This window comes from Andrographis paniculata, unplaced genomic scaffold (genome assembly GCF_009805555.1).
Source record: "Andrographis paniculata isolate CXL003 unplaced genomic scaffold, ASM980555v1 Contig74END, whole genome shotgun sequence".
NCBI classification, from domain to species: Eukaryota; Viridiplantae; Streptophyta; class Magnoliopsida; order Lamiales; family Acanthaceae; genus Andrographis; species Andrographis paniculata.
In genome coordinates, this window is record NW_026137611.1 from 977634 (window position 1) to 1120830 (window position 143197).

At 31.4% G+C, this 143197-nt stretch overlaps 17 protein-coding genes and 1 pseudogene across 24 annotated transcripts; 9 read left to right on the top strand and 9 right to left on the bottom strand.

The window, feature by feature from the left end:
- Nucleotides 1-6086: 6086 nt before the first annotated feature.
- Nucleotides 6087-12135, top strand: LOC127265942 (peptide chain release factor 1, mitochondrial). Its single transcript, XM_051295985.1, has 13 exons — nucleotides 6087-6415; nucleotides 6509-6607; nucleotides 6678-6861; nucleotides 6963-7011; nucleotides 7090-7168; nucleotides 7316-7390; nucleotides 7476-7553; nucleotides 7738-7896; nucleotides 9094-9189; nucleotides 9266-9470; nucleotides 11226-11347; nucleotides 11592-11643; nucleotides 11795-12135. The coding sequence occupies exons 1-10, from the start codon at nucleotides 6140-6142 to the stop codon at nucleotides 9458-9460; spliced, it is 1290 nt and encodes a 429-aa protein (XP_051151942.1). The 5' UTR covers nucleotides 6087-6139; the 3' UTR covers nucleotides 9461-9470; nucleotides 11226-11347; nucleotides 11592-11643; nucleotides 11795-12135.
- On the top strand, nucleotides 11232-12135 carry LOC127265943 (uncharacterized). Its single transcript, XM_051295986.1, has 3 exons — nucleotides 11232-11347; nucleotides 11592-11668; nucleotides 11795-12135. The coding sequence occupies exons 1-3, from the start codon at nucleotides 11247-11249 to the stop codon at nucleotides 11911-11913; spliced, it is 297 nt and encodes a 98-aa protein (XP_051151943.1). The 5' UTR covers nucleotides 11232-11246; the 3' UTR covers nucleotides 11914-12135.
- On the bottom strand, nucleotides 12123-14858 carry LOC127265941 (uncharacterized). 2 transcript variants are annotated; one of them, XM_051295984.1, is made up of 4 exons: nucleotides 14481-14858; nucleotides 13211-13797; nucleotides 12628-13143; nucleotides 12123-12492 (listed from the first exon to the last, which is right to left on the bottom strand). In XM_051295984.1, exons 1-4 carry the CDS (start codon nucleotides 14695-14697, stop codon nucleotides 12367-12369), a joined length of 1446 nt encoding a protein of 481 aa, XP_051151941.1. In that variant the 5' UTR covers nucleotides 14698-14858; the 3' UTR covers nucleotides 12123-12366. The 2 variants fall into 2 exon arrangements, with proteins under 2 accessions (XP_051151941.1, XP_051151940.1); XM_051295983.1 differs by having other exon boundaries at nucleotides 13211-13764; nucleotides 14487-14828.
- A 10360-nt stretch (nucleotides 14859-25218) lies between these two features.
- On the top strand, nucleotides 25219-30146 carry LOC127266110 (protein transport protein SEC23). Its single transcript, XM_051296238.1, has 5 exons — nucleotides 25219-26310; nucleotides 26646-28466; nucleotides 29329-29445; nucleotides 29539-29610; nucleotides 29700-30146. Exons 1-5 carry the CDS (start codon nucleotides 25837-25839, stop codon nucleotides 29835-29837), a joined length of 2622 nt encoding a protein of 873 aa, XP_051152195.1. The 5' UTR covers nucleotides 25219-25836; the 3' UTR covers nucleotides 29838-30146.
- Nucleotides 30147-33245: 3099 nt separating this feature from the next.
- Nucleotides 33246-39061, bottom strand: LOC127266111 (pto-interacting protein 1-like). Of its 2 annotated transcripts, none has more exons than XM_051296240.1 (8): nucleotides 38884-39061; nucleotides 37917-38080; nucleotides 36041-36288; nucleotides 35850-35976; nucleotides 34395-34668; nucleotides 34169-34301; nucleotides 33998-34084; nucleotides 33246-33675 (listed from the first exon to the last, which is right to left on the bottom strand). In XM_051296240.1, exons 2-8 carry the CDS (start codon nucleotides 37999-38001, stop codon nucleotides 33544-33546), a joined length of 1086 nt encoding a protein of 361 aa, XP_051152197.1. In that variant the 5' UTR covers nucleotides 38002-38080; nucleotides 38884-39061; the 3' UTR covers nucleotides 33246-33543. The 2 variants fall into 2 exon arrangements, with proteins under 2 accessions (XP_051152197.1, XP_051152198.1); XM_051296241.1 differs by having other exon boundaries at nucleotides 38751-38884.
- Nucleotides 39062-43372: 4311 nt separating this feature from the next.
- On the bottom strand, nucleotides 43373-44080 carry LOC127266112 (ubiquitin-40S ribosomal protein S27a). The gene has a single exon (XM_051296242.1). The coding sequence runs from the start codon at nucleotides 44024-44026 to the stop codon at nucleotides 43556-43558; it is 471 nt and encodes a 156-aa protein (XP_051152199.1). The 5' UTR covers nucleotides 44027-44080; the 3' UTR covers nucleotides 43373-43555.
- Nucleotides 44081-60422: 16342 nt separating this feature from the next.
- On the top strand, nucleotides 60423-62114 carry LOC127265824 (uncharacterized). Of its 3 annotated transcripts, none has more exons than XM_051295832.1 (5): nucleotides 60423-60836; nucleotides 60920-61050; nucleotides 61360-61548; nucleotides 61637-61685; nucleotides 61912-62114. In XM_051295832.1, the coding sequence occupies exons 1-5, from the start codon at nucleotides 60546-60548 to the stop codon at nucleotides 62038-62040; spliced, it is 789 nt and encodes a 262-aa protein (XP_051151789.1). In that variant the 5' UTR covers nucleotides 60423-60545; the 3' UTR covers nucleotides 62041-62114. The 3 variants fall into 3 exon arrangements, with proteins under 3 accessions (XP_051151789.1, XP_051151791.1, XP_051151790.1); XM_051295834.1 differs by having other exon boundaries at nucleotides 60425-60836; nucleotides 61919-62114; XM_051295833.1 differs by having other exon boundaries at nucleotides 60426-60836; nucleotides 61942-62114.
- A 368-nt stretch (nucleotides 62115-62482) lies between these two features.
- On the top strand, nucleotides 62483-64653 carry LOC127265823 (dihydroflavonol 4-reductase-like). Its single transcript, XM_051295831.1, has 6 exons — nucleotides 62483-62816; nucleotides 63289-63458; nucleotides 63541-63735; nucleotides 63892-64051; nucleotides 64126-64318; nucleotides 64401-64653. The coding sequence occupies exons 1-6, from the start codon at nucleotides 62600-62602 to the stop codon at nucleotides 64612-64614; spliced, it is 1149 nt and encodes a 382-aa protein (XP_051151788.1). The 5' UTR covers nucleotides 62483-62599; the 3' UTR covers nucleotides 64615-64653.
- Nucleotides 64654-64786: 133 nt separating this feature from the next.
- On the bottom strand, nucleotides 64787-67680 carry LOC127266084 (cytochrome P450 CYP72A219-like). The gene is made up of 5 exons (XM_051296204.1): nucleotides 67383-67680; nucleotides 66834-67051; nucleotides 66025-66269; nucleotides 65554-65935; nucleotides 64787-65457 (listed from the first exon to the last, which is right to left on the bottom strand). Exons 1-5 carry the CDS (start codon nucleotides 67654-67656, stop codon nucleotides 65032-65034), a joined length of 1545 nt encoding a protein of 514 aa, XP_051152161.1. The 5' UTR covers nucleotides 67657-67680; the 3' UTR covers nucleotides 64787-65031.
- Nucleotides 67681-76608: 8928 nt separating this feature from the next.
- On the top strand, nucleotides 76609-78720 carry LOC127265972 (cytochrome P450 CYP72A219-like). Its single transcript, XM_051296027.1, has 5 exons — nucleotides 76609-76972; nucleotides 77098-77315; nucleotides 77403-77647; nucleotides 77719-78103; nucleotides 78187-78720. The coding sequence occupies exons 1-5, from the start codon at nucleotides 76684-76686 to the stop codon at nucleotides 78610-78612; spliced, it is 1563 nt and encodes a 520-aa protein (XP_051151984.1). The 5' UTR covers nucleotides 76609-76683; the 3' UTR covers nucleotides 78613-78720.
- A 114-nt stretch (nucleotides 78721-78834) lies between these two features.
- LOC127265973 (ras-related protein YPT3-like) lies at nucleotides 78835-81842 on the bottom strand. 2 transcript variants are annotated; one of them, XM_051296029.1, is made up of 3 exons: nucleotides 81506-81842; nucleotides 78995-79450; nucleotides 78835-78887 (listed from the first exon to the last, which is right to left on the bottom strand). In XM_051296029.1, the coding sequence occupies exons 1-2, from the start codon at nucleotides 81724-81726 to the stop codon at nucleotides 79018-79020; spliced, it is 654 nt and encodes a 217-aa protein (XP_051151986.1). In that variant the 5' UTR covers nucleotides 81727-81842; the 3' UTR covers nucleotides 78835-78887; nucleotides 78995-79017. The 2 variants fall into 2 exon arrangements, with proteins under 2 accessions (XP_051151986.1, XP_051151985.1); XM_051296028.1 differs by having other exon boundaries at nucleotides 78835-79450; nucleotides 81506-81841.
- Nucleotides 81843-84843: 3001 nt separating this feature from the next.
- On the top strand, nucleotides 84844-89613 carry LOC127265970 (probable alpha,alpha-trehalose-phosphate synthase [UDP-forming] 7). 2 transcript variants are annotated; one of them, XM_051296022.1, is made up of 4 exons: nucleotides 84848-85169; nucleotides 85385-87481; nucleotides 88699-88972; nucleotides 89163-89613. In XM_051296022.1, exons 2-4 carry the CDS (start codon nucleotides 85494-85496, stop codon nucleotides 89505-89507), a joined length of 2607 nt encoding a protein of 868 aa, XP_051151979.1. In that variant the 5' UTR covers nucleotides 84848-85169; nucleotides 85385-85493; the 3' UTR covers nucleotides 89508-89613. The 2 variants fall into 2 exon arrangements, with proteins under 2 accessions (XP_051151981.1, XP_051151979.1); XM_051296024.1 differs by lacking the exon at nucleotides 89163-89613 and having other exon boundaries at nucleotides 84844-85169; nucleotides 88682-88823.
- A 3355-nt stretch (nucleotides 89614-92968) lies between these two features.
- Nucleotides 92969-97046, bottom strand: LOC127265971 (ATP-dependent zinc metalloprotease FTSH 2, chloroplastic). 2 transcript variants are annotated; one of them, XM_051296025.1, is made up of 5 exons: nucleotides 96885-97046; nucleotides 95087-96282; nucleotides 94689-95002; nucleotides 94106-94346; nucleotides 92969-93417 (listed from the first exon to the last, which is right to left on the bottom strand). In XM_051296025.1, the coding sequence occupies exons 2-5, from the start codon at nucleotides 96272-96274 to the stop codon at nucleotides 93079-93081; spliced, it is 2082 nt and encodes a 693-aa protein (XP_051151982.1). In that variant the 5' UTR covers nucleotides 96275-96282; nucleotides 96885-97046; the 3' UTR covers nucleotides 92969-93078. The 2 variants fall into 2 exon arrangements, with proteins under 2 accessions (XP_051151982.1, XP_051151983.1); XM_051296026.1 differs by lacking the exon at nucleotides 96885-97046 and adding an exon at nucleotides 96801-96824.
- Nucleotides 97047-103022: 5976 nt separating this feature from the next.
- LOC127265797 (F-box protein CPR1-like) lies at nucleotides 103023-104487 on the top strand. Its single transcript, XM_051295789.1, has one exon. It carries the CDS (start codon nucleotides 103097-103099, stop codon nucleotides 104270-104272), a length of 1176 nt encoding a protein of 391 aa, XP_051151746.1. The 5' UTR covers nucleotides 103023-103096; the 3' UTR covers nucleotides 104273-104487.
- Nucleotides 104488-104588: 101 nt separating this feature from the next.
- On the bottom strand, nucleotides 104589-105744 carry LOC127265798 (pentatricopeptide repeat-containing protein At2g41080-like; annotated as a pseudogene).
- A 4195-nt stretch (nucleotides 105745-109939) lies between these two features.
- LOC127266190 (cytochrome P450 CYP72A219-like) lies at nucleotides 109940-112195 on the top strand. The gene is made up of 5 exons (XM_051296354.1): nucleotides 109940-110358; nucleotides 110462-110682; nucleotides 110795-111039; nucleotides 111112-111502; nucleotides 111587-112195. The coding sequence occupies exons 1-5, from the start codon at nucleotides 110061-110063 to the stop codon at nucleotides 112013-112015; spliced, it is 1584 nt and encodes a 527-aa protein (XP_051152311.1). The 5' UTR covers nucleotides 109940-110060; the 3' UTR covers nucleotides 112016-112195.
- Nucleotides 112196-116272: 4077 nt separating this feature from the next.
- Nucleotides 116273-118547, bottom strand: LOC127266040 (cytochrome P450 CYP72A219-like). The gene is made up of 5 exons (XM_051296121.1): nucleotides 118117-118547; nucleotides 117791-118011; nucleotides 117402-117646; nucleotides 116937-117327; nucleotides 116273-116846 (listed from the first exon to the last, which is right to left on the bottom strand). Exons 1-5 carry the CDS (start codon nucleotides 118412-118414, stop codon nucleotides 116421-116423), a joined length of 1581 nt encoding a protein of 526 aa, XP_051152078.1. The 5' UTR covers nucleotides 118415-118547; the 3' UTR covers nucleotides 116273-116420.
- A 3962-nt stretch (nucleotides 118548-122509) lies between these two features.
- On the bottom strand, nucleotides 122510-126173 carry LOC127265913 (cytochrome P450 CYP72A219-like). The gene is made up of 5 exons (XM_051295940.1): nucleotides 125830-126173; nucleotides 124346-124563; nucleotides 124016-124260; nucleotides 123230-123611; nucleotides 122510-123132 (listed from the first exon to the last, which is right to left on the bottom strand). The coding sequence occupies exons 1-5, from the start codon at nucleotides 126104-126106 to the stop codon at nucleotides 122701-122703; spliced, it is 1554 nt and encodes a 517-aa protein (XP_051151897.1). The 5' UTR covers nucleotides 126107-126173; the 3' UTR covers nucleotides 122510-122700.
- Between the last annotated feature and the right edge of the window lie 17024 nt (nucleotides 126174-143197).

Here is a 143197-nt window from a genome sequence, read left to right on the forward strand (position 1 = left end):
AAAATTCCTTGAAATCCTCCAAAAGAAATAAGGTTTTTTCATTTAAATAATATTTTGATTGATATGATTTTAAATATAGGGTGTGTTTCTTTCTATTAGCTTGAAAAGAAATTTGATTTGAATTTTATATTAAAATAATATTTGATTGGATGTTTGTGGAAGAAAAAATGCATTTTTTTCATAAAAAACAGGGACCTAATAGTAAAAAAAAAACTTAAATTTTAAGTTAAAGAAACATATCCATATTTATATATATATACATATTTTATTTTTTTCATAAAAATTAACATTTAATTATAAAATATATATATATACTTATTCCCTCTCATTTCAAATGGCTGCTTTTTAGAGTTTTGTTGTAAATAAAAAATAATGTTGTAATTCCATTTTAAAGTATCTTTTTACTTACTTTTAAGTATTTTTTTTTTATTTTAAAAAAAAGGTAATTATACACTAATATTAAAATATTTTTAAGCGTATACTTAAATTATAAATAGATCATTACATATACAATTATATTATATATAAAGTCAAAGAGTAAAAATGTCAAAAATTATTTACACATTTCCACTAACTAATAAAATACTAATATTTTTTAATCTACTATAAATTCTGAATAGACCATTTGAAATGGATCGGATCGGAAGAAGTAATATTTTATTGGGTTGTGAAAGTTTATAAAAATATTTGACATTTTAATCTTTGATTTTATAAGATTCAAATTAAATATTTTGTAATAGTTTTTTTTTCAACTGAAAATATTTTTTTTATAATTTAAGTTTGTTTCAATTAAAAATATTTATTTTCTATTATTTAATAAAAATAAATACTAGTAGTATATTTATGGGTAAAGTATGGGTAAAGTATAAGGAGCAAAAATATTAAAATATCTTACATAATTCAATAACTAATAAATATCATTATTTTTTAAATTCTATAAAAACTCAAATAAATACTTTGGGGTGTGTTTCTTTTGGTTGGTTATGAAAAAATTTGATTTGAATTTGGTATTAAAATAATATTGAATCGGATGTTTTGTGAGAGAAAAAAAAAAAAAAAAATTCCGAGAAACGCAAAAATTTGGTTAAGAAAACAGACCCCAAATTGGGTCGAATGTAGCAGTATTTTAGTTAATCCAGTATATTTTTACATGTTATCTACTTTCTCCGTTCTGCCATAGATACTTTTTTTCTTTTTTAATATGTTCCACAAAAGATAATCATTAAAATGTAACTTTATCAATCTTAAACATACTTAACAAATACTCCCTCTGTCCCTTAACAATCTATTCATTTTTTCATTTTGGTCCGTCCTATAACAAAGTATCCGTTTCCTATTTTTAGTAATTGTACTATCTACCTAACATTGCAAATACCCTTCTAATTTACAATATATTACATAAATGTCATTACTTTTATATCATACAATACTAATAGAGTTATTTAGTCTTTTTACTTTATTTCTACTTTATCTCAATATAATACTAATATTTCTAAAATCCCGTGCATGAACAAATGGATAGATAGATTGGGGACGGAGGGAGTATAAATCAATTTAATTAAACTTGTAACATCTTAGAAGTATGACCCACTCAAAACCCCTTAATTTTTATTTCTCTCCTCAATTAACATAATTTTTTATCTATATTTAAAACTCCTCAATTTTTTATAAAACTAATTTATGGTAATGATAAATAAATAAAAATATAAAATATTTTTAAACTAATTTAAAATATTTTTTTATTTATTTGTATTATATAAAATTTTATTATCTACAAAATGATATTCATATTGCATATATTTTTTCGAGATATAATTTTAAAAATTTTTAAAATACCAATAATATTATTTATATAAAAAATAATAAACTAATTATTCTAATTTATTATTAATAACTTACTAATTTACACTATTAAAAAAGATATTTTTCTAATAAAAGTGTTCATCCCTCGCAGCAGGCGGGAAGAATGGAGTATTATAAATAAAATAGTAATATTTCTTAATCATTAATTCATTACTGTAACTAATAGGTGTCACCTGCGGGTTACCTTAAATGTTAATAATTAACAATTAATCAAATAATGGATGGTCACCCGATAGCCTAAGTAGCTTTTTTCGTCCACCAATAGAAAACTAATCATCCACTTGCATATTTTATGTGTATTTCTTTTCTTTCTTTCTTTTTTCTTTTTCTAATTTTTCTAAAAATTACTAATAATTTACTATATTGAATATGTTACTTTAAAAAATAATATTATATTCTCTCTTAATTATCGATCCATTTTTTTTAATTTGGTATTTCTCAAAACAAAATATTAATTTTTTTTTTCAGTAATCATAATACCTATCTCTCATTAAAATTACTTTTTAATTTACACTATATTATAAAAATATCACTACAATAATTTATACCTTAAGGACATTTTTGTATTTTTACTTTTATTTCTACGACTCTCAATATAATATATTAATATTTATAAAATTTCGTAAAAAAAATAAACGAATAGATAAATAAGGGACGAAAAAAGTATAATCTTTTACTTATAAAATATCTCATTTAATATTAAACTTAAATTAATCTTTTCCAAATTCAACAAAAAAAAAAAAAAAAAAAAAAGATAGACCATATACTACTCCATTCTATTTGTCTATATATTTTAAATTGAAATATTTTAATTTTTCGTAATAAATTATTATTTTAATATTGTTGTCTTATTAAATCATATTTCTTTCTTTTCATAATAAATTATTTCCTCCATTCCGGTGCAAGATTGTCGTTTATTTTTTGCACGTAGATTTTTTAATATTAGTGTTATAATGGTTGTAGTGAAATGAACAAAAATACATCTTGTAATAGAAAAGTAATGACATTTAGGTAGTACTATCACTAAATTATGAAATAGTAACCTTATTTTGGGACGGATAAAAATAAAAAATGACAATCTTTCAATGGGACGGACGAAGTATAATTTTTTTTTGTTTTAATTTATCCTATTTTACTTTCTGCAGTGTTACGGTGCATCCTTGGACCGAAGAACTAATTGTATCAAAAAAATTTAACTTGGGAGATAATTTTCATAAAGAATTAAGTTACAAAACTAAAATATAAGAAGATATGTTACTAACTAAAAAATAGTTTCCCCATTTCTAAATATGATATGGACAGATAAATTACTATGCTAGATAACTATATATAATTAATGATCAATAAATTATTATTTGATAGATAACTATATAATTAATTAATTATAATGGTAGTATTAAGGCCGGTTAGTAATAGTTTTGTTTTTATATACTCCCACCGTCCCCGGAACTAAATATTCATTTATTTTTTACACGTAGTTTTAAAAATATCAGTATTATATTGAGATATGGTAGAAATAAAATATAAATGACTAAAATAACCTTATTAGTATGTGTGATATAAAGGTAGTGACATTTGTGTAATATATTGTAAGTTGTAAGGGTATTTGTAATGTTAGATAGACAGGACAGTTACTAAAAAAGAAATAGATATTTTGTTATGGGACGGACTAAAATTGAAAAAATAGATACTTTATTATGAAACGGATGAAATATATAATTAGGGGTATAGAATCAAATATCATATAAATAATCGGATCCGTTCAACTTGAAAATTTTCAAGTTCGAGATTGAACGTTTCAAGTTTCTAAAAAATCAGATCGATACAAACTCGAAGTTAAAAAAAAAAAAAAAAAAGTCAAATTTCAGCTTTCAAGTTGACCTGCAATTATACTTTTTTATTTATTTTTTTATAATATTTACATTATATTAAAAGAATAATAATATAAAAAAAATTAAATTATAACAAAACTAAAATTAAAATTATTAATTCTAAAAAGCAATTTCTAAAATATGTAATACATTATTTTATTAGATTTTTTTTTAGATAAATTAAAAAATTTTCAGGTTTTCGAATTTGTTTCGTGTTAGGTTCGTTCGAATTATCGGGTAATCGGAAACTAAATCAGGTTGACCTGAATTTGACTCGAAAAAAATTAGTTTCATGTTTGAATCTAGAGTGCCTTATTGAAATTCAGGTCCAGGTCGACAGATTTTTTTGTTACATCGATACGAACATGATCCATTGACACCTTTAATTTTAATATTACATCTGGCTCATAAGAAGAGTGTCATTGATTTTTTAAGTCATTATATTTAATATTAAAAATATTTTTATATTTGTATAATTTACTTTACAAATATCATTATATTAGTATTATAAAAGATTATAGAAATATATGGCTCCGTTCACCCAGCATTTCTAAATGAATTGATTTTTTGTGTGTAGTATTGATAATTGTGTTACAAATATAAAATATATTCCCTCCGTCCCAACTGAGTTGTCTTGTTTTTTCATTTTCGTTCGTCCCAAAACAATTGTCTTGTTTTCTTATTTAGTAACGGTGGTCCACTTTATAACAAAATTATTTCTACTTTTCTAAACTACCCCTAATTATTATTCTAACTTACTTTTTAAAATCATTCAAAAACCAAGGGTATTTTAGTCTTTTACCTTCTACTTTATATCTATTGGGATGGATGGAGAGAGTATTATTTTAAATTAAATATTTTGACTTTTTTTTTACTGTATTTGATTTTTTTATTTTTTTACTTTTATAAAAGATATTACTATTTTTTATTGTTTATTACTCCCTCATTCTAATATAATAGTCTTATTTATCATTTTTGTTCGTCCTAAAACAATAGTTTTATTTTTATAAATAATCATATTACTATAAAACTGGCATTGTTTTTTCATTATTATTATTAGACAATTGTCACTATTTCTTACACTAATACACTCACAAGAGCAAAAAAAATTTTTATCCGTATTTTTTACCCACTACCAATATAATATCAATATTTCTTAACTCTCGTGTCAAATACAAATCAGACTATAATTTTGGGATGTTGGAAATATTATTTTTTTTTAGAATCATAATTAATATATAGTATGGGGTAAACAAAGTCATTTTTTTTTTTAATTTTTATTATATATTACCCAAATGATTTATATTAAAATATTTAAACTATAAATCTTTTATAAAATTAATTTATATTAATTATAAATAAATAATTTTTTTTTTTATTTACTTGTATTATAAAAATTTTATTTTCTACATACAAAATGATTATATTTCATATATTTTTTATTACTATATAATTTTAAAATATTTAAATATATATTTTAATATTTTTAATCATATATATTAAATTTACTTTTAAATTATAAATATTATTAATTATATTAAAAATAATAAAATAATATCATAACTCATTATTATTAAATAATTAAATATATTTACCTTAAATACTTTGTACTTAATCAAACGATTCAATTAAGATGTTTTACAATTTAAATTAACGTATAATTTTAATACATATTTATCAATATTTTTATTAGCTATCACATCAAAACTTTCAAACTAAAATCACAACTTATAAATCTAAAAGAATATAAAAATTCAAATTTATCATAAAATTTAAATTTAATTCAAATTCAAACTTAATATTCTGAAACTACATTAAAAAAAAACACTCTTAGCGTTCTAATTTGAATTTTTTTATTTAAAGTATTGAAAATTTTGTCGAAAAAAATGCAACAAAGCCAAAATTGTTTAGCATTGAGAACTAATTGGTTTTAATTTTTGTGTGTGTTTGTTTTAGGAAATATTACCTCCGTCAGGTCTTTTTTGGATTTTGTAAAAATTAATAAATAATAATATTTTATTAATTAATAAAAATATATAAAAAAAATTTATATTTGATTTATAATTGTATATATAATGATATATTTATAATTTAAATGAAAATTAAAATTATTTTGATATTAATATATAATTCTTTTTTCTAAAATAAATACTTTGTGTGGGATATATGAAAATAATAAAAGAGATTAATATATATATAATATAAATATAATAAATAGGAATGATATATTAATTTTTATTTATTTTTTGAAATATATTACTAAGTTTTCCATTAGAATAACACACACTCCTTTTTTTTTTTTTAATAAGTAATTTTCGTAATATTTAAAAAATTAATGCATGCTTGAAAGAATTGTGTAGAAGGGAATATTTGTGAATTTTTGCAACAGCCGCAGCGGCGGGCAGATGGGCGGCGGAGGAAGATTGTTATGGCGGTTGAGTCATTGTCTCGAGGTTGCCGCATTCCGTAGACTTCAACCTCACATTCTCTACCCGTCAATGAATTATCTTCGACCTCCGTACCGGAGCCCGGGGCGTATGCTCCTTAGCAGCTTCTACTCCACCTTCACCAACGATGTACAGTCTCAGCCCCCACTGTCAGTCGATCTAATGTGTATTATGGAGCGGAAGCTATCTGCTTTAGAAGAGCGACACGTTCATCTACAGAACATTGTGAATCAGGTGATGCTCGAGTATAAGTTCATGTTCACGTACACCATCTGTTCGATGAAATTCCTCTGTATCAAATTCAGTTCGGTTTTCTTTTTAAGATAGCTGGACGCCTCCCCGGAAGAATATTCTGCTGCCAATAAAGAGCTGAAGAAGCTTCGACGTACCATTGATGCTCTGACTGAATTGCGGAAGAAGGAGAAGGTAAAGTACTCATTACCTTTTCTTGCATTACCCGTTACGCGCTGAACGACACTGTTCCTGCTGTTGACAGGAGATTGAAGGCTTAAAGTCTCTGATTGATGAAGCGCAAGATGACAAAGAGATGCAACAAATGGCTTCCGAAGAATTCGAACAGGCAGCCACAGAAGAGAAGCGCCTCCGTTACTCATTGCTCAAGTCCTTGCTACCGAAGGATGAAGCTGATGAACGTGACTGCATATTGGAAGTCAGAGCAGGTAATGTATCCCATCATTTCAGATGCCACATTCTCATCTTCTGCGTGCACCTTGTATATTATTTTACATGTGCTGAGTTGATGTTTCGATTGGTATCTTAGGAACTGGAGGAGAAGAGGCCTCTTTGTTTGCGATGAACATATTCAAAATGTAGGCTGTTTCTTTACATTTTAAAAATCTATTGGTATTTATTGTACATTGTTAGATCTTCATTTTCAATAACAAAAGGTATGAGAAGTATTCCCTGAAGAAAGGTTGGAAGTTCGAAGTCTTGGATGTGGCTGTGTCTGATATTAAAGGATACAAGGTTGGTGGAGTAATTGCATTGCTAGAATTGCTTTCAATAGAAGAACATGACTCAAAATGGATTTTCCCTCCTTCGGATTTTGTGTTATCTTCCATTGTTGCATATTTTAGGCCCTATGACAATATCTTCAAATGCTTCTCTCCTCAGGAAGCTACTGCTGCTATCACTGGTGCAGATGTTTATGGAAAACTGAAATTTGAGAGTGGAATTCACAGAGTGCAGGTTTCATTTATTCTCAATCTATTCATGTTTGGATTTCCTGATGTTTCCATATCTTTGAAGATTCTATGAGTATGTTTTGCTTTAGCGTGTTCCTGTGACGGAGAAAGCTGGTCGAGTCCACACCAGTGCTGTGTCTGTTGCCATTCTTCCTCAGGCAGATCAGGTTTAGATTCATCTAATGTATTGTACTGTCATTGCTTACTGTTAGAAAGTAGAATCTGAAATAAGAAAATAGTGAGTTCGGGCAGTCTTGATTCTGTGATTGTCTGTAGTTATGTACTACTAAATTTGTGCTGACTCAAGTTCATACCAATTTATATCGTTTGAAGACATTAAATCTTATTTAGGTGGATGCACACCTGAAAAGTGAAGACTTGAAGATCGACACATATAGGTCTGGTGGTTCAGGTGGTCAGCATGCGAATACCACAAACAGTGCTGTTAGGGTTACTCATGTACCAACAGGCTTGACAATTTCCATACAAGATGAGCGCTCCCAACATCAGGCAAGATATTATGTGGTTTTTAGATTTACAAAAGATTAGTTTAATCACAGTAATTTTCCTGTTACATGTAAATGTTGTGTGTTGTCTTCCATCACCACTGGTTGCCATCTGTCTGTCTCCTATCTGAGTGTAAAATTTTAGTTGCATTATGTGATGGGACTCAAATTTTATTGCTTAACTAAAGTAACCCAAGGAAAGATTGCCGAAAGAAGAAGGGAAAACAAGAACACAATGGGGATAACCCAAGGCTAGCTTAAAATATATTCCAAAAGAAGAGAAACAAAAAAAAACTAGCAATCCCTAATCAATCAATAAAACGAGAAACCCATTGGCTAAGCTCATCATAGATAAACCCTAAACAAAATTGAAACCAGTTACTTATCCTCTTTCTCCTTCTGGTGTAGACAATTAAATGTTTATTTGAATCTTGATTGCGTCTCATATCATAATTTCTGTGTAAGGGCTGCTTACATATTGAACATTGTGGCCTAATATCATGAATGAATCGACTAATATAACCAGCCATTGCGGTATAAGCGACTAACTACTCAGTTTCTTAAAATGACTGCAGTTCATTTATACAACTGGTAGTAACTTTGTTTCTTTTTTTTTTTTTGGCATTTCCTTGCATATATTTTTGTGTTTATATTTTTGTGTTTCTTTGTTGTAGATATCTGTAAAGTGCTGCATCCAAATATGTATGAAAGATGGACTTCTCGTGATTGCTTGACATGTTTTGTGGGAAAAACTGTTGAAATATTTATTTAGAATGTTATTCTCCTCCGTTCCATATAATTTGTCCTTATTTTTTATTTTATTTTGTCTCATATAATTTGTCTTTTTTTTTTTCGGAAATATAATTATACAATTTAATCACATTTTAAATTTTAAATTTTATAATTTTTTTAATTTTAATTACACTATTTAGTTATTTTACTTTTAATCTATAATTATTTTTAATATACAATAATTATTTTTACTAATACACTTCTTAATTACTTACTAATCATACTTTACCTAAATTCTCGTATCTACAGTAACACACCCAAATTACAGTGGACGGAGGGAGTATTAATCTCTCTCTATGTTTTGGTGGCTTTTACTTCTAGCTGTTTTTACCTAAGGAGGTCTTATTTGCTGCCATGTTTGTTTCATGTCTAGTTGATGGCATATTCTTACTAGTATATTTCTCACCAGAACAAGGCAAAAGCGCTTAAATTATTGTGCGCAAAGTTATATGAGATGGAAAGGAGTAGGGTCAATGCCAGTCGTTCGAAGCTTAGAGCACAGCAGGTAATTTACTACAAAATTTGAAGATTCTAAACTCCCATTGGTGGTTTATCTAACTATGTTTCCGTGGTTTGAACAGATTGGGAGTGGAGACAGATCAGAACGTATACGTACTTATAATTTTCCTCAAGGTCGCGTCACTGACCACCGAGTTGGCATTACTAGCCATTCGATAGATGGTGTCATGGAGGGGGAGGATCTGGACACATTTGTTGATGCACTCATCTTGAAAGAGGAGATGGATGCAATTGAGTCTTTCACTTCTACTCAGTAAGAATTATGAGGTCATTTCTCTAACTAGTTTTCCTATTCAGCTGCATTACTTCATCCCATCATCTGGTTTTAGTTTCCACCATTGCTTGGTTAATTGGCAGTTGCTGTATTTTTTGTAAAAGTCTCACAGTCCTCAATCCTCTTGTTACTGGAGGATTTGGAAAATTGTGGTTCTTTTGTGTTTGAATGTTTTTATAAGGTTGAGAATAATGTAGAGTCCGAAACCGGTCTTCCCTGCTTGCTAGTGCATTGAGACATGAAAGTTAAATACACTTAGGTTGTGTTTGGTACCCAGAAATGACGAGAGAGAAATGGAAATTGTATCATTTCTTTTGTTTGTTTGAGTCAGATAAATGAAACTTGAGAAATAAATTATTTTCATTTCTCTGTTTTCATTTCCTATATACAGAAAAATAGAGAAAAATGATGTAGTATATGTTTTTTTAATTTTTAAATTTTTTTGTACTATTTCATTTTTATAATCTTTTTAAAATTATATTATTTTAATTTTACAAAAAAACAAACTTAATTTATTTTTAAAGTATTTAATTTTTACTATATTTTAATAAATTGTATTAGAATATAATTTTAAAAGACATAGTATATAATTTTTAATTTTTATGATATTCCATTCTCAGTACCTAATGGTGTGTGGGTTTGGGGTGGATTTTTTAATAATAAAAAATTGAATTTGAATTATTGTTTGATATAATATAAATAATCTTGGGATGTAATGTTTTGAATGTAAAATAAATTTAGAATATAATATAAAAAAATTATTTAATTTAATATTTTAGAAAATAATAAATCTAAATAATAAAATCTTTGTATAAAATTTACAAAAGAACACGTCCCAAGAGATTTTGGATAAGAAAACACATTCATATGTCATATTATTCTCCAAGGAGTATTGTAATTGTATACTACCTCCTCTAACTTCTAATAATTATATTTTCAGTCATTTTATTTAATATTAAAAATATTTATATTATTATATTTATATTATTTTTACTAGTATTATAAAATATTAATATAAATATTTTTACTATTTTCTTTAATTTTATATTATATTTAATATAAAAATTAATATTAAAAAATCAATGAGTTAAAAAAAATTTTAATTTTGATTTTATTATATTCATAATACATCAAATAATTTTAATTTTAATTTTAATTTTAAAAATATATTAATACTAATTTTTTAAGGAAAAAATCCCATAAAACCTAGCCGCCACCCGCCTCCCCTTCACCCCTGTCTTCTTTCTTTCTTTTCTTCTTCCTTTCTTTCCCCCTCCTCTTTCTCCACTTCTCCCATTTTCGCTGCTGCTGTCGCCGGTGAGTTTAAAAGGTCTTTTTTCCCCTCTTCCTTCCTCTCCTCTTTCTTCTTCCCCTTCTCCTCTTCCTTCTCCTTTTTTTTACTCCTGCAACTGCCGCCGGTGGTCAGCTCGCTTCAGGCTTTATTATTATTATTATTATTATTATTATTATTATTATTATTATTTGGGTCATGTACAACGCATAATCAATTCTAGTTTGAAATGATTTTCGGTTTACTCTTACGAAATCGAAATTATCGTTGAGGTTGGTCCACTCTCATGTCAACTCTGGGTGATTCTCCGTAGAACAACCGACTTCGATGCCGAATTGAGAATAGTTTAATCGTTCAAGAAAAAAAAATGATAATCAACCATCGATGAAATTTGCAACTTTTCCCATAGTGTGTTTCCATCGAGATGATTAATTTGAAGTGCATATGTTTTTTGCAGTTGCTTTTTTTCTCAGCATCAATGGAGCACGGATCGTACGAGGATCAATCACAAGCGACGTTTTCATTGACAGATGAAGATCACACCATTGCGAATGCACTAAGATTTACACTTAATCAAGAGTGAGTTCTACTAACCACAATTTTGTATGTACGCTGTGTTGAGGAATTTGTAAAAGCTAATAAGCAATTAACACCCATTGATCTCTTCAGACTCATGTGCTTAGGTAAATCAATGACTTTCCTGTATAGAGTAGATTTTCCAACACCCATGAATATTTCTACTAATTGTTTTCAATCAGCTGTTAGTTCATGGTGTTATGCTTGTTTACTCATATCCTCTTATTGTGATGATTTGATCTTCCAGCCCAAGAGTGTCATTTTGTGGTTACAGCATACCGCACCCGGCAGATGCTAAGGTGAATATAAGAGTCCAGACAACTGGTAAAGTTTGTGAGATCATTGCCTGCAATTTATGATTTGGAAAATGCTTGTAAAAACAAAGCATCGTAATGGTTATGTTTATGTTATGCTTATCTAAAAGGTTGTCTTGTTCTACTTTCGTTGTAGGTGACCCTGCACGAGAGGTATTGAAGGATTCTTGCCAGGATCTAATGCTTATTTGCCAGCATGTTAGGAGCACATTCGACCGGGCTGTTATGGAGTTCAAGAGCAAGCAGGGAAAATAATCCATGGATTTAAAAATGTAATGCATCCCTTTACCATATATCCTTTCAATGTATGACAACTCTGTTATAAAGGTTAGGGGTTCTTTATGTATTGTTAATTGAATCATGAGGACACAGTGATGAATGAGAGAATGTAGATGGGGATCTTATTGTGGTTCAAAGATCATACTCTGTGTTTATGTAACCGGGGCAAGAAATATATTGAAAAGTTTTTCACTTGAATAGGTGTATTGAATTTCATTTACTACAGTAGGTTCAGATAAATATTATTCCATGTGCTTTTGCTTAATCTGCTTGCACATGAGTAGTTCAAAAATCCTAATATGTAAGAAACTAGCGAAAACACGAAAACTCAAAGGCCTGTTGCCTTTGTGCTGTTATTGAGACCCTGATTCTTCAGGTTGTTTCTTTCAGTAAAAGAATATGAGGGTACTTGCCCACATGATATGTTAATTAAGTGAGTACAACATCAAAGTCGCTCACTGTCCATTCAGCTGTTTCGCTTCGATCACTAATAAAAATTTCTGTTCCAACATCCAGAGATGTCCATATTCTTCTTGCAGGCTTGCTACCGGGATCCTGAAATCAAGAAATGAGTAGTCAGACAAATTTCTAGTTGTTTAACTTGTTTTGTTCTTGAATGCTCTTTCTTCTTAACTTGGAATCGTAGAAGGATCATATTTGGTTTGCAGATAAATTGTCGTGTTGGTTTACCTGATAAAAGTAAAGTCTACTGGAAAGCCCACCTACATCGAGCTCCCATGTTCTCCCGTCTCCAACCCAGCCGTGTCCCTGCTTGGTCGGGTAGCCATACTCTTCCCAGATTGGATGAGGCAGCAACTGCACCAATTCTTGTGGCTGTGGATTGCTGTAGGGATCGCAGACACTGAATGGAAGCTCGGCATACTTTGCATTTCCCGGCACACAGTAATAATGGTAAGCTCCATAAGGGAAGTTTTCAGTGTCGTTCCTGAATATTTTCTTGTCATCCGGCGTAATGTGATATGGTGGGCAGTTAGCCAGGTTGGTCGGGCTGCACCAAGCTCTGGTGTCCGGGTTGATGATCATCTCGGAGTATCTAGTGACATCGGACACCACATCTCCGTCGCATGGGGAGCCATTGTTCTTCCAGCAGCTGCCGATGTCCATCAGGTAAAACTGACTCTGATTCCCTCCCCCAATTTTGATATCAAGACTTAGTCTCACCTTAAAATTAGGAGACTCTGGAAGCTGCACAGCACAGCCACAGTTTGTTACTACATTTCTTATCGATGAATAATGTTTTGAAACAGCTTACAATTTTGAGCATCCCTCTTGTGTCATAATGGTATCCACCAGAAAAGCCTTTAGTAGCATCAGCTCTGAGGTAGAGCATGAGCCATGGATACTCTTTTGAAGTAGTGAGTGTATGCTTAAACTCCCAGCTCCCTTTCCCGACTTTCTTCTCCCAGATTACCTCGAAATAGTCTTCCCTGCTCCCGTAACTTCCGTTAAACCCACCTCTCATAACATCCCTGAAAATTGCTGTAGGATTGTGGTAAAAGATGGGCTGGTTCATGCAGTCGTGGCCAGGGCAGGGGAACTTGCCGGGCTTGAAAGGCGGGGCTTTCTTGCCGTTCATGGGGCAGAGGCCGGATAGGGTGTCGTAGTTGCCGTTCTTGAGCATGATCATCCAGAATTGCCATGAATGGTTGTCTTGTACTTGGCAGAGTGATCCCAGGTAGAGTTCTTTCTCAACGGCATAGAGATCCGGGTTGCTTAGGGCGTTGGAGGGCACGCCGGGGAACTTATCCCCCGTGCCGAGCTTGTTTATGTCCTCACTCACCTTATGGATTATTACATTCCCTTCATCTGTCACATTATAATGAAGGTAAATAGACAGACCATAAGAAGAACAAGAACTCTGACAGTTGATAATTCTAAGTTTTGGATTCGATTTATAGATAGATAGATCTCTAGTAATTTTATTTGGCTTATTTGAACATCTGATTGATGTATATATATGCAAAGTTTCTTGATTGAAGCTATTCTTGGCATGTGCGTTGCTGATACAATGACCGACTCACTTCACAACTCATAATAATAATAAAATATAATCACATCATCGACAAACAGCTAGCAGAGCAGCAAGCGTTTTTAACTTTAAAAATGAAATTATTATCGCAAAATCAATAATTAAGTCAGACAACACTTTTGTTCGAGGAATTTTGTACAAAATTCACAAATTCATCCAAAATTCTTCCGTGAATAATGTTACGTCAAATAATTATTTTTAAAATTTTATATTATTTTAAAAATCAATTTTCAAAATATCTTTTTATACCACATTTATTTTTAATTTTTATATTATTCTAAAAATTAATTTTAAATTCAAAATATCATCCCATATCACTTCTATTTTTTAATTTTTATATTATTTTAAAAATTAATTATAAATTCAAAATATCCAATCATCAACTATCAAATACCATTATTCAAATTCAAACTCAAAATCCACCGTTAAAAAAAAAAAAAAAAAAAAAAAAAAAAAAGTAGAAGTAGCAGTAGTAGGTGGTAAGGTGAGGTTAAGGTACCAGAAAGATCAAAGCAATCTGCAGCACGGGGACTGGGCGGGGGCGGGGTAGTCTCCTTCCCAACCTCATTGCAGAAGTTCCAGGCCTCGAAGGCAACGCGGAGGCCGTCTCTCCGCATTCCGGGATCCCCCACGGCAGATACTTCATCTTCAACCCCCACAATAACAGTAATATTAATAATAATAATGTATATAATTATGAGACGCACCATTTCCCCCTCTTTTAAGGAACAAAGGGAAAGTGAACCAGAGAGAGACACACACACTCTAACGAAGAGGACAAATAGCTCTCTCTCTCTCTCTATATATATATATATATATACACACAAATGGAAACCAAAAAAAGAAAAACCAGCAGCTGCTTATGAGTGGTAATAAATATTAGTACTAGTAAAGATTTTGGCGAGATTTGTTATTAAGTAATCAATTAATTATGAGGTGGTGTGGCCTGTGTGTGAATGTCTTGGGATAGAAAGACAGACAGAGAGGCAGAGTGAGAAAAGGGATTTTGTCTGATTCTCATTCCCTTCCTTCTTTCGACGTCTATGCATTTGCTGGCGATTCCACACAAAGAGAGAGAGACGCGCGCACACAGTTGCTTGGACCAATGCACCGGATAGATCCTGGCCGTCCATCGTTTGCACCACAAATCCATAATATTTTCTCTCTGATCTAAATTTATTCTATTTGATATAAATTTTTTTTTTTTTTACTATAAAATTTCTTTTATTTTTATTTACTTTTTTTTTTTAAATTCATGCCGTATGAAATGAATATAAATTTATTTTTTATTGTCATTTAATCGTATTAACTTACGTCTTTTTTCTTCTTACTTCACAATATTCACACGGCCTAATTAATAATTCTCTTTTGTGCTAAGTATTTACCATTATACCTACCAACCCCAACCCAACTAAGTTTTAGACATTCAACAGAATTAATCGTAACTGGACCTTTATCATTTTAGTAATGTATGTAGAGTCTGTCACAAATTAGTTCCATAAGTGAAAATTTTTCGCTGTTTTAGTCCTTCGGCGCCGGAGACGCCCGCGTGGCTCGTCGGACACCTGGCGGACACGTGGATTTTTTTTTTATCTTTTTTAAATATTTTTAATTTTTTTTTTAATTGGACCAAATAAAAAAATAAAAAAATACAAATAAAATTTTTAAAAAAATTTTAAAAAATGAAAAAAAAAAATTCCACGTGTCCGCCGGGTATCGCTGACCTGCGGACACGTCACCTCCGGCAAGCCACGCGGGCATCTCCAGCGCCGGAGGACTAAAACAGCGAAAATTTTTCACTTATGGGACTAGTTTGCGACATGCTCTGTTTACGGGACTAAAATGATAAAAGAATCTATTTAGGGGATTAAAAAAACAGTTTACCCATATATATATATATACATTACATCAGTAAATTCATCTATCTCACCAAAAATCACATATAAGTTTATAACTGAAAATTTCAAAGAAATTAATTAAATAAAATCCTATCAAATTATGGATCTCAATAAGGAACAAAATTTAAAACAAATCATCTGCTGCGGTCGAAGAAAAACACACTCAGTCCACTGTGAATTCTAGTAAATTGTAAGTTTATAATAATTAAAAGAGCAAAAATATCTGCAACTCCGTTCAATTCTTTTTTTGTTCAAATGTATTTATCAAAATTAGTTCCACACAAAATAAAATTCATCGTTGTTTAATTTTACCGTTCAAATTATAACAAACTCCGACGTGGCTGTTATAGACTAATTTGACAGCTGAGTCGAATCGAACACAACCGTATCATATAGAATACAATTATGTTGAAACATGCGGCCACCATCTTGACTAATTTAAACACGTCCGTGTTTGTCCTCAAAACATACTCGCAACCATGTTTATACAAACACCAGGTTAATATTAACTTAGGTAAACACAACCATGTTTCATAACATACATGGTCATATTGGACCTCGTTTACATAAAATAAACTCTAAGAGATAACACAAGAGCTCATTGTGAAAAAAAAAAAAAAAAAACTTTGAGTTAGAGTAAAATAATGGTACGTCCATGAAATTTTGATGATTTGATTTTTCTTCACAAAAATTCAACACAGTTGCTTTAAAATTAATCCTTAAATTAACTTTGATGAAGAGTACGGACAAAAGTATTTGCCGACTTGTCTCTCCAAAATATTAGATGAGGAGAGAGAAGATAGATCAAAGAGAGAGGAGAGAGATGAGAAAAGTGGCTTGCGATGGACTTTCACTACTCGAAGTCCTCTTCTAGTCCAATCAATTCTTGAACTTCTTCAGGATTGCCTTGTCGTAGGTGAGAAGCCATCTAAACAAGGGTATTGTATTTGCTCTAATCCCACATGTCCTTTCAAAACACAGTCGACAGAGCCCCGTAAGGGATGGCTTGTGATGCGGGGGGGAATGAATTTGTAATCATGATGTCATGGGTTCAAATTCCGACGCTTCTACGTTCATCTGTCACACATAGTTCGTCTAGTATGACTCGCCTTGTCGGACCTAGTTTGCAGAATATTATGTTCGGCCAACGGTTCATCCAATGCGCACGTTCGGATAGCGGTTACGGATTCTCATATTATTAAAAAGCACTGTTGACAGATACTCATTGTTTCAAATTTCCCACCTTTTGAAATGTGGAGTTGGAATGTTGAAAATATAAAATTTTTGTTAAAGATAATAATAATAATAATAATAATAAATAAATAAATTATTTTCCGTAAAAGTAAACTTCAACATGACCATGCTTTCTTTTTCCTTAATTGAGGGCATTGACTCATTTCATATGTGCATCGTCAACTCCCATGTATAAGTAATTTTTCAAATTAATATATTATAATCTCCATATACTTCCTTATCAATTATTAATCGAATATTCATGATTGGCCATACAATAAAATGAATATTAAGAGAAACTTGAACAAACTAATAAAAGAATCAAAATTTAAAAGTTGTAGCTGTCGACTGGCTCTATGAATGGCGAGTTGGATAAATTTCAATTGTCCGGACACACTATTGAGGTTGAGTAGGGGGATGACAAATATATTTATATAGGTCTAATTTGTTCTCTTATCACTTCTTGTTTTTGTTTTTTTTTATGATGTGGGGATCCGCGGCCGCTACCTGGAAGTGCGCATTGGGTAAACTCGCGGCCGAACCTAATACCTTGCAAACTAGGTCCGACGGGAAAGTCACACTTGTTAGTAAAATGAAATAGTGTTTTTAAGACAATTTCACAAATTTGTTAGTATTCTCGTTATTTCAGATAATTGAAATAATTTACTAATACCTTTACATGCTATTTGAGTCAAAAATTTTGAAAAATTAAATAAAAATGGTAAGAAAATGACTCTATTTTACCTAATCCAATTCACCGGTGTCAATGAATGTATGTATTATTGTCATAGAGTTGTAACAACTATGTGTATCAATGTATAAACAAAAATATTAGCACATTTTCAGTTTGTTTATCCAATGTCATGGATGAGGGAATCTAATCCAAATTTATTCACCATATATATATATATATATATACTTTCTTCGCCTCAAACACTCTGCAATATTTTTTTTTTATTTGTCTCAAACTCACTACAATATTTTCGAATTTAGAAATAATTAAATATATATACAATTCACTTTTATCTCATCGCATCACTTAAATAAAAAATAAATATGTATTTCTCTCTACAATCGCATCACGTAATCTCCAAAGTACCTCAAATTATCCAACTTAATACTATCAATCAAAATTATCTTGTCGAACTCAAATATTGCACGGTGTGTTGGGACGAATGAAGTATTATTTACCAACAATACAAAAACAAGTCCATTCAAATTTATCAAAAATAAAGGTAAAAACATATTTTCTTATATTTCTTGCTATACAACTATTGTACATAAACTTGTATTGTCTAATACAATAACAATTACAATATACAAGCTAGTCTCATAAAGAATTTAGTCATCTTACTTTAAAAAATTGTGAATAAATCGTTTAATTGCTAAAACATTTTTATCCATAATGTTGCAAAAAAGAAATCAAGAATTGAATGTGAGAGTCTTTCTACTAGCACTATTTTAATAGGTTATGATAATATTGTAATAGATATATCTATGCTCGTAATAAGCAATGAAAATGTCATATAAAAATTGTACTTGCATATTAGATAGATGCAAGATAGATATAATTTTACAATATACGACATAGTATAAACTATACCGTATAAAATATACAATACGTAAGATAACATACTAATTATGTTAATATAATAATTGACAATATATGATATATTATCACGTAATACACGAATCATGCTAAAAAACTAAGACAATGCCGGTATAGAAGAGAATGTCATATATATTTTTATTTAAAGTAATATATGTTGTTTGTTGTTTTATACTTTTTTTTTTTGTTTTAATTTAAAATTGTACACTCCAAAATTTGACCAAAGGCCCAACGCAAACGGGAGCCCAACCGAGGGAGACTACGGCTCACAAGAAGGCCCAGATCAGTAAACTACGAAGTCAACGGAGAAACGGATAAAGTATAATTTGAAAGAGAGAAGAGTTTGGGGAGGTTGGAAAAGAATAAGGGCTAAGAATCTTATCCGAACCAGGTTTAGGGAATAAAAGGAAGGAGACGGGCATTCCCCAGAGGATCTTCTTCTACATTAATTTTTTCTTTGCAATTTTAATTTCCGGTATTATTTTCAGATTTCTACAGTTTTTTTCCCGTTAATTCCAATTCAATTTTTTTCAGCATTCATTCCAATTTTGCCTATTTTCCTCATTAATTTTTCGGTTATCGCGAGATAGCCCGGATCCTTTCTTGAGGAGGCCGGGGAACCCTACGATTAAATCAATTCCGACAGGCTTTTCCGATTAAGCCGTCGGTGGCGATTTTTTGACGACAACATATTGGCACGCCTAGTGAGACACCAACGTCTCGCGACCCTTGCATGCAACTTCGGAAAAGGAAATTGACGCCGCCGACAGTCATAGAGACGTCAAAGAACAAGGAAACAGTCGGCGACTCATCCTCGCATCCCGCACACGAAGTACCCCCACGGGACGCGACCTCCGCCACGGTCGGGGGATTTGATCCTATCGTCAGCCTCTCGGCCAGCGTGCTCCGCGAGCAAACTCGGGGGGAAATTCAATCTTCCCCCCACGAATCTGCTCTGGAAATGTCCAAATACATTACAGATATACTCAAACCTGCCATACGAACAGAATTCGCACTACTCCGGGAGGAAGAACTTCGAAAAGGCAAGGTTCCCATGACAGGCTCTAACCGCGCCCGAGTCTTGGCCAAATCCTGACTTCTCGGCTGATCTCGGAGCAACGTCCTAGGCGCTCAGTTATGATCATGTTTCGATCATTTGTAAGAATGGATCTGGAGAGCCTTCAGCGACTATCCGCAGGCTTGAAGAATCCAGCGCAGTAACAGGGTAGACCATGACAGGCCAGTCCCAGGCAGAAGGGAGTGCCATGACCTTTGGGTCATTATCGTCTGCCCCGAATTGGCACCCAGGTTTTTCGACAACAGGGGCGTTGTCGAACATGCCACCTCCTGCTCCGACCCCTCAAGGATATTCAACAGTCAGACCAGGAACCGGCAACCCTTGGGGGGCTGGGCCGCCCACAACTCCGGTACCTTCGTTTGCCCCAATCTCTTCAGGGACAGCTTGGGAATTATGAGGTGCCGGGGGGCAGGCCACTACTATGGATGGATCTGTTGCTGCTGGTTTCAGACCGCAACGGAGTTTTGAATTTACTGCTCAGGCCAACCCCGGCAATTTTCCGGTGCAGCAGGCACCAACAGTGAGGGGAAATACAGAAGTCCCGAGATTTCGTCCCCCACCATGGGAACCGATCCTCCAGGTTCCTCCGCAGCCGGTGATCCAAAATCCACCACTTATTCAAGTACCTCAAGAACCGGCTGGGGGGCATGCAGAGGTGATACCACCGCTCCTGAATCCTCAGGCAATCGAAGACACTCTACGAAGAATTTACGGAGACCCTATACGCTTACCGGCTAGACCTCATTACCAACGTCCGTTTCCAGCGTATATTCCTCTAGATCATCCATTACCTCGCAACGCTCGAATCCCTGAGTTTACATTATTCTCAGAAGAAGATGCCCGCTCTACGATCGAACACGTTAGCCGATTTACGGCTCAATGTGGAGGAGAGTACGGAAATAACGATTGGGATAAACTTCAGCTCTTCTCTTTATCCCTTACGGGACCAGCTTTTTCATGGTATACCTCACTACCTCCGAATTCCATTCGTACCTGAGCGGACATGGAAAGAGCCTTCCACGAGCGACTTTACAGTCCACTCCCAGAAGTAACCGTCTCATATTTGACTAACTTACGACAACAAGGAGACGAATCCGTTGAGCAGTTTCTGAAACGCTTTAGAAGGTCGGAAACTAGGTGCCAAGTCCGTATACCAGAGGATCAAGTGGTCAACATGGCCATTGATAACATGACGCACCAATTACGGGACAAACTCGCTCTCCAGGAGTATCACGATTTCCGGCAGTTGACTTCTAAGGCCGTGAAAGCTGAACACCTTGTAAGGAAAGCCCAGGCAGCTCGGAGTCAGAAGTTTCGAAACACAAATCATTGTGTTTTCACTCAAGAGGAGGCACTCAAAGAAGCAGAAGAAGTTGAGGAGACCTTCCTGTCCGAGATAACACAAGAAAAGACATACGTATGTCCAGCCCTTAAGCCGCCTCGACGGAAAGATGCTAGCCCGAAGGTATCATATTCTTTCGATATCGCAAAACCGAACAGATCTTCGAACATCTGCTAAAAGATAACCAGCTTCGTCTTAAGGAGGGACACAAGATGCCGTCTGAAAAAAAACTGAATGGAAAATCGTTTTGCAAGTGGCACGGGATGTACGGTTATCAGATTGGTAGCTGTATCGCTTTCCGAAACGCGATTAAAAAAACAATCAAAGAAGGCCGCCTCAAGCTGGCCAAGAAACCTGACATGAAGATAAATACAGAGCCGTTCCCCACGCTGATAAACGTTGTCGGAATGCGTCCCGCTAGGCCCAGAAAGACTAGATCAGAGTATGGAACAGGCGGCAGGGGAACAGGCACTAAAAGACCAGTGTTTGAAAGACTCGGAAGGACAATCAAACCTCCGAGAAAAAGTTCAGTGTGGGACAGACTTGCCCCCACGAATACAGTCGCCGAAGTAAGTTTTGAAAAAGGAGGGGAAGTTTGGCAAGTAACGTCCGTAGATCAAATGGTGATCACACCCCACCAAACTTGACATCCTAGAAAGGCTCTAGACGACGGGAGTTGGGCACGAAATCAGAAGGATCGGTCGAGCCAACTCCTTACCAGAACTCAAAAACGGAGGGCCCAACGACAGCGCTTAGCCACTCGTCTTGAACAACAGGTTGGAAGGCAGCAAGTGGCTCTTAATGCAAGAGAGACCAACATACAACACCAACAATCTTGAGGGAGGAACGTGGAAAGATCAGATTTGGGTCGTCAGGACCTGCGCCATCACATCCAGACTCGAGGGTCCTGACAGTCTCAGGCCGGGTAGAGGCTGGAGAATGAACCCGGGCCGAATAAACCGATCCTCCCGGAGTTGTAATCCCTCGCGAAACCTGCGTACGTTTATCTAGTTAGAAGCCAAGCCTAGTAAGTGATCAAAACTGGCCGACAGACTCATACCGGGAAAGACGGTGGAGGAGAGGCAGATCTCTCCGTTGACTTAGCGACGGTCTCAGAGCCGGTCCCCGCATGAAGAACCTGCCAAGAAAAGTCATCAAAGATGCATTCTCTGCGGAAGAATAGAAGGAAATGCATACATGAACCGGAGATGTCCAGGAAAGAGAATCTTCAGTTGGAGCAACGGAGGACACGGGAGCAGCTTTCTTGGGAGGGATCTGCGAAAAAGAACAGCCAATTATAAGGCTTTTGTCTCGTCAAAAAGAAAATCACCATTCGAAATACCTGAAAGGATGGTGATGGAGCTGGCCGTTTAGCAGGGCGCTTTAGCCGTAACTTAGGCGCGGCTGGTTTCGATGTCAGTTTGCGGGAACGGCGAATAGTTGAAAGCGGTGCAGATGGAACGTCTACTGTGAGGGATGTACCTGCGGTCAAAAGAAAAGGATCAGTTATGACCCGTCTTCGAGTTATGCAAAAAACAAAAAGATAAATAAAATACCTATGGCCGAAGATATGAAGGCTTCCTCCACCTCCTCGGAAACTACGGTAGGCGAATCTTTACCATATGAATACTGGTCACCCGGACCGATTAGGGACTGCCGAAGAGCGGCCACATTTGAGTGAACCAAAAACTCAGCCCACCAGTCGTCAAAGGAAGGCAACGTGCTCGGATTAAAAGCATAGGATGAATGAGGCAATGCTTCTATATCATGAATGTAAACATGCCAATCGTCGATACGGGACGATCCCAGCGCCTGACCTGCGGAAAAAAGGGAGCGGTAAGAGGTAACCAAACATGGGAATTCCCTGAACCAGACCAAACTGGCGCGCGCAATACTGAGGCTAGTAAACTTATGCTAGCAAGGGATTATGTCGAGAGGCTACAGATAGTCCCCGACTAAGATGCGAGCAGTAAGACATTTGTTCCAACTAATGGAATGAGAGAAGTCGGCGGTATCAGTAGTAGAAACGTCACGAGATGAAAGGAAACCAGACAAAGGGCTGAAATTGGCCAGAGGCCGATTAGTCTCATATAAAAGAGAGTGGGTGAGCGAATGGAGATCACCTGGAAAAGGGGGATATGGTGCCAAATGGAGACCTAAAGGTGCAAACGACCCGGAGAGGAGTTCAGGATGCGGGTTAATCAAATTCGGAAAATATAGCTGCGCTCATAACTCGAGAAACCACAAAGGACCTGCTCCGACTGGCTCACGGGAGGAAGAGACAGGGAGCTTTTCCAAAAATTCGTTCACTTCACGGCATAACAGACCCAAGAAATACGAAGCCAAGTCTATCTCCGCCCCAGACATAAGTACGCGCACAATTGGTTCCACCTCCCGAACAAACCCTTTCGATGCACCGCAAATGAAATACTTGCTAAACCAAAACATAAGGAAAGCATTGTGTTCTAGAGATTCGACGGGGCCAGAAAGCATGTTCGACGCAATAAACTGACTCACGGTGGTGTTGCTATCATAAGCAACAGGAATAGACAATCGATCGGAGCTGTACGATGGAGATAAAGGAGGTTCTACTCCTTTCGAGGGAAGGCCTAAGATTGCAACCACACCCAACACGGTCGGGGCCAAAATCCCGAAAGGAAACACGAATGCATTTATACTAGGACTCCAAAAACATAAAAGGAATTTGATCATATGATTGTCGAGATAAATAAAATCAGTGCACACCGACAGCATATACCGAATGCCCCAGGTTTGCCATTGCGCCCCACACAGAGGATCTAATATATCTTTCCACGATTTGAACTCACAAATACTACTAGGAAGTCGGAAAATGCGGGAAGGAAAAACAACAAGATTGAACCAAGATTGGGCTAGCAAGAGCTTACCCCCGCCGAGGGCGTCGAAAGAACCCTCCGGCAACTCGTCTCGATCTTTCGCGAAAGGTGCGAGCCCAAACCGAGTACCGCCGGATGACAGGGGAGCTCTCTCGGAGTGTGTCGGGGGACGACGGCCGGACTGAGCACCCGGCCTCGACCTAGACATCGGAATTCCCCCCGTGGCGAGAAGACCGTGGGAAAACCTCGCTAGCGTCCCTCTGCCCGCCGGTCACCGAAACCACTGAGAATGCCGTCCGGTAGCATCGTCAGAGGAAGACCAAGGATCAAAGTGAGAAGTCGGAGGAAGAACTCGCCGGTGAAAGACGAAGGGAAGAGCTCGGAGGACAAGGGTTTCTTTTACAGGTGAGAACAAAGGAAGAAAGAGTGAAGAATGAGATTTATGGGGATATCAATAAGATGGGACAAGTGATAGCGCGTACCCAAATTCAGAAGATTACAAAACTATCCAGGTATCAAATCAATTTGTACCCGAAATAGTTTTGTAGGGGGCATTTATACACTCCAAAATTTGACCAAAGGCCCAGCCTAAGCGGGAGCCCAACCGAGGGAGACTACGGCCCACAAGAAGGGCCAGATCAGTAAAATACGAAGTCAATGGATAAATGGATAAAGTATAATTTGAAAGAGAGAAGAGTTTGAGGAGATTAGAGAAAAACAAGGTATAAGAATCTTATCCGAACCAGGTTTAAGGAATAAAAGGAATGAGACTGCCATTCACCGGAGGATCTTCTTCTGCATTAATTTTTTCTTTGCAATTTTAATTTTCGGCGTTATTTTCAGATTTTTACAATTTTTTTCGTTAATTCCTTTTTTTTTTTTCAGCATTCAGTCCAATTTTGCCTACTTTCCTCGTTAATTTTTCGTTATTGCGAGATAGCCCGAATCTTTTCTTGAGCAGACAGGGAACCCTACAACGGCTTTTCTTGAGCAGACAGGGAACCCTACAACGGCTTTTTTGATTAAACCGTTAGTGGCGATTTTTTTAAGACAATAAAAATATTTTTTTTTTATCATTTTGATAGTCTCAAAATATTCATTTTTTATTTTAATAAAAATAATCTGATATTAATATCAAAATATCATTAGTTTAAAAGACGAAAATGGTTTGAAAATCCAAGGTTGGCTGCCTTTGTGGTGATAAAACCAATTTCTGTATTTTGCTTCACAATTCAATTCAGTTCAAATGACCTCCAAAAATCCAAATCCAATTCGCTCAACTGTTGGTGCCTCTTGGCATATAGCAGCACCATTTTGACCGCTCAGAAACTGCTACAACGAGTTATGCACGCTTCTACCCAACAAACCAAAAAACCCTAAATATGTTGATCCCACTTTAATCGTCCCTTCCTTCACACGGCGCCGGCTCGTTTGCTGCTGCAGCCACTGCAACGGAAAGGCCCGAAGATAACCAGCAAAGGGTGGGTTTTCGCATTTTCGGTAATCGGGATCAGCAGTTTGCACATTGGCCGCCGCCGGAAAGTTCATATCCGCAGTTTTCTGGTGCCTGAATGGAAAGATGTGGTGATTGATCCTTCATTTCCGGCTATACGGCATTGTTGGTTTGGATTCCGCTACAACGCCTTTCTTTGCCCCCGATCCGCTACTGCTTCGGTATTGAATCTAGGTGTAATTTACCGGTCATGTGCGGCGATTGTTGCTGTGAAATCGATGTGTCGGAGAGTTATTGAAGGTTTGTTGCCTTGAATCTTGATTGAATTTCGAAACCTGGACCTGGAATTCTGGGGATTCGTTTTGGTTGGCGTTGCATTTGATGGCGAATCGACAGCAATCGTCTTCAGGCTATTCCTCAACTGGCATTCCGAACTTAGATGCAAAATTGGGGGCTCCTCCTTCGTTTTCCCCGCCGACGGCAGCCTCCTCATCATCAAGGCCGGTATTTCCTCCGCCTATTATACCGCCAAATCAGGCCCCTTCTCCTTCAATCAAGACTCCTAATTTACCCTCGCCGGCGAATGGGATCCGAACCGGAAGCCCTGTTCCCCTCATGAGCACTCCCCCTGGTCCGCCTGTATTTTCGTCGCCCCTCCAACCAGCTGCTGTCCCGTTCAGAACTTCCCCTGCAACTCCTCAGCCGGTTGCTTATTCTTCTAGTTCCTCGTTGCCCACATCTTCGCCACTGCATTTCTCAAACGGATCGGTTGAGCTACAGCATCAACCTTCTGATGCTACTGAAGACCTGGGCAATGATGTGGGGTCTCCAACTGTCCTATTCTCAGCTCACAAGGTAATCCTTTCATTTCACCGCCGAATTGATAAATACATGAGTCGATTACTCCTCTCACTAAATATTGAATAATTGAAGATTTATGTAGAGATTACTCTATGTTCTATTAGCTGGAGAGGTTGAGCTTGAAGCACTATTGGAAATTAATTTGTTGGGGGTACTCCTTTGGTCTGGCTATTGTTTTATCGATGCAATGTAGCTTAATTTTAGATTGCTAGTTAGTTATGATTGGATATTTGACTGTGACTTTTCTTCTGTTGAGAAAGTATGTCAGTGATCTGGTTTTCATCTTCCACATTTTTGTGGGGCTTATTTCTCTTGCTTTAATCTTTCAGGTTTTGAAACAAAAGAAAATGGCCAACGTACCTAGTTTAGGATTTGGGGCATTAGTTTCTCCTGGAAGGGAGGTTTCACCAGGTCCTCAGATAATCCAGCGTGATCCTCATCGTTGTGATAATTGTGGAGCTTACGCCAATCTCTACTGCAACATCTTACATGGTTCTGGCCAGTGGCAGTGTGTAATATGCAGAAACTTGAATGGAAGTGAAGGCGAGTACATTGCTCCAAGCAGAGAAGAGCTCCAAAATCTGCCTGAATTGTCATCTCCTCTGGTAGATTATGTCCAGACAGGAAATAAAAGGCCTGGTTTTATTCCAGTATCTGAATCTAGAATATCTGCACCAATTGTTCTGGTAATAGATGAGTGTTTAGACGAACAACAATTACAGCATCTACAGAGTTCCTTACATGCATTTGTTGACTCTGTGCCCCCGACTACACGGCTTGGAATTGTGCTTTATGGCCGGACGGTTTCTGTGTATGATTTCTCTGAAGAATCTGCTGCATCTGCTGATGTACTGTCTGGTGATCAATCACCAGGCGAGGAACCATTAAGAGCATTAATCTATGGAACTGGAATATATCTGTCTCCAATTCATGCTTCGATTCCTATAGCACATGGAATCTTGTCTTCATTAAGGCCTTATAAACTGAATTTGCCTGAAGTTTCCCGAGATCGCTGTTTGGGTGCTGCAGTGGAGGTTGCCATGGCTTTAATTCAGGGTCCATCAGCTGAGTTATCAAGAGGTGTTGTTAAAAGGCCAGGTGGAAATAGCAGGATAATTGTGTGTGCTGGTGGACCTTGCACGTATGGCCCTGGTTCAGTTCCATATTCAGTTACTCATCCTAACTACCCATATTTGGAAAAAAAAGCAATAAAGTGGATGGACAACTTAGGTAGTGAGGCACATCGTCGCAATACAGTGATAGATATACTTTGTGCTGGGACATGTCCTGTACGTGTTCCAGTGCTACAGCCTCTTGCAAAATCTTCTGGAGGTGTTTTGGTACTCCATGATGACTTTGGGGAAGCATTTGGTGTGAATTTGCAGAGAGCTGCCACTAGGGCAGCAGGTTCACATGGCTTAATGGAAATAAGGTGTTCCGATAATATTCTAGTTAGCCAAGTGGTGGGCCCTGGCAAGGAAGCAAACACAGAGAACCATGAATCTTTTAAGAATGACATGGCTTTAGCCATACAGATGCTGAGTGTTGAAGAAACACAAAGCTTTGCAATATCAATGGAGTTTCGTGGAGATATCAAGAGTGATTTTGTGTACTTCCAATTTGCTATTCAGTATTCGAATATTTATCAAGCTGATATCTCAAGAGTTATAACTGTTAGGTTACCTACTGTAGATAGTATTTCATCTTATCTAGAGAGTGTTCAAGATGAAGTGGCTGCTGTTCTTATTGGTAAAAGAACTTTGCTGCGAGCCAAATCCTTCAGCGATGCTCTTGATATGAGGGCAACACTTGATGAGAGAATTAAAGATGTAGCTGCTAAGTTCGGTAGCCAGGTTCCAAAGTCAAAGCTTTATCGGTATCCCAAAGAACTCTCATTATTGCCTGAACTCTTGTTCCATCTTAGGAGAGGTCCTCTCCTAGGAAGTATACTTGGTCATGAAGATGAGAGATCTGTTTTGAGATCTTTATTCCTAAATGCATCCTTTGATCTATCGTTACGCATGCTGGCACCTCGCTGTTTAATGCATCGAGAAGGTGGGACTTTTGAGGAACTACCTGCATATGATCTCGCTATGCAATCTGATGCTGCAGTTGTTCTTGATCATGGCACAGATGTTTTCATTTGGACGGTATGCTAGAATTTATTGGTTTACTGAATGCAGTTTGCATATGAACCTTATCCTGCTTTTGGATACAAATAAAATGTTGTTAGTCCAGAGCCTTAAGCTAAAGATATCATGTTATTTTGGCACCAAGCTATGGTTTACATAAGGTAATAAATTATTAATCATTACCTTCACCCCGAGGACTGATCTAGGTAATGAGAAGGCATATAAGCAATTTGATATAATCCATATTGATACAAGTTATAATTTTGTGAGTAACTATGCTATCACTCTTGGGGGATCTTTTGGATTACAGAACCTAGAACATGCTTCGTGTTAGTTTACATATTTAGGTTCATCTAAATGCAATGTATATAATGCATTCATTTTCTGTATTCTTTATAGAGCATGTGTAAATATTTTGATAATTTCTTATTAGAGGCCAAAAGACGGTGGTTTTGAACTGGACTAATTATGGAGTTTCAATATTCAATGTTTCTTTGCGTACATGCAACTATTTAAGCGACTTGTTTTGGTTTAATGCTACATTATATACTTCAAGTTTAGAAGAGTGCATGAAGTTTTGTAGCCCTCTTAATTGATAATTGATCCTTCAATCTGTGTAAGCGCAAGGCGATTTCCGCACTGATTTACCAATGGCTGTTGAATCTTCTTTAAGAAGTGGTACTTCAATCGTTGAAATGCCAACATAAACAGAATCTCTCTTCTCATATTCCATTTTCTGCAGAGAATCTTTTAATGTCTGTTTTTACCGAGTTGGAGAAGAGGAATTTGAAGCATTGAGTGAAGTGAATGCCAAATTGATAATCCAAGGAGATTTGATTAACATTTCACATGCTAATCTTCCTTTCTTTATGCCATTCAGGGTGCTGAACTTTCTGCTCAGGATGGAAAAAATGCCGCAGTTTTGGCAGCTTGTAAGACATTGGTTGAAGAGCTTACTGAACTACGGTTTCCAGCTCCTAGGATTCTTGCATTTAAGGTTACTTATTCCTTTTAGTTTTCTATTGCACTACATGGCCAGTTAGTATTGGAATGCAATTGCAGTGTTCTGAAGTATTCTGGTTTGTAACAGGAGGGAAGCTCCCAGGCTCGGTATTTCGTATCTCGCCTAATACCAGCACATAAAGATCCTCCCTATGAGCAGGTATGAGCTACTAGTTCATTAGACCATGTGAGAGAATTTCGTGTATGATCCATCTTATAAATTATCATCGTATATTGTTTTGACTGTAGGAGGCAAGATTTCCCCAGCTTCGAACTTTGACTGCAGAGCAGCGAACAAAGCTAAAAAGTAGCTTTATTCATTTTGATGATCCTAGTTTCTGTGAGTGGATGCGCAGCCTGAAAGTATTGCCCCCCGAACCAAGCTGAGGCACTCGTTAAATTGTTTTTGTGGTAAATGTAATGCGCCGCCTTTGGTATGCTTCTGAGATCTCTATGTTTGTTGGTTTGGTTGGTAAAAATTGATGCTACTCTTGCTCTCAACTGACAGTTTGCTAAAGAAATACCCCTGTCATCATATGTACTTGATTTTTTTTCTTTTTCCCCCTTTTTCTTTTTGCATTTTGTTGATGTTTAGATATTCATACACGATATTTTACATTTATGCTCTTTAACAGCGCCATACATGTACTGAAATCTCATGCATTGGTAATAAACAGAGTTATATTCACAGACCAATTTATGCGTAGTTAAAGAAGGTATACATGGAGAATTAATTTGCAGGCTTTTGTTCATTGATTGAGTTATAATTGTAATTTCTGTTCGGACAGTATTCACATCTTCTAGCTTATTTAGGCAATTCATGTGCTGCACAGAGGTGTTTTTGCGTATGTTTACTCAAAGATGTTATGGTTATGGTTGTGCTAGCCAAAACACTATAATGTCAATGTGTTGTTGGGTAGAAAGATTTGATCAAATCTTGGCAACACAAGTCTTTAAGTCCAATTTACTGACTGTATCGGCGGATCTGGTTTCAAGATCAAGCTTCATTCTGTGGTTTCAGAAGAGTTTTATTTCTTCTTCAACTGGGGAATGTTGAATGGGATTATCCCTTACCCTACCTGCCTAATTATAACTGGTAAATATAATAGACAATAAATATAAAGAGTAGACTTGTAGTGGTCATGTATGAATTCTTCACCTTATATGTATAGAGTCATGGCTACAATCCATGCTAGAAAATGCAATCGCACAAGTCTCCTCTCGTGAGTAGTTCCTCTATTGAAATGGTTTTTAACTTATAGATGTATATGGTTGCTGCAATAACTACTTAATTTTTTGCTAATATTTCGTTATGTGAACATTGTTTTGTGTCTTACAAATCGTTTTTCTTTTGCAAGCCGAGTCTAGAACAACCCACGGATTGTGAGTGAGAGGCTCACGAATCGCCAAACATCAAATCTTTTATCTTCCAACCGTTGCTAAAAGCACAATTGAATATACCCGAACACAATAAATACCCATCACTTTGAGTTGGAAGAAAGATTAGAAACACCCATATTTTTTTTTACAACAAAACTGCACTTAAAACTTGCAAACTTAATAGATAAATGCATTACAAGTTTGCAGCATCGCAAAATATATTTGCTACATGTATTTTTCAAACAAAAATCACCATAATATCTTAAGCCTAGTCTATAAATAAGCCTAATGTGTAACATATTGTAGTACTATTTATATTCAGATCATTCATTCAGCATTTGTTGATAGAGATGTTGCTCCCAATTTGTCAAATTGTTTTGATCTCTTACTTGTAATGCATTTTATTGTATTCTTGTATAATAGTATTTTGCTTTCACGGGTATTCATGAAAATATCATTATTCTTCATATTACCTACTTTTATAATTTTATATTTACACTTAAAAATTTCTTTGAATAAACAAACTATAGATTGTTGTATAAAAGTGAATATAAGTTTGCTATTATGAACATAGACTAGAACACTTCTATAAACACCACAGTAATAGTCTTTACACTTCTATTATTCTTAATATTGAAAAAAAAAATAACATAGTCAACATCATTCGATAGTAAATTCTTAAAATATCTAACAAACCCATTGGTTAATTATGTCAATAAAAACACAAAATATGCTCTAACTATTTTTTTGAAGTGATTCTCTTATTATTGGTCTAGCATAATGGAATTAAAATGTGGAGAATACATTTTTCATTATGTTAATATTACTAATATATTAATTGAGATCTGGTCTTGAACATAGAGTATGAATGACTATTTTTAAATATTGGCGACACAAATGATGATATTCTTATCAAGCTTTTGGTAGTGTGACTAACTTTGAATGATTGTATGTTTCTTTTGAGCTATTCCACAGCTCAAATGGATATTTTTACCATGAGATGTTTTCGATCATTTATCAACATTATGTTAGAAGAACATCATTGTCGTGGCATGATTTTGATTTTGATTTCTTGTCTTATTACTTTCGACAATAGCATCTTTTTGACTTACGAAAAAGAATTCTTGAATAAAATGACGACGTACAAATTACAATTTTGTAAGATTAATCCCAAGTATATAGAAATATTATACTTAAACCCCGACAAAACATTCATTCATACTTATAGCATATTGTAAAATTAGTATTTTGGCATATATGCACTATTATGAATATTATTAGTATCTATTTGTATATTTAGATGGGTATAAGATAAGATGTATGTATATCAATATGTTGGAGGTTGTTTGTGTGCTGATAAAAATATATTTAGCAGTAACAACACAATTTATGTTAATATAATACAAATGCAGTATATGAACTAATGTACATGACAATAATCCCTGTATCACATACTAATATTGAACTCATCACAATAAGTATGTTCATAAAAGTTACATGTAAATTACATGTTGGATTAATTCAAACCATATGCTGACCCTTTATTTTTCGTACTGATTTGATCCATCAGCATCCTAACCTCACCCAAACATGAATTGTATGTAAGAGAATGTACATTGCACTTAAATAATGAGACTAATATTGATCCTCAAGGCTTTAAGGAGTGGCTTTTCCAAAGATGAGAATGTATAGGGGAAAAGTGGACATTGAACATCCAAGTTTTGACAAAGATTTTGACACCACCTCTAAAACAACACCAAATTCAAATACTATGATCTATGACCACCCACACATGCGTGTAAAGTATATGTTGGAAAGAAAACATCAGTCTCATGCCGATGCACACACACACACAAAACCTCCTTCAATGAAATCAAATCGCCTGTGAAAAACACAACTTTCCCAACAAATCGATAAACATCAACGCCCCCCACATCTACTCTATGTCTATGATACTACCACTACTACTACTACTACTACTACTACTACTACTACTACTATAGTGCTACCAATACCATATATATATTATATACATGTATACATATGAAACTCTTAATCAGTGCTACACCCGCCTCAACAAAATAACAACTTAAGTTAATCATTTCTTGAGATTTTCTTTTAAATTATATTCAATAAAATCTCACTAGATACCAAAACCCACAATTCTAGAACCTAAGCCAAATACATCAATTACTAATTTTCTTTTGGTGTATAGCACTATAGACAGGTATGAGTCCAATCCCACAAAAACATAAGACTGATATCTGCAGTTCACAACACACTAAGGCTCCATGGGACTCCTTCAATCAAATATTTACATGGAACTCACAATAAAACATTTTGAATACAAATCCACAATTTCAATAGCTATCTCAATCTCAGGAAATTTCATCTCACCAATTTCAATAGGAAAGATAGGAAACAAGAAAACCAATGAAGTTAATGTAGAAAGAATCAACTTAGGTGATAGTACATACAAACTCTTAATAGACAAGTAGGTCTCTCATGATATTTATATTCATTCATATGCAGTGAACATAAACAGCCACACAACATGAACGGCAATACCAAACTGTGCCCAATTCTAGATCCATCTCTTCATTGTTATTTGGAAACACTTGCATAAAGGACTGAAGATCCTAGCAACAATACATGTATTATATATATCAACTTCCATGGCTCAGATACAGGATGCACAGCTTACCTGTGACCCTCATGTATGATCACTCTCACCAGCAGGTCCAGGCCGAGTATGTAAAAGAGGCTGTAGTGCTTTCACTACTATGCTCATGTTAGGACGGAAATCAGCTTCATATTGTACACATAAAGCAGCAACAGCAGCCATCTGCATTCCACAAAATGTCAATAACCAATGCAGTTCCTCTTTACAGAAACATATGCGGGTACCAAATATGAATGGATGTGACGATTGGAAACAACCTCCTAAACAGTGTAATCTCTATTAGGTAATATGATTTTAGCATGAAATATCAGAAAGCTGCAAACATATTACACTGATGCCCAAGCAGAAGAATTGTGACTCAACATTTGAAACAGGCATCCAAGAGTTATGAAAGCTTACGTAACAAATGGACAATTTAAATATGTTAAAACACACACATCCACGTATTAATTGCAGCTTGGATAATTGAAGAGTCAATAATAACCTTGGCAACAGCTTTAGGTGGATACTCTCCTCCAAGTCTAGCATCAATGCATTGCCGGACTTTGTCTTCACTCAGCTTTGGTGTAGCCTGAAATACATAACCAATCATTTACAATTTTGAACCTAAGAAAACAACATATTAGACATGAGAAAAAACAAGAAGAATCAATACCCATGTAACTAAGCTTTGCTGACCGCGGGGTAAAGTGTGATCAACAGGTTTGCGACCAGTTAGAAGCTCCAGAAGGACAACACCAAAGCTATACACATCGCTCTTTGAGTTTAGCTGTCCAGTCATTGCATATCTACCAGTAACAAAACAATCAAGAGCAGTTGCAAACTGAGAATGTGAGAGAAAAGGAGGAAACTAGAGTAGAGATGTGTGTGTTAAAACTCACTCTGGAGCATGATATCCAAATGTTCCAAGGACACGAGTTGAATGAAGGCGTGCTGCCATATCAGGAGCTTGATTTGACAGATCAAAGTCAGCAATCTTTGCTACATCATCATCAAATATAAGTACATTGCTTGACTTAATATCACGATGGATGATATGAGGTTCTGCTTTTTCATGAAGATATTCAAGGCCCTTGGCAGCACCAACTGCAATTTTCACACGTTGATGCCAAGTAAGGACAGGACCAGGTTGTGCTCCTTTAACACCTTTCCGTCCTGTAAATGCAACAGTATATATTTCATTACATCCAGTAAAACCAGCATACATTTCAGATGCATCCATGCTTGTTCTGTGCTTTTTGCCATTTTAAAAAACTTAGGAAGCCAAATGAGGACTGAGGAGTGGGGAAGACAAGAAATAACTTACTGTCGATATGCAGGATCCCAACTACATTGTTATGAAACCATTTTAACATATTTCAGAATATAAACCAAACATGCATTTCCTACACTATCTTAAAATTTTCCTAAAACAAATGTATCCTTCAAATTTGGTAAGACGTTCAAAAAACATGTCTTGTATTGTACATGAAAATCTAATAATATATATGTTAGACCAACTACATGCATATGCATTATGCACATTGTGCCAACATTCAATCCAGAAAATTCACTTCATAGAAATGTAGATTGGTACACTAGTATTATATTATTCTTTTACATTGATGTCTGCATTATTTTATTTATTCCCCAAAAAATTTCAAGGTTCATTTAAACTCATTCTGAACTACTTCAATACAAATTGAATGCAGACATGTTCTCAAAAAATAAAACCATAACACAACGTTAGCTCCCCTCCCCCCTCACCCCCAAAATAAATAAATAAATAAACATTATTAGTGTCCATCAAAACATCCTTAGACAAGATGTATCACAAAAGCTAGCTTATTTAAGATGAATTTTTATCACTCCTAATCATTTGTCAAAAGGGGTTATGTAGAGGCTTCGTACATACTAATCTGAAGTGTAATTATCCAAAGAAGAGCATACATATAATATCCAATCCTAACCAATAGATAAAGATAATAAATTAGCAATGGAGAATATAGTAATACTGCTGCAAACTTTGAAAGATGGGTCAACAAGGATTCTGAAAGAAAATATATTACAGCCAGCAAAGCACGCTATCAATCACTTCAAGATACTTCTATTCATCAGCAACGGGCACATTATTGACAAAAATTATTGAAACTAATCACACAGAGATATGGAAGCATGAAATAAAGAATTTAACGTCCCTTGCACATAATAGTAACTGCACAGGGTGGTATAAATGAAAATTTAGAAGATCAATTAGAACAAATAATCATACAGCATTTACTTTCCATTAATAAGATGCCAAGTGAAACTAAAACTAAGGGAATATCTCTTTTCAGTTGTAAGAGTTATTAACATACCATGAAGAATATCATGAAGTGAACCGTTAGATGCAAACTCATAGGCAAGAACACGCTGATTTCCATCAACACAATAACCGAGCAGTTCCACGAAATTCTCATGTTTTAGCCTTGAGACCATCGACACCTATAATTTCAAAATGAGTCGGTGTCTGAATGAAAGCAAGAATATATTTTATTTTCAGACAAACCTGAGCTAAGAATTCATCATCTGGTTGTTTGCTTGTGTCCAGCTTCTTTATGGCTGCAGCTCGGCCATTCTTAAGAACTCCATAGTGTACTCTTCCATATGACCCCTCTCCTATTAGAGATTCAGAGCTGAAATTGTTTGTCACTTCTTTCAGTTCATCAACGGAGATTGATGGAACAACAATAGGTTGGACTTTCACAGCTGGAGCTTTTGATGCAACTTCTGTATTACGATAATTTCCATCATTCCCTACCCACAGAAATTACATTAGTTTGTATCTCCTCTAGCCCAAACACGTCTATCATCATGTCATGCAGAATAGGAACATTTAAAACAAAATATTAGTAGCATCAAGGCTTAAATATGCAGTTTATTAAATGATCAACTTTTATCATTAGAAGATCAAATCAATTGAAAAACTTGAACTTTCCAAAGCGCCTTAATGATGTCAAACATGCAGCCCCCATGAACTCATGAATGTTATCAAACCAAATACTTATTTAGAAGTGATTATAAAGAAACAGGTTCGACTTCGAAGAACTTGAAAGTTATATTTTGAAGAACCTTGCTTGAAGCAAGGACTTGCATAAAGTGATCCTTCAGCTTGTTTAATTTTTGAATGAACTTCCAAATCAATAATTGGAAATAGCTGACCTACATATTGTTATAGTTGTAGTATGTGTGAGATGTTTCCAAGCTTGGCTCATTTAAACTTGTTTGATCACAAAATAATAATAATAATAATAATAATGATAATAATAATAAATAAATAAATAAATAAATCAAAATCTCATTTGATAATTAAAACAAACTGAGCTCAAACACAAAATTTGGCTAGTTAAGTACTGAATAAGAGTTGGCTTGTTCAGAAATGTTAAATGCTGTTTACTTGCTTGTTTAGATAGGTTTTAGTTTGCATCTATATTACACGATTTGAACTCAAGACTACAACTTAAGCTCATCCTGAAAATTGCTTGATAAACAAACATTGAATAAATATTCTCAAGCCAGGCTTGACCACTGCTCGTATAAGAAGAAACAGTTTCCCTAGGTTTCTCTAATTGGTAGGGGATATCTCTATCAGCCCTAGCAAGAAATCTACCCACACAAGCTCAATCAAGACATAGGGAGGATCCACAGTCCTTGCTTTCTCCTGAACAAGGGGCATAGCATTCGCTTCAATTTCACAAGTACAAATCATAATACCGGGTTTAGCATGAAATTTTAGCTCAATTCAACTCATTTCAAATTTTAATAATAGTTGTACTCAAGAACCAAATTGGGTGAGGGGGTTTCTCTTTTCAAAGTATTTTTCACCCAAAAGTTGTGGTATCTGTTTCGATATGGGTCAACTGAACAAACAAAGATTCTGTAAAGTGCATTTCATAATAAACACCCACAGTAACTTATCATCCATGTTCAGAATGCAAGTGCATTTAAACAAGCAAAATTTAGTACGCCACTATAATGAAAACCATAATAAGAAATCCTCAATTTAGTTACACATTTAAAAAGGGACCAAACAAATAAACAGTAAATTGAATTATCCTCATTCTTGTCTTAGAAATCCAGAATAAAAAACTCCCAGGAACACCAATTTTTCTATTTAAAAAAAAAAAAAAAAAAGAAAGAAAAAGAAAGAAAGATGGTGATATATTACAGCATCCTTATCATGACCCTCAAAATAGGAAAACATTACATAAGTACACATACATTGAACATAAATCTGATTAATGAACAAAATGGCAGAAAATTGATGCCAGCAAAGATAAATTGCACGGAAAGTGGAAAACCACGGCATAAATTTATGTGAAAGATAAGAAGATGTCAAGCCTATGTCAGATATAAATGCATTACAATAGGGTTTGCAAAGTTACCTGCAGCGCTTTTTACTGGATATTGGCCTCCCCCATCAACATGTTTGTTGAAATCATCTTCTTCACAACAGCCAAAACAACCCATTATTATTTCCAAATTTTCAAAAGATGAGCAGGCGTTCAAACAAATAATGTGTTGTTTATCCCAATGAGCCCAAGCAAACCTGTAATAATGCAGAGTGTTGTCTTATTGCATTAAGTAGTTAGAGAAAGCTATAACCCAATAACGATTCTGCAAATAGTACATAAAATCGAACAACAAATTCCAATAAATTCCTAGATATGGCAATATAATTTGGACCCAACCCTCTGCTGGGATAACATCCATCTACATAACCTAGGGACTGAGATTAACAGCAAGATAGCTCCATTTTAGTGCTGTAATGAGAACCTTGATCATATAACTAGAGGTCCCAGCTTCATTTAAACTGTCACTGCAATTTTGATTTATAAATATTGTTCGGGATTTCCAGGTGACCACTAACTTTGATTATTAAATTGGTTCAACTTAAGCTCATACTCATGATCCTAAAAGTTCACCCATCTATTGAATGAACCAAAGATGTTTCTATTGTATTAATTCCGCAAAAATGAATACAATCCAGGAGATCGAGAACAAGCTGGGAAGTAAGCCTATTCATACATACAATTCAATTCCAAACTCATAGAAATCGATCAGATATAAGACTCATCTAATTACCATCCACTAGATAATCCCAAGCACTACAGCTAACTCTAAGTAGAATTCGAAACCCTCTTGCAACTTCAAGCTCTAAAAATCAATAGCAATCTAGATCTAAAAATATCAAGAAAAAAGGGGAGGTCTGATCTGACCAGTCAACAACGGCGATCAACAAGGTATTGAAGAAGCTAAAACAGGAGCCATCACATGTGATTCCAGATTGATTAAGCAACCACAAATCAAAGCAGCGGCAGCACAAAAACGATAATTTTAGCGATGAATTACTTGGTTTTGGGAGCTAAATCTGAAATTCCAGCAACTTCACAGTAAGGCAGAACTGGAAGACTCGGGAGCTGCGAATGGGTGGGCGGTCAACAGAGCAGCGGAAGCCGGCGAAAAACGCGGTGGAGAAGAAGAGAATAAAATATAATGTGCAAGTAATGTTTATACACAATCAGGATTGCTATTATTGTGGGCATGTGCGATTACTATACTATACTAACATGTAAATTTAAACTGCTCCTTCCTTCCTAATTCAAATTTATACTTATTTATCTTTTGGGTTGTTATCGAAGTATATTTTTATTTTTTTTTAAGTTAAAAATTATTATTTTATTTTATATTATTTTATTATAAAAAAAATTAACAATTATGATCAAACGAGCACTCAAGAAAAAAAAATTAACAATTATGATAAAAAAAATTAACAATAATATAAATATAATATAATAACATTAGATTAAAAAAAAAAAGTATAATTGATTTAACATAATTTTAATTTTTTTAAAAAATAAAAATAAAATGGATTGTGATATTGGGACTCTTAATACTAATCACTCAAAAAAATGTACTTATGTTCAGCCGAAAGATGATCTCTTTCTAAAACATTAGTATTTTAAGGATAACAATAAATTAGAATAATTTAAAAAAAAAAAAATTCCCTCAAACTCATATTTTTAATTCAATTATTTGTAATATTGTGTAAATTGTATGAATATCATTTTGTTAAAATAAAAATATATATATTTGATATAGACAGATAAAAATAACAAAATAGTTACATGGTCGGATCAGAGGGAGATTATTCTATTAAATATATTTAATATGAATTTCAGATAAATAAATGAAGTATATATATACATAATTTAATTTATAAAAAGTAAAAAATATTATATAAATATGTTTGTAAATTTAGAAGAGATATAAAAGTAGAATATATAAACAAATTAATTTTTTAATAAAACTAGAAAAAATATCTAAGATAAGAAAATATATATAAAATTTAATAGTACAATTTCAATAGATATTATGGTGGTTTGTTTTGGCAGATAATTGAAAGAAGAATTATTTATTTATTTATTTTTATATAAAGTATGAAAAATTATTTTTTGAAATATATATATATATATTTTTGTTAAAAAAACACACCAATAATAACTAGTAACTAAAAAATGTGTTTTAGAAAAAAATGTAATACAGTCATGGTCTTGTAATTGTTTCAAAATATGTTTTAAAAATATTGGAATACTATTTTTTTTCAAAAAAAATAATAAAAATTAACCTAGTAAAATATTGTATTTAAAAAACAAATAAATAAAGGAGCAATATAGTTGCATAAAAAGGGAAAAAAATTCAAGAGTTTTAAAATTTTGAAAGAAATTAATAATAGTAAAAAAATTAATATCTGAGTTGATTTCACTAAAACAATTAAAATAGTATCAAATTTCCAAAATTATAATCTAAACAAAATTAGGTTAGAAGTGGATATTTATTAAAGAAAAATTATACACAAATAATTATACACCATATATGTATATACTTGATTTATTCAAAAAAATCAATGATTTAATTATAAAATATTACTTATTTTTATTTTTATCTTTATAAATTGTACAAAATAGAAAAATTGTGCAAGCAAGACTTGAAAGAAATGTCTACAGAAGAAAAAAAAAAAAAAAAAAAAAAAAGACAAGAAAGGAATAAACAATTATTTTCAAGCCTCATACTTTGAATTCAAACAACAAAACCGGAGCATGGGAAAAAGTTGGAAGGCACCACCATTCATTTCTATTTTAATTTTGATTTTTTTAATTATTTAATTAATTAATATATAAAAATATATTTAATATTTATTTTTAATATAAAATGTAATATATATATATATATATAAACATATATATGAGAAACTTCCTACTTAACCCCAAACTATCAACCAATGTCCCACTAATTGTAATTATCTGTACTTTTTAATCTCACATAAATTATCGCTCGCCATATAATTTGTTATTTATTTTTAAAAAAAATATAATTGTATATTTTAATCACATTTTAAATTTTATAATTTATAATCTTTCTGATTTTAATTAAATTATTTAATTATCTTAATATTAATCTATAATTATTTTTATTATACCATAATTATTTTTATTAATATATTTATTAATTACTTACTAATTATACTTTGCATCAATTTTTCTATTATAGTAACGTTGAAAATTTATTCAAGAGAAATGGAGCATTTAAATTTGTGATTGAGAATGATTGAAATAAAATTCCATAAACTATCGGAAAATCTCAAAACCCTCCGGGAGAGACTAAAACCTAATGACTAAGTCCATTCAATAAAGATTAAACTTGATCGATGTTAGCCAATAGTATTGAACTAGTCTATATTCCCCTTCATTTGTAAACCACTTTGGAGTGATAGCAATACTTTGAGCACGTGTTCTTGGTTTTTTCTTTTAATGACGCGAAAACCTGCTGCCGTTATCTGAAAGTACGCACCGAATAAATTTCCAGTCGAACCCTATATTCTACAAACTAGACCCGGAGAACAAATCACACTAAACGAACCACTTTTTGCTGCTTTTTGTATGCATTTGTGTTAATATAGTGAGATTGAATTAGCAAGCTTATAAATGAATTGCTAGTTTGACGGGAGAGTGTTAGAAAAAGAATAATCCTAAACACAACACTTTGAAGTGTGGAAATTTAGGATAATAGATGTAATGGTTATGAGTAGTGATGTACTAACTTATAATTAAGACATTGATATGAATGAATAAGAAAAGGCAAAATTATCCAATAACTCATATATAGTTTAGAAGTATAGTGTCATTTCCCCTCATCATACACAACGCACTGCTCCTACAAGATTGTGTGTAAAACCAACGAATCCTGTCCCGTTGTTCCATACACAGTGTGTATATATGTAAAACCAACGGAACTCTTTTCCGCTGTCCCATACACACACTGTGTATATATGTACACACATGTTGTATGTAAAGTGTTTACTTTATACATTTATATATATATACACACACTATGTACAACCATAAATCAAAGCAACATTTTTCATTGTAATAAAAATACCATCCCAAAAAATAAAAAATCATGTATAATACTTTCACTCAGTTCTATTCAATTTTGAATATTAATTATTATATCAAAACATAATACAAATTAAGAAAAAATTGCAAAAATACTTTTATTAGCGTCTTATAATACTAATAGAAAGACATTGTAAAAAAAATATATATATATAAATATAAAAATATTTTTAATATTAAATACAATTACGCAAAATATATCTTTTATCCACAAAAAAACCCTTCAAATTATTTCACAAAAATAAACGCACCATGCACTTCACAACATTTTAACATATTGCAAACATGGAGTAAATGTTTAATCTGGGAAAAGTCCGTAATGACCAGATGTGTTGTGCCTTTTTAATTTCAAAACAAAACCACCACCTTCCACAAACATATGTGTAACATATTTGATTAGTGTACAATATTTAAAAAAGTAAATTAATAATAATAATTTATTATATTACTTGTATGCAAACAATAATTTTTATATTTATAGTAAAAAAACTGGAATATATATATTTAAATATTTTAAACATTATATTAAATATCATTTATAATATCATTTTATAAATAATAGAATTTTATATGATACAATTCAATATAAAAATAGTTTTATTCATTTATGATCAACATAAACTATTTTTTTTAAAAACAAAAAAACCATGCTCAAACAAACCATCAAACAAACCATGCCATTTAGCTTAAGAAATGAAATCAGTAGTTAATTTGAGTGTACAACTGTACTAAATCAACAATGGAGGCATTAAAATCATCAAAAAAAATCACTCAGAGACCAAATCAACAACCCAATAAAGAACAAGAACAGATCAGGTTAAGATTGTATTAAAAAGGTTATCTTTACAGAAAAAGAAAAACCATTATCAAAATTGAATGGGAAATTTCTAGTTTCCCTATCCAATTAGATAGGTTCTTCCTTTCCCTGTTCCACAATAATCTCTAAAGCTATAGTTGAGAGCATACTTGCAATATGCAACCATCTTAGATATTCAAAGATCTCTAAACCATTTAGAAATTGTATTATCACACTTTCCAATATACAGTTTTTGTAAGCTACTCACAAGAAATAATTTTTGTCAACCTAATTAAATGGATAGAAAGAAATTGAAAACCAATCTTTGATCGAACATTGAAAATATAATCAAGATGTTTATTCAGCATTTGATGTTCTTTGTAAGCAGATCAAATTGAACGCAAGCACATCTGCACATAGATTTTCATTATGCATATGTTCTTCCTATATATTTAGATCGAAGGACCCCTTCGACTAGTCAAGAACTACTAATTTTATAACAGCAACACAATAATTCAAATAAGGATATAAGGAAAGCTTAAGATATAAACCCATTTCGCAGAGGAAAAAAACATAAAATATTAAGATGTAGAATCAAAGAAAAACTCTATAACACAACCACAAAGATTAGAAGAAAGTCACAAGATAAAACATAAATTATAAATTCAATGTCGATGCAACAAAATCTTTGCCCTAAGCCATACCAACGAAATTCAGAAAGTGCAAAACCAGTAAACGTTGTAGAGTTTTCAACGAGGCGGAGAAATGAATCTCAGTCGCCGCCAGCCTTATTGTAGACATAAGTAAGGCCACACTTACCACAATAGTGCCTGTCAAAGTGATTCGCCATGAAAGTACCTGCACCGCACTCATTGTTGGGGCACTCCTTCCTCAGCCGCTGCACTTTACCGGAATCATCCACCTTGTAGAACTGGAGAACAGCGAGCTTCACCTTCTTCTTCTTGTGCTTGATCTTCTTCGGCTTGGTGTACGTCTTCTTCTTCCTCTTCTTCGCGCCACCGCGGAGGCGGAGGACCAGGTGGAGAGTAGACTCCTTCTGGATGTTGTAATCCGCTAGGGTGCGGCCATCCTCCAACTGCTTCCCGGCGAAGATCAGCCTCTGCTGGTCCGGCGGGATGCCTTCCTTGTCCTGGATCTTAGCCTTGACATTGTCGATGGTATCGGAGGATTCAACCTCGAGGGTAATCGTCTTACCCGTTAGGGTTTTCACGAAGATCTGCATCTTCCGCGGCGGCGGATGCTAGGGTTTGCCAATTGGGTGAATGCGTTTCGAGAAGAAGATGATGCGGCTTTAAATACAAGTAGGGTTTGCTTGATGGGCCGGTTTGGTTTTTTATTTGAAAGCCCGGCCCATTCAAATTTTTTCTTTAAGATCATAATTTATATAAAATTAAAAATATAGTAACGTTATTTGATTTATTTAAAACTAATAATAATATTTGACGGCCCAAATCATTACGAGTAATTTATTATCTGCAAAACGGTGACTTTGTTGCGGATTGATTTTAAATACGCTATTAATTTTTTTTTTTTTTTAAATATTAAATTAAATATTTATTTTTATTTTTTATATTATATTGAACCTTTGATTAGGGATACGGTATATAAAGGTGAGAATTTTTAATTAATTAATAATAATTAGTTATGATATTATTATATTAATTTTTGTATAATTAATAATATTTATAGTTTTAAAGTAAATTTAATATATATGATTAAAAAAATTAAAATATATATTTAAATATTTAAAAATTATATAGCAATTAAAAAATATATGCAATATGAATATTATTTTGTAAAAAATAAAATCTTCTATAATACAAGTAAATAAAAAAATATTTTTGTTTATTTATAATTAACATAAATCAATTTTATAAAAGATGTGTAGTTTTAAATATAAATCAAAATATATATATTTTTTTAAGAGAGATGTAGAAATAAAGGGGTATTGAGTTGGTTCTACGTCATTTATGATGTTATATGTTATGTAGTTAATTAAGTTGATTTATATTTGTTAAATATATTTTGGTTTAATAATTTTTCTCAAAAATAGAAAGGTGTCAATTGTTACGGGACAAACAAAAAATAAAAATAATGTCAATTGTGGTGGGACGAAGGAAATACTAAAAAATTAATTTTACATTCAAAATATTACATCAATACCTATTTATATCACATCATACAACTATTCAAATTCAAAATTTTTACTATTCAAATCTCAACTCAAAAACCAAACGCCCAACAAACACACCCTAAATGTAAAATATTTGCAGATGAAGTTTACATACTATTATGCTAGTGGTCTGAAAATTTATGCTACTATCTGAAAATTTCTCAAAGCGTACATAAAAAAATACTAGTCGCAATTTCTCGCTTTATAAAAAAATTAATTAATTAAGTAATTAAAGTCATTAACTTATGTTATAAATAATTTTAGTATAAATTGACCTTATATTATTGATTTGAATTTGGTTGGCTTTTAAAAATTAGATAATCATGATAATTTAGAATTTTTTACTAAACAAAATAATACATATTCATTAATTTATAAAAAAATATTTTCTTAACAATACAATTCATGGCAACATACGAGCATGCACTAACTTATATAATAAACAACTTAACTATAAAATTGATTTTATATTGATTTAATTTGGTAGATATTTTAAAATTAGATAATCACGGTTAGTATATTTTTATTGATCAAAATAATAAATACTATTTCTTATTTCTTATAATAAAATTATATACACAATGTATGTTGGTTTTAAATTTCCGCTTAGAGCACACACGGTAATTTTTTCACTCTATGGACCTTAGTCACAAGGTCTAACGCCTACACCGTCAGGTTATCCTTTACCGAACTTAGATTTGAAATATTTATTTAGACAAATGGAGCAAAAAGCCCAAATGGCCACGCTAGTAAAAACCCAAAAAAGTTGAGATTGAGAGATGGATTAACCCACACTAGTAAAAGCCCAAATGGCCCAAGTGGACGTAAGTCCAATTAATTAAAAACTTGGTAATGTGTATTAATAGGTGACAGAATTTGCTTCGAAATTTTGATGGGGTTGACCAACGCTATAGTTTTTACTTATTTGATATTATTTTTTATTTATTATCTTTGTCACAATTATAACATGTGATAAGAATTTTTTTTTTTTTTTTAAAAAAACATAACAAAATAATAAATTTAATATATTGAAGAACAAATTAACATAATTATATAATAAAAAAATATTTATACACTAGATAATTAAATAGAATTTGGGATTTGGGGATTGGTGCCCACTGGCTCAAACCTCCTTAGATCCGTCACTAGTGTCGACATAGAAAAAGTAGTAATCATTTGATAATAAGGATGATAATAGCATTTTACGAGTTTTAGTGGGAGTTAAAGCAAATTATAAAATAATGTTACAAAAGTAAATAAAATATTCAATTAATTGAACCATTGAAAAAAGTCTCTTTTAGAAATAAAAGAGGAGCAATCCAATTAAAAAAAAAAAAAAAATCTAATTTCTTTATGATCATGTAGTTGTAGTTTTTTTTTTTTTTTATCATTTTGTAAAATCTCTTACTATTCTCACAGTATTCTTTGTATTTTCCAACAGAGCCAATCGAAATAGAGTTTGAAGGATTTGAACTTGTAATTTTATGATCACTACTCATCCTATTACACTCTTACATTTTTTCTTATATAAGTGGTTAAAGTTAAACCATAAATGATTATAGTTAAGAAAAAAAATAAAAAATAAATCAAAGATGATTGAACAAGATTGTTTGTCTTTCATTTCATTTTTGAAATAAAATTCCAAATAGGACATAAATCTCAACGACTAAGAATTGAAAATTGATTGAAGATTTGACAACTTGCGGATTTCATTAATCTTCAATTCGATTTGATTCTCACCTTCAAAAACTTGAAAATCGATTGAAGATTTGAGAACTTGCGGGCTTCATTAATCTTCAATTCGATTCTCACCTTCAAAAACTGGAAAACAACGAACAGTAACCTACAATAAATGAAATAATGTTAAAAATATATATATAGTATGTAAAATCAAAATATTTGCACACAAACCATTTCATAACTCATCTATATTTGTTTTACTTATTCAAAATGATAAAACAATATTTTTGTAGTAAACTAACTAAGAAACAAGAGAGAGAAGACAAAGAGAGAAAAATTTTAACCTCTACGTATGAATTTGCGATGAGAGGACCTATAACAAATCCTCCAATGCATTGATTCTCTGATTTAAAAGTTATAAGAAGCTCATCAAGTTGCATTGTTCCATCATAATGAATAATACAACGACCAAAAAGATTTGTAATAGAATAACAACCCTGCAAATATATATAATATAGTAAAAAGTTATTTAAATTAACATAAATATTTGCATTATATATATATTAATCTTACTAATGTTTGTACATGACTAAAATTTTCGTAAATTTTTTTTTTATCAATGGTACATATATTATAACTAATAAAAAAATTACAATATTGTCATAAGTTGCAATAGTACTTTTTTACTGCATATGAACAATGTAGAATTGAACTATTAATTCAAAATTTTCTATTAATTAGAAATTCTCGTATGATCATGTAGTACTCTAATCTTATTTTGAAAAATAAAATAAAATTAAAAGGATTAAAAAAACTAAAATTTTTATATTTAATTTGTTGTAATTTGACATGTGATCACCCGAAGAAAATTCAATTATGAAATATATGCCATATCTCATTCAAAACTAAAACATTAAATTAAGGCCATGTTCTTTTATTTATTTATTAGTTTTTATTATGAAAAAATCAAAATAACTAAAAAATATATTATTTTTACATATTAAACATCACACCAATCTATTATGCAAATGAAATCAACAAACCAACACACCTAGGACTCTCTTTATATGTTTTGAATTTTATTAGTATACTATTTTATATTGAAAATATTATATACATTAATTAGGAGCTCTTTACTATGCAAAATACATCCAATATTTAATTTCTATTCAACTTTTTTAAAAAAAAAAAAAAAATTACCTCTAAAATGTATCTAAATACAAACACAAACCTCTCCATTCAAATTGACAATTAAAGAACAAACTACAATGATCAAAATTATTCTTAATAAGAATAATATTGATTCTCCCCCTCTTCAAACTTCATAAAATAATAATTTTTGGTATAAAATAAGATTGTTAATAGAAACTTTAGAATATTATCCTATAAAGTAATACCAATTTTCTTTATGAAACGTGTGTCCATTATATTTATTATAAGAACATGATAAATGAAAAAAGTATTTGAGAGAATATACAATTTATTATAATAACGAAAAAGAACATTATATTAATATTTCAAAATATTATCTTAGCTAAAAGAAAAGAACATTATATTAATATTTCAGAACAAATATAAGTGAATATTGTATATAGAATTTTTTTTGGAAAAAAAAAAATCTAGTATATCTATAAGAATGTGCATGCATGAATAATAGTTTTCAAATAATGTAGTTTAACTCTCTAATATACACATTTTCTACAGTCTAGTGAACTTAAATAACATTTGACATATTAATTTCTCATATTTTAATATAAATAGTTTATTATTTCCTAGAGTTAACCTGTGTTCTATTTTTATCAATTAGTTAAAAAAAAATATAATAGATATAACGTATTATTATGTTGAAAGTTGAAAATAATAGTACAGAAGAATACCTCAATAGATTTTGTCGCACCACCAGTACGTATATATGGGTCGGACACATTACCATAGCACCAATTACACGACCCTCAATAGCAATGTAATTTGTATTTGGTCTTAGCATATGCTTTTTCTCATCGAAATATGCTCTTATCACTTCAATTATGTCCTGAAATGATAATTCAATTCCACTAATATCATAAAAAAGTATATCAACATCAAACCTTACAAAGAAATTGGTTGTACTATTTATATATGTACAATCAAATTCGTCGCAAAAGTCTTTACAAACGCAAATATAATATTTTTTGTATGGAAGCTTTTTAAGAGATCTAAAATCCCTCGCAAAATCAGTAGTAAAAATAGATGATGATATAAATTTCCCTTGTTCAATTCCATATAAAATCTATAAATTTGCAAGGGATTACATCCCTTGTAAAAATCCATCGCAAAATTCACAATATAGTGACCCATTCAAGCGTCCACTCACACCAAGTGTCGGGGATATCACAAATTTCCTACTAAGCCTTGACATCATTTCACCATTAAGCAAATATATTTAATTTTGTCAAGTTATGCTATACTTCAATCCCTACATCACATGAAATATTTTACGTTACACCATATGTACTTTATATGGTAGTTAGTGTGATTCTTGAAGTCGCAACAAATATCGCAATCATTATTCGTACACATTTGATTGTCATAACATGCGAACTCTTAAATGGACTTAAAATATGTCATTGATGCATCTTATTATAGTGTTTTTGTTAATCTTCGTCTCATATTACTTAATTAATGTAGTTGGGCCGAAGGAATTATTTGAATTGACAGAACATTGATTCGACCTTTGGATATTTTTACTATTACATCAAATATAACATCTTTTGAAAGTGTTTCAAAATAAGGCCAATTTAAGACTTTGATATTGTAATTGCACTCTTAATAATTTTATACATGAGTAAAATAAGATATTTATGAGATAGAAGCAGATAAATTGATGTTTACGTAAAAATATTTTAATTTTTAAAATTATGTGATTATATTAAAAATAATTTTATACAAAACGTATGGTCGTGATTTTCAAGTTCCATGATCAAAGAAATTCAAAGATCATTGTTCTTTTTGCCATTATTAATAAAAGGATCATAGTCAAAAGGCATAATCTATCTAAGCTACCATTGCTTGTGATTATTTTTATTTTATTTTATTTTATTTTACTTTTGTTGTAGTTAGCCTATACAATTAGCTTGTATATAATGAATTTTATAGACCCATGCATCAACAAAATTAGAATTTTGTTCTCTAACCACTTTAGCATCGACATATATTTCACCGAGCCATGGAGCAAAGACACATGATAAAATACTAAGTTGAGTAGATACAAGTTATAATAGATATAGAAAGAACGATGGTATGTTATTTATTGAGATATACTAGAATTCAAATCATGTACATTGCCTTCGTTTGAAACAATGATAGAATATGCTTTCGTTTTAGTATATTGAAATACTATTCGAGTTTTTTTATTTTTTTTAATTGTAGTTTCAAATATATTCTTTACAATTAAAATTTTATTTTACCCAAAAATATTATATTCAACACTATTATATCAAAAAAATAAAATAAAATAAATAAACAAATAAGCTATTTAAAAGATTGAAAATATAATACAAATAAGCAAAATTGATTCAAATAATATATTTATAAGAAATTAAACAAATTATACTCTATTAATAATTTATTGTTATCTAAACAAGTACTATTAACATCAAGAATGCAACCAATTAAAAGTTCACAAAAAATTAAAAGTTCTAAATTCAAAAATTAATGTTTTTGCTTAAGTTATTTTTTCTTTAATAAAATAACGAAATATTTAATGTGTCATATTACTATAATATAAAAATATATATATGCAGCAAAATTTGTATAAAAATAGGAATTTATGTTTATTTATAAATCGTTACAATTTTATTACAAATAACAATTAAATAATAAATTATTTTAGATAAGTAATATATCTTACTCAAATTACACATTGTGGGCTGATAGTAAGCTCACGAGATTATATATTATGGACATATATATTATATTAATTTTAATTTATTCTAAATAATATATTTACAAAAATATAAAATAATGTTATGTTAAATTATTTTTGGCCCGACTCAAAATGATTAACTTAGTCACTAACGTTCTATGAACTTAAATAACAACAATAATAAAATTAAATAGCAAATAAAAGGAAAACATAATAATTACCTTGTGTTTGTTGATTCTGAGGATACTTCGGGCATTATTCAGTAGTGATTATGTACTTTGTTGTGGCCTTGGTCTCCGAATAAGAACTCCACTTGGTCGATGATTTTGTTGTGGCCTTGGTTCTTGAATTATGAGTTCCTCTTGTTGAGGATTTTGTTGTGGCCTTGGTCGTTGAATTAGTACTCCCCTAGCTTGTGGATTTTGTGGTGCCCTTGGAATCCGGTTGACAACACCCACTAGTTGAGGACTTTGTGTTGATGCTCCTATTTGTGTGTTTAGAGATTTGAGCGGTTGAGTGATAGGTATATGTGCTTCAGGTTGTAGGTTCTGGAGAGTCACTTGTTCGGAATTTCTTAACGCCCCAGATCTTGATGGAAAGGATCGTCGGGAACGCTTAGATTGGTGTAAGTTTGGAGCTTCGAGTGCAAGTACAATTTTTGAACGATCACCAGGCAAAAGATTGTTAGTTCTATGAAGTTTTTGGTTTACCATATTGATTTTCAAATTTTGAAATAAAGAAAACTGTTGGAATTTTTGTGTATGAAATAAAGTAAAACAAGACAATTGATGGATATATGAGTATGAAGATGAACACAAAAGATTATGAGTGTATAATTGAGAGTATGAAATATGAAGGAGAAAATCAGATTGATAATTTGGGAGAATTGAAGAAAAATAGACTGTGAAAAATCAAAATTCAAAATAAAAATCTTACACATAAACATAGTTATTAGGTGAACTTACTTTTTAAAACATAAAATTGATTATCACATAACTCTCATAAATTTAAACACATGATAATAAAATCAAACCTATTCACATGAGCTTACTATATAAAAATAAAATTCAATGTACTATTTAAAAATTAGATTGGACACACTCACATAAATTTACTGTATAAAAATGATAGTAAATATATTTATATGAATAGTTGTATAATAATAAATTAGAAAAACATAAATAAACATATTATTCACATGAGTTTACTATATAAAAATAGAATTAACTTACTATTTAAAAATTAGATTGTAACATTCATATAAATTTACTGTATAAAAATGATGTTAACTACATTTATATGAATAATTGTATAATAATAAATTGTAAGAACATAAATGAACATATTATGGAAAATTAATATTGTGCCCATTAAGTGAGTATAGTAAAAAATTGGACGATAAATCAACTTGCTATGCAAAATTCATATTGTATCCAAAGTAAGTATAATAATAAAATTGGAGAAACATATATCATCTTTCTATATAAAATTGGTGTGACACACTCAAATGAATGTACCTTCTAAGTTGTGTTGAATCAGGTAAATTTATTAAATAAGATAAGGGTGTGTTTGTTTGGGGGTTTGGATTTTGGATTGGGATTTGAATAGTAAAAATTTTGAATTTGAATAGTTGTATGATGTGATATAAATAGGGTTTGATGTGATGTTTTGAATGTAAAATTGATTTTTAGTATAATATAAAAAATGAAAAATAGGTGTTTGATTTGATGTTTTTGGGGGGAAAAAATTAGATGAATAGTGGAAATCCTCCAAAATCCTTCAAACAAACACACCATGTGCAAGTTTTATTAGAATGTGAACATTTCAATCAAAATTATAAGTATACACCTGTATATATATATTTTTTTATCATTTTGTAAAATCTCTTAGTATTCTCAGTATTCTCTGTATTTTCCAACAGAGCCAATCGAAATAGAGTTTGAAGGATTTGAACTTGTAATTTTATGATCACTATTCATCCTATTACACTCTTATATTTTTTCTTATATAAATGGTTAAAGTTAAACCATAAATGATTAAAATTAAAAAAGAAGAAAATAAAATTATGAAACGAAAATTGCAAAATAAATTCCTAAGTACATACATATATGCGGCAATTATTATAATAATTTTCCTCTCTTACCAACTAATAATAAGAAAATACATTTGGTATTGTCATTCACTTTGATGTGATTTTAGTTTCAATATCAAAATAAAAAGTAAAACTATGTCTATTTGATGGACAATTTTTTTTTTCAACCAAAATTATTAAAAACTAAATCAAAATATTCAATTATTCATGATGATAATTTTCTTGCAACTTGCAAATGTTGAGATAAACTATAATTAATAAGTGCATTTGACTGAAATATAATTTTTTAATATGAGCATGAATAAAGATTCATATTTCTAATCGTAATATAGAAATTCTATTACCACAAAAAAAATAAAATAAAATAAAAAATTATGCTAACCGAAAAGAAATCAAAACATGATTGAACAAGATTGTTTGTCTTTCATTTCATTTTTTAAAGAAAATCCCAAATAGGCATTGAAAGTTAACATGACATAAATCTCAACGACTAAGAATTGAAAATTGATTGAAGATTTGAGAACTTGCGGACTTCATTAATCTTCAATTCGATTCTCACATTCAAAAATTGGAAAACAACGAACAGTAACCTGCAATAAATGAAACAATGTTAAGATATATATATATATATATGTAAAATCAATATATTTACGCACAAACCATTTCATAACTCATCTATATTTGTTTTACTTATTCAAAATGATAAAACAATATTTTGCAATAAACTAAGAAACAAGAGAGAAAAGATAGAGAGAGAGAAAGATTTTGACCTCTACGTATGAATTTGCGATGAGAGGACCAATAACAAATCCTCCAATGCATTGATTCTCTGATTTAAAAGTAATAAGAAGCTCATCAAGTTGCATTGTTCCATCATAATGAATAATACAACGACCAGAAAGATTTGTAATAGAATAACAACCCTGCAAACATATATAATATAGTAAAAAGTTATTTATATTAACATAAATATTTGCATTATATATATATTAATCTTGCTAATATATGTACATGACTAAAATTTTCGTAATTTTTTTTATCAATGGTACATATATTATAAATAATAAAAAATTACAATATTGTCATAAGTTGCAATAGTATTTTTTTACTGCATATGAGCAATGTAGAATTGAACTATTAATTCAAAACTTTCTATTAATTAGAAATTCTTGTATGATCATGTAGTACTCTAATCCTATTTTGAATAAAATAAAATTAAAAAATTAAAAAAACTAAATTTTTTATATTTAATTTGTTGTAATTTGACATTTGATCGACCCGAAGAAAATTCAATAAGGAAATATATGCCAAATCTCATTCAAAACTAAAATATTAAATTAAGACTATGTTCTTTTATTTATTTATTAGTTTTTATTATGAAATTATCACAACAACTAAAAAATATATTATTTTTACATATAAAACATCACATCAATTTTATTATGCAAATAAAATCAACAAACCAACACACCTAGGACTCTCTTGATATGTTTTCAATTTTATTAGTATACTATTTTATATTGAAAATATTATATAAATTAATTAGGAACTCTTTACTATGCAAAATACATTCAATATCTAATTTCTATTCAACTTCAAAAACACAAAAAAAAAAAAAAAGAAAGAAAAAAAGAAAAAAAATACCTCTAAAATGTATCTAAATACAAACACAAACCTCTTCATTCAAATTGACAATTAAAAAAGAAACTACAATGATAAAAATTATATTTAGTAAGAATAATAACGATTCTCCTCATCTTTAAAATTCATAAAATAATAATTTTTGGTATAAAATAAGATTACTAATAGAAACTTTAAAATATTATCCTATAAAGTAATACCAATTTCTTTTATGAATGTGTGTCTATTATATTTATTATAAGAACATGATAAATTCAAAAACTATTTGAGAAAATATACAATTTCTTATAATAATGAAAAAAAAAAACATTATATTAATATTTTAGAACATTATCTTAGCTAAAAGAACATTATATTAATATTTTAGAACAAATATAAGTTAATATTGTTACTAGAATATTTTTTGAAAAAAAAAATAAAAAAGTTTAGTATATCTATACGAATGTGCATGCATGAATAATAGTTTTTAAATAATGTAGTTTAACTCTCTAATACATATTTTCTATAGTCTAGTGAACTTAAATGACATTTGACATATTAATTTCTCATATTTTAATATAAATAGTTTATTATTTGTTAGAGTTAAACTGTGTTCTATTTTTGCCAATTGGTTAAAAAAAATGTAACAGATATAAAATATTATTTTGTTGAAAGTTGAAGATAATAGTATAGAAGAATACCTCAATAGATTCTGTCGTACCACCAGTACGTATATATGGATTGAACACGTTACCTATAGCACCAATTACACGACCCTCAATAGCAACATAATTTGTATTTGGTCTTAGCATATGCCTTTTCTCATTGAAATATGCTCTTATCACTTCAAGTATGTCCTAAAATGATAATTCAATTTCATTAATATCATAAAAAAGTATATCAACATCAAACATTACAAAGAAATTGGTTGTACTATTTATATATGTACAATCAAATCCGTCGTAAAAGTCTTTACAAACGGAAATATAATATTTTTTGTATGAAAACTTTTCAAAAGATCTAAAATCTCACGCAAAACCCGTAGTAAAAATAGATGATGATATATATTTCCTCGTTCAATTTCATATAAAATTTATAAATTTGCAAGGGATCACATCTCTTGAAAAAAATCCATCGCAAAATTCACAACATAGCGACCCGTCCAAGCATCCACCCACACCAAGTGTCGGGGATATCACAAATTTCCTACTGTGCCATGACATCATTTCACCATTGAGCAAATATATTTAAACAAATTATACTCTATTAATAATTTATTGTTATCTAAAAGAGTGATGTTAACATCAACAATGCAACTAATTAAAAATTCACCAAAAATTAAAAGTTTTAAATTCAAAAATTAATGTTTGTGATTAAGTTATTTTTTTTATAATAAAATAACGAAATATTTAATGTGTCATATTACTATAATATAACAAAATATATATATGCAACAAAATTTGTATAAAAATAGAAATTTGTGTTTATTTATAAATCGTTACAATTTTATTACAAATAAGAATTAAATAATAAATTATTTTAGAAAGTGATATGTCTTACTCAAATTACATATTGTGGGCTGGCAGTAAACTCACGAGATTACATATTATGGACATATATATTATATTAACTTTAATTGATTCTAAATAATATATTTACAAAAATATAAAATAATGTTATGTTAAATTATTTTTGGCCCAACCCAAAATGATTAACTTAGTCACTAACATTTTATGAACTTAAATAACAACAATAATAAAAATAAATAGCAAATAAAAGCAAAACATAATAATTACCTTGTGTTTGTTGATTCTGAGGATACTTCGGGCATTATTCAGTAGTGATTGTGTACTTTGTTGTGGCCTTGGTCTCCGAATAAGAACTCCACTTGGTCGATGATTTTGTTGTGGCCTTGGTTCTTGAATTATGAGTTCCTCTGGTTGAGGATTTTGTTGTGGCCTTGGTCGTTGAATTAGTACTCCCCTAGCTTGTGGATTTTGTGGTGCCCTTGGAATCCGGTTGACAACACCCACTAGTTGAGGACTTTGTGTTGATGCTCCTATTTGTGTGTTTAGAGATCTGAGCGGTTGAGTGATAGGTATATGTGCTTCAGGTTGTAGGTTCTGGAGAGTCACTTGTTCGGAATTTCTTAACGCCCCAGATCTTGATGGAAAGGATCGTCGGGAACGCTTAGATTGGTGTAAGTTTGGAGCTTCGAGTGCAAGTACAATTTTTGAACGATCACCAGGCAAAAGATTGTTAGTTCTATGAAGTTTTTGGTTTACCATATTGATTTTCAAATTTTGAAATAAAAAAAACTGTTGGAATTTTTGTGTATGAAATAAAGTAAAACAAGACAATTGATGGATATATGAGTACGAAGATGAACACAAAAGATTATGAGTGTATAATTGAGTGTATGAAATATAAAGGAGAAAATCAGATTGATAAACTGGGAGAATGAAAGAAAAATAGACTGTGAAAAGAATGGATCTGAAAGTATGAAAGCAAAATAAAAATAATTGGCAAGTATATAAATATATATGAAAGATTAAAGGTAATAAGTTTGTAAATTGGTAATTCTATTAATATTATATAAATATTTCAAAAACTAATTTAAAAGTGAAAGAAATACAATGTACTGGATTAGAATTATCTACAACTTAAAGGAAATATAATTACCACAATACTCAGAATAATAAATATAAAAATATAAAAATATAAATATAAATATAATTATGAAAATACCTAAGTTTGGAAGCAATTATGACATGGATATGCAAAATTAATAGAATTTTATATTATATTCAAAATAACACATCAAATAATTATTTCAATTAAAAATTTTACTATTTAAAATCAAAATTCAAAATAAAAATCTTACATATATCAAACAATTATTTCAATTAAAAATTTTACTATTTAAAATCAAAATTTAAAATAAAAATCTTACACATAAACATAGTTATTAGGTGAACTTACTTTCTAAAACATAAAATTGATTATCACATAACTCTCATAAATTTAAACACGTGATAATAAAATCGAACCTATTCACATGAGCTTACTATATAAAAATAAAATTCAATGTACTATTTAAAAATTAGATTGGACACATTCACATAAATTTACTGTATAAAAATGATAGTAAATATATTTATATGAATAGTAGTATAATAATAAATTGAAAAAACATATTATTGACATGAGTTTACTATATAAAAATAGAATTTAACTTACTATTTAAAAATTAGATTGTAACATTCATATAAATTTACTGTATAAAAATGATGTTAAATACATTTATATGAATAATTGTATAATAATAAATTGTAAGAACATAAATGAACATATTATGGAAAATTAATATTGTGCCCGTTAAGTGAGTATAGTAACAAAATTGGAAGATAAATCAACTTACTATGCAAAATTCATATTGTATCTAAAGTAAGTATAATCATAAAATTGGAGAAACATATATCAAATTAAATTTATGGTACCATCTATATATATTTTTTTTTTTAAAGAAAAGACAGAACAATTTTTTTTTATCATAAATTTATTGTAAAAACCAATTATAAAGTTTAGTCATTCATATATCTACAATGTACAACCTAATAAATATAATTATCCATAGTACCGGCTATTGTGCTCACCTAAATATATTTAATACTCATAAAATAAGATGAAAGTTTTTGTTGTTAACTTTTAAAATTATTTTAATTATTTTTTCATATTTTAAAGTTTTAATTGTATTGGATAGGAATCAATATGTTAGGAATCAATATGTTTCTCCATATATATATATATATACTTTTAAATTTTAGATAATATATATTTTGATGACGTGGAAAATCATAATCGTTAGTCTTTGAATGCGTTATAAGTAATTTTTAACCGAATTTAATAACCTGTAATTTTATATTTTGAATATTTCGATAGGTGGATTAAATATATAATTATTTCCGAACCTAATAGTCCGCAACAGAGAAAATATTTTTAGTTTTTAGTAGGTGATTAAATATATAGTTATAAATATATTATTATTTTGCTTTTAAGGATATGACAATCATTATTGCTTCCTTAAACCCATTTGTTAGTATTAGCATGCAATGTTATACTTATTTAACAATAAAAACCAAAATTAATAAAATAAATTTTTTGATTTCATATATAAGTGGTGGCTAATAGATTTTTTTTAATGTATTTCAGCATTTATTATTATTATTTTGCTTTGGATTATTTTTAAGGATTTTATAACTTTTACAAACAAAAATAAAAAATAAATTAAAATAAATTTAAGAATTATTATCAATATAGCATTATTTTATTCTATGCCCCTCCTCAAAGATTTCTCTTAAAAAATTATATATATAGATATTGTATTATTATCGAGTTCCTTTATAGATTATTGAGCACAATATACATGTAACGTTTTTTAAGGGAAAAAATTATTTTTAGTCAAATATAATCAAAAATTTATCAATTTTAGTTTCAATATAAAAATTTTATCAATTTTAGTCCCAATATAACCAAAATTCTATCATTTTTTGTCCCAATATAACCAAAATTTATCATTTTTTGTTTCAATATAAATTTTTTTATCAATTTTAGTTCAAATATAACCAAAACTCATTATTTTTATTCCAATATAATCAAACCTTATCTTTTTTGGTTCCACCGTCAACAAACCAATGAAAAATATTGAAGAAATTTATAAAAGATGAGTTTTGATCGTATTGAGACTAAAATTAATAAAAAAATTTATATTGAGACAAAAAATGATAAATTTTTGTTATATTGGGACAAAAAATTGATAAGAAATTTATATTTGGATCAAAATTAATGAATTTTAGGACCAAAATTGTTTTTTTTCCCTTTTTTTATATTAATATTTCTTTTAATATAAATATATATGTGTAATATTTATTGTTGAATTCATATTTTGTACTCTTTATTTCTTTCAATCAAATTTATATTGACTGCGTATTAGATTCTGTTAGAGGCTTACTTAGTGCGTACTTTTGAATAGCAGTTGGAGATTCCTAAGTTACTTTAAAGAAAAAAAAAGTATGTTTGTTTATTTTTTTTGTTTATCCATAAAAATATATTTTCTATTTATAAAAAATAATTTTTACATATTTGTTAATTCATATATTCTAACATTATATTTGTTTATAAATATGTGCCCATTGATTATACACTCAATATATATATAAAATTTTTTTTCACTATTAATTCATTCATTTATTTTTCAAAATATATTTATTTTATATTACAATCAATTAATACAGTATAATACTATATTTATTGAAATTCCAATCGAACTCAAAACATTTTGTGAAAGAAGGAGAATGTATATATTATATGTTGACGTGTTGGACTGATACTGTAATACTGTCATTATTTATTATTATGTCAGATGTGTTGACCTCATTATTATCGTATTAGGTTTGCGTTGATTTGTATACATAATTAAATTGAAATTATTAATTCAAATTCAATTATAGTTTATTGTATTATAGTTTGTTATATAATAATATTAGTTTTTTTGCAATGTATACAATGAATTACTTTGAATTAATTAAAATTAAATTAAATTTAAATTAATATGTGCTTAATTATTAAATTAGAATTATTTTATATATATTAAATAATATTAATATATTATAATCAAATTGTAGTGTATGGTTGTCAGTCTATTCTAACTCGATCTGTTTATTACAGTGTCGAATTCGAGTTCGTATCAATTCTTATATATAATCACTTTGAAATTCTTAACTCAAACTCAATTATTTTGTGATCGGATTCGTATCGAATTATCTCATCGTCATCGTGTAAGTTATTTCATGTTGAATTCGTGCAGTCTCAATTTTTTACTGCTCTAAGAAAGTCACACCATTTAGGGTGTGTTTGTTTGAGGGATTTGTTTGGATTTTCACTGTTCATCCTATTTTTTCTCCCAAAAATATTAAATCAAACACCTATTTTTTATTTTTTATATTATAATAAAAATCATTTTTACATTCAAAACATCACGTCAATACCTATTTATATCACATCATACAACTATTCAAATTCAAAATTTTTATTATTCAAATCTCAATTCAAAATACAAAGCCTCAAACAAACACACCCTAAAAACTTGTCAAATGTGAATCACCAGTCCTATTTCCGACCCTGCGATGTGCAAATCGGGAACGAGACGATGATGATGATAAGGTTAATTAATGTTTAGGTAAGGAAGGAAGGGAGGACAAGAGACAAGAGAGATGCCGCTGCACGCATTAGTGGTTCGGTTTGGTTACCATCATCAACTAGAACGCAAAACGATACATCATTCCATTACTGAGCTGCGCCGGCCAACGGCGGCGGCCGTCTGCCGCTGCTGCAGTCAGAGTCGGAGTTCGAGTTCGAAAAAAGCATGGGCGGCGGTGTCACTTGGGCTTTTCAGCTCCGGCGTGGTTCTGGGCCCACTCATAGATGGATTGCACTCAAGAGTCGGCCTTGTGGTTTACGAAATTGGGGCAATTGATTTTGGTCCTCTTCACACCAATATTTGGGTAATCATCATATATATATATAGATATGGATAGGTCACTTTGCTTGGGTAAATTAGAATTTGATTGTATTTGCTGCACTGCAGGTACCGCCATTGCTAGGGTTGTTTTACTGCAGCGTGGGGTTGTTGCAATTCGCTCTCGATGAAGCTGCCTCCGCCTCGTCACCTCCACCTCCTCCAGATCTCGCTGCACAAAAGGCAGCCGCTTCTTTAATGTAAGAATCAATTCATTCATTTCTGCAATTGAATGTTCATGAGTGCGGTGTTTCAAATTCATAGAGATATTCGACATATTGTTTCGATTAGGTTATTTTGAGAAGCGATTTGATTTGAGGTGATTGTCAACAAAATATGGCTCTAAATGTGGTCAGAAATGGAAGCATTTTCTAGAAACATATTTGTTTGGGATGTATAAGAAAAAATGCGAGGTTGTTGGTATCTACTACTTATTTCGCCATAGTTTGTCACCAGATTTGCATTTTTGGGATGAAATAACAATGGCAATATTATTTTGGATGGTGCAGAGCTTTGGTATTGTTCATAGAATTGAGCGGCGAATTGTACAGAGGTGGAGTGGCGTCGAGCGTGGAAGCTTACATACTGTTTGCAATGGCAGAAGCAGTGTGGTTTCTGCTTGACAGGACCTGGCTTGGTTTTGCACTTGCCTCTCTTATTGGAATTGCTTGCCCACTTGCAGAAATTCCCTTCATCAAGTAATTTATTAATTATTCATCACCATTTTTACTCCATCTTCGTCTTCATCTTCATCTTCATTTTCAGTTTTGATGTTTTACACTGTAGATTGGGATTGTGGCACTACCCTGGATCAAATATTGAGATATTCGGAGAGGTATGTACAGTTATATGGTTGTGTTCGTCTGGGCTTTGGATTTTGAGAATAGTAAAAAAAATTTAATTAAAATAGTTATATAACGTTACAGTAAAATTAATTTTTAATATAATATAAAAAATAAAAAATAAATTTCTGATTGATATTTTTGAAACGGAAAAAATAAAATCTTTTTACAAATTCTCCAAACAATAATACGTATGTCTGTACTTAAGATTTTGATCAGCTTGTAGGTGGTGCTTTAATGCTTGTGCAGGGATTGGTGACGTGGACGATGACGTGCTATTTTGTGTATACACCATTCTTGTTAAACTTCTCCCGATGGCTCAGATCAATATGCATAAAGAGGGTTTAATGTAAAATATATTTAGATTTATATTTGTCGAAAAAAATATATATTTTTTTTATAAAATATATCATTAAATATTATTTTTATATCAAATTCAAATTAAGTTTTTTTTCAATCTCATCTCTAAGGAACGCACCCTAATCATAAGATCGGATTCAATAAGTCATGACCCATTAGTTAAAAGAAATAGAATAAGTACATTTGCACTTTATTTTTTTTTCTTTTATTTAGATGTATAATAACTTACATATACAAATAAAAACATGTTTATTATAAGCAAAGTTACATATAAAATACTCCTATATTAAAAACAAATCCTAAATTGAACATCTTTATTAGTTCCTCCAAATCAATTGTGCAACAAATCGTCGTCTTCGTGTCCCAACCCAACAGCCAACAGCAAATTCAATTAAGGAACGGTGAGCAGCACGTGCACAATATACGCAACCACCGGTTTGGTACCTGCCAACCCCATCATCCCTTCTCTCTGTACGGACGCATAGACATATTTACACACACATATATATATATATATATATAGTTCCGACCACATTTGGATAATTATATGTTCTGTTATCAAGAAAAGATCTTTGGGGAAAGAATTAGAAATCGGAAACAACAGGAAAAAAAACAAGAACAGGCATATATATATATATATATAATAAGCATGTCGGCAGACAGGACGGTATGCGTTACCGGAGCAGCCGGCTTCATCGGCTCCTGGATTGTCATGAACCTCCTCCGACGAGGATATACCGTTCGCGCCACCGTCCGCGACCCTGGTACGTAATTACTTAGGGTGTGGTTGTTTGCAGGTTTGAATTTATAAATAATAAAAATTTGAATTTGAATAGTTATTTGAGGTGATATAAACAAATACGGTAAATAAATTTATAGTGTCATATATATAAAAAAATTATTTGATTTTTTTTTAAAAAAAAAGAATTTAAATAATAAAAACATACGATAAAACTCACAAAAGAACACAACATCAGTTTCACTAATTAATTCACTCTCTTAGTTCTACTATACATCTGCTTTCTTCCTCGTTAGCTTAGATATAGAGTTTTAGGTATTGTGTAAAGTAATTAATAAGTATATTTAAGTAAAAATAATTATAGATTAACATTAAAATAAATAAATAATTTTTAAAATATAATTAAAATGTATAATTATATTTTCGAAATAAGAAACGACTCCAGACGAAAAAAAATAGAAAGAGCGGACAGAATAATTATTAATGAATGAGCGCAGAAAACTTGAAGAAGGTTGGGCACCTATTAAACTTGCCAATGGCCAAGACAAACCTAACACTGTGGAAGGCCGACATGGCCGTCCCAGGCAGCTTCGACGAACCCATCCAGGGCTGTGGAGGAGTCTTCCACATGGCCACTCCCATGGATTTTCAATCTCAGGACCCTGAGGTACCCTACCTGCCTACCCACCCATACAATTCTTCAATTAATTAATTTTGGATCGACAAATATTAATTAAATAAATCACTAGAACGAAGTGATCAAGCCAACTGTGGAGGGTATGCTGAGCATCATAAGGTCATGCGCCAAAGCCACCACTGTCAAGAAGCTCATATTCACAAACTCTGCCGGGACTCTAAACGTCGAGGAGCACCAAAAACCTCTTTACGACGAAACCAGCTGGAGCGACCTTGATTTCATCTACTCCAAAAAAATGACTGGATGGGTAATATATCACTACAAAAAAAAAAAATAATAGATTTGTAACGGAATTTCGTCCCTAAAGTTCACGCGGCTAAGCTAAGCTGACGTAATTTCGTATATTTCTAATGTCATTAGTAACAGAAAAAGTGAATTAATTCAATATATATATATATTGCAGATGTATTTTGTGTCCAAAATATTGGCTGAGAAAGCAGCAATGAAAGCTGCAGAAGAGAGCAACATAAAGTTCATAAGCATCATACCTCCAGTGGTCGTCGGCCCCTTCATCATGCCAACGCTCCCGCCTAGCCTCATCACCGCGCTTTCTCCCATTACCGGTAAACTAATTAATTAATTTTTTGAAAAGAAATATTATTGTCACGTGATTTGATATGACACGATCATCGATCAGGGAATGAAGCTCACTACTCTATAATAAAGCAAGGGCAATTCGTTCACGTGGATGATCTGTGCGAGGCTCATATATTCTTGTTAGAACATCCCACAGCAGAAGGCAGATTCATTTGCTCCTCCCACGATGCTACCATTTACGACATAGCCAATTTGATCAAACAGAAATGGCCTGAATACCAAATTCCAAATGAGTAATTCAGACACACATTTTAATCCCTTAATTAGCTTTTTTTGGTTGGATATGATTTAATTAATTTGATCGATCATATACAGATTTAATGGAATCGAAAAGGGCATACCTTTGGTGCGTTTTTCATCGAAGAAGCTGGTGGACATGGGGTTCAAGTTCAAGTACAGTTTGGAAGACATGTACAGACAAGCCATTGAAAGTTGCAGGGAGAAGGGACTGCTCCTGCATTCCACCATTACTGCTCAAACTCTCAACGCAAACAGCCACCGTTGCATTGAAAATAACAATTTTCTTTGATCGTGTACTTTCACTCGCCAATTAATAAATTTGATTTAATTTTGTAGAAATAGTTTAAATATTCGGTTTTAAATTTAGTAAATTTATAATATCCTCGTCACCTCATATAGAATATAGACACAAAAAAAGTTGAATATAGAAATTAACTTGAATTTGATAAGAAAATTGAATATAAACGAAAAAAAAATAAAATTAAAATAACATTTGACTCTCCACCGGAGTAAAAAATGACATGACTTTCTACCGGAGTAAAAAACGACATGACTCTAGTGGAGAGTCGTCTTCAGCCCAAATATCTAAAATATTTCAACAAATTTAACTTACACAGATTGCATCAATCGAAATCTAGAGCAGCCTAACATCGAAGTAGTCGAACACACGGCTTATTACAACAATCCCAACAAACAAAATTCGATTCTAAAGTTTGTGCAAAACTAAGTGAGCCCCGTGCTGAGGTTGAAGTGCAACGACTGTCTCGGGAGCATGAACGTAGTACGACGAAAGATCAAATGAAAAACGACGTAGCATCATTGCCAACACCACTTTCACCTCCACCATTGCGAACATTTGGCCAATGCAAATTCTAGGCCCCCATCCAAACGGGAAGAATATACCGGGCATCTTTTGCGCCTGCAAAACCCCTTCGCTAAATCGCTCCGGCTTGAATTCCATCGCATCTTCCCCCCAAATTTCGCGGCTGTGATGCAAGAGGAGTATCGGCAATATGAGTTCAACTGACGCCGGTAATGTCAATTTCCCCAAGATGGTTTCTTCGCTGATCCTTCGCCGAAGAAACACTATTGGAGGATATAGCCTCATCACCTCGTGCAGAATCATGTTAACCTACAACACATTGAAGCCTCGAGATGGATTAATTATGTCGAAAAGTGATTGAATCAGTTGGCGTCGATCTAATTAGTCTCTGCCATTTCTACTTACAGTTTTCAGCTGATTCAAACCTTCGCCGTCGGGCTTTTGGTCCCCAAAGACTTGGAAAATCTCGTCGCGGGCTTGTTTTTGCCACTCTGGATATCTGCACAACAGAATCATCGTCCACACGAGCAATGACGAAGTAGTCTCCTGCCCGACAAAGTAAAATAGCTTGCATTCTTCCACGACTTCATCCGAACTCATTCCAAAACTCTTGTTCCCATGTTGTTCGATTTCTTGGAAATTAGATTCCAACAATATGTTTAATAAGTCTGCTTTACTTGCCTCCCCGCCTTTCATCGCCTCGATCCTTTTATCCACTATGCCTCGTACTAACGAATTAACTTCTTTCGAGATTTCCATCATTCCACTGATTCTTTTGTCAACAAACCTACAGATTGTAGGATCAGTACATTTATCAAAAACCCGAAAAGAGTATTTTCCATATTATGTTGCAATGTGTATTTCATTTCAGGGTACCTCCGTCCCGGATAATCTATTGATCGTGTAGCCAGTGCCAAATTCTTCGCCTGCTCTCTCAGCAGCTCGAATATTCTTCTCCCTTCTTGATAGCTGCTGCCAAATGCAGTCCTCGATATAGCATCGCTGGTGATGTTTTGGATATGAGGCCAAACATCTATTTCACACGATCCCTCGGGCGACAGACCCTTCTCCCATTCGTCCAACACATCTTGGCAACTCAAAGTAAACGCCGGTATCATCAGCTGTGCCAAGCAACAAAATTAGCATAATAAGGCTAAATTGCATAAAATGCACTTGTGGTTTCACAAAGTTGCGCGAATCCCCTTGTACTTTTAAAACTGCGTCAAACTCTCTTCTAATTTTATAAACTTTGCGTCTAAGCCTGACCGTCCTTATTTAATGGTATTTGAAATACACGACGCTCAAACTGGAAATTAATTTCAGAATACTAATTTATAACTCCTAAAATTATAAATATATTTATTTCTCTTATATTTAGTCGAAAAAAAATTAAAAAAAACTTTTAAAGCTAGAGAAAAACAACTCTTTCTCGACTATATTTATTGTTTCTTAAGTTAACAATAAGAATAATGAGTATTTTTTGTAATTTCAAAAGTTTGGAAATGAGATTTTGAAATTCTTTTACTTTAAATAAGGACAGCCGAAGGCTTAGATCGAGGGAATTTGACGAGTCTTGAAAGTATGAAAGTTTGGCAATTTTGTGAAACTACAAGAAGATTTTGGACAATTTAGCCTAATGTAAAGTCAGTAATGTGGAAATCTAAGCAACAGTTTCGTGCGAAAACCTTCAACTTCTCGAGATGGAATGCCGGATTCAAGAGCTTCCTGTGCTTGGCCCATTTTTCTCCCTCATAGCTCACAAGTCCCTGCCCTAGAAGCCTACTCAATGGAGACCTCCTCCCCCTCTGGAACACGTTGTTCTTAGCCAACACCTCCTTAATATATTCAGGATCAGTTATGAAAACAGAGGGCCTCAACCCCAGCCATATAAAAGATTGTTTTCCTGCATTTATTGTTACCACACCACACCATGTTTACTTTCCTAGTGCAAATTACCTTCATATATAATAACAGGTCAATTACAGTTTCGATTCAAAAAAATTAATTGGACTCAGAATCAGATATCACATTATTCCCCTTTTTAGAACAAACGAAACTGCCCTAGGTTTGAGATTTTTAATCAATCCCATATATATGAACACTATTGAGATATTAGTTCAATCCTTTCTACTCAAGCTCAGCTCAGCTCAGCTCAGCTCAGCTCAGGCAAGATTTAATTGAGAAAGTGATAGATCAACGAGGAGAAATTAAAAGAGGTAGCAGGCAGTACCGACCATATTTCTCAACGGTTTTGAGGAACAAGCCGAGGACTCTGGGCTTGATATCATCGTCGATGTTGATTGGCTTTGATTTGGCTTCCTTGAAGGTGCTCGACATCTCCTTCAAGTCCCCGTACACCAAACGATAGGCGTTGCCACGGAAGCCTTGTCTTCTTAGAAAAATCTCCAGCTTCTTTGGCGTGATGTAAGCCCACTGCAGAATCCTCCATGTCAATAACAGCAACAGAGACGCGAGAGAAGCTATGAGAACTTGGGAGTGCAAATCCATTTCTTTAGCCCGTAAATTCTGAAGATCGTCTGTTAGACGATGTGAACGATTAAAATTTAAGCTTGAAAACTTGCACGTGACGGCAACCAACAGATCCAAGTGGCACGTGTTTTGGCGGATGGATTCACCTGGTTCTGATTATGATTATTATTATTATTATTATTATTATTATTATTATTATTATTATTATTTAGTTTTTTTAAAATATAATTTTATATTTTTTAATTATATTTTAAATTTTATAATTTATATTTTTATAAAATTTAATTAAATTATTTATTTATTTTAATTTTATTATATAATAATTTTTTATTAGTATATTTTTTAATTATAGAATAATATTAACATTTTAACATGAAGAAAATATTACTTTAATTTTCATATATATATATATAGAGTAATATTTTTGAATTATTCGGCCTATTATTTCTTCAACAAATTATGTAACTATATATATATATATATATTTTCTCTAAATTTAAGCACAATTTAATTATATAATTTTATACATTCATAATTAAATTGTTTTCATTTTTTTTTTTATTGGCTAAGCAAGCTAATAGCTCGAAGGAATTTTCTTATGTTTATTTTGATATACAGTACTCTATCAGTCCACGTAATTTGTTTTTATTTTTAATGTTAAGTAAATAGTATAATTACTAGAAAAAAATGAATACTTTGTTATCAGACAGACCAAAATGAAAAAATTGATAGATTGTTAAGGGACGAAGGGGTACTACATTCGTCCGGCTCTAAGAGTCTCATTTACTTTTTGTGTATTGATATTTGAATATTAATTATTATATCAAAATATAGTACAAATTAAGAATACTTTTAATGTTAAATATAATAACGTAAAAGATAAATGTGACATTTAGGACGGACGGACGGACGGAGAGAGTAAAATATTATTTTTTGTCAACTCAAAAAATATACATATTTTTATTTTGAATTATCTAATTACAAATTAATTATTATTATTATTATTTTTTTTTAGTAATATGAACTTTATCCCATATTAATCAAACTTTTATACTTATTATATTTACAAGAATACCATTACACTCACAGTTTTAATCATAAGGATATATTTATTTTTTATACTAAAATTATCACTTACTATGATGTGCCCAAATTAAATATTTTCTTTCAAATCAAGAGATAAAATATTATTTTTTCAATCTAGTATTAAAAGAAAATCTAAAATAATACTCTGGTATCCCTTCCTACTACGGTGTCATTTTAACCGTATATACGAAAATTTAGAAATGGTATAATTAGTAAATAATTCAAAATTATATTAATAAAAATAATTATCGTATAATAAAAATAATTTTAAATTAAAATAAGATAATTATTTATTCTAATTAAAATAAAAAATATATAAATTAATTTTTTTTTATAAGATCAAAATGTGTAATTTCTTTCTAAAATAAAATGACAAAATAAGTAGGACAGATAAAAATAAAAAAAATAAACACAATAAATGGGACAGAGAAAGTATATAATATTACAGGCATAATTAGATAAAAAGATCATTATAGTTGCTCTAAGCTCAACCATTGCCGATAAATAGAGTGTAGGATCTAATTATGTAAGACAATCAAATTTAAATGGAAAATTAGTATTTTGATACTTTGAATTGAAAATTAATATTTTGATGATATATTAAATAAAAAATAATATTTAATTTGATAGTTTTTAATATATATATATATATATATTCTTTTAAATGAATAATGTAAGGCATTTTAATACTTCATGTAAATGTTTTGCAGAGGTTAGATATATAGCATGTTCAATACATATTCAAAGAGAAGTGGAGTGTAAAAACATATTGGGGAATCATAAGTTTGGCATGTTTGAATGAAGACAAAATGATCATTCATGTATTTGTTTAGATATTTGAATTTTGAGTTTTAATTTGAATAGTAAAATTTTGTTTAGTTACAAAAATTCTAGGAGGAAATAGGGGTGGGTTTGAAAAGAAGTCCAGTCCGATTCAAGGAATGAGTAAGCCCAAAATAGATAAATAAAGAATAATCAAGATGAGGGGAAGAGGAGGCCGAAAAATAAAACATAACTATAATCGATTAAAATAAGTACAGTACAAAATTTTGATTCGAGTATAGCATGAAACATAAGTAGTTGAACTTGAAAATAGGCTTGAAAACTTTTTGGACAGAGCCAGCCCAACACGGTTGAAAATCTAGATCGTGTTTGGCTCCGCATGCTTTATTGAATAAAATTTTAATGGATAAAATATTTTTTAGTCTCGTATCTTACCCTCGTTTTAATACTTTAAATGGACCTTATCTGAAAATAGTCTCGTAAGTAAAAATTTTTGCTAAAATGGTCATCCGGTGCCAGACTCGCCACGCCGGCCCTCCGTTGCTGACGTGGCTCTGACGCGACGGACATGTCATCGCCACGTAAATGTCACGTCGGAGGACCATTTTAAGGAAAAATATTAATTGCATGACTATTTTTAGACAAAGTCTATTTAAAGTCCTAAAAATGATAAATGAGGTTATATATGAGACTTAAAAAAATAGTTTACCAGAATATTTTGTAAAATAAAAAAAATAAAATTTCATGTGTCGTTGACGTGACATTTATACGGCGATGACATGTCAGCCGCGTCAGCGCCACATCAGCAACGGCGGGCCTGTGTGGCGAGTCCGGCACCGGAGAATTATTTTAGCAAAAAAAATTTACTTACGAGACTATTTTAAAAAATGATCCACTTAAATACTAAATGATCAATGGGGTCAGATACGAGACTTAAAAATAGTTTACCCAACTTTCATTTAAATGTCTTTTGGATAAACTATTTTTTTAGTTCCGTAACTAGTTTTTTTATTTCATTTTAGTCTAATAACTGAAACTTGTCTTGAAATAGTCTTGTAAATAAAAATTCACATATTTAGTCATCCAACGCCGAAGATGTGTTTTACCTGGCACCCGCATGGCACGTCGGATTACATGAGTCCGCCAGGTAAACGCCTGACGGAAACGTGGAAATTTTTTATCTTTTATTTTTTTAAAAAAAAAATACATCAATTTTTAAAATTAAAAATACATATTATTTTTTATATATATATAAAGATAACAATATATTTTTTACTTTTTAAAAATATATTAATTTATAAAAAACAAATAATTTTTTACGTGGTCATCAAGTGGCGCTTATCTGGCAGATGGACACATGTCAATTGGCATATCATCCGGACATATCCAGCACCGGAGGATCAAATATTTGAAAATTTTTAACTTACGAGATTATTTTAAAATAGCTCAAGTTACAGTATTAAAATGACAAAGATAGCCACTTAGGAGACTAAAAAAATAATTTATCCATATTTTTCTAATGTATAATAAAAGAAAAAATTAATTATATGGTTAATGTTAAAAATTTTAAGTATCAATTATTCGAAATGAAGTAATATTATTATTTTGAATTTTTGCTTAAATAATATTTTGATTGGTGTTTTATGAGAAAAAATATTGTATATTTTTATTAAAATTATACACAATAAATAATTTTAATTTTAATTTGCATTCACAAAAGAACGTCCCGATTATACACCTTTTTCGGCAAAATCAGCAATACAAACTACAAAGTTAATGATATGATGGAATAGGACCGCGATTAAGGTGTTGTTTGAGTCAAATCAATATACTAAAATGAAGTAAGTAGCATTTCATCACAAGACAGATAGCAATATGTATTAGGTGGATTATATATTATGCTAAAATCAACTTATATTGTACTATATAGAATTATATAATATGTTATATGTATATTATATTAATATTTTATATGAGAGTTATATATTGTATAGTATTGTATAATACGTTTATTCTTGTTGTGCTGTTGTGTTGAAATCAAAATATATTATACTATATGTAATTATATAATAGTATGTTATAAAAAGATGTACTCGATTATATATTATATTAATATATGTTATTTTTATAAATATATGACGATGGAATCAAATTAATACGTGCAATATATAATTATATAATGTACTGTATTATTAGTATATACATTATATATTTGAATATTAATACGTGTTACCTTCTTTGTAAATATATGTTGATTCGGTAATGTAATCAAAGCACATTTGAAAAGTAAAAAATTTGAATTGAAATAATTGTGTAATGTGATTTAAATTAATATTATGTTGGAGAAATATTCTGGATTTAATGAAAATAAAAATAAATCGAATTCCACAGGGTATACACGATTTGGATATACTTTGAGTCGCTTAAATTCGCTTTTCTTATACGATATTTCGATTCTATTAATGTCTCGAGTTACACGAAATTCGTACGAGGATAAATCAAGCAACACTCGAATTTTAAGCGAAAAATTAAACAAGTAAACATTGAGAGATTATTTGCGGACACGGATTAATTCTGCAGACAAGAATCTATATATATATATTTTTTTTATGTCAGAATTTGTGAAGATAAATTTTATACAATAAATTTTGAAGTGTCTATTCAAGAAGATATTGCACCTTTCGGATTTATATCCCAAAAGTTGTCAATTAAAAATTTGCAACTTTTAATTTCAAATCTAAGAGATTAAATCTATTCAATTCAAATATTTAGAGAGTTTTTATTAAGAATTAATTTAATTTAATTCCTACTTTTAAAGATAATAATTTTCAAAATATATCAAAATATTTAGAAAATACGTGATTTTTTGTACTATAGTATATAACCATCTTTTTTAGTGGCACGACTAAACCATCATTCCATATACAAATTCATGTAATAATTAAACACTTCGTTCAATATTGTATAGGCATTCTCGAGTGCACACCCACACAACTCTTCCTGAAAACAGAACATTCCTTATTTTTAAATAAATTCAATAACAACAAAATAATCAACATATTAGTGTAATATTTTGAATATAAAATTAATTTTAATATAAAATAAATAAAAAAAATATATATTAATTTGATACATTTATAAAAAATATTTTGTATACATAATGAAAATCCTTCAAAATCTTTGGAAAAAAGACACCATGAATGAATAGATAACTCAATCTCAATTAGCCGCCAACTTTGATCCTCAAGTCAATTCATTACCCATGCTCCCTTCTCGTCTCTTCCATTTCACCTACTCCATTGAGAACCTTCTACTCATTGCCCAAAATATCTTATCGTTAATCATTGCTTTGTTTATTTATTTATTTATTATTATTATTATTTTCCTCGTCGTCCAAAACTAAAGTAATTTTACTTTTTGGCATTAATTTTGAAATTTTTATTTTTATAATTTTGTTTTTCCTAAAAAATGTAGTAAAGACTATATTTTTTATTGATAGAAAAAATATTATAATTTATTATACTTACTCCGTTCTAAAACTATAGTTTGGATTGTGTTTGACACGAAATTTAAGGAATATTAATATTATATTGGCAGTGGATAAAAAGTACGGATAAAAGACTTTTTTGTCCTTTTGAGTGTATTAGTGTAAAAACTAATGACAATTGTGTAATAATAATGAAAAAGTAAAAGTAATTTTATAATGATACAATTATTTATAAAAATAAAACTATTATTTTGTGACGGATAGAAATGGTAACATGACTATTGTATTAGTTTTTTAAAAATTATGGAATTTACATATTCATCACTATGTCAAACCAGACAAAAAAGAGCAGTCTCCAGCTATATATATATATTGTCGTTCATTAAATTATCCAAGTTTAATTTCATTCTTTATTTTAAATAATAATATAAATTTTGATACTTTATAAAAAAAAAAACTATATACTTTAATTTATTTTATTTTTTGTAAAAGCCGTGATTACTGACTAATAAAAAAATTAAATTTTGAAAAGAAAATATGCAACATTTACTTATATAATATGTTAAAGTATAAATAATATTTAGTTAAATTTATTTTCACTTTTTTTTTTAGTTTATTAAATTTATCTCGCTAATAAATTTGACAAAATTAACAAATTTAATATTTAATTATTTTTTTCAATTCAACATTTATTTACGACAAATACAACTACTTTTATGCTTTATTACATTCTTTATATTCATTTATTTTAATTTTTAGTTAAATTTTTAAAAATACTCGTGATCATATTTTTATTTTATCATTGTTAAAATAATTTTTTTTTTTTTAATTTTCATTAAAATTGCTAGTACGCTAATTTTAGTGGCTGATGAAGTAACAAAATATAAGTGAATTGGGCAAAAGTATAAACTCCAATTGCAAGTCTGTTTGCTTTCCATTTCAACAGCGATTGACACTATTATCTTTTTTTTTTTTTATTTTCTTTTTAAATATTTCATCATATGAAATTTATTCAAAATATATTCAAAATTTTATATTTTTATCTATCAATGATAAATGAATATTTATATATATTCGAATTTCTATTTATTTAAAAAATTAATTTATATTAATTATAAATAAATTTTTATATATATTTTAATTTATTTAGATTACATAAAATTTATTATTACATTTTTTTTATTAACATATAGCTATTAAAATAATGAAACATATCTTATAAATTTTTAAATTTTATATACATTAAATTACAAATTAAATATTAATTAAATAAATTATTTTCAATATAACTTTCAATTCAAAAACTTAATCGGTAATCAAGCGCACATCGTTGTGTTATTTTCGCCAAAATGCACCTATATATATATATATATATATCGAATGTCAAGTTCTCGTCAGTCATAAATTACACATTGATAATAGTATAATTCAATAAAAATATATAAATATTTTCTTTAAAGATTTCAATGTGAAATATTTTTTTTATGAGCAAACATTTTATTTTTTTGTTTCATTTCGCATAACATTATTTTTTTTTAGAAAAAGTGAAAAAACAGTTTTAAAAAAAGTAATAATAAAATAAAAATGATATATTTTTTTCATTCGAGTCATATTTAATTATTTTATTATTTTCGTCTGTTCAATTCAAATGTATATATATTTTTTTTTGGTAATAATACTTTTTATTTTAATAAAAAATACTCATATATTTTACACAATATTACAAACAATGTCACTAAAATATAAATGAGTTTAAAAGCAAAACTATCTTTTTATTTTTCTATTATATTATTACTAATAAAATACTAATATACGACAATCCACTTGAAAAAAAACAAATGAATAATATGACTCAGACAAATGAAATATTGAAAAATTTATTTAAAATAATATTTCCTCCATCCACCACAGATGTATCCATTTGTTATTTGTACGTATATTTTAATATATTGATATTATATTGATATGTAAGTACAATTGACATGTATAAATACTATTATACCTTTAATATTAATGTTATTACTTGATAGCATTTGTGCAATATTATACGAGATGAGGGTATTTTTATATTTGAGTGAAAGTATATTTACTAAAAATGAAAATAGATACATTCGTTATGGATGAACTAAAATAACAAAATGTATAAATTGACGATGAACGGATGAAATAATAAATTTTTAGGACGAAAGTATAGACAAAATTTAGTAAGAAAATGAAATTTATATAATCTTATGTTGACAAAAAATAAAAAATAAAAAAATAAAAATTAGTGTATAAATCGTAATATTTTTATTTGAAAAAATAGTAATAATTTTTTAGGACAAAAGTATAGATAAAGTTTAGCAAGTAAGAAAATGATATTCATATAATATTATGATGACAGAAAAATTTTAGTATATATACTAGGTAATACTCCCTCCGTCCGATCACAGATAATCCCATTTTTTTTTACGCCCCTTGACAAGTTTATCAATTTTAAACATACTTGACAAATATAAATCAATTTAATTAAACTTCGGACATTTTATACATAGGATCCGCTCAAAACCCCTTTATTTCTATATCTCTCTTTAATTAATAAATATTTTTATCTACTTTAAAACTCCTCATTTTTTATAAAACTAATTTATAATAATGATAAATAAATAAATAAATAAATTTTTTTATTCATTTGTATTATATAAAATTTTATTGTCTACAAAATGATATCGATATTGCATATATTTTATTGAGATATAATTGTAAAAATATTTAAAATACCAACAACACTACACATATAAAAGTAATAAAATATTATCTTAACTTATTATTAATAACTTAATAACTTATGCTACTTAAATTACGGTGTCTCTAAAAAAAAAAAACTTCATCTTCAAGGGAAAATTAAATTTAATTAAAAAGATTAAATTTAAGATTAGCAATGATGATTAAATTTTTTAAAATATGCTGATTTCATTTGCAACTGATCTCATCCCAAAATGATAAAGAGGATTTTTAGGGCAAAGGGATTAATTAAAAAGGTATTTACATAATTTTAAGTAGGCAAAAAAATTAATGTATATATAGTATTTCTTTTTTGTTAGTCAAAATTATGTCTTTTTTCAACAATGTGGTTAATCTTATCCATAATCACTTATATAGTAAACATTTTCTGTCTACTTATAATTTTATTATTATTATTTTAATAAATAATAATTAATTTGTAATATTATTTTTCTCTATTTAACACACTATTTTTTTTTTAAAAAAATTCATTTTTCTAAATAAATTTTTATATAATATTTTATTTTATTTTTTATCAACTTTATTTTAATATTACAAATAATTCTCTAACTGATTCTTATCCATCTATTCAATTTTTTTTTTTAATTTTAAATTCATTCGTAACAAAATATTTATTTTATTTTTTTTTATTAATTATACTGTCTAATTTACATTATATATATTTTTTTCAATTTATAATATATTATACAAATATCGTTATTTTTATATTATATGGTACTAAAATTTAATTAAAAAAAATAATAATAAAAAATGATAGGATAGATAGAGGAGAAAAGCTACTTTTAATTTTTTAGTATATAAGATATAGGTGTTGCCGTCATAGTGAGTGTGTGCGCCTCTGTCTGTATCTCTTATTAATTCGCACTTTCTTCTTCATTTCTTCCATTCATCAAAATCTACGAAATATGGATGAGTACCGATACCAGATTGGTTTTGCTGGTGCGTTCTGTGTGTCTCTGGCCCTAATAATAATACTGCCATGGAAGCTTCTGGAATGGGCTTACTTCACTCCCAAGAGGCTGGAAAGTTTACTCAGGCGACAGGGCCTCAGGGGGAAATCCTACCGATTCATCCATGGCGACATGAAAGAGGTCTTGAAAACCAGTGATGAAGCCAAGGCAAAACCCATCAATATTGGCGATGATATCAGGCCACGACTCTTGGGGTTTCACCTCAAATCCCTTCAAAACTATGGTATACATACACACACACATATATATATATATATGCTTTTATATTAGATCTGATCTGTACTGTACATGCCCTCTATGTATAGTTTATCGACTTTTCTGATAGGAACTAACTAAATTGACATGCAGGAGGTGAGTGTATTTTCTGGTCTGGAACCAGGCCTACAGTAATTGTGAAGGAGCCTGGACTGGTGAAGGAGATCATGGCTAAGAACTATCTCTTCCTCAAGGCAAGGGTGTCGCCGCTGACAGGGCTGCTCGCGCGTGGACTCGTCAGCTACGACAGACATAAATGGGCCAAGCACAGAAAACTCATCAATCCCGCTTTCCATCTCGACAAATTGAGGGTCAATTCTCTTTATCTTAATTTCAATAGCCATTGATATATAATGTAATAAGAAATCGACTTCATTTCATTTCATTGGCACATACAGCTAATGATCCCTGCATTTCAATTGAGTTGCGACGAAGTTCTAACCAAATGGGAAGAGCATCTCTCGCCGGAGGGGTACTGCGAGATAGACGTCTGGCCTTACCTACAAAGCATAACTAGCGACGCCATATCAAGAACAGCATTCGGTAGCAATTATCAAGAAGGTCGAAGAATTTTCGAGCTGCAGGGAGAACAGGCCGAGCTTGTAAGACAGGTGTCGCAATCGGCATACATTCCCGGATGGAGGTAACTAAGTGAAACTAACTTATATCCCTGATTAAATACAATCTTCTCTCAAATTAGCTGTAAATCCGCAGGTTTGTGCCGACGAAAAGTAACAGGAAGATGAAGGAAATGTCGATAGAAGTGAACTCATTGATCCGCGGCATCATCGACAAAAGGGTAGAGGCGATGAAAGCAGGGGAGGATGTTAAGGAAGACTTATTGGATATATTGTTGGAATCTAATTTCAAAGAAATCAAACAGCTCGGCGGCGACAAGTTTGGGATGAGCATCGAAGATGTAATAGAAGAATGCAAGTTGTTTTATTTCGCCGGTCAGGAAACAACTTCGTCGTTGCTCGTATGGACACTGATTTTATTGAGTAGGTATAGTGAGTGGCAAAATCTAGCCCGCGAAGAAGTTTTACGTGTCTTTGGGAACCAAACACCGGACTTCGACGGTTTGAATCAACTTAAAATTGTGAGTTACGTTATGTTAAGTTTTTTAGATGAGTTAAAAAGACTAGTAAACTATGTTAAGATTTCTCGATCGATTTCTTGCAGATGAACATGATCATCCACGAGGTGTTGCGACTGTATCCGCCGTTAATTTTACTTCGAAGAAAAGTCGATGAGGAGACCAAGTTAGGGAAGTTCACAATTCCAGCTGGGGTTCATTTCCTCTTACCCATACTCTTCTTGCATTATGACACTGAAATATGGGGCGACGACGCGAAGGAATTTAAGCCGGAGAGGTTTAGCGAGGGCGTTTTGAAGGCGCAGAAAACGCAAGGAATGTTTTTCCCGTTCGGCTGGGGACCTCGAATATGCATCGGGCAGATATTTGCAATGTCGGAAGCTAAAGTGGTGTTGGCCATGATTTTGCAACGCTTCTCGGTCGAGCTTTCGCCATTATATACGCATGCGCCGGACACTGTAATAACACTTCAACCTGTGCGCGGAGCTCACTTGCGTCTGCACAGGTTGTAAGAAGTTTGCAAGCTATTAAATTCGAGTAGACTATATTATTATTATTGGACAAATGGATGCATGTTTTGTGGGCAAATTGTTGGTAATAGAAAACAGGAAATCGACGTACATTAGTTTATCCCAATCAAATGCAAATCCAGATTGTTAAAGACAAAGATCCTCGACTGGATAAAAACCAAGTATACAAACAACAACGACAAAAATGTCTCATATGAAATGATGTAAGCTTAATGTCCATAGCCTTCACATTCACCTTGTAGTACTCAAATTCTTTCCTGAATTAATTCCAAGGATTCGACGTTACACACTGACCGGAGAAAATCAAATGCCGGGAGGCGAATAAATATTGTCGAAGAGATCAGAATAGTTAAGTATGAATTACCCAAAATTCTTTCCAGCGACGTTTTAACTCGAACAGCACCCAAGTTTCTTCCAAACAGATGAATTTTCTTTGATGTTAATGGTTTTCCCCTGCGACGGAATGGAGGAGGTCATCTCATTGCCAGCCTCGACAGCCTTTCTGCTTACAATATGGTGAATCTGATTAAGGACTTGGGTGAATGCATTTTCGACGTTGGTTGATTCCAAAGCAGAAGTCTCCATGAAGTAGAGTGACTCCCGCTCGGCTAGCTCTTTACCATCCTCAGTGCTGACGGCCACGAGATGTCGAAGATCAGATTTGTTGCCGATGAGCATCACTACAATGTTTGGATCAGTATGATCTCTCAACTCTCTTAGCCATCTAAGAATATTCTCAAAAGTAGCACGTCGCGTGACATCATAAACTAGAAGTGCACCAACTGCTCCTCGGTAGTAAGCACTGGTAATGGCTCGGTACCTGTGGAATGAATGAAATACAAGCGGACATATAAAGCAAAGATACATGTATCCATGTGAAAAAAAAAAGAAAAAAGAAAAACCTGAGCTGAAGTTATGGTAGAAAAAATAAATTAAAGCAGCAGAACTGATGATCAAGGCATACAACAAAACACTATAGGATAGCAAATAAATCTATAAACAACACCAGAAACAATAAACCCGTATATCCTGTCGTTTTTACTATAGAAGAATAACTTTATGGAAAAGGTACCCGTTTAAGAGAATCGGGATAAATAGTTTAGGGAAAACATTAGATACCAAACTGAGTTCTTGCAATTTGTATGGCCCTTTCTCATAGAAATGTTCAATTTTTTTGAGTCACAAGTTCAATAAGGCTCAAATGATTCAATTTTTAAAGTCCAGTAGATGTTATCAGTATTTTGATAGGTATGCAATTCCAAATTTCCGCAAAAGAAAATCCAAAACCATATCAGATCCAAAAAGAGAACCTATGCTATCACCACCATCAATGCCCCGCAGCAATACACTCTATGAATCCTAATGATTAAGTCTGCATACTCAGCCATGGCACAACCCACCAAAACTGAACATTTTACCAAGGCACAGCTACTCTCCCTTGAGTTATTCATAGCAACCCTCTTCAGCTATTATATAACTTTATCACTGAAATTGTTTCCACAGAAGGAACTGTGGCTTTCAGCACAAATCTTTCACATATAAAGCTTCTATAAGTATAAGATCCAGAGGACATACTCCTACATCCTGTTCTCTATTGTGCTCTATGGCCATTATCTATTACTTACTTCTGCCTGTGTTTAGCTATCATTGTTCTAATTAAGTGAAACTCTATAAAAATAACTACTTTGTAGTGAAGGTGGCTTTTCTTGTGCATATTTGGGTCTGAGAATAGATGATAATCCCGGATTCTGTGTGGCACATGCATGAAACATCTCTCTAGTTTTATTTAATAAGATACATTTCTCTCTAAGACTGGTTATTTACTTGCTGACTTTTAGTTTGTTGCTATCAGTTTAAAACTTCCCAAATCACGCGAACAATACAACGAGTTTTAAAGTTCAAGCGGCTATTACGAGTTAAAGAAATTCAAACACTATACTGTTGTACGGCTTTGAAAATCACGTGCTCAGTCTTTCACTACTACTCAGGCAAAGACACTAAAACCTTGTCTAGAGGTCATGTTCCAACATAGGAAAAGGTTGAACTCTTCGCTTCTTCTTGGCATTACAAGTTCCCTAACCAACTCTATTCTAACAAAGAGTAGAGAGCAAAAATGTAGTGAAAGAACATACATCCAACAATAACAGCCCTTGCTGTATATGCCTCACTATATCCCTCTCTTTATCTGTTTGCTACTGTATGTATATACTTATCTATTGCAATCCAACCAGTTTAACCGAATCAAAGTTAAAATTAGAACATAAAAGAAGCAAGGCCAGCATATTTTCACTGAGAAGGGAACCAAGTATTAGCATGATGTTCTAAGTCGAAACTTGGAATGCACATCCCCATCCACCATTGGATCAATGAAGAATCTTAACTAGTTTTCCGTATCCACATCAACTGGTAGCCAAAACAAACATATTCAAAGATATCAATCATACTACATATTATTTAAGGTCTTGGATCTAAGCACAATCCCCACTTATTGTACTAAAGAACCATAAAGAATAATACCTAAACAACTCTTCCAACAAAACACCATCCTTTATCTTCTTCAGTTTCTCTCTAACCATATACTCTTACCTTTATATACATATAGATCACGCCAAAATCCGTAACAGACATTCACAAGTAAACTATAAAACAAGCATACTCAATGGAAGTCAACTTTGCATACATATGACGGAATATTCCAAAATGAGCATTGCAGTTCAGAATAATATATAACTTGAATTGACGTGAGTTCCTAAAACGATAAAACCGACAGAAACACACACATGTGTATATACATATATAATAGAGAGATAGTGTGCGGATTTCGTAAAATCGAATTGTGTTATGAAAAACCAGAAAACAAAGATGGGGGAAGAACCTTTCTTGACCCGCAGTGTCCCAAATCTGAGCTTTGATAACCTTTCCATCTACGTTGAGGCTCCGGGTGGCAAATTCAACACCTATAGTGGACTTGGACTCGAGATTGAACTCGTTCTTGGTGAACCTGGATAAGAGGTTGGATTTCCCGACACCTGAATCCCCAATCAGCACAAGCTTGAACAGATAATCATACTCCTCGTCTGCCTTGTACCCAGCCATTCTCTCGGACGAGTTTTAAGGGAAGGAATTCGATTCCCGAGACTGATGTGAGTCAGGACCAGGGGGACTCTTGTCGGAGAAAATGGCTTTAGCTAGATTCTTGTCAAGGCTGAAACGACGTCGCTCTACTTGCTTTACTCTTTTTACATTCTTTACCCACACAATTTTATTTATTTATTTATTTCTTCTATGGTAAGATCCCGATGATGAATGTTATTAATAAAAAATAAAATATATATGCATATTCCTTCAATTTCAATTTTTTTTTTTTTTACTCCCTCCTCACAAATATATATATATATATAATACTATATCATATTTTTTGTTTTTCTTAATCCCATGTATTATATTATTTTCTTTTTTTTCAAAAAATATTATATATTTTAATTTTATTGTAAATTTTATAATTTAAAATTTCTATTATACTAATTAGTGTTTTAATCTTAATGTATAATAATTTGTATCATATTGTAATTAATTGTATTAATATATTTTTAATTATTTACTTGTTATATTTTACTTAATTTATGGTATTTTCGGTAACATTGACATAATATTTGAACTGATGGAGTATTATTTTTGTCCATTCTGTGTAAAAATTACTCCCTCCGTCCCAGATACCATGTTTATGTTGCCGTTTCTGCCCGTCGTACCATATCACTTTTCTTTTTTTAGAAAATGATTACACACTTTAATCTCATTTTAAATTTTAAATTTTTTTATTTTATTTTAATTAAACTAATTAGTTATCTTAATCTTAATTTATAATTATTTATATTATAAGATAATTATTTTTACTAATACATTCTTAATACACACTTTAATCTCATTTTAAATTTTATTTTTTTAATTTTAATTAAACTAATTAGTTATTTTAATTTTAATTTATAATTATTTATATTATAAGATAATTATTTTCAATAATACATTCTTGATTATCTACTAATTACATTCCTTTTAAAATACTGTGTTTACAGTACATCAGATACGGTGTCTGAGACGGAGGGAATTTTTTTTTTTTTAAGTTTAAAAGTGATAAACAAAGTTAAGGAAGAGGCAGAGCTGTTCAAGGAAAGAGGGATGTCAGGATGCATAAAGTAATAAAAATAAAATGTAAATGTTAAATTACATTGGAAAGTGAGTGTTAAATTGCAAGAATTAAAAAAAAAAAAAAAAAAAAAATCTGAAATAGTTTTTTGTTTTTGTTTTAAAATTTTTATATCATTATAGAATATTACTATGACGCCTCCAGGTCATCTGCCGTCTAGGGTGATTTGTCTATCGAGCCTAATTTGTAGGGTATTAAGTTCAACCAAAATTTACTCCGTATGCCACTTTCGAGTAGCGGCTGCAAATTCACACATTATTAAAAAAAAATAAAATAAAAATTTATGCCTTGATTTTGTAACTCTAAGGATGTGTTTGTTTGGGGGATTGGATTTAATTTCCACTTTCATCCCATTTTTTCTCCCAAAAATATCAAATCAAACACACATTTTTTATTTTTTATATTATACTAAAAATTAATTTTATATTCAAAACATCACATCAACACCTATTTATATCACATCGTACAACTATTCAAATTCAAAATTTTTACTATTCAAATCCCAATTCAAAATCCAAAACCCCAGACAAACACACCCTAAGTAAATTATGTATTCAATGATGAAACATATACATATATGTGCATTGATTTATGAGCCTAGTTTGATGCAAACACTGAATTATAAAATATACTGCCTCTGTGTATCGAAAGGTTACATTTTCTATTTTTATCTGTCTCAAAATAAAATTATCATTTTCTAATTTAGTAATTATACTACCATAAATATCCTTTCAATTTACAATATATACCCTTTCAATTTACAATATATTGCACCATACTAATAAAGGTATTTTTATCTTTTTCACTGTAATTCAATATAATATTAATATTAAAAGATCTTCCAATAGATATAGATGGAGACATACCTTTTGAAATTTAGAATTTAATTTATTGGACGCATGATTTGTGGAATAGTTATATATACTCAGCCAAATTAATTATTTTTACTTTCTTTTTTCATCTGTCCGCAAAAATTGTAAATTAAAAATATTTAATTATTACTTTTTATTCAAAACTTATTTACAAAAATACTATTATTTTATTATATAATTTTTTTTATTTACTTTAATTTCTAACTAAAATTTTTAAAAATATTTTCAGCTGCCTTTTAACTTTTTATCACATTTTTAATAAAATATATATTATTTTTAATCTCCGTATCGGATATAAATAAACCAATTTTAGTTGACGGAGAGAGTATTATATTAGAATAATTTGGATTGATAGCAAGTCAAATTCAAGGATCAAAGTAGTTAAACAAACTAAACTCAATTTTGTTATTCCTATATACATAAAATTTTAATTATTCTACTCCTGTCTGTCTCAATAATTGTTCACACACGATGCATGGATGCATGCAAATTAACCACGTATATATGTTTGCATTTAAATAATATAATTTAATTTAATTAATGGTTAACTTCAATTCTTCCACCCAACATTGCCTCACCTAATTACCTTACCTTAAATACCTGCTCCGATCCCTTAATTTTGGGCGATTTGGAGGGACATTTATTTCATTTTCTTCAGCCCCCAATCCAAACACGACGATGAGATTTATTTATTTATTTATTATAAATATATAAATATAATATAATACTGACTTTGTTCCAATAGGGCAATCGAGGCCCAATAAGAGAAAGGAAAATGCATATATGGTACAGATGTCGACTCCCCAGCTGTAACGTGCCAGGCACGTGGTCGTAGGCGGCATCTGCCAGCTGTGTTCTATGCCAAAGTCGGCTGGCCAACACCTTATCCTCTTTCTTTTTCGGCTTTGATAACGCCACCCTCACAGTCTGTCACCGTCACCCACCGCGTTAAAAATAGTTTCTATTTTATTCGTATAATAATAATATAATAAGATAGGAATTTTTCAGATTAAATAATCATCAACGCTATTTTGGTAATAACTGTCTCTGTCTGTCTTGTCTGTGAGCTGCGCCTGCGCGGGTGAGTTTAGTGATTCTTTTATTTGTTGGCACGTTTTGTTCCCCAGGCAAACAATATTTTATCCAATCCACCAACTAAGACTTCAAATTTATTCGTTTTCTTTTTTGTTTATTGTTCTGTTGAATATTCATATCACGGTTTCTTGGAGATGATCGTCGATGCATTTCGCACGCCTACGCGCAAGATTGTGTCTATCATTTTCTAGATTTATCTGTTTTGTTGTAGCGTCCGACGCTAGCCTCCCATTTTTCGATTTTTGGTTTCTATATATGTAATTTTATTTTTTTGGTAAGGGATTACTTGCTTGATTTAATCGCGGAGGCCACCGCGGTAGCCATTTCTGGCGGAGCGCGCGTCTGATTGAAATGCCCTGAAAATTAGGGTTTGTATTTACAATGCTTTGATGTATACGATGATTTAAGTATGTGGCTTCGGTTAGAGGAGTTCGTTGTGTTGTTTCTTTGCATTGTGTATTAATATCGATTGTTTTGCTGTAATGTTTGCTTTGTTGGTTCGAACCTGGTTTCTTTTTGTTCTTGGATTCATAAAATGGGTTTTGAGGATTTGCTCTAGAACTGAATGAATGTTTAAATGCAGGTGATTTAAAGGAGGTTTTTTTGAAACGCTGCAGAATTGGGATTGGTGTTGAGATTTGGGCCAAGATTTACTGTGATATAGAGGTGATCGTAAGGGGAGAATCGCAAAGATGATGTCAAGATCTTATACCAACCTTTTGGATTTAGCTTCTGGGAATTTCCCAATAATTGGTAGGGACAAGGAGCGGAAGCGTTTCCCGAGGGTAATGACGCTTCCGGGAAGTATTGTGGAGCTTGATGATGAACAAGCAAGTAGTGTTACATCCGAAAACCAATCTTCAATTACTGGTGAGAGAATGATCATTGTGTCTAACCTTTTGCCTTTGAAGGCTAAACGAAGACCGGATAATAAAGGCTGGAGTTTTAGTTGGAATGAAGACTCATTGCTTCTACGGGTGAAGGATGGTTTTCCTGAAGACATGGAGGTACTGTATGTCGGGTCATTGTCTGTTGATGTTGATCCAATCGAGCAGGATGATGTATCCAATTATCTCTTGGAGAAGTTTAACTGTGTTCCTACATTTCTGCCACCGAGTCTTCTGGAGAAGTATTACCATGGATTTTGTAAGAAGCAGCTGTGGCCGCTGTTTCATTACATGCTACCATTTTCGGCTGATCGTGGAGGTAGATTTGACAGGTCTATGTGGGAAGCATATGTATCTGCCAATAAATTGTTCTCACAGAAGGTTATTGAGGTGCTTAATCCAGAGGATGACTATGTTTGGATTCATGATTATCATTTGATGGTTTTGCCCACATTTTTGAGGAGGCACTTTGTGCGTTTAAGAATGGGTTTTTTTCTTCATAGTCCGTTTCCTTCATCCGAGATTTACAGATCACTTCCTGTTAGGGAAGAAATCATCAAGGCCTTACTTAATGCAGACTTGATTGGTTTTCACACCTTTGATTATGCACGCCATTTCCTATCCTGTTGCAGTCGAATGTTGGGCCTTGAATATCAATCAAAAAGGGGATATATAGGTTTGGAGTTCTATGGAAGAACAGTAGGAATAAAGATTATGCCAGTTGGAATACATATGGGTCATATTGAGTCAGTGATTAAACAAGCAGATAAAGAGCTCAAGGTTGAGGAGCTAAAGCGGCAGTTTGAAGGAAAGACAGTGTTGCTTGGAGTTGATGACATGGACATATTTAAAGGTATCAACTTGAAATTTTTAGCTATGGAACACATGCTCAAGCAACATCCAAATTGGCAGGGCAAGGCTGTACTGGTGCAGATTGCAAACCCTGCTAGAGGGAGAGGTATAAATTTGGAGGAAATACAGGCTGAAATAGAAGAGAACTGCAATAGAATTAACAAGGAGCTTGGGCAGCCTGGATATGAACCCATAGTTTATATTCACCATCCTTTATCAATCAGTGAAAGAATGGCATATTACAGCATCGCTGAGTGTGTTGTTGTGACTGCAGTGAGGGATGGGATGAACCTGACTCCTTACGAATATATTGTCTGCAGACAAGGAGTATCTGGTGATGAAATGCGGTCAGAATTGAGTGGACCTAAGAAGAGCATGCTAGTGGTGTCCGAATTCATTGGTTGCTCTCCTTCCCTAAGTGGTGCTATTCGTGTTAATCCATGGAATGTTGAGTCAACTGCTGAAGCCTTGAACGAATCTATATCGATGGCTGAATCAGAGAAAGAGTTAAGACATGAGAAGCATTACCGATATGTCAGTACCCATGATGTAGCTTTTTGGTCAAGGAGTTTCTTGCAAGATATGGAAAGAACGTGTGCTGATCATTTTAGGAAACGATGCTGGGGCATTGGTCTTGGCTTTGGATTCCGGGTGGTGGCTTTAGATCCTAACTTTAGAAAGCTATCAATAGATGATATTGTGGCTGCTTACTGCAAAGCTAAAAGCAGGGCTATACTATTGGATTATGATGGCACGCTGATGCCCCAAAATTCAATAATTAAGACCCCAAGTGCCCAAGTTCTCTCTCTCTTAAACAGGCTATGTGTAGATACCAAAAATGTAGTTTTTATGGTGAGTGGAAGAGGAAGGCGTAGCTTAAGTGACTGGTTTTCCTCTTGCAAGAAGCTGGGACTTGCTGCGGAACATGGCTACTTTTTAAGGTATGCTTCTTACTTGCTTAACATAGTTCAGAGTATATGGTAAGACCGTGAAATACCCACAAAACTGTTAAACTTGTGACTTAATGTAAGAAACTAGGTGAACTTGAGAAGATCAGCTGTATCAGTAACCAGATAAGAAATTATGTTAGATTGGAATGACAATATCAGTGATCTAACTTCTATATATAATATTCATAATAGTTGTTGCTAGTTCAGATTAAAAGTTATAGTTTATGGAGGTGTTTGGTGTTTTTATTATTTGTGTGTGTGAGAGTGTGTTTTCGATTTTGATGTTTATGAAAGTTTTTGGATGTGATTGGATGTGGTGTTTTTTTGAAGAAAATTGAAAGATAGAATATTTTTTAAAAGAAAAAGATGCTAAGAGAACAATCCCTTTGTTAAGACACTCAATCAGCTAAGCACAAGTTTCAACATATCAACAGTGCTCTTGCTTTTGCATACGTATAAAAACTTATTTATTGAATTCATTAACCGCCTGTTCAAATTAATTTTAATTTATTTGTACTCTTCAAAACACTATATATTACATCCTAAAGCTACCCATCAATCTTATATCCAATAATACTATAAGTTGGTTGAGGTGAAGTGAAGTATGTGCTTTATACCGTTGCCTGATCTAATTATCTCAAGCCTCCATTAGCTTAAACCTTAATTGATGATATTATGGTATTTCAAATGTAGATTTCAATTCATACTTCTGGGCTTTGTCTACTGGTTTCTGTTGCTTTAGATTTCTTTTCTTTGTTTATACTTTATATATTTGAACCAATATGTGGAAATTCTCAGTGGATAAGTTGAATTGGATAGTTGGTCAGGGCCGAATCACATGACATTTAGGATGCCTCTAATGCATATTTGACATGACTTTGGTGTGGCAAAAATATTTGCCCATAAAAACATTCGTGTGAAGAGGTTACTCATAGTGCGTCACTGCTAGTGGCATACACTTGCATGATGCTCCCAACACATGCTTTCCTTTGGATAATTTGTCAGAGTTTATAAAAAAAAAACATTTCCTGTGAACATAAATTGGTTGGTATTATATCATGTTATTCTTCCGGTTAAGTAACTGTTATGGTTGATGGACTCTTGTGCATATTATAGATGGCATCAGATTGTCATTTCTTCAGTATTCTTATTTTCATTTTTATTCAACTTTTTGGTGAAATTTCATGTAAGATGATCTGGAATTGAAGGTGGCCGCAGTGTGAGGAGTGGGAGACATATGACCAAGGATCCGAATTTGGATGGATGCAGATGGCTGAACCCGTTATGAATTCATATACTGAGTCTACCGATGGTTCTGGAATCGAGAGAAAGGAAAGTGCTTTAGTTTGGCATTACAATGATGCAGATCCTGGATTCGGTTTTTCCCAGGCGAAAGAAATGTTGGACCATTTAGAGAGCGTGCTAGCAAATGAACCCGTTGCTGTGAAAAGTGGGCAGTTTATTGTAGAAGTGAAACCTCAGGCAAGTGCTACTACTATTTTTTCTGCATTCTTTCATTGTTTTTCTCTCTTTCTAATATCATTTATTATATTTCTCTTAACGCTGTCCAGTTATAAACAATTATTATTTCTCTTAGCCCTATTATTCCTTTCACAAATGTTTTTGAAAGATCTAAACATGAGATCAAGGATGCTGCACTTTGTCTATGCAGGGTGTTAGCAAAGGTGTAGTTGCAGAAAAGATTTTCACATCAATGACGAATAATGAGAAACAGGCAGATTTTGTGCTGTGCGTTGGTGATGATAGATCTGATGAGGATATGTTTGAACTAATCAGTACGGCAGTGTCTAGACAAATCCTATCTTACAACACCGAAGTCTTTGCATGCACAGTAGGGCAAAAACCCAGCAAAGCTAAGTATTATTTGGACGACTCATCTGAAGTGGTGGCAATGCTAGAGTCTCTTGCTGAAGCTACTGATTCTCCAGCAACATCAGATGAGGAAACCCATATCTCCCAAGCCTCAAGAAGATTCAGTCACTTTTCTATTGCTTGAATCTGCTTAATATGGATATTTAGCTAATCGAATATTTTTATATATGGATATTAGATTTTAGGCACCAGAAATGGAAATTATATACTATTCTTCTTCTTCTTCTTCTTCTTTCTTCTTCTTTTCGTTTCTTTTTTTCCTCATCCTTCTACCATTAGTCTTGAGCAATTTCTTGGGAGAAGAGTTTGCATCGAACTCAGTTGAGATTCTGAGGAGAATATGAGGGTACAATGAGAGTTGTGAACAGGTCTTGAGAGTAACTTCTTACAAGCACAAGGACCATAAATTTGGGAAACTTTGATTATCTGAGGCGGAAGAGACGAAGGTGGACAAAGGTTTCCTGCTTCCTTCCCTGCAACGCGAAGGGAGTTTATTATGAAGCAGAAAGTATTGGTTGTCACGATGAAAACCTGTTAAAGAAAGCTGTGGTTCTGTGTTTGGCGATTCTTGCAAGTGGTCAATCACTTGGAATTTGTGGCACTTTGTAGATTGGCTCATTGGATTTGCTAGTCTCCCCTGTACAGGTTAGTATGGCTTCTTCTACTTGTCTTTTTTTCATTTCTTTCTTTCATTTTGCATTCCTTTGGGACTGTCCCAATAAAAGTGTAATGTGGATGTGGGTTGATAAAAAACCATGGTTTCTTAGACAGAAGGATGCATCTCTAAGCCACATTTTCTTTGTGGGGGGGGGGGGGGGGGGGGGGGGGGGGTTTAAAATATTGGACTTTGTTAAATTTGTGGATAGTTTCATTATCTTGTTTAGTTATATAGAATTTTAGGTTGTGTTCAATTGAACATGTGTTGATGCTATGGGATTGGGGGGTGTATACTCGTTAGCGCATATATATATATAAGCAAGTGAAAAGTGGATCTTGTGTCTTTGGATAAGCATTTAGAGATGGTTTTTTTTGATAACGTGAGAATCACGACCGAACCTAATATCCTGCAAAGGTGACCGCGTCGGGAGTTTGAACCCATGACCTCACGGTCACAAGTTCAACCCCTACACTATCAGGCCATTCTTGACGGGACTTTAGAGATGGGTTTTTGTGTATGGTATGCTATGGTTTGGTGGAATAATAAATTTAAATAGGAATAGAATGTTAAAAATGAAATGCCTCCCCCTTTTAAACTAGGATATATATATATATATATATATATATAGCATTCTCCTTTATTCACTGAATGATAGAAAATTTTGAATATCTTGTGATTCTAAATTGGACATCACCACTAACCACACTTCCATTTAAAATCAACAAAGAGTTGGCTCTAATATTTTTCTAGTTAGAATTCTTGTTTTTTTTTTTTTTTTTGTTTATTTATTTAATCATTCAATTTTTATAAACATGCAAGTATTATTTAAAATTGAACACTCTGGATGAGGTTTTGGTGCCGATTAAATACATACGGCTGTGTGGTGTGATATTACTGATAGTTTTGTGAAAATGAGATTACAATTATTTGTATTGTAACTATGAGTATTTATTATTAGTTTTTAAATATCATATTATATATTTACTTTTAATACAATAAGGGTGTGTTTGTTTTGCACTTCAAGTTCAAATTTAATTTAGATCACACCATTACCAATAAAAATATGCTTTTTCTTGCAAAATATTATTATTATTATTATTATTTTCTCACAAAATTTATGTTAAAATATTATTTAAATCAAAATTAAATTAAAAATTCAATTTCAAACTCGAAGCAAATAAACCTATTATATATACATATTATTTTTTTCATTCCAAACATATACCATTAAATATTGATTTAAATCACCACAAACAAACCTTTGATTTTAAACTTTTTACTAATAAAGGCTCAAAACAAAACCACCCAAACAAACTAGGCATATCTAGCACTGAGTTCGAGTTATTATTTGTAATAGCTAGTAAACCTGAAACTAGGCATCCCTAAAGGATCAAACAAAGTTAATTCCCAAGTGTCGTTTTGTCGGGTTTAGTTTGCAAGCTATTAGGTTCAATAAGAAGTTTACCTAGAGCGCACTCTAAGAATAGCGGCTGCGGTTTCCTATATTATAAAATAAATAAATAAATAACTAAGGCAAACCGAGGGCTATCGATTCGTGCTTTTTAGTTGTGTTCGCGTCGGGTGACTTGTATAATAAGGGTGACTTGTATAATAAGAACGAACGATTTGAACATGACTAGAATATGATTTTCAATCCAAACACGACATGAATTTTTTTCAAAGTCAGATTCAAGTCAATTTGATTTTGTTTCAGATAATCCAATAACCCGAAAAACCTAACATGAAAGATTTGAAAACCTAAAAATATTAAACTTTATCTAAAAAAAATTGATATAAAACAAATCCGAAAAACTGAATTTTTAAATAATAAGTATTATAATTTCAATTTTTTAATACTCCATTTTCCCATTTCAAATGAATAAGATAGATGCAAGTTTAATTGGTTATGATATTATTTTAATTTTATTATATTTTTATATAAGCAATATGGTTGGTAATTTTAAAATTATAATTAAAATAAATTTAAAATGTGTTTAAATATTTTTAATACTCTCTTCTTCCCCCAGGTTATATTTTTCATTTTTGTCCATTCCAAAATAAGGTTACAATTTCTAATTTAGTAACGTACTTAATATAATAAATACCTTTCAACTTATAATATATTACACAAATGTCATTATTTTTATATCAATATTTTTGTCTTTTTTTTTACTATAATCCAATATAATACTAATATTAAAAAATTTTCGTGCAAAAAACAAACGTCACCTATCCAATGGGACGGTGGGAGTATGATATCTTAATAGAATAAATTTTTTAAATAATACAAATAAATAAAAAGTAATATATATATTTTTTAAGATAATCTAATTTTTAAAAAAAAATAAAAAGTTTTAAATGTAGTTAAAAATATTTCTTTACAAATAAAAAGATTTTAAAGGAGTTTATGTAATATATAATTTTATATGTTATAAAATTATTAAGTTACTTTATATATTATATATATATACATAAATAAACATGTAAAGTAAAGTGATATAAAAAAAAAATAAAAACGAATCAATTAAAATGGGACTAGTATTATTTTATTTTGTAATACATTATAATTAAAAAGAAATAAATTAATTTTAATTATAAAATGGTTAAAGATCAAGTTGAGTTTGTATATCAGGTTATCCTATGACCTATGACCTAATTTTTATATTTCCAGTTATCAATTCAGTCCGCCGTATCCAACCTAATTTTCTTTTCTTTTTTTTTTTTTTTCTTTTTTTTTTTTGTTTCAAGTAGAAGTCAACGGCAAACCTGAAAATTTTTTAGGTCAAAGGAGTTCAATTTTGACCGAGACAAACCAATCTAAATCGAAAAGTTACAGAGGATGATGAGTAGCTGTGTAGTAAAATATATAGCTAATGACGAGCAGCAAGGATCTAATTAATAAATACAGCATTAGAAAGAACATCAAATGAATCAACAAAGTTATATTTGCTTTCAAAGTTTGATCTCTGTATATACATACATTACACACACGCGCACACACACACATATATATATATATATGCAATTGATAATTAAATTATACAGCCACTGCAGCTGGTGTAGAAGTAACTCTATTTTCAGCCGGAATTTCCACAAACTCCGACAGGATTGCCCGGAATTCCTCTCCGGTCATCGTCTCCTTCTCCAGAAGAACTTCCACGATCTTGTCCATGGCCTCGCGATTGTTCCTGATGTGGCTCAAAGCAATCTCGTATGCGCTGTCTGATATCTGTTTGACTGCTGCATCGATATCTTCGGCTAGCTTTTCTGACATTGAATTCCTTGCCATCATTCTCATGATCACATCACCACTTTGAGCAGATGAGTCCATCAGCGACCATGGCCCGATTTCAGACATGCCGAAGGCAACAACCATCTGCAAGGGAATATGATGACTTAACTATGAAAAGGGTCCGACTAATGTTGAAGCAAAACTACACCAAAATGTATCCATTTCTACTGCAGTTTAATTACAATGTATAAAAAAATTCGTCATCGATTTTCTACAAATTTTAGGCACATAGTTTATAAGGCAGAGTTACCAATGAATATAATAACACTGAGCGGACTTAACCATCGAATACATGGATCACACTCTCAAGAATTTTGTGTTAATATTACCAACAAGTAAAAGAATAATCTCTCCGTCCCTTAATAAACTATCTATTTTTCTATTTTCGTCTGTCTTATAACAAGTATCAATTTTCATTTTTAGTAACGGTACTATCTACGTAACATTACAAATATCATTTCAATCTGCAATCTATTACACAAATATTATACCCTTTATATCATATAATACTATTAGTCTTTTTATTTTTATTTTTACTATATTCCAATATAATACTAATAATTCTGAAATTCTATGCAAAAAGCAATCGGATAGATAGATATGGGACAGAGGGAGTAACAAATATTTGACGATACAGTATGTCCCTCAACACAACATTTTCGTGTTACTCTTACCAGACCTGAAACTTAACATGACTAAGCACAAAATACCTATATGGATGCAACAAAATAGAAAAGAACAGTTTGTGTGGGAATAGGAAAGCAATTTTTACCTGCTTGGCCAAACCAGTGATTTGTTGCAAATCACCAACTGCACCAGTCGTGACCTCTGGCTCCCCGAATATGATCTCCTCAGCAGCCCGTCCGCCAAGCCCGCCAACAATTCTGGCAAATAGCTGCTGCTTGGATATCAAGGTTGGATCATCTCCTGGGATGAACCAAGTCAAACCACGTGCTTGCCCACGTGGGATTAAAGTCACCTTTTGAACAGGATCATGCCCTGGAGTTAGGGTTCTGCATTGGAAGCAAAGAATACCACGAGTGTTACCTTACACACTACCGATAATTAGTTCATACAAACAGAGCACAAAGTCGTTAACAGCAGGAAGCTACTAAAACACAGACCACCAATACGCCACTCAGGTTAATCTTGTTAGAAGTTTTCGCAAAACGTAAGGGTCAAAGAAGCATTTTAAAATATTCATATTTTCACATGAGGTAACATGCAACAAGTTTGACAGCTCCACTACGATTGCTAAAGATTAAAGATGGCCTATTTAGATTTACTAGCAAAGTTTGATCAACAGAAACTTCCATGTCCAAACGGGGAAGCATCGAGCACAGATTTGAACTTACCCACAAATGGCATGGCCTACTTCATGGTAAGCCACAAGACTTTTGCTTTTGCCATCCGTCATCACCGTTCCTTCCATGCCAGCAACAATCCTGTCGATCGAATCATCAATCTCTTTAGATGAAATTGCTGTCTTACCCCTCCTTCCAGCCAGAATAGCCGCTTCATTCAAGAGGTTAGCAAGATCTGCTCCACTAAAACCTGGGGTCCTCATGGCTATCACTTCAAGTGAAACATCAGAATCAAACTTCTTATTGCCCCCATGAACCTTCAAGATCTCAGTTCTTCCACGAATGTCAGGAACATCAACTGTCACCTGCATAAAGGTTCGAATTATAGGGACAATGTATAGGCTAGTTGTATTTACTACACAAGCAAGATATATATAGCCTTAATTTACCTGTCTATCAAACCTTCCTGGTCTCAACAAGGCAGAGTCGAGAATATCTGCACGGTTAGTTGCCGCAATTACAATAATACCAGTATTCCCTTCAAAACCATCCATTTCTGTCAACAGTTGATTTAATGTTTGCTCCCTTTCGTCATTTCCACCACCAATGCCTGTTCCTCTCTGACGTCCAACAGCATCAATTTCATCAACAAAAACAATACAGGGGGCGTTTTCCTTGGCTTTCTTGAATAGATCACGAACACGAGATGCACCAACGCCAACAAACATTTCAACAAACTCGGAACCTGAGATTGAGAAAAATGGTACACCTGCTTCCCCAGCTATAGCCTTGGCAAGCAGCGTCTTCCCCGTACCAGGAGGACCAACAAGAAGAACGCCCTTAGGTATACGAGCACCCACAGCAGTAAACCTCTCTGGCTTCTTCAAGAATTCCACCACCTCCATGAAATCTTGCTTTGCTTCATCTACTCCAGCAACATCATCAAAAGTCACCCCTGTGTTCGGTTCCATCTGGAATTTAGCCTTTGATTGACCAAATGTGAGTGGGAAACCAGGCCCACCGGGACCACCCATACCGCCAGAAGATCTTCTCGAGAGAAGGAAAAGACCGCCAATCAAAATTAAAGGGAAGGCCAAATTTCCAATTAAGTTAAACAAGACTGAACCCGATTCCTCTTGAGCAGTGTGGGCAGCAAAGTCGATGTTCTTCTCTCTGAACTTCTGCAGAAGCTCCTGGCTCAGCCCCGGGAGCTGTACCCGCACTCTCTGCACACGATTGCCCAACTCTGGGGAGATAGCTTCAACTATGGCAATGGTACCATTTTCAAACAAATCAACCTTTTTCACCCTATCCTTGTCAAGATACTCCAGAAATCTAGAATAAGACATCCTAGAGTTAGAAACGCCTTGATCATCTGCAAGAGCTTTTTGGTTGCCCAGCAATGCTGGTATGGCAGCTCCAGCATTACCGAGCAACAATTTCATGAAGCCTCTTCTGCCTTCATTTGCCCTTTGATCCAACAATGCTCTGACGCTAACTATTCTAGATGGATGGTTCAATCCTGGAAGCTTTGAGGACTGGATAATTCGCCTGCCATAGATTTCCTTGTGCAGATTTGTTCTAGCATTGCTGGCAGATATGCTGTTTCCCACTACACAAGCAGATGATGCAGCCATCTATATTCCTAAGCAATTCAGAAAACAAATGGGGGCTAATCAACCTCTCAACAAAGACAAAATATTACAATCAAAGCCTATTTAATCACAAAACAGTAATCTTATGTCAGGAGGATAAACATACACAGAACAAACTTTTTATCATCACAAGAAATGAGTTTCCTTCGGCTATTATGAATATGGATCGATCTTAGATTATTCCATTACTTCTGATGTTACAGGAACTCTTCATGCCTCACACACTTGCAATAAGTACGACAAACATTAGGGCAGCAAAGCAGAATCACAAGCCAACTTAAAAAGATTATAGATCGACCAAATTGAACATCAATGTTACGCCAGCTCCAACTTCACCATTTATCATCGCAAAACTGACTCATCGACAAAAATTGAACGGAATATCTCACTGAGCAGACAAAAAATAGCAATTCCATCACAAAACGCAATTAACAAGTCCGATCACAGAGCCCAATTATGAACAAGCCCGAAAACATAACTAAGCCGAAACGAAGATGAATATCAATACCCCCGCCAAATTGCCAACATGAGAGAGAACACAACACTTGCACTATGCCATAAGGTAGAACAGACAATGCAAAAATGTACAAACCTGCGAGGAGGAGGCAACCCTGAAGAACCAATGAATGAAGGATGGGCGGGGCGTTGGAGAGATTTAGAGGAAATGGATGTGGTTCGGAACAGCGCACGTGGCAATAACTAGGCGATTGATTGATTAGTCTACCCTCCCATTTTAGTGTCCGAGATTTTTCCGTCTGCAATTTGGCAGTTTGTAAAGTGTTTCAATTTTTGGGGTTTAGGGTTTTTGTTGGTCAATTTGGTTTCGAAAAGTTTGTGGAGTGTTTGTTACGGACGTGTCATCCCCTTTGTTAAGTATTTATATGTGGTTAAAGGTGCCAAGTGAGCATTCGAATTTTCGAATGTAATTTTGTGAAATTTAACTCGATTTCAAAATTTGAAATTTTTGAAAAAATTAAATATGAATCGAACAGAAAAATATCAAATTTCAACATTCTAAATCGGTCGGACATACCCTGAAACTTTAGGTCAAATCCATTTTTGGATCACTTTTTTCGGAGTGTAATTACAAATTACTATTAAACAAATTACAATAGAGAAGTAAACACTATATAGAATATGGTGGTAATAAAAATTTGAAATACGATCATGTTCAGAGCATGGTCGTGAATAAAGGTTTGAATATGGTCATGTTCAGAATAGGTTATGGACAGACTGTATTGATTGTCTGTGGAGCTTAGTCAATTTAGTGAATTATCCAACACTACAACATTCAATCCTATGAGCTCTTATGTGACTAAAATTGATTAATTTAATTCGAATAAAATCAAAGTTGTTAAAATTTTTTAATGAAACCAAAATTAATTTTATCTCGTATTTCAAACAGAATCAAAGCTAACCCAAGTGAATATAAATTTTAAAATATAATAATATAAATATATTATGTTCAATTCAGTTAACTTAGCAAATATTAAAAATCGCAATTGAATCAAACAAAATAAATATCAAACAAAGGTAATATTAAGAGCTCAACTAACTGATGATAAAGAGTCAAATTTTTGACAGGAAAGCCGTCTTAAGGGGTAAGTCGACAAATGGACTCAAGAAGTATGGAGATGCTCTTGCTATAGGTCAGATCAACACGATAGATAATATTAGATGTGTATATAACCTGAGATAAGAAGCCATCCTAAATTTCAAATTTCAAGAAATATCATAGATGACTAAGACTTTACATCTCAAAGTAATGGCTGAGATAGACCTACAATTCAAAAGTACTAGAAGTATCATCGCCATCCGCAGTGATGATCATATTATCAATATACTACTCCCTCCGTCCCAATACAATAGTCTTGTTTATCATTTTTGTTCGTCCCAAAACAATAATCTCATTTCCATAAATAATTATATCACCATAAAATTATCCCTTCTTTTTCATTATTATTACACAATTGCCACTACTTTTTACACTAATATACTCACAAGGGCAAAAAAGTCATTTATCCATAATTTTTACCAACCACCAATATAATATCAATATTTCTTAAATCTCGTGTCCAACACAATTAAACTATACTTTTGGGACGGAGGGAGTATAATATAATAATAACCCAAAGAACCCTAACAAATAATTAGAGTCGAGTTCAAATCCCGACGCCTTTAGATCCACCTGCCACATATAGTTCGCCTACTGTGACTTGCCTTGTCGGGCCTAATACAGAGAGGCGGGCTCATGTAAAAAGTCTTCAATTAAGTCCTTGTATAAGAAAATCGCATAGAGGTAAGTCGAACGAATGAAGCTATATTCTTGCGAGTGACCTTTTGCGACAAAGAGAGTCTTGTAGCACTCAATCAAACCATCAAAGTGGATTTTGATTTTGTAAATCCATTCACATCTAATAAGTTTCTTACCGGCAGCATAATCACAAAATCCCGGGTACCTATGCTTCCGATGAAGATAAAACCACAACTTACACGGGTATGTCTTACTAACACATTTGGAAAATGAGTAGTTGTGGATGCAACGAAATTGGGCATGGTCGATAATGTTCAACTTACTTTATAGACCTACAAATTCAACTTACTAATACATAAGTTGAAAAGTGATTGGTTCTTATATGCGAGGCATACACTCGGGACATAATTTTTTATCCAGAACACATTAAAAAAACAACGATTGCCAGCTTTATATCATTAAAGAAAATGAAAACTCAAATAAGTAAATTAGATTGCACATCGTCTATGGTATAGGTAGAACAGAGATTTTATTCCAATTATTTTAAAATCATGCAAGATTATTACCATGTCCATATGTAAATAAACTATAAATTGGACGATTGTCACGTGACTGGTTATAGTTTGTCCAAACACCTATTATTGAAGACAATTTGGTTAGTTGTGTTTGGTAATCAATTAGTTTGTCTTCAACAATATTAGGCTCCAAATTATTTTGAAATTTTATAAATTTCAAAATAGTAAATATTTAATATTTAATATTTAATGTGATATTTAATATTTAATATTTACTTTTTTTATAAAAAAATATACTATCTCTGTCATTTAATTTTATATTCATTTGACGAGACACAAATTTTTTTTAAAAAAAATAGATAAAAATAAAAAATTTTACTTTTTTGGGTAAAGAAAAAGTAGAAAATGATATTTTTTTACTAAAAAAAAAACGAGAATAAATTTAAATGACAACAAAAAAAAAATCAAAATAAATTTGGATTATGGGTATATGCTCCCTCCGTCCAAGCAAAAAATATACATTTATTATTGACGCGAAGTTTAAGAAATAATAGTATTTTAATTATAATGAATAAGTAGAAGTAATATAATGATATTTTTTTATTTACTTTTTGGTATAAAAGTAACGATGTAAAGTAAAAGTATTTTTGGAAAAAATAAATATTTAGTGAAATAGTTACTTTGTAATTGGACATTCCAAAAATATATATACTTTGTAGCTGAACGGATGAAGTATATTATATATTAAAATTTGTAGCGGTAGAAATTTGATTAACAAATAAACCCTCGATAATTTGATGGCCTTAACCCCTCTTTCGTGTTAATGTTATGCTTCGTCATTTTAAGAACTCATTAAGAACTCGTTAAGAAGTCATTTAATTTTTTATTCAAATTGTAGAATCGAATTTTAGTTTTTTTAATTTTTTCCACATCAACAAATAATTATATTTTAATGTAAAAGTGAGATAGATAAAATATAAAATAAAATTGAAAAATTTATTAAAGAATAGATAAAAGGATGATATGATAAGTAAAAAAAATAACGACAAATTGATTATTATTTATTAAATTATGAAAAATAAAATGATGGATGAAAAAAATTAATTATTATAAATAAGTTGTGCATAAATTTAGTTGACAATCAAAAAAATAAAATATGACATAAGGATAAATTATTTTATAGTATTGATTTTATATGTGTACTATAGATATTTTATAAAATAAAAAAAGAAATCAAGTACTTCTTCCGCCCTAATACAATAGTCTTGTTTACTATTTTTGTCCGTTTCAAAACAATAGTCTCATTTCTATAAATAACCATATCACTGTAAAATTACATTTACTTTTTCATTATTATTACACAATTGTCACTACTTTTTACACTAATACACTCAAATGACAAAAAAGTCTTTTACCCGTACCTTTTACACACTACCAATATAATATCAATATTTCTTAAATCTCGTGTCAAACACAATCCAGATTATAGTTTAGGGACGGAGGGTATATAATTTTATATACTTTTTCCATCTCAAATAAAAGTATTCATTTGAGTTTTTGTAATAGATTAAAAATTATTGATTCTTCTGTCTCAAATAACTTGCAATATTTTTCATTTTAGTTTGTTTCAAATATCTTGTAATATTTTCAAAATAAAAAATAATTAATTATACTTTATCTTATCACATGACTCAAATAAAAACATAAATACTATACTCTTATCACATCACATTATTTAATTTCTAATTTATTCTACATAATACTACACCCCTAAATTCACAATCAAAAAACCAAATATTTTACTATATATGGGATGAATGAGTATATTTTATTGGTAAGTGAAAATACGTGAGAAAATTTTAATATTTTTATTATTTTTACTTTATACTTTATGTATATGTGTATAATATATATGTAATTTATGTAAAAATAAAAAATATTTTAGTATTAATATGCGACTACTTTTACTATAATAAAAATAAATATTTTTGAGACGAAGATAATAAAAAAATACTTTAAGTTGAAATAAAGAATATTATTTAATATATTTATACTTCCCGTCTCATAAGAATGATACTTATTTTTCATTTTTGTTCGTCCTAAAACAAAAGTACTATTTCTTAATTTAGTAATTATACTACATGCCTAACATAATTAATACTCTTAAACTTCTAATATATTACACAAATATCATTACTTTTGTACCACACAATATAAAATAAGAGCCAATGTGTCATTTTAACTATAACCAATATAATACTATATTTAAAAATTTATGTAAAAAAATAAATATTATCGATTTTATGGAATAGTATTTAATTTCATATATTAAATAAAAATATATATAATTATAATTATAATAATATATTGTAGATATATATTTTCTTTCCTCCATGTATATGCATGAAATGCAGCATTTTTAACAAAAACATAACATATTTATCTACTCTATTTATCCAGTAAATTATGTAGATTTGGGTATAGAAACAAAAAAATAATGATATTTAAATATTAAATGAGATAAATTAAAAAAAGAAAAAGTAAAATTTTTTAAAATAAGTGATAAAGAAATGATAAAGTAAACAATTAGTTACTTTCTTTGATCTACTTATCTTTTTATTTTTGTCAATTTCACTTATTTTTATTAATTTCTGTTTTTTAAAAAAATCATACACTTTATCTTATTTTAAAAAATTTTAATTAAATTTTTTTAAATTAAACTATTTAATTATCTTAATTTTATTTCATAATTATTTTTATTAAATTCTAATTACTTTTATTAGGGTAAACTGATTTTTAGATCAGTAACTAAATTCTTTTATCATTTTAGTTGCGTAATTGAAGACTGTTTTAAAATAGTCTCGTAAGTGAATTTTTTTCTCAATTTAATCCTCAATGCCTAGGTGGCATTTGTGTGGCAGGCTGACGGACACGTGTCGGAAAATCAACATCACATGGATTATTTTTATTTTTATTTTTTTAATATAAAAAATTAAAATTATAAAAATAAAATATAAACATATAAAATTAAAAATTAAAAATTAAAAATAAATAAAATATAGTAAAAAATAAAATTATCCATATGTCCGTCAAATCAGCACTACATGACTTTGAATAATTTATATATTAGTATATTTTTTAATTATATTATATATATATTATTTTTAATATAAAAGATATAAATTATCCACGTAGCCGTCGTGTGGCGCTGATCTGACGGACATGTGGATAATTTTTATGTTTTAATTTTAATTTTTATATTTTATATTTTATTTTTTAAAAAAATTTTAAATTTTTAAATTCTATTTTTTTTTATATATTTTATATATTTAATTTTTATTTTTAAATTTTTTTATTAAAAAATAAAAATATAAAAAGTATCAACGTGCCATGTCAACATATGCCATTAGATATTGAGCCATGTGGCACTGACAGATACCATTAGATATTAAGGACTACGTATGCCATTAGATATTGAGGACTAAATTAAAATAATTTTATATTTACAGGACTTTTTTAAGACAATATGATAAAAGAGTTCAGTTATATGACTAAAAACATAGTTTATCATTTTTATTAATATATTTTTTAATTATTTACTAATTGACGGTCTATACTTAAGTGAGACGGAGAAAAAGTGTTTATTTTCGCATGTTAAGCACACGGACAAAGCACGTTACGGCTAGATGCTCCGAACTACAAAAAAAACATGTTAGTTGTAACCCAATCACCTCACCTCAACTGGAAAAACTCTACACAACGTCAACGGTGGACCGCTCTCTTTCTTTTTCTTTCTCTTGTAATTGCAGTTTCAGAATATAGATAACTTGTTAGTTTGTTTAGATAAGAATTTTTAAAAATTTTAAAGTTTTTAAAAAAAGAGTAAAAAGATTATTATTTGATTTAATATTATATATAAAAAAAAATTGTATTTACCGTGATATTTTTTGAAAAATACGAATTTGTAATTCTAACCCATGACAAATCTTCGCACCTACAAATCTCCTCACAACCTTAAACCCAAATCTTCCGAAAATGGCCTGTTATTTACCCGAAATCATCGTCGCCAACATCCTCCACCGCCTGCCGGCCAAGACCTTACTCCGCTGCACCGCCGTCAGTAAACACTGGTATTCCCTAATCACAAGCCCTCAATTCATCTCCTCGCATTTGAATTTCTCCGCCGCGAGGGAGGATCGCGCCGTCCTGCTCCGTCGCTGCGTCCACAATTCCGAGCGGTACGACCTCTACAAGGACGACCATTCTTTCGCCAGTCTCCGCAGTTTGGAATTCCCCTTCTGGAGCATAAATTCGTGCTTCACAATTGTCGGCAGCTGCAATGGCCTGCTCTGCCTGTCCGACGATAGGGTTTATCTCACAAGCACAATTATTCTGTGGAACCCCTGCATCCGGAGATCAATTCGCCTCCCGAACCCTAATTTGGTTTCCAATTCATTTGGAACATTCATCCAGTGCCTCGGATTCGGGTTCGATTCGGTTTCCAGCGATTATAAGGTGATTAGGATAACTTATACATATTGTTTCATTGGCGAGTATCCTCGGGTGGAGCTTTACAGGTTGAGCGGAGGTGTGTGGGAAGATTTGAGTTATCTAAGATTTGGGTATGTTATACATAACCGATCCAGGCAGGCATTTGTGGGTGGGGCTGTTCATTGGGTTGCTTGCTTGCCGGAAGGCTATGATTTGATTGCTGTATTTGATCTCCGGTGCGAGACATTCCGGGAGATTATGCTCCCTGATAGCCTTATGGATAAGGAACCAACGAGGACGAAGGAATTGGTGGTGTTTGGAGGCTGTCTTACTGTGTTTTTGTGGAATGTGGAAGAGTCGGGTTTTGTGGTTTGGATGATGAAAGAGTACGGCGTTGCTGATTCTTGGTCGAAGCATTTAAGGTTTGATTGTCACGTGTATGGCGGAGGACGGCGTGTAAGGCCATTGTGGGTGACGAGATGCGGGGGAGTTGTGGGAGTTTGGCAAGATGGTTGTTTGGTTTGTTGCTATTCCGATGGAGATGGAGATGGAGATGGATCAGGGATGAAGAGGCTTGGAGTGAAGGGGTCGAGATCGGAAGAGTATAGGCGCACGGTTCACATAGATGGTTATGTGGAAAGTCTTGTTCTTCTGAATAGGAGCTCAGGAAGTGATGACAATGGCGGGAAAAACATAGGGAGAGCACAGAGAAGTAGCTAATTCAAGCATAAAGTAATGTCTGTCTCTCTACCTCTCACAATGAATGGATGAAATTTGCAGACAATGAAATTCTGCTTGCCTATGTTTATCTCATTTGCCAGATTGATTGATTGCTAATTAATGGTTTGATTTGTTGGAAGGTTAGCTGTATTGAATATTGTCCCACATAGAGCTACTCTACTTATCATCAATTGGTTTTAGATTGAAAACCCGAATCCTTTTTCTTAATATGGTATGCCATGGTGCCTATGTTGGGTATTGATTTTGTATGGGATTTCAAGATTATCATCTCGTGTATTGAATATTGTCTCACATTGGATATGAAGCGGGAACTTCCTTGGCTTATAAGGATGAAGGACCACTCCACCTATCACCAAGTGGTTTTAGGTTGGAAATCCGAGTAATCGCCCTACTAGAATGCGCAGAACGATCTTTCGATTTTTAACCTCAGATACACACTTCATCATGGCATGACAGTCCTCGCAGACCCTCAAATTCTTCATTATCCGAATCGGAACACCTTCAGGTGTGTTCATCAGAGCAAACGCAACTGCCATTTTTTCAGTATGGTGAACCAAGTTATGCTCCTTTTCCTCCATGTCCATATGGCACATACCCGAACCATTTCAGCTCCACAGTCAGCTCTTAAAGGTACAAATCTATCTTCTCCAACTGGGGATGAGATCCTTCGCCCATTACGAAAAGATGGACCTGATTCTTTAGCTCGAGCCAGCTGATCCCGGCTACTTTCTTGACCATCCTCTCCTTCATTGCCCTTCTAACACCGAACACATCTTGCCATTTTTGACCACAGACTTGAGCATTCGCAAGCAGCACGTAGGATACGCAATCCTGAGGATCAATTTTCAGTATCTCACCGGCTACTCTTTATGAGTAGCAAGACAACAAAGCTTTCCAAATAATCGTTCGCTTCCTCAAGATCACCCACTCTGCCCAAAAGATCGACAATGCAATTGTAGTGTTTAGCCTGAGGTATCAACCTGTACTTGTTCACCATTAGGTCAAAGGATTCGATCCCCTCGACTTTCAGCCCGGAATGACTACACGAATACAGTATCGCCAAGAACTCGACATCGTTCATCTCCAGCCCCTGTGCCTCAATCTGGTTAAATAGTTCAATAGCTTCCTTTCCTTTCCCATGAAATCCAAACGCAGCAATCATCGACCTCCACAAAACAGTATCGACCAGAACTCCTTCCCTTTCTTCGAAAACTCTCACGGCATCATCCAAGCAGCCACACATCTGAAAACATTCTCAAACCTTCCTCACTAGATTCAAACTTGATCAGCCCTGCTATGACTGCATTCCAAGTTGCGGAATTCCTCTCCTCCATTCTATGGAAAATCTCTACCGCAGCTCCCAGTTCTCAGTTCTGTATGCACCCTCCCATCAGAATGTTATATGACATGACATCTCTTTCAGGCAGTGTGTCGAACATCTTGCGAGCTGTTTCCTGTTGACCTAATTTGGCTATGCGTTCATCAAGTGGTTGGACACGATCACACGACCCTCAGCCTTGACCACCCGCCGGTGATGGTGATCGAATGGAGCTGTTTGGCTGTGAATGAAGAGCGGGGATCGATGCATGCTTACTTTGAGGGGGTGGGAGAGGAGAGTTGGATCAGAATAAATGAGAGGGAAGTGAGCAGTGAATACTTGCTTTAAGTGGCCTTGAGCGCACAAGGTAATGAAAGATTCCGGTGCGGCGGGGACAGTATCGCCGGCCGATGCCTAGAAAAACTCAAGGAAATGAAAGATTCCGGTGCGGCGGAGACAGTATCGCCGGCCGATGTCTAGAAAACTAAGGCATGGCCACTTTTAGTATGAACCGGAAAATAAAACTTTGAGCAAGACTTGCCTATAAACAAAAAGTTGCCCGTTACAGTATCCGTTAGGATTTCAACATTGTGTAGCTAATCTGGCTGCAGATTTATGCCACGGTGGCCCGCAGCGCACGATGATAAAAATAAAAAATAAAAAAATAAAAAAATATTTTTAAATATAAATAATATTCATTCGCTTTATTAATAATAACTTATGATATTATTTTATTATTTTTTATATAAATAATATTGTTAATATTTTGAATATTTTTAACATTATATCTCAATATAATATATACAATATAAAATTATGCATAGGAGGTTAAATATCTATGAAAATATTTGTTTATAATATGGATAAATAGAAATAGAAGAGTTTTGAATAAATAAATTAAAAATTTAATTAAATTAATTTATAAGAGTATTTGTTAACTAATTTTTAAGATAAAAAATAATATTTTTTAAGGACTTACAAAAATAATATATACACAATATGTGTATGGGACAACGGGACAGGATTCTGTCTGGGACAAACGATCCCGTCCGTCCTCCCAACTTTTTCTAAAAAATATTACATCACACGACACTCACTCAAAATTCATTCATAATTTATGTCTCTCTATTCAATCAACAAGTATATTTATATTCATTAAAAACTTCATATTTATTTGCAAAGTATTTTATATTAATCATCAATAAAAATTTATACTCCATCCGTCCCTTAACAATCTATCCATTTTTTCAGTTTGGTCCGTCCCATAACAAAGTATCCGTTTCCTTTTTTAGTAATTGTACTATCTACATAGCATTACAAATACCCTTCTAATTTATAATATATTACACAAATGCCATTACATTTATATCATACAATACTAGTAGGGTTAATTTAGTCTTTTTACTTTTATTTCTACTTTATTTCAATATAATATTAATATTTCTAAAACTCCGTGCAAAAAACAAATAGATATATAGATATGGGACAAATGGAGTATATTTTTATTTATTTGTATTATATAAAACTTTATTCTTTACAAAATGATACTTATACTGTATATATTTTATTACGGTATAATTATTGAAATAATTGAACAAATATTTTCAATTTTTTAAATCTTATATATATTATATCATAAATCAAATATTAATTAAATAAATCACTTTCAACTCAACTTCCAATTCAATAATTCAACTGTATAATCAAAAGCACCCTTTATTTTCACTTTAAGACTGGGCAGGTCGATCATTAGGCTTTGTTAAATCTTCAACCATTGCAAATGCTCTAAGTATTTTCACCTGCTTCCTATACAATTTGCTTTTATAAAATTTCAAGGATTTTAGAGTAATACTCCTTTTGTTCTAGTTTATTTTTATTTTTTATTTTATTATTTTTGTCTATAATATTATTGAGAATTTAAATAAAGTATGATTAATAAGTAATTAAAAAATATATTAGTAAAAATAATTATTATATAATACAAATATTTATAGATTAAAATTAAAATAATTAAACAATTTAATTAATATTAAAATTATAAATTATAAAATTTAATATATAATTAAAATGTAATTATATTTAAAAATATATATATACCGGATTAACTGTGGAAATATTATGTGAAACATAGTGACTATAAAAACCACGATAGAAACAATAAAAACAAAATTGCTCATAACTCCATTGTTGTTTCAAAATTCAGCGTAAATCCCTATTTGTTTAAAAAATTGCATTGCGCTTCTTTATATTTTAAAAAATGTTGCATAAAATCCTTCCGTGATTTCAAAACTCAACATAAATCCTCATTATACCTTAAAAAATTGCATGACACCCCTTATATTTAAAAAAATATTGCATAAGAAATCATATTCTCATCACTTTAGGAAGGTTTCATGGCGGTGGATTTCGTGAAACGTGACATACAATTTTTAAAGTATAAAAAGATTTTACGATTGAATTTCGATACTATATAGAGTTATGAACAATTTTTCCAACAATAAATAAATTAAATACATCATGAGATGACCTGGCGGTGTGAAAATGAATTCATAATCGTAAAATCGTAGGTTCAAACTCTGATGCCTCGGTCTCGCGCCATTAACATAGATAATTAATTCTAATAACTATACGTATCTATCATTTTGACTAATTGTCGCTATACCCAATCCTTGTCAGTAGCCAGGTGGAAAGCTAGGAGAGGCTAAGGTTTTGGCTCCTTAATTATTTTAATTTTGTATTTTTATTACGTAGTATTTATATAATTTTTAAAATATTAAGTAATTGATCGTTTCTATAAATTTAATAATAATAAAAAAAATCATTATTACATGAATTTAATTTAAATACTTAAAAAATTTGGTTCAAATATTTAGAAATATCTGGAAAAGATAAAAATGAGATAAAACCAATTAAATAGCTTTATGTAATTCTTTTTTATAAATTTTTTTAATTATATTATATAATTTTAAAATTATTATATATCGTGTATATATATAAAAAATTCTGGCTCCGTTACTGTCGACAATGTCTATTCACATTGAATTATGCAACAAACTATTTTCCAAAATCAAATCCAACAACTTCGATATTCTTCTTTTGTTAATGATTCATTGGATAAACTTTTCTACCCTATCTTCTTGTCGTTGATTTTTGGACAAAAACCCAAAATTCAAAAGAAACTTAGTCCGAATTATATATTTATTTTTGTACACTTCTTCCCATTGTTTCTATCGTATTTGTTTCATTAGTTTGTTTGTTCGAACAAAATAACAATATAATGCTAATAAGGGGGGGGTTTGCAGGCAGCCTCGCAAAAAATCATGTCCCAACTAAACAAAGAAAAAATAATAAAATGTCTCCAATTTGAATGTGTTTCTTTTGGAAATTTCTTCCTAATTTTAATTTATTTGGTCACTTCCCCAATATATATATATATATATATATTCAATCTATCAATTAAATTTATTTTCATTTTTCTGTCAGTTAAATTGACTTTATTACTGTATTTGAAAAAATAAATAAAAAATAATTATTTATTTATTTATTTACAACAAAAACTATTTCATTCTTTCTTTTTCATTAATAACTAAAATTTTAAAAATACTTATAACCATTTTTTTTTCTTTCTCTTTACAATAATATATATATTTTATTAGAACATGGATCAGGTATTGATCCGATCAAATCAAATGAGTACAAGGCAGATTCCATGCTGAATATATAAAACTAGCATGTTGAAAATTAATCTTAATCCTTAATTTCAAAACAATGTTTAAATTAATTTAATTATCCTTGATTAATTAATAGTTGAAGTCAAACATGCAAATGCTGAATCAAAATACACTTCGGGTGTGTTTGTTTGAGGAATTTGTTTGAATTTTTACTATTTATTCTATTTTTTCCCCTCAAAAACATCAAATTAAACATCTATTTTTTATTTTTTATATTATATTAAAAATCAATTTTACATTAAAAAACATCACATCAACACCTATTTATATCACATCATATAACTATTCAAATTCAAATTTTTTACTATTCAAATCCCAACTCAAAATCCAAACCCTCAAACAAACACACCCGAATCATGTTCCAAATGCAAAATAATACTTCATTTGTCCTCTACTAAACTTTTCATTTTTCATTTTATTTTGTCTATATTACATTAATTTTATAAAATATTAATTTTTTTTTTTTAAATAGACGTGCAAATAGGAAAGTTGGGAACTTGTTCAGAATTTCTTTGCTGCGATGCCTTCTAGAAGCATTGAACATCGGTCATCGAATCCATCTCCCCTTAGATCACTCTCTCACTCTCTCCCTCTATCTAGTATGGAGTAGTGCCCAAGAAACGTGTCGACCACGGGATTGATTCATTAACTACCTTATAAATAATCCTAAATAGCTGTGTCCAAATGGATAGCTAGGTCGATAAGAAGATTGAAAACAATGGAAGTTGCTGATGGTCTGCATCTGGGTTTGGGTTTGGGTTGTGCAGTAGTAGCAGTGCTGCTGTTGATTTTCTACCATGGATGGAAATTACTGAACTGGGCATATCTTAAGCCAAAGAAGATCGAAAAGTCGTTGCGGAAACAGGGTCTCCGCGGGACTCCATACAGACTGTTGTATGGAGATTCGAAGGATATACTCGCCAGCTTCAAGGAATCTCAGACTCACCCAATCAATCTTAATGACGACATCAAGCCTAGGGTTTGGGGATTCTTCATGAAATGCATTCAGAAATATGGTATGTGATCGTGAATGAATTCGATCAGCTAGCTGGCTGTGATATAATTATTGCTTCAGATTAATTCATTGCTTGATATATATTTATATATGTTGGCTGGCAGGGAAGGATTCGTTCTTCTGGTTTGGGCCGAGGGCTACAGTTTTCATTTCTGATCCTGAACTGGTTAAGGAAGCCATGAACAAGATGAATGTGTTTCAGAAGCAGACTAGCTCGAATCCGCTGGCCAGTTTGCTTGCAAAAGGCATCGTCACCTATGAGACAGATAAATGGGTCAAACATAGGAAGCTCATCAATCCTGCTTTCCATCTCCAAAAGTTGAAGGTACCTTACGTTGATCATTGGTTATTTCTCTTCTCTTCTATTCTAAAGATACGTACATAAACTAACTAATTAATTAATTAATGCCCAACGGTTGATTTGTTCTTAATTACAGCTGATGACGTCGGCATTCGTGTCGAGCAGCGAAGAGGTCTTGGAGAAATGGGAGAATCTGAGTGACGGATCCAAAACCTTTGAATTGGATGTGTGGCCTCATATGCAGAAAATAACAAGCGACGGCATTTCAAGAACAGCATTTGGCAGTAACTATCAAGAAGGGAGAAGGATTTTCGAACTACAGAGAGAATTGGCTGACTACGTCATTACGGCTTCTCGATCCATATATATTCCAGGAATGAGGTCAGCTCACATCTACTCGTAAATATAACTATATGTTATCCTAATTATCCTCACTATATGTTTAATTATTAGGTTTCTACCAACCCAAAGGAACAGGAGAATGAAAGAAATCGACCGAGAAGTTCAGTTCTTGATTCGGGGCATCATCTCCAAAAGGACTAAGGCAATGAAAGCCGGGGAGGCAAGTAATCAAGATTTGTTGGGCATACTTTTGGAGTCCAATTTCAGAGAAATCGAAAGCCAGGGAGGCAACACAAGTTTTGGAATGACAATTGAGGAAGTAATCGAAGAATGCAAGCTGTTTTACTTCGCCGGGCAGGAAACCACGTCCACGTTAATCGTGTGGACGCTAGTTTTCCTTAGTAGATATCCACATTGGCAGAATCGAGCTCGGGAAGAAGTTCTTCAAGTCTTTGGGAACAAGAAAGCGCCCGACTACGATGGCACAAATCATCTCAAGATCGTATGTATCTTACCAACATCAAAATTTGTTTATTCAATCCAATTAGTATCATCGACTCTAACTCTGATTTGATATACATCACAGGTGAACATGATCTTTCTCGAGGTCTTGAGGCTTTATCCGCCGGCCGTGGCTCTTGGGCGAAGGGTGAATGAAGAAACCAAGTTGGGGAAACTAACACTAGAAGCTGGTGTGCATATAATCATGCCCTTGATCGTCTTACATCATGACCCCGAAATATGGGGAGACGACGCAATGGAATTCAACCCTGAGAGGTTCAGCGAAGGAGTGTCGAAAGCGCAGAAGAATAATCAAGGTATATTCTTCCCATTCGGATGGGGGCCTCGAATATGCATCGGGCAGACCTTTGCAATGGTCGAGGCAAAAGTCGCATTGGCTATGATTTTGCAGCGATACTCCTTCGAGCTTTCGCCGTCTTATACGCATGCTCCTATCGCCACCTTAATACTTCAGCCTCAGCATGGCGCTCACTTGCGGCTACACAAGCTTTAGGCAGCCCAACCCAACCTACCTTCGTGTCTTTAGACACAAATATATTTATACATACATACATGTAATATTTCACCGTTGAGTTGTTGAATAAATGAGAATAACAGAGTATTTTATGTTTCTTTGGTTTTGACGGAAAGATTTAATTTAGATTTTGTATTTTTTTTGAAAAAGGTGCGGATTCATGCTGATCCGGCCAAAATAATCATAATGACATGTATGTCTATATAATAATATAGCATATGTTGTGTTATAAGATAATATATTGTTATAACATAGCATATACTATGCTGAATTTTATATATACAATATGGTATCTGTCTCCATATATTTTTTATTTAAATCTTTCAAAATAGTTGGTATTTTAGAATTAATTTAATAATTTTAAACATATTTAATTAATATAAATTAATTTGATTAAATTCTTAATATCTTATATATAAGGTCACTCAAAATCCATTTTTTTCTTATATTTTTTCTTAATAAACAATTTTTTTTTATATGTAAAACTCTTTATTAATTATAAATAAAATTGGTTTATAATTGTTATGAATTTATTCTCTGATCATTTAGATTTATCGAACAATACATCGTATACAAAATACAAATCAATTAATAGCTGAAGCAATTAAATCGAATAAATCCAGTACAAATAATACCAAAATAGAAAATGATATTAAACACAGAATAAGGCTAAAGACATTCTGAATTGGACTATGCAAATTAGAACACAAGCAAACATCTATCAACACTCCAGAATAGAAATTGAAGAAAACTCCCTTCGAGATTGATTTCTGGAATTGGAGATTTGGGTGCCGACTCACCACGGCTCCCGGTGGTTTCTCCGACGACGACGGACAGCCTCCTCGGATTTCCACAGGCAATCCTGTGGCACGACAACAACATCGGCGCTGGATCTTCCAGCGCGGCGGTCGGCGGCCATCAGCTCCCAGGCAGCGACGACGCCGATTTCCGGCAACTCAGCGTCTGGTTCCTCCGGCGAACACCACCAAACACAGCTTCTAATCAACTCCGACTGACATCGAGCTGTCAATTCTTTTTTCTGAAATTTCACCGGCAAAGGGATGACGATGATCCGCTCAAATCCTTGATGCAATTGGCCCGAGGTAACCACACAGTTTAATTAATTAATTAATCATATTTGAATTTAGATTATTTTTTAATTATTTTATATAATTAACTTAACCTTAAATTGTGTCAACTTTTCTTCCTCAAGTTTATCACATTCAAAATATACTTGAAAAGTTAAAAGTGACAGAAAAATAGTCGGTTTTCTTTTTTATTATAAATATCGAGTTACTAAACTTACTCTTTAGAATATACCATCGTTGTTTGAGAGACAGAGTTTGGCAGCGTCATCCTGGGGTTCAGGATCTGACAATATCTTCGCAGGGTTTCAAAGTTTGGCAACATGGTTCCAGAGTTTGGTTTGTTTAAATTCCGCTTCCGCTGACATATTTGATTATATGTTTATTTTCTACCAAATTTACTTTGAATTTTCTTCTCATCAAATATTTTGATCAAAATTCGCTTTAATTTCTTATTTGGAAATATTTTGTTTTTTTCTTTTTTTTTTCTTTATTTGCAACAATTGCATTGCGATATTTCTTGATCAAGATCCGATCCTACGATTTGTGAAAAATTTCATTATGAGAATTTCATTTTGTTTTTTTTAGGAAAATTTTGAATTTTGTTTTGAAATTAATTTACACAAAATATTAAATTTTTGAATTTTTTTTGTTTTGTGTTTCGAGGGAGTATATCAGACGGATTGATGTATGTCTGTATGCAATCTGTAATCGGTTATGATGCCTGAATAATTGATTATTTAATTGATAAAATCAGATCTGCAAAATTTATTATTTATTATTATTCATCAGTGTAGAATTTTGTATTCATTCGTTTATTTGGTTTATTGTGAATCCAAATTGTATGCTTCATTTAAAATAAATTAATTGAAGACATGGATACATCCATATGCATGACTGTGTATATGTTCTCAAAATATGCATATATATATTGATCAATTAAGGGTGTGTTTGTTTGAAGGATTTTGGAGGATTTCCATTATTCATCCAATTTTTTCCCCCCAAAAACATCAAATCAAACACCTATTTTTCATTTTTTATATTATACTAAAAATCAATTTTACATTCAAAATATCACATCAACACCTATTTATATCACATCATACAACTATTCAAATTCAAAATTTTTACTATTCAAATCCCAATCCAAAATTCAAACCTCCAAACAAACACACCCTAAATAACACTGCATGTCTGCATTGTTCTGCATGAATTGCTTGTATCAACTAATTGTTTTTATCAAATCTGGTAATTAAGTTTAGTTTGGTCGTATATGAAACTTTGCATGTCTGTTTGACTGTCTGCGGTACTTTTGATTATCCGTAATTATTCTTGAAATCAGATGAAGATGTGAGCTGCTGCTATTCATTCATTATCATAATTTCTTGAAATATTTTATGGAATTAGAATTATTCTCATATATTTTAGAGATAATTTGCTTCCGTAGAAATTTTTTATTTGAATTGAATACATATGATTACATTAATTTTTTAAGTGTGGAATCATATGTGCGTGCATAAGAATGCAATCACGTCCGTACAATTTGGGTGTTTGTTTATTTATTTATTCATATATTTTGTGTAAATCAATTGATCAAACATGCATCCATATATAGTTTGGCAACATGGTTCCAGAACTTGGTTTGTTTAAATTCCGCTTCCGCTAACATATTTGATTATATGTTTATTTTCTAACAACACCCTTAAGGTGGAGGTCGATCAATCACTCTAAGCCTCGAAACCTTCCCTATATCACCTCACAGATTCAACCCCCAAAACACACATAATAAATCATCTAGCGCATAACACATTGAAGAAAATTTTAATGTACAATTTATGAAAACAAGAAATTTTAAATTAAAGGATAAACTCAAGTTCAGTTCCCTACTAGAAAAATGTCTGAATGTCGTGGAATATTTGTTGCAATTGAATATATTGTCACGACAATTACTATTTCACCATTGTGGAAATTGTAACAATTACTATTTAGTTGTTGCAACGAAAAATATATAATTATTTTGTTGCAAAAATTTGCGACAATGAACATTTATATTGTTGCCAAAATTGGTGACAATCAACTTCCGTAACAATTCATCACAATCTTCAATGACAATTAAAATAAGTACGAAAAATCCGGTGCGAAACTTGTTACGCAATAATTTATTAAAATTGTAGCTGAAGTAGATACATTCCGCAACAATTTCAACCATAAAAAATGGTATTTTTCTAGTAGCAAACATATGGTTAAAGATGATCAACACAAAGCCTCTAAGTGATTGTGTTTGTTTCAATTAGTGAGGTGAGGTTGTACTATTAAGGTTCTCGAGGGTGTTGAGAACTACTAGGCCGGAAGAGAGATATTCGATGAGGAACCATCTGATCCGTTACATTGGAATCCTCCTAAAATCACTAGCGGCGAACCTAGTAAAAGCAAGACTAGCTCGATTTAGGATCAGACTAGTTGGAGGAAAAGTGGTGGTTGGACTGGCAGCAACAACAACATAAGTAACTTTAGGTGTTACCTTCATGACAAAGATAACACCGGCTAGAGAAATGATTGAGTTTCCATCGGCATCTATGGTGTTAACAATTTGATCAATGGTCGGCATATTCTCAAATAAGGAAAGATAGCCATTTTGCAATTGTTAGATTGCGAGAATAAATAAATAAAAATAAACCAAAAGCCAACTTGAGGTGAATCTTTATTTCCAAAAGATACTTATTCATGGTAGTGCCTCCGATACCTGGCGTATCATTTTTAAAAGTAAAATGAATTCGTCTCTATAATAGTAGCACCTCAAAACCCAGAGTAACTATTTTTATTCTATGTCATGCTTCTTACCATCTTAAATTAAATGCGCTTAATTATAAATAAATCAAATCCCAACGTCTCTAGGTCCACCTGCCATACATGGTTCGCCGTAACTTGTCTTGTCAGGCCTAGTTTGCAGGTATTAGGTTCGGCATGGGATTTATTTAGTGTGAACTTTCGGATAGCCGCTCCGAATTTCCATTTTATAAAAAAAAAAGAAAAAAAAGTTATTCAACTAAGTTAAGTACTTAGTAAATAACTTATAAACCCCACTTCCACTTAGCCTACTCATCAACAAAAAAGAAAATAAAAAAAAAAAGTCGATTTTGAACAATGTCTCTAAGACAAAAAAGAGTAATGTCATCTTAACAAAAAAGAGTAATGTCTCTGAGACAAAACAAAGATTCTTTGTTAATCTCAGCACGTTTATTCAACAACTCCGTGGTTAAATAGTACAAGTATATGTAAGGACATTAACGTAATGTGGTCTAAAGCTTGTGTAGACGTAAGTGAGCGCCGTGCTGAGGCTGAAGTATTACGCTGGTGTAAGGAGCGTGTGTATAAGACGGAGAAAGTTCGAAGGAGAAACGCTGCAGAATCATAGCCAATGCGACTTTTGCCTCGACCATTGCAAAGGTCTGCCCGATGCATATTCGAGGCCCCCATCCGAATGGGAAGAATATACCTTGATTCTTCTGTGCTTTCGACACCCCTTCGCTGAACCTCTCAGGGTTGAATTCCATTGCATCGTCTCCCCATATTTCGGGATCATGATGTAAGACGATCACCGGTAAGATTATGTTTACATCAGCTTCCAGTGTTAGTTTCCCCAACTTGGTTTCTTCATTCACCCTTCGCCCAAGTCCAACGACTGGCGGATAAAGCCTCAAGACCTCGAGAAAGATCATGTTCACCTGTGATGTATTGGATCAGAATCAAATCAGAGTCAGAATTAATGATACTTTGATGAAATAAACAAATTTTGATGTTGATAAGATACATACGATCTTGAGATGATTTGTGCCATCGTAGTCGGGCGCTTTCTTGCTCCCAAAGACTTGAAGAACTTCTTCCCGAGCTCGATTCTGCCAATGTGGATATCTACTAAGGAAAAATAGCGTCCACACGAGTAGCGTGGACGTGGTTTCCTGCCCGGCGAAGTAAAACAGCTTGCATTCTTCGATTACTTCCTCAATTGTCATTCCAAAACTTGTGTTGCCTCCCTGGCTTTCGATTTCTCTGAAATTGGACTCCAAAAGTATGCCCAACAAATCTTGATTACTTGCCTCCCCGGCTTTCATCGCCTTAGTCCTTTTGTTGATGATGCCCCGAATCAAGAACTGAACTTCTCGGTCGATTTCTTTCATTCTTTTGTTCCTTTGGGTTGGTAGAAACCTAATAATTAAACATACAATTAGGATAATTAGGATAACATATAGTAATGTTTTTGAGTCTAGATGCGAGCTGACCTCATTCCAGGAACATATATGGATCGAGAAGCCGTCATGACGTAGTCAGCCAATTCTCTCTGTAGTTCGAAAATCCTTCTCCCTTCTTGATAGCTGCTGCCAAATGCTGTTCTTGAAATGGCGTCGCTTGTTATGTTCTGCATATGAGGCCACACATCCAATTCAAAGGTTTTGGATCCATCACTCAGCTTCTCCCATTTCTCCAAAACCTCTTCGCTGCTCGACACGAATGCCGACGTCATCAGCTGTAATTAAGAACAAATCAATCAATCCACCATTGGGCATTAATTAACTAATTGATGGTTAAGTTAGTTAGTTAGGTTATATATATATATATGTATGTATCTTTGGAGGAGAAATAAAAATCATCAATGGGGAATGTAAGGTACCTTCAACTTTTCGAGGTGGAAAACAGGATTGATGAGCTTCCTATGCTTGGCCCATTTATCAGTCTCATAGGTGACGAGGCCTTTTGCAAGCAAATTAGCCAGCGGATTCGAGCTAGTCAGCTTCTGAAACACGTTCATCTTGTTCATCGCTTCCTTAACCAGTTCTGGATCAGAGATGAAAATTGTAGCCCTTGGCCCAAACCAGAAGAATGAATCCTTCCCTGAAGAACACCATAGCATGTTCTTGCAATTAATTCATTCATTTAAAGCAGTAAATCGATCTATCACAGGTAGCTAGCTAGCTGAATTCATTCACAATCACGTACCATATTTCTGGATGCATTTGATGAAGAATCCCCAAACCCTAGGCTTGATGTCGTCATTAAGATTGATTGGGTGAGTCTGAGATTCCTTGAAGTTGGCGAGCATATCCTTCAAATCTCCATACAACAGTCTGTATGGAGTCCCGCGAAGACCCTGTTTCTGCAGCGACTTTTCGACCTTCTTTGGCTTCAGATATGCCCAGTTCAGTAATTTCCATCCATGGTAGAAAATCAACGACAGCACTGCTACTACTGCACAACCCAAACCCAAACCCAGATGCAGACCATCAGCAACTTCCATTGTTTTTAATCTTCTTCTCCACCTAGCTATCCATTCGGGCACAGCTATATAGGATTATTTATAAGGTAACTAATGAATCAATTCAATGGTCGACACGTTTCTTGGGCCTTACTCCAGATTAGATAGAGAGAGAGAGATTGATATTAAGGGGAGATGGAATCAATGTTCAATGATTCTAGAAGGCATCGCGACAATGAAATTTTGAAAAAGTTTTCCAACTTTTCTATCTCACATCCTGACATTGCCAACTCACCAGAAAGATATATATATATATATTCCTTCCATTTTAGTATTTTACGAAAATATGTCATTTATTTTATTTTATTTTAGTTTTGGCTTTTTTCAGGTATCGTACCAATTATGAATTATATCATTAGATATAGAAGACAAAGATTAATAAATCTAGTAACAATTACAATTTAACTGATTCAAAATCTATTCATATTTATATTCCTTTGATTTATGTTAAAATAAAGCAATGACCTATTGATTATATGAATCAAATTACATATTTACCTCTACTTACAATCTTCTAAACAACTGTAATTTTTTTAGGATGGTCTTGAATATTGAATTCATGAGTATACTCGGATTGATATTTCATTGTATAAAATTATACATGACCATATTATTACATTATCCTGTATAATTCTACGCCGCAGTGGCAGTTTACCTTTCTGTTTTTGTCTACATTTTAATTTTTTTTGTCAATTTTTTTTTTTAAAACAAATATTTTGAATTTAGAATAGTTGATACAGTTAAAATGGAAAAATAATAAAATCAATAGTAATCTTAATATAATTAAAATGTATCAATTTTATTTCAAATATAAAAACTTATCTAATGTGTTCTTTTGGAAGATTTTGTCTAAAATTCTATTATTTACAAAAAAAAATTCTCTAAAAACCATTCAATTACACTACTATTTTTTATTTTTGTATATTATAGTATTAAAAATTAATTTTATATTTCAATACAATTATATATGTTTAAATTGTTTGAAATTGTATTGAAATGTAAAACAAAATTTTAATATAATATAAAAAAATAAAAGTAGTTGTGTAATCGGATGTTTGTAGAGGAAATGTTTTTATAAATAGTAAATTTTAAACAAAATCTCAAAGAACATATCTTATAAATTTTTATATTATAATTAAAATTGATATATTTTAATTATATTAAGATTACTATTGATTTTTCCCATTTTAACTATATTAATTATTCTAAATTCAAAATATATATTTTTAAAAAATATAACAAAAAAATAAAAATTTTGACCAAAACAGAAAAGTACACGACCTTGTAATAACATGGTCGTGTATAATTGTACACTGAAATATACATGGTCAGGTGACAACATGGCCGTGTATAATTGTACATGGCTGTGTGTACTTTCTAGATCAGCTGCCACGTTAACTCAGTTAAATCTACGTCAGCAATTTTCATTAATTTTTTAACCGTGAGACTAGAATTGATTGAAATTATTTATATAGGGACTAAAATTGGGACCAAAATTGATTTTTTTTTTCCAAAACAAAAATATCTAAGTGTGTTTCTTTGCACTACCAAAAAAATGATAATTAGTTATCCGTAAGGCATGGTCTGGTGGGGTGGGGAGTGAACTTGTAACCGCCAACGCCTCTAGATCCATCTGTCACATATGGTTCGCCTAGTGTGACTTGCCTTATCGAACCTAGTTTGCAGGATATTAAGTTCGGCCGATGGTTTTACCCTGAGCCTGAGCGCATTTTCGAATAGTGGTTGCAGATTCTCGAGTCGTCAAAAATAATAATAATAATTAGCTTCGAAAATAACTTCAAAATTTATTTCAATACTATATAATATTATTTAAATAATATAGAATTAATTAATTTTTTATGGTCTCAAAAGTTCCGAAGCTGTGTGTGTATATATATTTAATCTAAAAAGTATGAAATGTTCGAGTCTATTCCGTAGCTGCTAAAATAGGACTCAGAATTTTTAAAGTTGTGTTACATGTAGTTATCTTTTCAATCTAATAGACAAGGAATATTTATTTTCTGGCTACAAAAATAGGACTCAGAATTTACGTTGCATTTTGAAGCTAGAGAGAAAGATTTCATCGTCTCCAAGTTGAAATCAGCTATGGAACAGGGAAGTGTTTGTGCTCTATTTGTTTGATTTAATTAGGTTCTGTTACTTTTGGTTGTTAAATTTGATTTTTTTCAATTTATATTTTTGTCTATAGCCCTTAATTATTGTTTGGCAAATTTCACTTTCAATTTGTGTTATGAATTTGGGTTTTGTTTGGGATAAATTCACATCTCGACTGGATGGTTTCATTTTTGTACACTGTTTATATATATATATATATACTATATTCTTTTACAAAAATTATACTTAGTCCCTTTGAGTTATATATATTTAATTGATTTTTGCACGTAGATTCTAGATTTTAGTGTATTAGTATTTATAAATAATAATACAATAGATGGATAAAAATAAAAAGTAAAAGATAAATAAATTTACCCTTAAACTCATTTATTTTTTTAATAATATTGTTTTTAACATTGTATAAAGTGTATAGGTATTTTTTTATTAAAGTAACAAATATTTTTGCAAAAAAAAAATATAGATACATTTGAATTGTGCAACATAAATGACAAAATAGTTACACGAAGAGAGTATATAAATTTTCTAAAATATCAAATAAAAAAAAAATGGCTATAGAAATAAATAAAATAAATTACAATTTTTTCATTAATAGAATTACAAAATATTTAAAAGCAACCATATATATATAAAAAAAAACTCTAACCGGAAGTCAGGATTAAAAGCAAATTTTGCAACACAACTTTGAATAGAAATTAGAGTTAAAGGCAAAGATGCGCAGATAAAGCAGACTATATATATATATATATATATATATATCTAATATTTAAATTCTCAAATGTAGAAGTAGCCGATAGATAACGGAAACAAATTAAATAACCAAAAGAGAATAAAGAGAAAGCTGAATCGAAAATCACTTGCAACAGAAAATAAAAAAATAAAAAAAAATCACCATCAAATAGAAAATAATCTTTGGAAATTACCGTTGAAACAGTTCCGACACCGGCATTCGGATGCAGCTGCATGTGCCGGCGAAACATTTTGGCAATGTCAAATTCCTCCCGTGCGTGAGACAACCACAAGTTGCCATTCGCCGCCAAATTTGGTGGTTGGCCGAATTTTGGATGACGAATCTGACGGTAGGGGCAGTGTCGATTGAATATGAACAAAAACAAGGGATATAATGCGGCAACTGCATTTTTCATTTGTACGTACCCGAAAAAAATGTGGCTCGAGAAGCTATATATCAATATCTCTCTACGGTTATTAGTCGGTTGAAGGGGAAGGTTATAAAAAAACACCAGTGTTAGTCGCATGTGGGTTTTGAGGATATATAGGTTTTATCCTTCTTTTTAATTTAATCTAATTTCAATTATATTTTTTTACAATTAATAAAGTGAATTTTATTAGCTACGAATATGAAAGTGAAACAAATTCATTATTAGGTTTGTCTAGTATGATTTGCATGATCAGTATAGTTTGTATATTATTATATTTGATCGGAGATTTATCCATAATGCAATCGAATAACGATTGCGGATTCTCACTTAATAAAAATAAAATAAAATAGTACATTATCATGTTCTCAGTAATGCTTAATTATTACCGAAACTAAAGGGTAAAAAGAAAACAAGTAAATATTCAAATGGTTTGACTTATTCTTACCATCATCAAATTCGTAATTAATATTTTTGTCCGTCAAATTATATTACTATGATTTTTTTTGTTTTTCCGTTAAACTTATGCTAATTTATTTATTGTAAATAATTTTATTATTTTTACTTTGATAAATAATAACTAATTTGTCACAATATTTTTTTATCTATCTCACCCTCTTTTATTAATCTTTCAATAATTTTTTTATAATACATAGTACAATTTACTTTTTATCTACTCTACTTTATTATTAAAATATTATTCTTTTTAATCTTTGTGTCTAACCAAATCTACATAATTTTAACGCAGAGAGGGTGACATTTGTTACGATACTTTTGTTGTAGTCACTTTGTAGCTACGAAAGATCATTTTTATTATAGCGGGTCCGAACACCGTTCAGACAACCAAAACATAATAACACACAATTCATAGAACATAAAAGCAAATAGAACACATGATTTGGTCACAGTTCAGCTCAACCGTGACCTACCTCTAGGATACTAATCCAGAATTTATTCACTATCCATAAGACACAATGATCAAGCCTTGATCTTCTCCAGCATTATGTGCGCACCGTGTTGAGGCGAAAGTGTAAATATTGACATAGGAGCATGTGTATATGACGGAGAAAGAGTGAAAGTGTAACGCTGTAAGATCATAGCTATGGCCAGTTTACTTTCTACCATGGCAAAGTTTTGTCCCAAGCAAATCCGAGGTCCAGCTCCGAATGGCATATATACCGGCCGGCCTTGCGTAGCATGAGAAACTCCCTTGCTAAACCTCGAGGGGTTGAATTCCGTTGCGTCGTCACCCCATATTTTCTTGTCCTGATGCATCAAAATGATCGGCAATTGAAATCTCACCCCGGCCGGTATAGTTAAGTCCCCTAATTTACACTCTTCTATAGCCATCCGACTGAGTTTGATTACCGGTGGATATAACCTCAAGGTCTCATGTAATATCATCGTTACCTGTATAAATCAAATTAAAATATGAAAAATTACTTTGAACTTATACAGATGCATCACCGGAGAACATTATAAGACAAGCACTAGAAACATGACTTACAATTTTGAGGTGACTTAACTCTTGATAATCGGGTGTTCTTTTTCCAAATAGTTGTAGAACCTCTTCTCTTGCACGAGACTGCCAATCGGTGTGCTTTCCCAATAGAACCATAGTCCAAACGAGCAGCATCGATGTAGTATCGCTCCCAGCAAGGTATAAATCCTTGCACTCATCAATAATCTCTTCAATGCTCAATCCAAAATTATCTCCTCCTATTTCAGTTTTCTTGATGTTCGATTCCAGTAGCAAACCCAAAAAATCATCACCGCAACTCCCACCAGCGTTTAGTAATTTCATTCTTTTGTCGACGACCCTCGTCACGACTGACTCTAATGTCCTTTCGAGTTCATGCAGTCTACGATTTTGTTTTGTGGGTAGAAATCTATAAGAGAATGGAGAAGAGTTATTACAAGGCAACAATGCAAACCAATCTAGCATTTCAATCCATGCTCAAAATGAGTTACTCTATCCGTCCGGTAAAACTAGAACATTTGGGCTAAGCATAGAGATTTAAAAAATGAATAGTTAATTTTAAAAGTAAAAAGATAGTTGATGGTATTTTTAAAAATTTAGTTAGTAATTAATGTGGATGAAGAGATAATATAATAATATCAGTGACAATTTTTTTGTAAATAAAGTTGATGGGACGGTAATATTTCAATGTTATTATTATTTTTTTTTACTTTGCCAAATTTAGTTATAGAGTAAATGTAACAGACCGGCGAAAATGAAAAATGAAAATAAATTTAACGTGGATGAAGGTTTTTCGTATCACTAAGCACTTACATGGATCCGGGGATGTAAACCGAGTTCAACACTTTGATGAGAAGGTAGGATTTTTCTTCTAGGAGTTCAAATATAGTTCTACCTTCTTCGTAATTACTACCAAAGGCAGTGTGCGAAATCACATCACTTGTAAAACCTTTAAAATAAGGCCACACATCCAATTCAAATGCCCCTTCATTCGGGATAATCTCCTCCCATTTACTCAACAGGTTGGAGCAACACAAGTGAAACGATGAAACCATGAGCTGCAAAAATCAAAGTACAATGCACAAGTTAGGAACAATGAGATCTATCTATCTATATATATATAATAGGATCGAACAATAATACCTTGAGTTTTTCGACATAGAAGGTTGGCCCCATCAGCTTTCTACGCTTGGCCCATTTGTCTCCTTCCAACCATGTAATACCTCTAGCCATACGTTGAGATAAAGGGCTCATCGGAACCCTTATGTAGATGTAATTCTTGGACAAAATCTCTTGGATATGTTCAGGTTCCAAGACAATCACTCCGGGTACTGGTCCAAACCAATGGAAGCTATTCTTGCCTGTGGGTGCAGGGAGTTTTATTTCATTACATACACATCACATTTTAAATATATATAGAGATATATATATATCACCTGAGGCGTAGCCAATGGGCCGAGGGTGTTCGGCCACTAACTATTTTTAATTTATGAGTAAATTGTTTTTTTAGTTTCACATTTAATTTTCTTTCGCTAAATGATTTTGTCTTAAAATGGTCTGCAAGTAAAAAAATTTCGTTCGAATTGTCATCCGGTGTCGCTGGTGATGACGTGACTGAAATGTATGCGCTACATTGATGCCACACGTTAGCGGCACCTGAAATTTTTTATTTTTATTTTTTTCATTTAAATTTAAAATTGACTTTGATTAAAGTTAGACCAAATTGTAACAAAAAAAAAAAAAAAATCTTACAATTTATCAGTCCAAATTTCAAAAAAAATCACTGATAAATATCAATTAAAATTGTAAAAACAAACTAAATGGAAAAAATTATTTCTTATAAAAAAAATTAACGGAAAAAAAAATTAACGGAAAAAAAAAATTATGATATTTGTGAAAGTATAAAAATTTGACTACTAAAATGACTGAAATTTATTTACAATTTATTAATCAAATTTACAATTTCGATTTAAATAAAAAAATAAAAAAATAAATTTTTTTAAGTATAGCTGACATTTCAGCCACGTCAACGCCACATTAACACCGGTGAGACATGGTGGCAAATCCAATACTGGATGAGTATTTCAGTGAAAATAATTTATTTGCGAGTTTTGAAACATAGTCCATTTAGAGTACTAAAATGTTAAGAATGTTGTGCAGTTTATCCATAATTTTGTTTTATTATATGTATTAATATTTTGTATTATAGATATAAACTAGAGTAATAATTATAAGGTTTTGAATATTAGACCAGGAACCAGATCCGAACCGAACTGGATCCGAACCAAACCGGATCCGACAAGTCTGGATCCGGGCAACATATCTTTAGCTCCAACGGATCTGGTTCTGAATCCGAAAACTGTAATGAGAGGTCGGATCTAGACCAGATCCGTTGACAAGCCTTATGTTTATAATTTAACTAAAAATTAAAAATATTTTAATATTAGTTTATAATTACTTTCGATCTGATATTCCTGGCTCTGCGACTCTATATCACAACGCATTATAACCAAGATTTGAATTCGTCAGTTCAGTGTGTATATATATGGTTAGAATAGAAACAATTACTTAAAACGTTGTACTATAATTGAAGATATATAATTATGACAATGGTTAGTGTTATGGACCGTATTTGGCGAGAGAATGAACTTGAGCTGGAACGAGTCTGGCCGCAGTGTCGTTAGAGAAACCAGTCATGGGCTTTGAATGGGCTTCTTTGAGCAACCTGGCCATTTCCTTATAGTCTCCGAAGAAAATCCTGTAAGAGTTTCCCTTCAAACCCTGCTTCCTCAGGCACTTCTCCACCCTTTTAGGCCAAAGCCACAGAGAGTTGAACACTTTCCAACCATAGTAACAAGCAACAGCAACGGAAAATATTAAGACCATCAACCCCAAAAGCTCCATCTCCAGAAACACAAGCACAATAATCACTCCCAAGAGTTGAATTGTATATGTGTCCTCTCATCCTCCGTCCTTCAATCTGTGACCTATCTATATTGTGGAGGGATGGACTTACTTGGCCCCCCACATTCACCTCATAGGGCCCACATTTTATAAAAAATCTTTATTACTATTAATTTTATTTTTTATTTTTTTATACCGTGGGAATCCGCAGCAGTTACTTGTGCGGACTGGATAAATCTGAACCTAATACCCTGTAAATTAGGCTCGGCTCGATAAGGCAAGTCACACTCGGCGAACCCGAATCATGTGTGGTAGGTGGATTTGGAGACGTCTGGGTTTACTATATATATATTTTATGATGTGGGAACCCGCATCCGCTACCTGAAAGTGCGCACTGGATGAACCCTCAGTCGAACCTAATATTCTGCAAATTAGGTCCGATAGGCAAGTCACGCTAGGCGAGCCATGTGTGACAAGTGACCTCACGCGTCGTGTAGCAGCAGTAGTAGATTTTTTGTATTGATTTTTACTTTTAAATCTAAAGTAGAAATTTTGTTTTGTTTTGATATTGAATTATTAAAAAGTTGATAAAAAAATAATGGGTTAAATTAAAAAGATAATGTAAAATTAATTATTATTTCACTGCAAAAAAAAAATACTATATTTGTAACGGAATTATGTATCTATAGTTCACATAGCTGATTTAATTTCATCCTTAATTTCATCTCTAATGTCATTTGTAATGAAAAAAAAAATGAATTTAGGGACAAAAAATATTGTTACAAAAATAATACTTTTTTTATAGAGTTTATTAAAATAAATACTTCCACCGTCTGCCTTGGTTGGGACATGAGCACGGAACCTGTAGCTTCACTTTTTCCATTGCCCTCATCGACTCATCATATTGCGTCAATCGAGTGGTGATTTTGGATTACATTTATCTTTTACGTCATTGTACTTAACATTAAAAATATTTTTATATCTATATAATTTTTTGTACAAATTTCCTTCTATTAGTATTATAAGGCTTAATAGAAATATTTTTGTAATTTTTTTAATTTGTACTATGTTTTGATATAATAATTAATATTTAAAGATCAACAGGTAAAAGGTAAATGAAATTCTTGAAGTGTGAGGGAGATAGTATAATTAAACAATGAGTAGATAAAATTTTATAATTAATGCATAAATTTAATAGATAAAAATAAAACAAATTGACACACTAAATAATTAAAAAAGATTAATATAATTTGTAAACATTTATTATAAAAATATATTTACATTAGCTATGCCATTTTTAATAATTTTGATAGTTTTAAATCAACTCAACTTTATCACATTCATATATTTTTTTTCTAACATGAAATCAAATTATTTCTATTTACATATTAATCCAATCCAAAGTTGCTTTTAACTTTATTTGGTTTTATATCATCAGTTCATTTTCAATCTCATTAATTTAAAACACTCTTTTTATTTCAACTAATATGATTCTTTTATTCATTTTCGTATATACTAATCAAAAGTATTATTTTTTATTAATTTAAAAATAATTAATATATATATTAAAATATTTTTAACTTTTACAAAAGAATTCTTTTTTTTTATATATATATAATTACAAAGAGACAAATATTAAAATCATATTTACAAAATTCCATTAAATAATAAAATACTATTTTTTTTAATTAATTCACTAAAAAAAAAAGCATGCATTAAGTTGAAATAGTTTATAAAAAAATAAAATTCCGATATAATATTTTCAATAAATAATAATTTATTTATATAGTTAATATCTTAATAAAAAAATAAGTTTTAAAATTTATACTGAGATATATAATATTAAAATTTGAAATATAAATTACAGGCATCAACACGTTGATTTTTTATTTTTGTTGTCATTGTAGTAGTGTTAATTGGCCGAGTAAAAATAAATTTGAAGCCATAATTAAATAGAGTGTATGTTTTTTTTATAATATTTTAAATAAAACGTAAATTTAAAATTAAATTTTTTAAATTTTTTAATAAATAGTATAAAATATAAAAAAAAAAAAAAAAGATCGTATACTTAAAATTGAAAATTCAGCTGTCACTGAATACTTAATATTAGTAATTTTGATTTATATAAATATAATTTATATAATACTCATTTCCTCCCAGAAAAAGCGTTTTATTGGGAGTTAGACACGGAAATTAAGGAATAATAATATTTAATTGAAAGTGGGTATAAAATAGAATGTAAAAGATTAAAATGTCCTTACTTTTTCAAGGATTTTAAAAAGTATGTTAGAGTAATAATTAGGGATAGTTGAAAAAGTATAAATAATTTTGTTATAAAATGGACTACAATTACTAAATAAAAAAATAAGACAATTATTTAAGACAGACAAAAATAAAAAAAAATAAGACAATTCTTTAAGAACGGATGGAATAATTAAATTTTAGGGATCATTATTACTGGTGAACATGGTCATGCAGCTGTACTACGTCCTTTTGTGAGTTTTACACCAAGATTTTTACTATTTAAATTTATTTTTTTTAAAAAATCAAATAATTTTTTTTTTATATTAAATTACAAATTTATTTTAAATTTAAAATATTATATTAATTTTTATTTATATTATATTAAATAGCTATTTAAACAATAATTCAAATTTTGCAATCAAACACAAGATTTTTTTTATTATTAACACGTGAACTTTGTGGCGACCGTGGCAGAGCTAGCGGGACCCAAGGGTATTCGTCATATCTATAAATTTAGGTTGTGTTTGTTTGGGGATTGGATTAGATTTTTACTATTCATCCTATTTTTTTCTGCAGAAATATTAAATCAAACAGCTATTTTCACTTTTTATATTATACTCCCTTCGTCTCAAATACTGTATTCACGTTGCCATTTCTGTTCGTCTCATATATCATGTTATTTTTTTTTTTTGGAAAATGATTATACACTTTAATCTCATTTAAAACTTTTTTTTTTTAATTTTAATTAAACTAATTATTTATCTTAATCTTAATTTATAATTATTTATATTATAGGATAATTATTTTCACTAATACATTCTTGATTATCTACTAATTATATCCCTCCTAAAATACCGTGTCTACAGTGTAGCAGATACGGTATCTGGGACGGAGGGAGTACTAAAAATAAATTTTACATTCAAAACATCACATCAACACCTATTTATATCACATCATACAACTATTCAAATTCAAAATTTTACTATTCAAATCCCAACTTAAAATCCAAACTCCCAAACAAACACACCCGCCCTCCGTCTCATAAGTAAATATTCATTTGTTTTTTGCACGTAATTTTAAAAATTTTAGTATTATATTATGATATAGTAGGAATAAAGTAAAAATTACTAAAATAACCTTATTAGTATATGTGATATAAAGGTAATGATATTTGTGTAATATATTATAAGTTGTAATAATATTTGTAATGTTATGTAGATAATACAGTTACTAATAAAAATAAATACTTTGTTATAAGACGGACTAAAATAAAAAAATAAATACTTTATTATGAGACGGAAGGAATATTTAATTTAAATATTTAAAAATTTGTGGTTGACACACTCTAAATATTTAGAAATATTAAAAAAAAATAAGATAAAATAAAATAAAAAATTGTTCGGAATCTTTTTAAAATTTTATTATATTATATAGTTTTAAAACTATCGTATATTATTTATATAAAAAAAATTTCAGCCTCCGTCATAAAAAAAAATATGCTAAGCAACGGGTGGCAATGGTAAGATACTAAAACTTTTAACATACAATACACGATATTATTGCAGGCAGAGCATCATATATACTTAGGGCGTGTTTGGCAATTAGTTGATAGTTGTTAGCTGTTAGCTGATTCAATTAGCTGATAGCTGTTAGCCGATTCAATTAGCTGGTTTGACTAGCTGATTCGATTAACTGTTTGTATTAAAATGTTTGGTAAAACAATTGTTTGATATTAGTTGTTTATACGTAAAATGACAATTGAGGATATTTCTATTTTATTCTTGTTTCTAATATATTCAATTATGTTTTTTTGAGTTTAGAATATTTAAATTTTTTTGTTATTAGTTATTGAAAATTATAAAAGTGTTATAAAAATATTTATTTTTATTAAAGTTAAATTTAAAAATAATAAGTATATTTTTATTAAAATATATAAATAGTTTTTTTTATTGAAAATGATGTAAAATATAAAATAATAAATTTTTCGTGTATATATCTATTATGTTAGTTATCAATTTGTTCATTATATTTATAATTTTCAATAAATTTAATTTATTTTTAGTATAAAATTTATATAATGTAATTTTAATAAAAATAAATAAATTATTAATATTTATATTTTTTATTTTATGTTGATTTTAATAAATTTATATATTTTCAATTAAAATAATTTTTATATAAAAATTAATTATTTTAAATTTATAAAAGTAAAACTATAATATAATAAAATATTATAATATAATTATTAAATAATCAAAATATATTTATTTGTGTAAAATGTATAATAAATTTTTAAGGGCATATAAGGAATAAAAAATTTTTTTACAGAAAAAGCTATTTCAAAAAGTTGGGTAAGTTAGCTTTTCATAAATTAGCTTTTTGGGTCCAAAAAGCTATTCCAAAAAAGCTAATTTACCATATACCTAAATTAGTTTTTTGACTGATCAAACAATAAAAGCTGTTCAATAAGCTAAAAGCTCTTCAAAAAGTTATTTGCCAAACACCCCCTTAGTATTATAAAAATATAACACATGAACTAACAACATAATTTTACACGTCACATTTATCAATTATTTTAGCATATGATATAATTTTATACCGTACATATTATAATTATAAACATAAAATACACATTTTGATTGTACATAGAATATATTGTATGTAATAAAAATATATAATATTTATATATTCTATTTGTACTGCTATAAAAAATCAAACAATTTTTAAATCCTTCCACAGCTCCACGTGCCTTACAATGAATGCCCAATTTAGATCTGTTAAAACGGGTTAGTGGGACGGATTGATCCACAATTTATCATAATCCGCAAAGAAGCGGGTTGTTTGCGGGCCAACTTGCGGCGGAACGGATCAAAATTTCATCAATCCAACCTACCGGCGGGTGGCGAGCTAAGCGGGTTAGCCCACGGGCTTTTTAAAAATATTAATATTATAAATATTTTTATAATTAATATTTAAAAATAACTAAAATAGTTTAATTGTAAAATTTAAATAATAAATATTTTAAAATAATAACAAATATAAAAAAATCTCAATTCTAAATATTATTACTTAGTGTATTTTTTTTAAAAAAAATTAATAATAAGAAATATTTTACAAATAAATCATTAATTTTATGAATCTGTAGTATCTAGAATAAAAAAATATTATAGAATAATAAAATGGAAAATAAACAAAACAAATGATGAAAAATCAAAAATAAGAGTGACATTCATAATAGAGTTATAAAATAAAAACAACGTGTAGACAATATTGATTAGTTTATTTAAGCTAATTTTATTCGTCTTAACTAAATATATATATTTTCAGTAGATTAAAAATAATAATATGTTATTTATTAAATAAAATGTACAAGATAATGTTGATTTTTTTTTTCTCTTTGTACGTTGTTTATAAATTAATTGTATTTATAATGGTATATTTGTAATTTAAATAAAACTAAAATATATTCTGATATTAATATTTGATTACTTTTATTGTAATTTTTTAATGTGATAGTAAAAAATTATTAAAACAAATTACATTTAGTTGATACGAGTGAGTACTAATATTATATTTATTTGATCCACGGGCTAATCCACTCTCAGCCCACGGCCCACATGGATTGGCCCGTTTAGGCCCGTATTATAAATTACATTAAAAAAATAATAAAATAATATCATAATTCACTATTATTAACTAATTAAACATCATTCTTTTAAATATCGTATCATTAATAAAATGTGTCAATTCTGACGGAACGGAGATAATATGTAATAGCAAATTAATTATTATTTGTTACAATATAAGTAATGTACATAAGTATATTATGTGCTATCATGTATATACTGTGTAATATTATATCATATGTGGTTCGCTCATATAATTTATTTATATTATGTTAATATAAAAATGATGTGTTATACGTAGTAATATTATGTATTGTATATTAGTGGAGAATATGTAGTAATTTTAGATTTATAATTATTTAATTTGATGCTCTGAAAAATGATAATAACAATAATGAAATATAGGTAAAGTCATTTACTAAAAGTTATGGAAATTCAACCAAAAGAAATCTTCTACACATATTTTGATGTTAATTTTGACACTACTGTCCATCACAATATTTGTTTTTTTTTTTTTAAAAAAAAAAATATATATTGCATTTAAACATATTTTTACTTAAAACATTATATTCATTTTGTCCTAATGCAGGAACTCTCTTCGTCCCTTAATAATCTATCAATTTTTTTATTTTGATTCGTTCCATAATAAAATATCTATTTTTTTTAGTAATTGTACCATATACCTAACATTACAAATACCATTTCAATTTACAATATATTACACAAATATCATTACATTTATATCATACAATACTAATAGAGTTAATTTAGTCTTTTTACCTTTATTTCTACTTTATCCCAATATAATACTAATATTTCTAAAACTCCGTGCAAGAAAGCAAATGGATATATAGATATGAGAACAGAAGGAGTATTATTTTTATCATTTTTGTCAGTCCACTCAAAAGTATATATTTTTATTTTAATAAAAATAATCATAAATTAATACAAAAATATTTTTAAATTTTATTTAAATTACAAATATACTAGTATTATAAATACAATTACGTTATATATAAAAAAAATTTCAAATTTTTACTATTACTTTTTAATTTACTATAAAACTTAAAAAAATTACATTCCAGTGGAACAATGGAATATTAATAATTATAAAGCATCAAATTTCATATATATTATATTAAACTTATTTTTCATTCAACTTTGTATTCTCAATACTTTATAATTTTTAAAATATTTTTAGGACATATTTAATATACTTCATTTTTTATTAAAACTTATATCTTGTTTTTTTTTTTTTTTTCTTATTTAAAAATATTTTCGTTTTTCTATAGGAAAAAACATAATACTTTCTACTTTTTTTTTCTTTTTTTTTTTTATTACAAGAGAACTAAATTTTTATTTTTATTTATCGTTTAGAAAAATTGTGTTCAATTAAATAGATATTTTTTATATAAAAAATATTTTTAATACTATGTTTTTAATAAATATCACGTGCCCTCTTTACCAAAACCTGCGAGCCATAAATCTGATGTCCTTTCTAGCAAAATTTGGACCATTTTGAATTGTTTGAACATGTGGAACGCCAGAGTCCACATCATCGTCCATCCGCAATGGACCACTATGTTTTTTAGTCACGTCACATTTTCTCTCTGTCACGTTAGCGAAAATACTCTTTTAAAAATATTCATCATAATTTTTTTATAATTTGACGAAATAAAATCTATTTTTTAAGACTAAATTATTCGAAAATTGTTTTAAATATTGTTTAAATTATATGTATTTTGTTCTATATTATTTAAATTATATTGTCTTTTATTTTATATTAATATTTTATTATTAATTATTTATGTATAATTAATTATAAAATAAATATATTTATTGTTTAATATAATTTTATATTATTTAATTGTTTTAAAATTTATAATTATATTTCATATAATAAATTAAATTAAATTTATTAATATTGATTTGTTCAATAGAAATATATAATATTTTTATTTATATATTTTAAATTTTAAATTAATAAAATATATTTAATATTGGTATTATTTTATAGAATACAAAATATTATGAATTATAAAAATACTACAAAATTTAGATATAACAATAAATTCAATATAAATTATAAATACAAAAACATATATAATATATATTATATAGATATATACATAACTAAGTGCCATGTGTCCCAATATTATGGAATCACATGGCGCATCTCCTCTATCTCCTCTAGAGGAGATGGGTCATTCCGGATGCTTTTAGAATGTGTTTTTTTGGTTTGGAAAAATTTAGTTTGAATTTAGTATTAAAATAATATTTTATGAAATATTTTGTGAGAGAAAAAAATATATTTCATTCATTTCAATACAATAGTCTTGTTTATTATTTTTGTCTGTCCTAAAATAATAGTCTCATTTCCATAAATAATCATATCACCATAAATTATCCATATTTTTTATTATTATTACACAATTGCTACTATTTTTTACACTAATATACTCACAAAGTAAAAAAGTCATTTATCCTTACATTTTACCCACTACCAATATAATATCAATATTCCTTAAATCTCGTACCAAACACAATAAGGCTATATTTTTTGAACGAAAGGAGTATTTTTTTTTTCAAAAAACGGATAATCCAAATAATAAAATTTAAAAAAAATTGTCAAAAGAAACATAAAGGTAGTGTAAAAATAAAGAATTAAAAGACACAGAGATTTATTAATTTCTGAGGTTCTATGTATATTAATATAGAAATAATAAATAGAAATATTAATTACTATTATTATATAATATAATTATATATATATATATTAGTATATGTAGGTATAAATAATATAATTATTATATGTGCATGTACACTTATATGATGTGCGTGTATGTTAATATATATATAAAATTTATCTAACAATTACCAATTACTACAATGATGTTTATTTACAGGCAAAGATATTCTACAATTTATGTGGTCATTAATTGACCAATAATATACATGTGTGATATTTGGACAGTAAAATCACCATCAACGATTTGTCTTCGTATGATGTGTATATATAATACTCTCATCATCCACGATTTGTCTTCGCATGATACGTGTATATAATACTCTCATTTGAATTTGAATGTTTTTATATAAAAATGTGTATCGTTAAAATTTTATTATGAAAAAAAAGTTTGTTGGAAAAAATTATAGTGAAGAAAAATAAGTATACAATTTTTGTATTGATTTATTCTCCATAATTTCGATTTTACCTGAGATCTTTAAATCAACACATTCCAATTTATTTCACTAATTTGTTGAATGTTATTGTCCGTAGAGTCTTGGTTAATAACTTTGCAAAACTATCATATGATCGGATTTGTTGCACGTCGATTTAACTATTCTTTTGAAGGTCATAGGTAAAGAAAAATTTTGGTGAAATATATTTTGTTCTATCTCATTTAATATATCTACTTTTTAACTGAGCAATACAAGTTGCATTGTTTTCATATATAATTGTTTTGGAAATTTTTTATTTTCAAATATTAACCCACAATTCTTTCAAATATGATGGGCCATTGACTTCAACCAAATACATTATCGACTGGCTTCATGAATAACTAATACTTAGGCATAATTTGATGATATGACAGTTATTATTTGTTTTGTGAATCTCCAGGAGATCATAGTATTGCCACATATGAATGTATAGTTTGTTTGCGATTTTTCTTTGTGCAGATCAGACAAATATCCAGCGTTGGCATAGCTTAATAATTTGTGTTGATAAGTATTCAGGTAAAACATGCGGAGATCACTTGTCCTTTGGAGATAGCGTAAAACATATTTAACCCCATTTCAATGTCGTTCAATAGGAGATGAACTAAATCTAGCCAACAATTTTTTTGCAAATGCAATATATGGTGCTATTTGCTAGGTAGATAGTGCACCTATTGTACTGAGATATAGTATTCCAGGACCAAGTATATCTCCATAGTCTTCTTTTGGTCTAAATGGGTCCTTGTTAAATGAATGTACTTTATCCATATAAAATTGCTTCAATACCTTCTGAGTATAAGCAGTTTGATGGATAAATATTTAATTATTCATATATTCAATTTGCAGATAAAGTGTGGCTCATTGGAGCTCTTCAGTAGTCTAAATAATAATGAGATCATCAACATATATTGCAATTATCACAAATTTTGACCCATTTTTTTTTATTAAAACACATGGACATATTTGGGCCGTTGGTATAACCTATTTGGTTAAACACTCAGTCAGTGAGGCGGTTATACCACATAGTCCAGACTTTTTAAGTTCATATAAAAAATTTTGTACTTTGATGAAAAAATATTCTCTGGGATTTGATTTGCATGCCTATGTCATTCTTAAGGTATTTTCAGGATATCCGAGCCGATCGTGCCAAATCAAAAAATTATTTGATTGTGTAGACTTCAGGTCTACTGCATATGTTTCAACGTCACTTATTTTGGTATAATACAAGCCAGAGAACAATGAGGGCAATTTTGCAGTTGCACACTTATCTTCATTAATGATTTTCGTAATAACTAAATATTCATTATTTGTCTAGTTCATTGTTTCAATATGATATTCGTTTCTACGAATATCAGTGAAACTGATAGTTAGAAATCGCATGCGTTTTATATTCATATCATATGCGATAATTTGGTGATTTTGATTGGATTCTACCTAATTTATATGCGAATTGTTTATTTGCTGTGTGCAGAGGGCAAATATTAAATTTGGCATAATTGGCAGAAAAAAGAAATAAAATTAATTAAAGGCCCAAAAGCCCATCTACAAAATAATTAGGGCAAACATTAAATAAAAGGAGGGATCACACGTTTCAAGAGGGAGAGGACGGCTAGGGCAGAAACGCACAGAAGCAGGAGACTGACAGATTCATAGATCGCGCAGGAGCAAATCGACAGAGAAGATTTCCCCCTCCCACTATGACTTCATCTTTCTCTTTTGTTCTTTGTTATTTAATTATGGAGTAGATACTTTTCTGGTTTGAGGGGTGATAATGTTTTGGTTCTTTTGTTTTGGAGATTTTTTATTTTCTTTATAAAAGTTCTTTTTTATTATCAATATTTGTCTAATTCTGAGAATAGCGTTTGTGATTGTTAGATTGATTGAATATTTTGGTACCGATATTTAAATTAGTCTGATAATCTAAAGTCAATTCAAGTAGGATATCCGTAATTGTATTCGCACTTGAATAGGTGACAACCGGGTTGAATAGTTCCTTCCCGGGGGTTAGACAATCAAATCTAATTGCTTCTCTTAAGTAGTAATTGTTTTGAATTGGGTTTTTCTATATTGGAATGCGGTTAGGCAATATTCTTATGGGCACACCTAGGTTTATTTGCTTAATTAGGGGTAGTTAACGGTCGTACCTTAATTACCTACACTGTAAGGAAAAATTGGTTGTCAGAGTTTGTTGATAACTATAACCAATTTATTGATACTTTAATAAGAATTAATTTAATTGAATTAATGATAGAACACAAGTGCCATAACTGCATATCCCTTGAGCCAGACATCCCCTTGATAGTCAGTTCCCCTTTAATTTAATTGCTTTGTTATTTTATTTTAATTAGATAATAAAAGAAAAATCCCCATTTATTTACTGCATTAGAACACGAAAGAGTGAATCACACAATCCCTGTGGAGACGATCCCTTCCCCTATATTACATTAAATTGTGATCTCGGAGTAGGTGAAATATTTGATTGACCGCGCGACAGGTCAGAAACTCAACAAATTTCTTCTAGTTTTACTCGAGAACAGTGCATTTTTTTTATTTTAAGTGTGCTTTCTTCAGAAAAACAAATAAGGGCTCCTCCGGAGCATTCAATTGTCGCAAGTTAGTGTAAATTCTTGTTAGTTTTTATTTTCTATTTTTGTAGTATTTTGCAAGAAACCACCAGTGATACTTAGCTACAGGTTGAGCCAAAGCCTCCGAAATCAAATCCAAAATTGACTGCTTCTGCTATTTCCTTGCAAATTGTTGTTGATTTTACATCGCCATCTTGTGCAATTGATGAGTTGTTACATTTTTGGACTGTGGTGTCTTTGATAAGTAAGAAATTCGATGAGTTGGGAACTTACAAAAGTGCAACCGGCGCCAAACAGAGTACGGAGTTGACGGCGGCGGCAGCGGCGGCGGTGTCAGCGGGAGCGTCAATGTCGGGCGGCAGGCTCGTGAGGTGTCGGACATAAAGGCTCGTAGGATATGGAGGGTAGAGAAATCGCAATTACAAAAGTTTTTAACATTTGGCCTAGTAGATTTTCTAAGTAAAAAGAAAAAAATAATAAGGGCAAAATGGTCCGTCAAGAGTAAAATTTAACGGCGTCGCTACTATTCGGAATTGAGGGCGAATATGCAACATTTTAGAAACTACGGATAAATTCGTCCATAAAGAGCTTCAAAAGAAGCCATTCCAATACTTGTTTGATAACTATTATTATATAAAAATTCCACTAAATCCAAGTGGTCCTCCCAACTTCCTTGAAATTCTATTGCACAAGCTCTTAGGATATCTTCCAGAATACGGATAGTTCGCTCTGATTGACCATCAGTCATTTGATGGAATGCAGTACTCATATGCAACTAAGTACCAAAGGCTTCTTGCAATTTTTTGCCAAAATCGAGATTGAAAACGTGGATCACGATCCAATATGATTACCTCAAGAATACCGTGTCGTTTAACCACATGATGAACATATAATTTGGCCAACTTTTGCATACTCCAAGTCATACGTACTGGGATGAACACTGCTGACTTAGTCAATCTATCTGTAATCACCCAAGTTGCATCTGCTCCCGACTTCGCCCTTGGAAGTTCTGTCACAAAATCCATTGCAATAGAATCCCATTTCCAAAGTGGAACTTCTAAAGGTTGTAGTAACCCCATTGGTCTATCATGTTCTGCTTTCACCTTTTGGCAGTTTAAACATTGTGCAACAAATTTGGCTACATCTTTCTTCATGCCCTTCCACAAAAAATGTTGACGTAATTCTTGATACATTTTAATCCCTCTTGGATGCACTGAATATGGTGTATTATGAGCCTCACTCAAAATTTTCTCCTTCAAATTGCTTCGGTCCTTGGGATACACCACCTCCCATGGAATCGAAGACTCCCATCTGAAACAATATTAAAGTTTTGAGTCTGACCGCACTTAACTTTTATAGCCAGCTTGACCATTTTATTATCTTCCATTTGAGCCGCTTTAATATGATCATAAATTTTAGGCTCAAGTTGCATCATTTGCAAATATCCTCGCGTCATGCCCCGTCCAAGTACTTCAATTTCCATCCGTGCTAAATCTTAACACAGTTCATCGGAAACTGACATAGAACCCAACTTATGCCTTGGTTTTCGACTCAAGGCATCAGCTACAATATTTGCTTTGCCTTCATGATATACAATTTCGAGATCATAATCCTTCACCAATTCTAACCATCTTCTTTGTCTTAAATTTAATTCTCTTTGGGTGAAGATATATTTCAAACTCTGATGGTCAGTAAACATTCTACAATGGGCACCATAAAAATAGTGACTCCAAATCTTCAAAGCAAACACAACTGCTGCCATCTCCAAGTCATGCGTAGGATAATTCTCTTCGTGAGGTTTTAGTTGTCGTGACGCATAAGCAATAGCTCTTTGATTCTGCATTAAGACGCATCCCAATCCTCTTTTTGAAGCATCACTATAAACTTCAAAATCCTCACCCTCTACTGGTAAAGCCAAGACTGGTGCTGAAGTTAATCGATGTTTCAATTCTATGAAAGAGGACTCATACTCATGATCCCAATTAATCATTGTGTTCTTCTTCAGCAAATTAGTTAATGGCTTCGCAACCTTCGGAAAATCAAGAACGAATCTTCGGTAATATCCTGCCAAACCCAAAAAGCTTCTTACTTCTGATTGATTGGTAGGTCTTGGCCAATCCGAGATTGCCACAACTTTAGAAGGATCTACTAAGATACCTTTACCAGAAACTACATGCCCCAAGAAAGCAACTTTTTTCAACCAAAACTCACATTTGGATAACTTGGTATATAACTTACTCGCACGCAGTGTATTTAGTGTCACACGCAAACGTTTTGCATTTGTCTTTTTATCTGGAGAATATACCAAGATATCATCGATAAATATCACCACAAACTAATCGAGGTATGGTTGAAAAATTCGATTCATTAATTCCATAAACGCGGTCGGGGCGTTGGTCAACCCAAAGGACATAACCGTAAATTCATAATGACAGTATCTAATGTGAAAAGTTGTCTTAGGAATATCATGCCCTGCAACCCTGAGTTGATAATATCCAGACCTCAAGTCAATCTTGGAGAATATACTTGCACCTCTCAGTTGATCAAATAGATCATCAATCATCGGAAGAGGATATTTGTTATTTACCGTTACTTTATTCAGCCCACGATAGTTAATACACAACCTCAAGTTTCCATCTTTCTTTTTCACAAATAAAATTGGGGCTTACATCCAATGTGACATACTTGGATAAATATATCCATTGTCTAACGATTGATAAAATGACAACTTAATAATGGGGAGCTCAAGGGTACCATCAGATGTGGCGTTCTTATCACTCAATCACACTTAAAACATGTCAATGGAACTTTATCACAACGGATACCTAAATGACTTGTTCCACCACGTTGACAAACAACCCCCGATTGTTGAAACCTCTCTTGACTCGGTTTTGTAATTGAAATCCCTTTATACGATGGCCCAGACCTGAATATTTGCCACAATTTATTTTTACCCTTTGGTTCTTCATCCACCTTAGCTTTTCCTTTATCTCAAAACTGATGTTGATACCCTATTTTCTTCTCAATGCCCTTCTGCCTGACTTCCTGCTTCTGATAGAATCGAGCAGCACGCTCGTGAGCCTCATACAACGAATTGATATCCAACACAACTAAAGCTTCTTGAATCCTCTGCAGCAACCCATCTACAAAATGATCAACTCTATCTCGCTCACAGAAAAAGTAGTCAGGAACATACATCTCCAGCTCATTGAACTTTACAAAATAGTCCTCGACTGACATCGAACCCTGCTTCAAGTCCAGCAGCTCTTGCTTCTTTGCTTTTCGAACATGTAACGGTATAAACCTAGCTTTTACTTTTGGTTTGAACTCATCCCAAGTCATATCCACTTGGTCCACTCCCGCAGCTTCCTCACCTAACCACCACCGATTTGCTCGACCTTCCAAGAAATAAGGCCCGATATTGGCTCGTTGATGTGGTGGAACCTGAACAATACAAAATATCTTTTCTATCTTCTCAACCCAGAACTCAAGAACTCCAGGCTCTACGGAACCAGAATATGTTGGCGGGTTATGCCGCATCACAACATCAATAAAACTCCTTTGTTGAGGCATCATCGCAGTTTATGGCTGCTGGAAAAAATCTTGACTAGGTGTTTCTATTAGTACATACTCTAGCATAAAATATTTTGACTCATTAGAAAAAATGATCTCTAACTCTGGGCCTCGAATAGCCCTACGTAAACCATCACATCAAGAATTCAATATATTGCCCCCGAATTCCTTCATTCAATATCAACTCAACAACACAATTAAACTAGGTATAACATTAAAGCATAAACCACATTAACATGAATGCACCCACAAAACCCAAACTTCGCCAAACCAATTCAATATCATCATTAATTTCAAAACATTTTTAATCGAATGAGCCAAAATCTACCAAACCTATGCTCTGATACTAACTTGTAACACCCCCAGTTGGCTCATACTGAAATGCTACCGCCACACTGCATCATGAGGTCGTCATCTCCTACTTCGGGCCCCACAATACAGTGTTAAAGATAAAATTAACCATAAAAGCGCATTATTATATAACAAAATCGGATTTATGAATATTTACAAAACACACTCCTTAACAAGAGGTTTTTCCAGTTAAAAATTTACATATAATACAATAGATGTAAGTTCCCTCACTCAGCCCGTCTTTCTATATCCCGAGACATCCTCTGTCCCGAAGGTGCCATGCATATTTAAAACAAATATTTTTTTTAAAAACAATCTAGAATTAAATTCAGAAATTAATTATTATTTATTTATAATTATAAGCGTGTTTGTATATTATATCTACTGTCTCTAAAATATTATATCATATTCGATTAGTTTGTATATAATTTATTTATATTATGTTAATATGATAAATATTATGTCATACTTAGTAATATTATATATTGATATTACTGGACAATGTTATCTAAGGACTGTACTGAATTTTAGCATGTTCTAGAAAATTATAATAGGTAAATTCTTTTACTAAAAATTATGGAAGTTCAACCAAAAAAGAAAAAAAAATCTTATAGGAGTATATATATTTTGAATTTAACTTTGACACCACCGTTAATCACTATATTTATTTTAAAACAAAAATATATTGAATTTAAACATATTTTTTTATTTAAATTCAAAATATCATTTTTTATCATTATCAATCTGTTATACTAAAAATTATTTATTTTTTATTTTATTAAAAATAATTATAAACTATTACTCCCCGCGTCCCGACAAACATAAAATCTTTGTTTAAGCACAAAAATTTAGATAGTAAATTAATTATTTAAGTAGTGAAAATTAGTTATTTAATAATTAAAAAATATAAAATATGTATTTAAATATTTTTAATATTATATTTCAAATATATAGATGAATATCATTTTATAAAAAATAAAATCTAATATAATACAAATAAATAAAAATTATATTTATTTATTTATCATTACAATAAATTTGTTTTATAAAAAAATAGGACAAAAATTTAAAAAAAATGATCATTTTTTGTGGGACAAACAAAAAAGAAGAATGAGTCGTCTACGACGAAACGGAGAAAGTAAAAAATATCATTAAATTTTACTTAAATTTGAAATATATTATTATACCATACAATTACTTTATAAATAAATTTAAAACAAAAATATTAAAATCTCTTATACATTTTCACTGACTAATAAAATACTATTATTTTTAATTTATTAACAAAATCTCAAAAAATTATATTCAAGTGAGAAAGAGAGAGTATTAATATTTAATAATTCTAAAGCATCAAATTTAGTATATTAAACCTATTTTACATTCAACTTTTTATTCTCAATACTTTTCAAAATTTTAAAATATTTTTAAAACATATTTAATATTTCAAATAAAAATATCTCGTGCCCTCTTTACCAAAACCCTGCGATGCCATA

Bases quoted from the DNA above. Each gene is read 5' to 3' on its own strand.
- LOC127265942 (XM_051295985.1), top strand. From the start codon at position 6,140: ATGGGCGGCGGAGGAAGATTGTTATGGCGGTTGAGTCATTGTCTCGAG. The intron at 6,608-6,677 runs GTAAAGTACTCA...TGCTGTTGACAG, and splicing joins AATTGCGGAAGAAGGAGAAG to GAGATTGAAGGCTTAAAGTC. The intron at 7,169-7,315 runs GTTGGTGGAGTA...TTCTCTCCTCAG, and splicing joins CTGATATTAAAGGATACAAG to GAAGCTACTGCTGCTATCAC.
- LOC127265943 (XM_051295986.1), top strand. From the start codon at position 11,247: ATGGAGCACGGATCGTACGAGGATCAATCACAAGCGACGTTTTCATTG. The intron at 11,348-11,591 runs GTGAGTTCTACT...TTGATCTTCCAG, and splicing joins AGATTTACACTTAATCAAGA to CCCAAGAGTGTCATTTTGTG. The intron at 11,669-11,794 runs GTAAAGTTTGTG...CTTTCGTTGTAG, and splicing joins TATAAGAGTCCAGACAACTG to GTGACCCTGCACGAGAGGTA.
- LOC127265941 (XM_051295984.1), bottom strand. From the start codon at position 14,697: ATGGTGCGTCTCATAATTATATACATTATTATTATTAATATTACTGTT. The intron at 13,798-14,480 runs TAACCTCACCTT...GTTCTTCTTATG, and splicing joins CTTTGATCTTTCTGGTACCT to GTCTGTCTATTTACCTTCAT. The intron at 12,493-12,627 runs GTAAACCAACAC...TCTTGATTTCAG, and splicing joins GTAGACTTTACTTTTATCAG to GATCCCGGTAGCAAGCCTGC.
- LOC127266110 (XM_051296238.1), top strand. From the start codon at position 25,837: ATGGCGAATCGACAGCAATCGTCTTCAGGCTATTCCTCAACTGGCATT. The intron at 26,311-26,645 runs GTAATCCTTTCA...TTAATCTTTCAG, and splicing joins TCCTATTCTCAGCTCACAAG to GTTTTGAAACAAAAGAAAAT. The intron at 28,467-29,328 runs GTATGCTAGAAT...TATGCCATTCAG, and splicing joins CAGATGTTTTCATTTGGACG to GGTGCTGAACTTTCTGCTCA.
- LOC127266111 (XM_051296240.1), bottom strand. From the start codon at position 38,001: ATGGGTTGTTTTGGCTGTTGTGAAGAAGATGATTTCAACAAACATGTT. The intron at 34,085-34,168 runs GTATTGATTCTT...TATGTATTTCAG, and splicing joins AGCAAAGCTTAGTTACATGG to GCTACACCAAAGCTGAGTGA. The intron at 33,676-33,997 runs GTTATTATTGAC...TGTGGAATGCAG, and splicing joins CACCTAAAGCTGTTGCCAAG to ATGGCTGCTGTTGCTGCTTT.
- LOC127266112 (XM_051296242.1), bottom strand. From the start codon at position 44,026: ATGCAGATCTTCGTGAAAACCCTAACGGGTAAGACGATTACCCTCGAG.
- LOC127265824 (XM_051295832.1), top strand. From the start codon at position 60,546: ATGCCGCTGCACGCATTAGTGGTTCGGTTTGGTTACCATCATCAACTA. The intron at 61,549-61,636 runs GTAATTTATTAA...TTTACACTGTAG, and splicing joins GCAGAAATTCCCTTCATCAA to ATTGGGATTGTGGCACTACC. The intron at 61,686-61,911 runs GTATGTACAGTT...GATTTTGATCAG, and splicing joins ATATTGAGATATTCGGAGAG to CTTGTAGGTGGTGCTTTAAT.
- LOC127265823 (XM_051295831.1), top strand. From the start codon at position 62,600: ATGTTCTGTTATCAAGAAAAGATCTTTGGGGAAAGAATTAGAAATCGG. The intron at 63,459-63,540 runs GTACCCTACCTG...ATAAATCACTAG, and splicing joins TTCAATCTCAGGACCCTGAG to AACGAAGTGATCAAGCCAAC. The intron at 63,736-63,891 runs GTAATATATCAC...TATATATTGCAG, and splicing joins CCAAAAAAATGACTGGATGG to ATGTATTTTGTGTCCAAAAT.
- LOC127266084 (XM_051296204.1), bottom strand. From the start codon at position 67,656: ATGGATTTGCACTCCCAAGTTCTCATAGCTTCTCTCGCGTCTCTGTTG. The intron at 67,052-67,382 runs GTCGGTACTGCC...CAATAAATGCAG, and splicing joins CAAAACCGTTGAGAAATATG to GAAAACAATCTTTTATATGG. The intron at 66,270-66,833 runs GTTTTCGCACGA...TGCTTGGCACAG, and splicing joins TCCATCTCGAGAAGTTGAAG to CTGATGATACCGGCGTTTAC.
- LOC127265972 (XM_051296027.1), top strand. From the start codon at position 76,684: ATGGATGAGTACCGATACCAGATTGGTTTTGCTGGTGCGTTCTGTGTG. The intron at 76,973-77,097 runs GTATACATACAC...ATTGACATGCAG, and splicing joins CAAATCCCTTCAAAACTATG to GAGGTGAGTGTATTTTCTGG. The intron at 77,648-77,718 runs GTAACTAAGTGA...GTAAATCCGCAG, and splicing joins GCATACATTCCCGGATGGAG to GTTTGTGCCGACGAAAAGTA.
- LOC127265973 (XM_051296029.1), bottom strand. From the start codon at position 81,726: ATGGCTGGGTACAAGGCAGACGAGGAGTATGATTATCTGTTCAAGCTT. The intron at 79,451-81,505 runs GTTCTTCCCCCA...TTCATTCCACAG, and splicing joins GACACTGCGGGTCAAGAAAG to GTACCGAGCCATTACCAGTG.
- LOC127265970 (XM_051296022.1), top strand. From the start codon at position 85,494: ATGATGTCAAGATCTTATACCAACCTTTTGGATTTAGCTTCTGGGAAT. The intron at 87,482-88,698 runs GTATGCTTCTTA...CTGGAATTGAAG, and splicing joins GAACATGGCTACTTTTTAAG to GTGGCCGCAGTGTGAGGAGT. The intron at 88,973-89,162 runs GCAAGTGCTACT...TTGTCTATGCAG, and splicing joins TTGTAGAAGTGAAACCTCAG to GGTGTTAGCAAAGGTGTAGT.
- LOC127265971 (XM_051296025.1), bottom strand. From the start codon at position 96,274: ATGGCTGCATCATCTGCTTGTGTAGTGGGAAACAGCATATCTGCCAGC. The intron at 94,347-94,688 runs GTAAGTTCAAAT...CTTCCAATGCAG, and splicing joins GTAGGCCATGCCATTTGTGG to AACCCTAACTCCAGGGCATG. The intron at 93,418-94,105 runs GTAAAAATTGCT...ATTCCCTTGCAG, and splicing joins TCACTGGTTTGGCCAAGCAG to ATGGTTGTTGCCTTCGGCAT.
- LOC127265797 (XM_051295789.1), top strand. From the start codon at position 103,097: ATGGCCTGTTATTTACCCGAAATCATCGTCGCCAACATCCTCCACCGC.
- LOC127266190 (XM_051296354.1), top strand. From the start codon at position 110,061: ATGGAAGTTGCTGATGGTCTGCATCTGGGTTTGGGTTTGGGTTGTGCA. The intron at 111,040-111,111 runs GTCAGCTCACAT...TTTAATTATTAG, and splicing joins ATATATATTCCAGGAATGAG to GTTTCTACCAACCCAAAGGA. The intron at 111,503-111,586 runs GTATGTATCTTA...TATACATCACAG, and splicing joins GCACAAATCATCTCAAGATC to GTGAACATGATCTTTCTCGA.
- LOC127266040 (XM_051296121.1), bottom strand. From the start codon at position 118,414: ATGGAAGTTGCTGATGGTCTGCATCTGGGTTTGGGTTTGGGTTGTGCA. The intron at 117,328-117,401 runs GTCAGCTCGCAT...TTTAATTATTAG, and splicing joins ATATATGTTCCTGGAATGAG to GTTTCTACCAACCCAAAGGA. The intron at 116,847-116,936 runs GTATGTATCTTA...AATACATCACAG, and splicing joins GCACAAATCATCTCAAGATC to GTGAACATGATCTTTCTCGA.
- LOC127265913 (XM_051295940.1), bottom strand. From the start codon at position 126,106: ATGGAGCTTTTGGGGTTGATGGTCTTAATATTTTCCGTTGCTGTTGCT. The intron at 124,261-124,345 runs GTATTATTGTTC...TGATTTTTGCAG, and splicing joins TCTATGTCGAAAAACTCAAG to CTCATGGTTTCATCGTTTCA. The intron at 123,612-124,015 runs GTAAGTGCTTAG...ATTCTCTTATAG, and splicing joins GTTTACATCCCCGGATCCAT to ATTTCTACCCACAAAACAAA.